We start from the raw sequence: 144179 nt of genomic DNA, 5'->3' as shown, positions 1-144179 counted from the left end.
TTCTGCTTCTAGCATTTTTTGATTGGGGCCATAGCGGCTCGTAGACTCTTCACCGCTTTGAACGCATAGGCCTACCCTCTACCCTCACACACTCCTTCTCCTCCGACGTGCAACATTTTTTATCTCGTTTTTTTTTTCTTGTTTTCTTGCATTAGTTTGTTATAATAGTTGACCCAATATGACAATAGGCGCCCTTTAAGAAAATACTTTTTGTTACGGTGCTTTAGGTTGAATAAGCAGAGTTAATAAGGAACGATAAAATCGAAAGACAAACACTGAAACGCCTGTTTAAGCTGAATGATGAATGCACAATGGTTTTGGCGACGCCTTTCTTGTGTCTGAGGCCTTTAAGTAGTAGTGACAGCGGGAAGGTTTTATGAATGCCCAAAGACATCTCGTTGCTCGGCTGTCTCTGAGGCAAATTCGCTCGTAATAGAGTTCACATAAACACTTGCTGCTCGCTCATCATTACGCATGCGGAGGTATCAACTACGTCACTCGCTTATGTGGTATGGCCATCCTGACGTAGCTGTTAATGAGCCGGAGTTGTTTTGTCATCCCCTCTCCCCCTTTCCCTTCCCCGCTTTCTATGCCTGTTCTGAACTTCTTATTCCAAGATCTCAGAGTTTCCCCGAATACGTCACCATGCGTCATTCGCACCAGCTAAACTGCTGAACATTCTTCGCGTAGTGATATAGATAAAAGTAAACAGTAAAAAAAATGGCTCCTTGAAGCGAAGGCTGTTTTGTATCCTAAAACTTACTCAAGACACTATCAAAGGCATAGCACGGAGTGCTAACATTCTAGAAACCTATGACCAAGAAGATCGAAGTGGATGGTTGAGCTACTGACGCTTTACTTGAAGTTGCAGGTAGTCAATTTATGCATCGTATTTCTGTTTACGCTGTGGGCAGCTTGGGGATCAGAAGAGTTGGCCCAGGTTGTCCCAGCGTATGCGCGGGGGCTCTTCGGATCGCGGCGCGTGCGATAACGGTCATTAAAAACGACGTCTTGTTGAACAAGTGCGCTGTGTCCTTTTCCACGATTTGTAGTAGCAAGGTGATTCCCACAATGCTATCCAGTAAGAAAGTAACCACTGCTATGACAGATTAAATCTCTCGATGTCTGAGATCTTAAAATATAGACAGACACAAAACAAAAGTAAACGTCAAACCTCTTCTCCGTTGCAACTCAAGAAGATAGGGAGAGGGAAAAGAAGGCCGGGGAGGAGGAAATAGACGGAATGCTGAAGAGGAAAGGGGGAAACCTTGTCCTCTGTCTAGCGTTCTGCCTGCTTCCTCCCTCTACAGTCTTCATTTCGCTCACCCTACCCTCTTTAACTGACACAAACTATAGAAAAAAAAAAAAAAAAACAAGAACAACGCAGGCAGTCTGGTGGGTGACAGCCATTGCACTACCGAAACAGAGGAAATAAAAAAAAAAAATTAAAAAAACGCACACTATCTATTTTTTTGTTGTTCTTTTCTGTTGTGTTCACATGGATGCCAAACATAAGACATATTATCAGATTCACGCCAACTCGTCATTCGTAACCTTTTGGCTCGGTGGTTCTTTTATATTCTTCTTTTAATATGAAGTGGACTACTATCTGACAATGAGCACAATGAAATGAACCTAAAGTTACCTCGATGATATCTCCTCGTTCTGGGGCGAATTCCATGGCTTGCCGATAATGAGTCGGATCATAGTACGGAGGGCAGTGCTCGCCGTCAATTATTTGGGTAACGGGAAAACGCTTGGAGTATTCCATGGTTTACCAAAGCGCTTCGTCTGAAATTTAGAACATCATCCATCGTTCTTAGATTTTATGAATTTATACTGAAAACACTCGAGACAACCAGCACTAAAAGGAAACGTTAGGCGCAACGGTTTAAAGATGACAGTTATAAATAATACGGAACGTTAATAGCTAGAGTCACTGTAACCACTTACAACTTAAGAAACGAGGGGCGTAGCGGGTACTGAGCATCTACTTATTAACCCTCATACTCTAAAAAAGATTGTGCGTCTACTTTCACGCACAACACTCGGAGAGCCAATCACCACAACTTACGGAGGCAGCTCAGCGAATGACAATTCCGAAACATATGTTTAGACCAAAAACGCAGTCCGAGTTGTGACATAAAGAAATGCAAAACGTCACGCTTGCATTGCTTAATGTCACAACTCAGACTGCGTTTCTGGTCTAAACATATGTTTCGGCATCGTCATTCGCTGAGCTGCCTCCGTAAGTTGCAGTGATTGGGTCTTCGAGCGTTGTGCGGGAAAGCAGACGCACGGGCTTTTTTTAGAGTGCAGCTAATTCGATATCGGCGTTAGCCGATTGTAACATCCGAAGAACCAATCAGGAAGGAAGGAACGCCATAGGACGCGCCCTGCCTTCATTAAGCTGTCGGCGACCGTAACTGCCGGTTGATTGCCTTCGTTCTACACTACGCGATGATGTTAGCACGATACAAGCTACATCTACGTTTTTAATGGGAAAGCATCAACAGCCCCACGAGCGAACCCACGTCATCAGCTTTGAAGCCGCGCCAAACTGCCCTGTCACCACTGGATGGATAGGCTCCCATTGGCAGGCGCGCGTCATCAAGGACCGAGGCATTTCTTGGTTCTCGCGCTGCGTAGTTCCACAAAACGCCACCAGAGAAGCTTTCTTCATGGCGGCGCAGTCCACGCAGCGGCCCGGCCGCAGGTATGAGGGAGCCGCTGGCCGCAGAGCCGGCTCGGGTAAACTCCAGAGAGGCTGCATGGCCGAGCTCAGCGCGGCGCGGCCACTTCACGAGAGCGCGAGCTCGGCCGTTGGCCGCAACCTCCGCAGTAGCGAAACGTGGCCGCCCACGCCACTACACCGCAGACGAACTAAGGGAGCAGAAGAACGTCATTGATGCTTTCGCAATCACAACTCATAAAAAGTGCTTAGGTGTTCTCAAACTTTGTTTTCTACGATCCTCTTAAAATTTAGGGTTTCCATCAAGTGGTGGTGGAATGTGCTCACTTAATGCACTTACCTAAGTGGTAAAAATTAGTAGTGTACTAACCCAAGAGGTAAAAAAAAGACTTTTATCACGGTGGTGGAAAGTGTTCACTTAGTGCAGTAACCTAGATAAACATTTGTGCCTGACCGTGTCCCTTCGAAATTAGATTGCAAAAGTCGCGCCGATATCGCGCTTGAATGAAAGGTGTCACGCTGTGCACGCCTCTTAAAGAAACACTGCAATAAAATAAATTCTTAAGTGATATCTAAATTATATATATATATATATATATATATGTTGTTTTTTTACGAGCAATTTTTGCGTTTTTAGGCGCAATTGAGGTGCAGAAGGTGGAGGTCGCAGCCCACTCTAAGTGTTGCCCTTTGCATACAAGGTGCTCACATCTTTCATTGGCTGGAGAGATGATCGACGTGTAAAAGGTTGGTTGTAAATTTGTATCTCTGTGCCATAATAGTATTCTAATTGACTTTTGTATCTTTGAAAATCAAATAATATAAATAGTGTCATTATTGTTTTCAAAGAAATTTCCCGAGATTGCCTTTCCGCTTCGGTTTCAAACGGTAACAAACATGGCTGCCGGAATCTGCGGAGTACTGAACGAGCGTAGCTCGCTGAGCTCGTCAATTTTTAACAGTGCGGGTCGTTTTCAGTTCACAGAGGTCCCTACAAGAAGATCTCATCAACCGACATAGTTTGCATGCAGGAAACATCCGTACAACGCCTTCGGAAGCGCTGTACGGATGCTTGTATTCGTAGCGGGGGCAGACTAAGCCCATCGTCCCTCATTGTCTATTTTGATCGACCTGGCTTGATATTCTTTTTTTTTTAACTGCATGTTGTTGTTGAATAAAGATGTTGGTTCCCGTAAAAACCACCCCGCTGCTCTGTGAATTGTGCAACCGTCGTCATTGCGACCATGACTTCAATACCGAGAAGGTACGTACCTACACAGATTCAAAGCCATAAGAGTTTCGATTATAAATTTATATGTTCATTTGACGCATAATTGAAAGCGCCACAAGAAAGAGAAAGCAATCGTACTTGCCCGCGATGCTGTGTGTGTGGCTTTCGAAAATTAACCAGCAAACAACAGCTGCTCGTTTCTCTGGCTTTCGCTCTCCACATGAGAACTAAACTCTATTTCCCAATTTCACCACCACGGTAAGTAATATCTGTGCATTTCTGACTGTGACCCACTTTTCGTTATTTTTTTGTTCATCTCGTTTCTTTTTTTTTTTACTGAAACGCAGCTTTTTGTTCTACGTGCCATATCTAGATTTACGTAGTCACATCTAAAAAATAAAATGCCTCTCTGCAGTTCACAACTTCAGTAGTAACTGTCAGTACTTGCTGACCCGATTCAGCAAGTCTACACATAATAAAAATAAACGTCAGTGTTCACTCTTTTAATATCGTGAAAAGGGAGGAGGGGGGGGGGGGGAGACGTCTACGATACAATTAGAGGTGAGAGACCCTTGTGGGGCGTAGCGCGAGATTGTCATGCGCTTATGCCTCCAGCGCCCCAACATCGTCGTCACCTTCATCACAATATATAGGCTGTATCAAAACTTTTGCGTTCGCTGACGACCAAACCCCTGTGATCTCTTACAACCAGGGGAACCCCTGACACGCTTGCGCCATCTATGAGGCGGCCCTGAGACTGCCTTTCACTAGAGTGAAGGTTTTGCGGTATTTTCGGAGATCAAATGTGCGTAGTATCTATGAGAAATGGTCGTTTACAACACAAACGTTTAGAGCGCAGCTCTTATACACTGGTTACCCGGGTCGTTTTAACTGCAGTTAAGCATAACCGCGGTTAGCCTAACCGCAGTTACGCGCAGTTAGACGGCAGGCCTAACTGTGGTTGCCCGCAAACCATAGTTAGCCTAAACTGAGCTTGGCAACCTCAGTTTGGGCTCGGAACTGACAAGCTGGCAACGCCAGAGGCAGCAGACCGTAGAGCGAAATCGCAGTGCCCGAAATCGTTACAACAGGGTAAAAAGCGCGTAGAAATGCCTGTCGCAACCACCGAGGTCCTGATTAGTGTTGTGGCCGTCTCTGTTAATATGTGGTGGCCGGTCTCTACACTAAGGATCTGGGAAGGCGATCTGCCTCGCTGCGCTCGAACACGAGGAATGCGGCGACCTACGCCTCGATGGGAGCGCAGCTCAGCGCCGGGCTCCGGAGTGGCGAAGAGCCATACACGGCGAAACAAGTCTGGCAGTAGCTTGAAAACCTCAACAAACAATATTGGTGAGTGGAGATTTTACTTAGCTGCAGTAGGAATAGCGATTTTGTAGGTTGCTGCTATTAGAGCGAATAAATGGCAAATTAAGTTTTACGCACTGGCGCCGGCTCCCTGCCTGTGGCATCCGCCGAATGGTATAATTGCCGAGTTTATTGCTTCCTATTAATATATCCAGTCATCGATACTAATAGTATTTCAGTCACTCGATGAAATGATTAATTGGTATTTGCGGTGCGATTAAATGAAAGCCCCATTTCCACAAAGCTACATCCAGTGCGGTTGTTCACAACTACATTTTGAAGCTTTTTGCTACAGATTACCAGCCCTATCACCGCTGGAGCGCGAATTTATGCCGCAGTATTATTGCAGACGTTGTTTGCAGCGAAGGTTCGTGCACTGAAAATGACTTCTCATATCCCCAACTTCAGGTATCCATTTTCTTAAACGATGATTGAAAAAATTTCCTTCTTTCCAGGAAGCTGAGGCAAAGCAGCACGACCACAGGGTCAAAAGGTCTTGAGTGGGCGTTTTACTGGCAACTCAACAATTTCCTGGGATCGCTGCTCATCACGAACAGAGAAAAATGTCGAGGTATATGAGGTGAATTGGCTCGAGGTAAACTATAGTTAGTAAGGACACTCGCTGTAACACCGCAGCCGTGATTGCTCCTTACCCCCAGTGTATATAGCAGTGGCACTTTGAAACAACGCGCCTATCCCGCTTACCTTGTGCAGCGAAATTGCTCTTGAAGGTTGCACTAACGCTCTCTTGTTGTCTTTCTTTTTCTTTTATAGGCGCAAAGCAGCAGCCATTGGCGCAGCCCTTGCCGATGTCGGCCTTACAGGCTTTTGTGGGTGCCTCTTTCGGTACTGAGATTCCCCGACTCACGGAAACGAGTCAGCCAAACATCCACCAAAGGGGGCTTACCGAGGTCAGACAGGAAAGTTGTAATATCAATGCAAGGGGTATCCCAATTGACACTCACCGAGGTTTAAAAACACAAAGAAGCGGACTACGCGACTGAAACCAAATGCATGTTGCTTTAGTGGCTGACAGCTTAAGAAACGCGGGGCGTGGTGTATTATGTTCACGCTTAATTCTTCCTGATTGCTTCCTGATTGGTTTTAGGCCGTTCCTATCGACTAATAGGGCAACCGCACTGGCCGAAGAGCAATAATTACATGCTCTATAGTTGCCACGCCCACAATTTCTTAGGCGATCAGTAACTATATATAACAAACTTCTTTCAAAAACTGGTGTACAAACTTGCGCCTTTCTATGACTGTGTGGATTACAACCTCTTAAAACGTGTAACGCCGAGAAAACATATTGGCGCCATCTACCGTGTAGTCGTGGAACACTCGGCATTTCCTTATATTTCACATCTTTTTCTCGCGTAATTCTTTCTTTCTTGGCTTGAACAACGTTCGGCAGTTTTAGAAAAAACCATTCCTTGTCGATTAAGGATCACGAACACGCTGCCTGTGGGCTGCATGCAGCACGTGACTCGCTGGGACGGGGCTTGCAGGCAACCAGCTGCCAGTCCCGCTCCCATTTCTCGGACGCTAGAATTGGCATGCACCATAGTGATCTCATCTCGCCGATTTTTTTTTTTCCGCTCGAAACGTACGCTTTACTCTTTTAACGTATTTACATAGTTTGTACGTTATCTGCTTTCATCGGCCAAGGGTTCCGCCCTATTGTTTGTTTCACAGTTTGTTTCGTCTTAATCACCTGTACAACAGGCCGCAAGCGCGAGTTCGCTGAAGGGCGTTTCTCGACTCCGCGAATTCTCAATCAGCAGGAGAAACTGCCAAAGATAAAGCTATGAGCTGGGGATTCTCGTTTTCAAAACATATGACCATCAAAATGCAAACATTTTGTCAGACTGATAAAGAAATCGCCAGGAAAGCAAGAACTGTCGTGAACATTTTTTTTTTATATAGGCGTGTTGGGTGAGCCAGGTTAATTTCTGATTGAACCTAGCAGGGGGCACGACAGCGTGCTTCTTCTCTTGTTCTATTAAGAACGTCAACGTGTCGACGGCGCAGTTTCATTTCAGTTTCGGTCACATCACCTCTGGGCCCGAGGTAGTGCTATAAAGAACTCAAAAATAAAGATGGCACTGACAAAACTGCGAGTTTACAAAAAGCATAAAGCACGAGGTCTCTCTCTTCAAAATATCTTACCCCCTGCCCCCCCCCCCCCCTCCCCCTCCCCTTACGTTGACCCTCGACATTTCGGGGGTGGGCTGCCTGGCCCCCACACTCGAATGAGTTTGAGATCCCTAACTTAGAACTCGTAGCACATTTGATCTCGCGAATACCGCAAAACCTTCGCTTCAGCTTAAGGCAGTTTCAGGGCACCTCATAGATGGCGCAAGCGTGCCAGCGGTTCAACCGTCGTCAGAGGTCACAAGGATTCGGTCGTAGGCGGACGCAAGAGAGTCTTCTTGATAGAGTCGATTTATTGAAAAAAAATGTGATGATGGGGCACTGGAAGCTGGAGGATGCGACCATCTCGCGCTAGGCCCCACGTTGTCTCGGTTCTCTTTGTATATGGTACACGTTTGCCCCCGAACACGATATTAAAAAATCGACACCAACGTAGATTTTGAGTGAGTCAAGATTATATAAACTGGGTCGACAAACACTGAGAGCTAGTAGTGAAATGGTGAAGTGTTGCGAAGCACTTTATATTTATCTGTGATTAAATGTAGATTGATGTAACACGCAAAACAGAAAGCTACGTTTCACGGTAAAACAAAAACAAAAAAAACAACAAAACAACTGCATGACAGAAAATGAAAAAGAAACAGTGGACTGCAGTCAGAAAGGGACATATATTACTTACTTTGATGGGCGAAATTAAGTACAGTTTAGTTATTTTTATTCGTCGAGCGAAAGGCCGAGAGCGGAGCAACTGTTGTTCTGTTTCCTTGTTCGACAGACACACACACACAGATAGACAGTAAGGCGGCCATGTACTAATTCTTTCCCTTACTTGTTGCGCTTACAATTATGCAGGTTTTACCGTAAGTACAGAAATTACGCACAATAACCCAGTTCAAAATAGAATTATATATATATATATATATTTATATATATAAACGAATATTGCAGATGAATGAACCGTACTTAATCCAATGAATTAAAGAATCCAAGTTTTCAGGAACCCGCCGAAAGCCAAAAAATGGCGGAGCCAGGATTTGAACTCTGGGCCTCCCAATGTCCGGTCGGGTGTGCTAACCACTACACCACTACACCACTCCACCTTAGCTTTCTGGCGTTTCACTACCTGTCTTATTAATGCACAAGAAACGAAATGTGTCCAATCGGAGGTGTTCTGGAAACACACGCCGCCGCGTGGAACGCGGTACGACGCTTAGTGTCACGTGGTACGTGCTCGTTTGTGCTCCAGAAATCCTCCCACTGTTTGTCTCGCCCCGTGTACATGTAGTATTCTATGTTTATGAGCTTTTAGAGACACGGTATATATATATATATATATATATATATATATATATATATATATAGGGCGTTTTTTTAAGCTAAACAGAATTTTTAAAAACAAACCATGAAAGCTAGGTTAATGCGGTCTGCGCAGGTGAGTTATACGGCCAGGGGGACATAGTATAGGGGGCTAATCGTAGCGATCAGTCGGCTAATTAGTTAAAATTCGTTAGTTAACTTTTTTATTAATGAAAATAGACATATAGTTTCAATTAGAAACTTGCTTAGCTTCATCGAAAACCACTAAATCAGTAATTTTCAGAAAAACGTTGAACGCGTGAGAAGCGTAGTAGTGCACTAAAGTTACCGCTCGTGGAGCAGGTACAAGCCTGGGGCTAGATAAGAGACGGAAAAATTGCGCGGGCGCCTTACCGCAACCGCTAGCTTTGTACGTGCTCCACGAGTGCTAAATTTAGTGCACGACTACGCTTCTCACGCGCTCAGTCTTTCTGGAAATTACTGATTTAGTGGTTTTCGATGACGCTGATCAAGTTTCTAATTGGAACTATATGTCTATTTTTATTAATTAAAAAGTTCATTAACGAATTTAACTACTTAGCCGACTGATCGTTACGATTAGCCTCCTATATAATGTCCCCCTGGCCGCATAACTCACCTGCGGAGACCGCATTAATCTAGCGTTTATGGCTTTTTAAAAAAAATTCTGTTAAGCTTAAAAAAACACCCTATATATATATGTGTGTGTGTGTGTGTGTGTGTTTGTGTGTGTGTGATTCTTTTATTAAACATATTAGAATAAACGCATGCTTCGTGCAATGAACATATCAGAACAAACATACAATGGCACAAACATATAATTTGTGCAATAAACATATCAGAATTAACATATAATTTGTTCAATAAACACATCATAATAAACATGATTTGTTCAATAAACATGTAATTTGTATAACGAAAGTCATTACAGTCCTAAATGTTCTGATCTCTTTGTTACTTACATCGATATATTTTTTTTCCTTTAAGGTAAAAGTTGCAGGTTATTAACTATCCTCGCTGACTAAAAAAAAAAAAAAAAAAAAAAAATACGATCTAGCATTAATGTGCTTTTCTTCCCGGCGCACACGCAAGGATCGCTTCTGTACCATATATTTTTGTGAATGGTCCGTCGCAATCTTTTTGATTTCTTTAAAAAAAAGAGACATACACTGCGTGACACTCTTAATGCAAAACACGGCATTGGCGCGATTTTTTAATTCATTTCGAAGGGACGCTGTTAGGCACTATATATTACCTCCAATATTAGTGCATTAACTGATCACTTTCTACTACCATATCAGTTTTTTTATGAAAGCCCTTGAATATTAAAATGATCGCAGGATCAAGAAAAATCGGAGATATCGCTTGTTTCACGCTAACAGCACCATGTAGTGTGCAAAGAGGATAGCCAACCGGCAGTTACGGTCTCCGACAGCTGAATAAACGCAGGGCGGAGCCTATGATGTTCATTGCTTCCCGATTGGTCCTTCGGATATTATAATCGGTTAACTCCGCGATCTTACTGGCTGACGAGCGATAATGAGAACCTCAGGACCCGCTACGTCCTGCGTTTCTTAGCTTGTCGGTGATTAGAGTGACTGTAGCTATTAACGTTCCGTATTATTTTTAATTATCATATTTTACCAGATGCGCGTCACCTTTCATTTTACTTGTCAGTGTTCCGAGTGTTTTCAATACAAACTCGGTAAATCCAACAACATTAGATCATGTTATAAATGGCGGACAAAGCGTTCTGTAAAGCTATAAATTATTCCGAGCGTTTTCCTGCTACCCAAATAATCGACGGCGAGCGCTGCCCTCTGCACTATGATTCGTATTATTATCGGCGCGGCAGGAAAGTTGTCTCAGAACGAGGAGATATCATCGAGGTAATTTTGAATCCTTTTGAATTCGCTCACTGCGAGATTATCATTTCTTTTACTTACAGAAATGAATAATAAAGTAACACCGAGCAAAAACGACAAGAATTGCTACTTGGCGTCAATCTGATGACATGACTTGCATTTGACATTCATAGTAAACCCACGAAAAAGGAATAATAACCATAAAAAAAGAACGGACAGAAGAACCAAGTCTCAAATACTGCTGCCAAACAAGAGGCTGTGTTTAAAACTTAGTTTTTCTGTCCGTTTTTTTTTTAACACTCGTCTCTTTCGGTCTTACTGTGAATGTCGTTCACCGATTCCCTAGAATTTTTTTCTCCTTTCTTAACCTTGTGCTTCAACTTGTATGTTCCCTGTGCATCCGTCTAAATCTGAATTTCAAAATGTGAGATATCGAGGGATTTAGCCACTATATTGCCGTGGCTACAAATTGACCCGTGATCGTACACAAACATTCGATGAATAAATTGACTATCTGGAGCTTCAAGTAAAGGTTCAGTAGCTATTGACACCGCCAAAAGTGCATCGTCACGCCGCCCATTGTCTACGTGCGTTCGCTGTCACAAGCTAAGCCAGTCATGTACACTGAATGCGCTGTAATCCTGCGTCTTTTTCTATGCCTGATACGGAAGTGGTACGGAGCATAGATGTGACCTTCTAAATAACAAAGGGACACGCAATAAGATTACTTCATTTCGAGGATCCACGTAGCGTAGCTATTCACTAGGCCATACCGAAAGCAACCGAGTATACGGTAGCTGATGCAAAACTTTCCCGAAAACTATAAACCTTGCGTTCGCTGCACACGCCAAGAGAAAGGAACTGAGCAAACCAATTAAAAAAAAAATAATATTTGGGTTTAATGAATTGGCGTATATACATATACAAACATGTATTCTATATATTATCAATATGATGCCTGCTTTACGAACCAGTTTATCATTGCCAGAGTGCTGGAATTGAACCGAAGATACCTTGCATTTAAATCTTTCAAGTCGGAAACAGCGACATTACGAACGGAAGAAAGTGTCATGGGCTATAGATTCTGTTTTAGAATTTGAGTAACTGTCCTCCCTTAGCGCATATTTTCGTACGATTCTGAAAAAGAAATATTTCAATTGCATAAACGTACGAGTCATTGTAAGCACCATTGGACCTCAGTCACACTGCCAAAGCTTCATAATATCCGAACCCTTCGTTCGTTCTTTGATGGCAGTCTGCATCTTCTCGATGTTCCCACGAGTGAAGTGCTGCTTCCAATCGCCCATCACTCCCTTGCGGAGGATATGGATTTCGGTCGATTGGCAAACCTGCTGGTTGCTGATGACCTGGAGCGGCTGAACGTGTGGCGAATTGTTTGTGATACACTCGGTGAGCTCTATTGGGTTCATCGTCAGGATATTCTTCATAAAATCCACGGTGCTCTTCTCCAGGACCTGCTCAAACACGTCCCCGTTTTCTTCGAGCACTCGCTTGTGTTCTTTGCCTAAAAAGTCGGCCAACCGGAGGACAACTTCTTTTTTGTTTCTCTGAAGTTCTTCATACGTGATGAAAAACACGTTCGGGTCGTCTTTATGGTTGTAGCCAGAAAGAATATGCTCAAAGTAGTCGCCAAAACCGACCTTTGCTTCGAGGAAAGCGTCAAGAAAGTCGTCGAATGTTCCGTCCATGAAATTTATGCGGGGACATTCTCGTGTCATGTGGTAGTTGGACACGCAGCAATCCCAGGGGTTCCGTGCCACGTAGATGTACGTTGCCTTTGGAATGAGGCGAAGTTTACTCATGGAGAAATGGGTCCGGAGATGTCTGGGGGATGAGGACGACTTGACTTCCATGATTTCGAGGAAAGGCACCCTCTCAAAGGATTCGTTGTACGTTTTCACCGACTCTCCTGTGGCCAAGATCAGCTGGATGATTTGCTGCACCTTGTGCGTGGCTTCCATAACGGGAAGAGTTGGGCTGGCGTCTCACGTGTCGCAGGGCATGGCCGGTGTTGTACCGTTCGAGACTGTCCCGTCCGTCGTTCTTCCTGGAGCCTGCGGATGAGGCTCCGCTTGACCGTCTGGACGAGTTGTTGTGCGGCGACATTGGACGCCGGATCGTAGGGGGGCGTCGATGGATGTGCTGCACGGAATTCTTACTGCGAAAATCTGTGAAATCAACAAGCCACAAGCTGGGGAGCATTGTCTCTCTCAATTTTCTGCGGAAGGCCACAAGGTGCAAAGAATGTGCGCAGTATTTCCACATTCATTGAGGCCTTGGTTGTGACGATAATTATCCCTGGAGAAGGGGAACAAGGAGTAAGAAGGACAAACACACATCTTCAAAAACAGCTATGCAAACTGGTGCGCCACCAAAAAAAACTTCTAACTTCTGGATAGCATTCTCATCCGTGTAGCTCCCGGGTGTCTTTCGAGCAAGAGCCGTAAAACTTCTGACGGCAGTGACTCACGGTTGACTACTTTGTTTCCCCATGTGAGGTAATCATAACCCACAGGAGCTCATCTTTGCAAAGAAAAAATTGTGACAACTTGGCCGTTCTGAATTTCGCAGGCCATCCATTTAACACAACAAAGCATTACCTTCGACCAAGTTGCGTCTTTTCTAGTATCGGCGCATTTGTTACCGGACGACTCAGGCATTTCTTACACTTCTTAAAAGAAGTTACTTCTTTCTATGATGTTTGGAAGCGTCAATCTCGATAGCGCGTCAGCGTTTGCAACTTGCCCTTCGTTTCTGTTGACACATTTGTCACGAAAAGCGGCTAATACAGAAAAAACGAGGAAAAAGCTAGCAACGGCGCGTTTTCCTCCCTTCGACTGACGCGCTCCCAAGCGGACACGAGAACAAAGGAGGAACAAGACGTCTTTTCTCCTTCTCTAGGCAGACGGCAGAAAGGTTCCGCCCTCCCGCCTAGTCTTCTTTCAGTTTCGTTTCCCAGTCCAGACGTGCAGAACATTTGGGTTGCACCGACATTTTTACCATTAATTTTACCAAACAAGCAAACGAAGGCGTTAGAAACACTGAAGTTCAGGAGCAGTGCCAGCACTGGGCTAAGATGGTCGCCTCCGGATTGCGGAACGACGTGTCGATGTTGACGATTTTATGGAAACCGTGTAAACTGCGTCCAAGAGAGGCAGGTTTCGCTGCCGGGTGGGTGCCTGTGTGCCTTCTGTGCTTACTTCGGTTCTGTTTTGCGATGCCGAGTGGCAACCGGCAATCAACGTGGTTCTGTATTTCTGCGTGTCAGCAACATTGCGATGGAAAAGTTGTGTGTTGCAAACAAAGCCTGGAATTATCGCCGATGTGACCGTGTGTTCGCGTATCTGTGGTGTAACATCAAGATGAGATGACGTAAATGACGGGCATAGATACCGCTGGTCGGGCCGTAATCGGAGTGGGCGGGGTTTCGCAGGTTGACATTTGGCTTTAAATGAAAGAGTTTAAAACCGCTTGAGGGACTGCGGTGCAGTCGATCGACCTTCGGATAGTCATGTTTTAACGCTGGTTTGAACCGTAGCTTCTATCGTACTGTTGCCAATGTGACTGTCGTTTGCGATATCCTGTTGTCTCCACCAGGAGTGCGATTGCGCTCTGGAGAAAGGACTGAACAGTATGAAAATATGACGGAAAATACGTAGCTGTACTATTTTGAATTTTAGTATTAAGGGAGGATGGTAGGTAAAATCGACAAAAAAAACAGACAAAAAAACTATCCTTTATTTTGTTGTTTAAATATACTACGGTTCCCGAAGACACAACCCTCCATATGGCGCGCTGGGATAAGCACTAGAAGTTATCGAGCTCACACCAGCATTGCACCGTACACTTAACACCTGCCGCAAGTCGCGGCTTTGACCTCACTCAAGTTGATTAAAAACGGATTTCTCTGCCCGTGAAGCATCGCTTCCAGCTGAGCGAATACCCCCCTACACCAGACTTGTGCTCGTTACTTGAAAAATGCAATGGATTACAACTAGAAATTACCGAGCCTCAAGTGTTATGGATTACCGTGCCAACTTTCGTAGTATTCTGCGGATCTTTATTACTTTTGCCATCGCAACCCGCTTCAGTATGTTGTTCTTGTATCCCACATCCTTCAAGCGAAGCAACTGATTCTCCACTTACAGATGCCCTTGGTGAGAACAAGACTTCTTGAGGGCAGCGTTCAACAATGACATAATTATGCCTCTCTTGATCAACTTAGACCAACAGCTCGCCTGCTTAATAAAGTTGTCTTCACTTTTAATGCTTTTACAATGTCCATAAAAACAAACGATACTGCGTCTGTCATTAATTTTAACTTCATTTTAGAACAATGAATAGTCCCGATCGCTTATTATGGACTTAAGAATTTCTGATGTAGGAACATTATGCAACGAATAAATTGATACTAGATTGTCATTCACGCTTGTAATAAAAAAAAGGCTTCCAATAAATTTAGTATTATCGAAGAAATACCCACATTGTAAAATTACCTCAATATATAAGATCAATATTTCATTAGAAAAAAGAACTACAAGAAAATTGAGAAATAATATTCAACGACTACATACATGTGCATAAAACGTGTGAATGAATATGCGAAAAGGTTCGATAAACTAGAGAATTTTCTGATCTCGGGCATTAAAAAGTTACGTATATGTGTGATTACAGTATCGTAACAAGATTTCTGAGTGAACATTCTAATACTTATCAAAAGAAAGAATAAAAAAAAAAAAAAAAAAAAACGGAGGACGCTCACGGGCAACCATACTTTTATTCTTTCTTGTTTATTTACTCATAATTACAACACGTTCGTTTTAACCAACCTCCTAATCGCGACAACCATTTAACTTATAACCGAACTCACAATACGCTATAGTTCAGGTAATTGTCCAGGTGTAGACATGTAACCCCCAAAATAAAAAAAAAAAACAAAAAACAAAAAAAAAACGTACCTGTATAATATCGCTTTCTTGCGGTTCAAAGGTCGGAACTTGCCGGTAAAGGGTGGGGTTAAAATAAATGCAGCAGGGTTCACTGTCGATGTCCTGAATCACTGGGACGCGTCTGGGTTTGGTCATGTCTGCGCAGGTTTACGTGGCGTCTTAGCTTCAATCAGGAGAGCCTATTGAGAGAGAGAGCCTATTGAGAGAAAAAAAAATGAATGTCAACATTCATCTATACAAAAATATGTTGTTTATAAACAAGCCCGCGTTCGCCCACACGAGGCATGGGCACTGCGCGTGCGCAGAAACCACATCCGCGTGAAGCGACTGCGCAAGCTGCGGTAAAGAGCTTGTACTACAGAGAGTTTCCAACTGGTCAATCGGGGCCACGTGGTTCACGGTCGGCGTTTGCGATACGAGCCGCGAAGAAGTGGCAAAAGCGTTGATCGTCTGCAAACGCCTCCGCCTTTCCACCTGCGTTTCACCTAACCACGCGAAAACGAAGCACATGCGCACTTGTGACCGATCGCTGCAGAAGGTTTACCCCACCAAATTTCGAACGCTCCCCAAGGTTCACGGTGCCACAGTTTGAAGTGGATCCTATCTACAATCTAGGCTCACTAGTGCGCGGTGCCGACAGCAGCGCCACCTTACTAGTGTGGCGTCAGAGAGCTATATTCATGGCTTGTTCTCACGCCACATCGCGTACTTTTGACCACCACCACGGAGAGAGGAGGAAGATACTTTTGTAGGAATTTCGAGCGACGGGTTAATCTTCTATAAACTTATGAAAAGAGATAGTGATGTCTGGGAGACACAGAGGAGGTTCCTGGTAAGATGAGAGCTCCTTCTTCCCCTCTTCTCTGGTGGCCATCGGAGCGCTCTTTGGATGACGTCATGTGCAAGCCACGTGTACTTCCTGACAGCGTAAAACCTAGTTCAGACAGTTGCGTTTGACTGCGTTGCGGCTGCGAGAAACCAGGACATCCCTGCTGCTTATATCGCGTGCCAAGATGATTCCTTGAATTGGATTCCACGCTTCATACGAAACACAGATGTTCCGCTGACTCGCTTTAGGTTCTCGACGCAGCGCAGCCAAACGCACTCAAACGCAAATGTCTGAACCGGCCTTTAGGAATGCAAAGCGGGGCCTACGCGGAGCCGAAGTTCGTCTGGTACTTGTGCTTGAGATTACGCTGACTTCAGAACGCCGTGCTCTGGTTGGCTCCGATGGGAAAGATAGCGGGTAAAGCTTAAGGCAGCTAGCATTGAAGTCTTCCGAATAACCTTTCAGTCAGAGCCAGTCAAAGCTCGCCGTTTTGACGTCACTGCAACACCTGGGCAAGAAGCAGACGAACTTGAGCTTTGCCTTAGGTTCACAGTTCCTGCTTGGCTGTTTGTTCTTAGCACCCTTATCAACTAATATACCACGACTTCATTGGCTCTGTAGCTATAATAAAATGATTGGGTATTGTTACATTATGCCTTTCTTAATTCCTCACCGCAGGAAGAAAAAAAAGACTCATATACATGTTTGCAAGTGGGATCCCGGCTTAACCTCGAACCGCGCGCCAAGGTGAGGCGGACCTACTCTCCAGCCAGGACGTTCGCTGGTTGTCGTACAATGTTGCCAAGCGTCTCTCGCCGAAGCGTACACCACTGAGCGCAAAAAAAAAATTAAAAAAAATAATTATAAAACGTACACGTGTCGTCTTCGACAGCGATATAGCAAGGACAATTAAATAAAATGCCTAAAGCGTTAACAGATTGAAAATTTTCAAAAAGATCTAAAGTCTCAAGGCGCTCTCTTCAGAATGCGCCAAAAGTCGCATGGCCTTTGCATCAACGATGGCTGCGCTCGCGGCAGCTCTGGCTTCCACAACATGCAGGAACAGAGTCTGCGACCGTTATAAAGTCAGCTCCGACCCTGAAAGATGCCCCGTCGTACAATATGTGACGCTACGATTCTGTGTGGATACCTCCTCCTGCGTTCCGACACTAAAGGCCGGTTCTCACATGCAGCGAAGCGCTGATGTTACGCTGTTCACGTGCCGTCAGGTACTTATCGTATGCCATGAGCAACGGTTTTGACGGTACGATACAAAGCTGGTGAACGCTCCCGTCGGCACGTGCTTAGCACGAGGTCAGCGCTATGCTTGTAGCGCTCCGCTGCTTGTGTGAACAGGCCTTTAGTGTGCCGCTAACGTAAGCCATCGGCCATGCAGCAAACGGCACCATCTTGTCGTCGCGCACCCCAATGACGTGCCCCTAGCGCACCCCAGCATGGCGGAAACGGTACGGGGCGCCAGCATCGCTCAAAATGGCAGCGCACAGGAGCCTTTCTTGCAAACGTGTATAAGGCGATCTCCTTAAGAAAATTGTTTTGCCGCAAATTTCGACACTATACTTCTTTTCACCGCAGGAAACATGCTTTAAAAAATGCTTCCCCTCAAGCAGAAGTACTAATTTCGCCCTTTACGTAGAGAATTAAGATTTACGCCCCGTGTTTTCTTTAAAAGCTGCTCAGATTTGTTTAAACAAAAAGGCCGGGAAATCCACACTAATGCGGTTTGTACATGTGTGTTCTACGGTCAGGAGGACATAATATAGGGAGATAATCGTCACTATATCTTGAATAATTAACTAAATATGTTAATAAATTTGCAATTATTAGTTATAGACACAGAGGTTCAATTGGAATGTTGAAGAGCTTTATCGAAAATGACTGTATCAGTAATTCTTAGAAAGACTTTCAGCGCGTGGGAAGCACAGTAGTACGTTAAATTTACAACTCGTATAACAGGCACAAGGCTGGGTGCTATGACAATGGACGGAAAAATCGCGCGGGCGTGTTAGTACAATATCACGCGCACTCGATGACATCAAGTGCGCGTGAAATCGTACTGAATCTTTTTACAACCGCGTTCGCAACCGCTTTGTGAACGCGGATCCGCTTCCAGTGTGAATGTGCGGTAAGCGAGGCCTTCATGCCAAAGACCTTTAGGATTTTCAAATGACTTTTACGTTCTGCCGTGCCCGACAGCGCAAGTAAATGCCATTTCGACGATGTTTACTGCGATTGAAGTCTCGTAGCTAAGAAGCAGAGAAATAAAAGCTCGATAACAATGGTTGTAAGAAAAATCGAGAGGAGGAAAACCGAAGTGCCGAAGCGGACGACGCGAGCAGGCAACGACAAGGCCTACTAGATAGCTGGGGCAGTGACTACAGAAAACTATTTGTAGAGCGAGGTTTATACAGATTATACCTCAAACACGCTATTTGTCAACAATAAAATTGCAAAAGCATTGATTTTATATATTGGTACGATCCCTTATTTCCATTCGCTTCTCTAGTGAAAACCGCTGTTGACGAGATTAGGCCTTTAGCAGCCGTTAAGGAGTTGCGAGAACTCAGGCTCACGAAAAGGACCTTTACGCTCAATGCCATTTGAGTTGCCGTGTGGCACTGGTAAATGACATTTACACTAAAGGTCCTTTAGCGTAAAGGTCCTTTTAGGTGCCCGTCTGACAGTGGTAGTAGTTGTATTCGATGACCTTCAGCAAGTTTCGAATTAGAACAATATGTTGGGTTTCAGTAACTATAACGTTAATTAACATAGCTGAGTTATTTAGCCGACTGATCGTTTTTATCTCTTATGCTATGCCACTTTGGCCGTATATATCGCCTGCAAAAGCCGCATTAGTCTACCACTGACACCTTTTTTTTTTAGGTTTGTTAAGCCTAAATAGAGACACCCTGCATATATAGATGCATTTTAGAATATATATACAAGGTGAAATCAAAACGTTCCGGGACTGATTTTGTAGCATAAAAAGAAAGGGCAGCACAGTGATGCGCGCGGAGCAATTGAAGGCAGGGACCTTCCTGCGACATTCTTCCAAAGTGCGTCGTCCGTGAACTTTAGGGACTGCGCTGCACGAGTTTGTTTGACCACCTGCACGAGCATATTGGCGACCTCTCCGTAGACTGCAAACCAAAGCGAGAGCGAACATCAATTTTGCGTCAAACTCAACAAATCTGGAACAGAGACCTCTGAAATGATTTAGAAAGCTTATGTCAAAAAAACAGTGAAGTGTGCGAGGTGTTATCACTGGCACTCACGCCTCAAGAATGGCAGAATGTGACATTCTGCCAAGGAGAGGTCGGATAAAGTCGCCCTACCACTCTTCGTCTTCCAGCAATGTTCTGCCGTTCGTGAAACGCGAGTACCACTTAAAGGGATTGTCTGGTCAAATTTTGTATTCGAGAAAACATATTAATATCATTGATATTGTCTCGAAACGCATCGTAGGTGCAATATCTGAATTTTATATGCCCCTCTGCATGAGTAATTGAATTTATACTGCTCCAATCGCTTTCTAACGTAAACGCTGCTTTCGTTGGCAACACTGAATCTCTGACGTCACGCAATACAAAGCGAGCATTTTTGTCTCGTCGTTTGCCTGCGAGCGAACGCCGCAGCGTATATCGTTTTTGTTGTTGCGCTCGACTTGTTTCGTGGATGGGTGAGATTTTTGTTGAGCGGTTGGGTGCCACAATCACCGGGCAGCACCTGCTATCCAAGACGGGACGTTCCACAATTTTCCGCGAGGTGTGCAGTGGCGAGCAAAATGGATCGTCGCCGTGCCTAGGGGCTGGGTTCCCGTCAAGATCAAGATCCCGCTTATGCAGCAGTCATCTCACAGAAGAGAGCTACGAGCTGAGCTCGAATCGGACAGAAGGCTCGTAAGCTGAGGTGTGATGCTGTGCCAACGATATTCAATTACGTCCATCCAGTCCTGGCCCAAATCAGATCAATTAATTTGATTATGCAGCAAAACCGAAACCTACAGCTAGGCTATCTACCAGAAGCCGTATGTAACAAGCAATCAACCAAATTCTGTTTGACCCGCATGTGAAAATGGAGTGTAGCTGTACGGCTCACCAAGCTCGTCCGAATCAAGTGATGATATCCATTTGAACGATTCGCCGTCTGCCTTCGACCCGCGGACATCGCTTCTGAGGGAACGACCCGCAGCCTCATCACCGATCCAGTGAATCCGCCGATATGTGTACCCAGATGCCGCCTCGTGTACCTATAGGTGCCGCTTCGGAGGTGAAATCTTCATTCTTTGCTTTACAAGAGCTCCTAGTTCGATCGGTGACCGTTGCAGTTGTGCTTGCGCGAAACGGCATATGTTTGCTCGAAGCTTATGGCCGTTTTCGAGTAATATCCTACTAAAAGGCGTGACTTTTTTTGCACATGCTTAGGAACTGCATTACAGAAACCGTATTTCAGTAGAGTACAGCCGAGCAGACTATATAATTCGAAACAAAATACAAGACATCCATCGACCAACGCTTGTTATAACGACCATCCGACAAACCTTTGCGTTCTGGGACGTCACTGAGAAGCTACGGATGTCAGCCATTGACACTGGCGAAATTCGGGGTGCAGTTTCGTACATACACTCATGAAAGGTTTAATTAATAACGGGAGATCATATATCAAACTAAAACTGACGTTTGTCTACATGAAGGCTCCCTCGACGTAACGAGCGCAAAAACTTAGGTACTTCCGGTTTCGACCGGACAATCCCTTTAAAGCACTTCGCAAAATCCACTGCTTTTTGACAGACGCCTGCTGAATAATTTGAAAGCTTTCTGTTTTATATGTGTCGAGTTTGGCGCTGAGTTCATGTTCGCTCTCGCTCTGCAGTCTGGAGAAATGGCCATTGTGCCCATGCACGTGGTCACAAAAACCTCGTGTAGCACAGCTCCAACTGTTCACAGAGCGACGCACTTTGGTATAACAAGACACGAAGGTCCCTTCATTCGAATGCTGCGCGCGCATTACTATGCTGCCCTCTGTTTATAAGCTACAAAAATCAGTCCCGGAACTTTTTTTTCTCACACCTCGCATGTTATCTTCAGTTTTGGGAAGTAGATTAAATACGTACTTCAAGTAGGATTATAAAAAGTGTATTTTACTTGAAGTACATTCTGTGAATATGTACTAGTCGTTTACTTAAAATAAAGTATTTTTTTTTGTACTCTCAGAGAAAAGCACAACTCCTGAATTCAAAGTATGATTCCCAAATTCGGTCTTAATAAATTTGAATCACAAAATGATGCTTTGTCCACTCTCAAGAAATATCGGGAGGGATATTCTACTCTCACCAGAAACGCGAACAGACGACGCATTGCTCCGCTTGTACTGAGAGATGGCTTCCCCGCAGCATTTCGAACTTAACTACTCCTCGCTTGCTCTAACAAAATACGGCGTGGGGAAAGCTCGCTATCGCCTTTCGAGACGTCATCGGATCATTTCCCTGAGTGAAGTAATGGCGGCTATGAGACCGATACAAGTAAGTGCCGATTATAAGTTGATTTCGTTCAATAGTTCGTGAGAGCGTGTAAAACAACTACTTTATGGCCAGTTTACTTTCTTCAATATTCGCCGCCGTTTCCGGAAAGCTCTGACGCACCCCCGATTACCCCTGGGGCAATCAATGCATACGAGTTTAATAAAGAAACACTGTATAGGGGAACAAAAGGACATCATGAAATATTGTGTTAAGAAGTACTTGTTACTTTGAAAGTACCTCTATTAGTACAAATTTACTTCAAGTAATTGTGCTCGCGGTGGACTTACTTATTTACTTGAGGTGCATTGCCTGTCATTCACTTTGTACTCTAAATCAAGTAATTTTTGGATTTATTTTACTCAACACTGGTTACCTTATCAAGACGCACAAGTTTCAAACGCAAAAAGCATCGCTTTTTCCTTCGACAACCAAATCTTGTAAGAACTACTTCACGTTGCGTATGAACAATACGCAGAACTTCCGTTTTTTTAGGTGAAAATGAGTGAACCAAAACATAAGAAAATGTAGTGAAAGGACTTCTCTAGTCAAAATAATTAAAAGTGAAACGAGATAGTTATTATATGGCGCAAGAAAGAAAAATACAATTCGTGCCAAAGTTTAGGAAACTAGCTCTTTTTTAAAATTTAATTCATGTGCCTTGCAAAGTATTAGCAGTAAAAAAAGAATAAATACACTTTTTATCTTGCTCTTTCAGACAGAAATCCCGCAACTACGAAAAGCCTCTGAGCAAAACTTCCTGTTTCGCAGAAAAACAGATTAGCCCGCGTGATCTCAACCACTCTCTGCAGCCCCGACCAAAACGTTTGGTGCTGCTCCGTAGAGTTATGCCGAGGTCGGGGCCTTTTCGAAGAAAACTACGTACAGTGGCGTCACTACGGTCAGTGGCACACGGGGTGGCAGCACTCCGCGACCCCCCCCCCCCCCTCCTCCTCCGCTCTCGTGACCCGCACGCGGCACCCACCTCAGCTCTGCACCCGAAGCGGTCCGCCGCCCCCGCAACCCCCCCCCCCCCCCCCCCCGGCCGCGTATAAGCAAACCATATCCCGTACAGCACCTGGCCACGCCCCCTTGTCACGTGACATGACGTCACTTCCGCTAAAGCAATTTGTCCTGTCACGTGACCTGACGTCACTTCCGCTCCAAATCGAAACCAGTTGTTTTATTGGTTAGCGAATTGTCACGTGACATGACGTCACTCGCGCCGCTGTGGCAAGGTAAACATGGCGCGCGCCGCCGCCTGAAGCACGAAGCCTACGCGGTCGATCATCGGTGCAGTCGCGGCTGAAGCCAGAAACGCTTGAGACGGGAAGCCTACGCGATCGACGCAGTCGCGGCTGAAACGCTGTGAACGCGGTGACGCGAGGGACTCAACACTTGGTGACGCAACTACGCGACGCCCGCAGTATGCGACGTCTCGCATCGTGCTTCTGCACAGGAGTGCGTAAAAAGTGCAAGTACTTCTCTTAGCGTTCTCAACTCGTCGCTTGATAAGAGCGAAGCAAGGTTACTACCAACGCCTACCGCTGGTTTCCGAAGTCGAGCCTTCGGTTTCCAACCTCGGGTCTCGATGTCGCCGCTATTCTTGCCGCGCAGGTTCGTCGCCGACGCGGCGGATGTGAACCATATCATGCCGGAACGCTTGCCTTTTTCGATACGAAAATATGCTCTGTTGTCACGAACGTTTACGCCGACCCACAAGCTGAATTTGAAGTATTGCCAGCATTTTTATTTCGCCTGTACGTTGTCATCGCATCACCGTTACTCGCGGCGACGCAGATCTTCGTGCTTGCCTTCCAGCGGTGCCGCGGCTCTCCGGACCCAAAATAAAAAAAAGCTGCTCTACGCTCGAACCGCAAATTGGGGAAGTGGTAAAGAAATTAGCTTAGTACCGTCAGAAACACTCGTATGACGATAGGCATGCTCAGTGGAACTATGAAGAGAAAAAACAAGAGTGCATACTTTGAACTCGAAAAGTTTTTATTTCACCACATTAAATATATCCTTGCAATGCAGTGCTGGTTTCAAAGAATGCTATTTCCTCAGTCCCTTGCGAAATGGCAAGTTCACACTGAAAAGCAACAGTTTACATATACATTAAAAGAAGTTCACGAATGGAAATAATAGTTTCTCTCGAGACCTAAGGTAAAGCAAACGGGCATGTCGCCTCAAACGTATAAGGCTGTAACTTTGGAAGCTACTATATCTTGTTCACGTAAAAGCAGCATCACACACTTGCAACAGCTTATGACCAGTGGCTGACCAGTCAGTCACAAGAGACTTAAAATCGGTTTCAAGTCATTCCCTTCGTAAGCAGTTGCAGGTGAGTGAAACAGCCTTAAAGTGTGACACCTTTCGCTGTGAACACCAATTGTAAACAATGAATAAACCTCTTCTGTTCTTACTTAATTTGCACCATGTCGGAATTTTACATCACTATTGTGTGCATGTGACAAAATGTGAAATTGAGCCCGAAACTGACACGGCTGCAAAATAATCAGTTTTAAGAACTCGTGTCGGATTTAAAATTGCAACCAGCAATCCTGGACACGGAGCAGACATTCGATTGTATCTGTTCGGATGAGTAGCTCTGTTTTTCCTTTCATTAATCCAGACAGTTTGAATGGATGTAACCTCTGCTTTTGTACATAACATGTGGATATGAGCATAAACAACAGGGGAGGCACCCAGCATTAATATCAGAAGAATGAAAACAGGTTAGAGAGCAGCTGAACTTAATTCTACTTGTTGGCTGATTAGTTCGTGGACGACATGAACCCTCTGTGTACGCCCCTCTTTCAATGTCTTTTTTTCTGACTCCGCTTTTGAAGAGACTTGGGGCTAAGGACGTTGGTAACTGGTCACCGGTTCACACTCGACAAGTGCTTCCGGCGAGTCTGTGCCCAACTACATTGCTGTGCTGCGTCGCGTCGTTCAGCACTGCGAGTAGACATAATTTTCGTACAAGTTTTGTGACCGGTTAGCTTGTAGGGTGTGTGAGGAAGCCATTTAGCGACACCTTCTCGCCACACCAGACCTCGTTTTCGCTAGGGCTCAACAACTTGCGATTGCTGCGGAGTGTGCCACAAACGGAAAACCCCACATTTCCGGGCTCCAGAGACGGCAGAGGTTCGCCACATGGACAAACACCACCTACACAAGGCATGAAACGGTTCAATGCCAAGCCACAGCCCTGGCGCAGGGAAGACATCTCCGAGTACAGCTAGAAAATGTTGTGCACGATGCAGGTAGCTATAATTTTGAATACGCCATTTCTGTGGTGGAAAGGGACACATCATACATGCATGCCGTCAGTAGTTGGCCAAATCCAAGCACCACGCTCCGGTAGTGGAATCCAGTCATCATCTGGGATCATTGAACCAAGGTAGAAATCGTCGAAGTTCAAGTAAATGAAATTTTCATCTGCATAGATGGTGAGGCTTGGTCAACAATTGTTCAAAAGAGATAGTGTCGGCTTGGAATGGCAGCATATACTTAAACCTAAACTGCTCTCCGGTCGTATTCACAATGTAAGTTGGTGGTTCTGGGAAGTGTCAATTTTTCCACGCGGTTCAAGGGAAAGGAGCGTGAGCCACCATTGCTGACCGTGAAAAGACGTGGAGCAAGCCTGCTTGAAAGAAACTGGTTTGAAGTATTCGATAAGCTACGTGATGCGTGAGCAACAGACCTTTCTGGAAACCTGTGATGCCCCCAGCGTTTACTTTATGCACTGCGACGTCCAGATGTATGGCACGAGGAATTGTCCAAGAAGCGAAGACGTGGCAGAGGGAGAGCAAAACAGATGGTGTGATGACCACTTTTTTACCATTCACTCAATTTTTAGCATGTTCTGAGCTTCAAATGATAAGAAAGAGTGAATCGTGCTACTACTACGATATACAAAGCATTCGAGCCGGCTTCAGCGTACATTCGAAGAGCCCCACAATTCCCCCCTTTGCAAGATCTTTTGCGGAAAGGTCTATTGCGCATTCAGAAAGGGAGAGAGAGAGAGAGGGGGGGGGGGTCCAAGAAGATGACAAATTGAAACACTCCTTGTCGAGGCTTGAGAAGGGACGGTCTTGCTCTTGTCTACCGCCTAACACAACACAAAGCACTACTATTTAAGGTGTCCTTCAATTAGCCGAGCCACTCCCACAGACTCAAGGACTGCCAAAGAATTTCCAAGGGTCTTCGAGTAAGGACTTGGCGGACCCACATACTTTCACACTAAATCTAAACTTCAAACCCAAGTACCACAAGCGTCGACTTGTTCCTTTGGCCCATGAGTCAAAGGTGTAGTACACCATCACGCAACTCGTGCAACAAGGAATTTTGGCCCCGGAGCGAAAATCTGCATGGTTGCAGTTGTACCCGTGGGGAAGTCACACGGCATGATACTCCAGTTGTACCCGTGGAGAAGTCGCACGGCGTGATATGGCTATGTGCATGTTATAAACGCATCATTAATCCAGTCTTGAAACAGAAGTCGTACCCACTGCCAACAGCACAGCAAATGTTGACTTAACTTGTAGCATAGTCCTTTATTACGCTTTTGGTCACAAAACTTCTCCGTAACACTATAGAAGGGCTTGGTATGCGACCACGTGTGGCACTGGAGTTGACAAGGAGCCTGAAAGCTGTCAATCTAGCCAGCACCACTGGGAACTGGGCATCCAGGACGTGCTATTGTAGTTCCGAACCCACTCTGAATGAGCCACCTTTAGATCACAGTGATGCATCAATGCACTGATAGCACCGTCCTTTTAACCAAAATTCATCAATGAAACGCATTTAACCCCAATATGCGTTCAATTAACAACGAGGAAGTTTCTGGACCCCTGAGGATGGACGACTCCACTCATCACGGATGAATTATAAAGCTTTCTCCTGGTGAAAAGTGAAGTTAGTAGTTGGAATGCCTCGAATCCTACTTCAAAGCTAAGAACATCACAAGCTCCGCAAAGTAGCAAGCCGTCTTCCTGGCATTCTGCATGAATAAACCTACGACACCGTACGAGCCCTGCCCGCGCACAAAAAGCTTCGGAGGTTGAGCTTGAGATCATCAAGCGCCTCAATGAGCACCACGACCCCAAGCCAGCGAAAGTGCTCAGTCGGTTCAAATTCCATCAACGGATCGAATCAAACTACGATGGGCTCTGTCTCCGAGGATGTGGCCGCACTGCAAAAAATCACTGCCGACTGCAACTTCGGTACAGTGACGGCCACACCGACCACACCCTCTTTAGCAACGGCCACCACAGCCATGCTTGTGTCAAATGCCAGTTCATCACAAAAGACTCGACAGGTCCCGCAAGCCCCAGCGAGAGAAGTCTCCGTTGTGCTACCGCTCGAAGTGATGATGAGGGACCGATTAATTTGTGGCATCAAGGATTCCCACCTTCAACGTCTGCTAGTGGAACGGAACATCACTTTAGACTGCGCCAACACTCTTGCATTGAAAACAGAGTCGGCCGCCAGCCAGCAACTCCAGATGCGGAAACAAGGTAAAGTGCCCAGTTCCACTGCAACCACAAGTAAGGGGGCGAAATCATCAAAGAAATCCTATATCCTTTGCGCAGGTATGCGTTCACCTGATAAATGCAAGCTCGCTAAAGATGCATGCAAATTTTTCCACAAGGAACACTGGGAAGAGCGCGTGTCAAGCAAAGAGTTTAACGAAAAGTCGAAGGAATGCTCGTCAAGTCGTACCCATCGGTGGACAGTAAAGGCGAGACGCATGGAGACCTCTGCAATGAGCAGCGTCGGTGAAGGGGACCTGTCGTGGATCATTGTCACGCTCCTGGTGGATGGATGACCTTTGGAAATAGATCAAACTTTCTCAACAAACGTTACAGATTCCAGTTCGCTTCACCGTCCTTTTCAAGCGAAACTCGTTAATAAAACTCATTTAACCTTAGTATGTGTAAGTGGATAACCCTCTTCCACACGTCTCCGATTTGAAATGTGTTGGAAGATGCAGTCAGGTCTTAAGTGAATGCGACTTTAAAATAAGTGCATAATTCATGGGAGGCTAGCAGACTCCCGCGTCAGCTAAGAAATCTTAGGGTACAAGTAACATACACCAAAAGGGTTCAACCGGAAAGGCAACCTGAGCCAAGTCGCGACACAAAGAGGGATTTTTGCAGTGGCGCACTAGGAAAGACTTACCATGGAAACCCGCACTCTTCTCACAGATGGCACGTTTCAACGTTTTAGACTAACCAGAGTGAAGCTGTTCATGTCCTTAACAAGGACTGCTTTACGAAGAACGGTTGCCAACACTGATGCAGCTACACAAAGGTCGCTGACCACCACGGACACCGTCCCTGGGCAAGACAAGGAACGCCAGCAGTGCCAGACACCAAATTTCTTGTCCGTGTTTACAAAGCGTAAGGTCGGTCTGCCTTTTGAGTTTAGCGACACTGGTTTACACCATAGATGAGAAATTTAGTCAGCTGCAGTATGACTGCCGGCCTGGGGTTTTTAAAGGGGCGGTTCAACGATTTTCAGACTTCGGCCAATCAACTGCAGAAAATAATCTGTGTCACCCATGGAATGAAGAACAGAAAACCGTATTTTCTTGCGAATGCTAGTTTTTTTATAAAAAAATAAAACAAATCGAAGGTTAAGGTGCCTCTCAACTCTCCACATCGCCTTTCGAGTGACGCACTCTGGGTGATCACGTGGTATCTCCCTGGGTTCTCTCTTTACAGACCCCAGCCACTTCCTCTGCGATTATCAACTTTTCAAGGATTAGCATCATCTAAGGTCGCAGCGAGCTTTCGATATAAAAGACGGTTCGCCACAGGGGTGACGGCGAGTGTAGCAGCGAAGGGGGACTGGTTTTCTTCACTTCCGCATATCCCAAAGAGTATGTCGCACATCAGTTCCGTTAACCACCACAGCGGCTGCAGATCGGCAAATATTTCGTTTTCTTTGCGATTACGCTCCCGAATAGCAGTTTTTCGGGGCAAAGTGACATGTTTTTGATCACTTGTGCATGGATAAACAAAATAAAAAATACAAACTGCCAATTCTTTCCGCACTAAAATCGTTGCACCACCCCTTTGATGTGCATCACGCAGTACTGATACACGACTGCACGCCACTACGATGTTCATCCAGATTAAAGCGAGCAGAGATGGCGATTGAACCTCGAATGCCTGGACTCTGCAGTCCAAGCTTCCTGCTTCATGTGCTCCGAGCTGTGGCGCACTAACACGCTCGGGCGCCGATCCCCTCAGCAGCGCCTTCGAAGGGTTGTGCGCCTCGGTCCAGTCCCACGAGCTGATCGCTCGACCAATGTTGATCCTGTGGCCCTGCAGGCAAACAAAGTGCTTGTGGTTGCAGACTGACACTCATCTGTGAGCTCAATTGGCGTTAACACAGCGGTGTTTCCAGGCCTGGGTCTGCAACTAAGTGAGACCCACCTGACATGGGTCTTAAGAAGGCTGCATGCCAGCTGGCCTTTAGTGCAGTCTCCCACTAGGCACATTGTCCTGCACATTCCTCTGCAGGGAATGGGGTCTCTTTCTTGGCCTCTTGACAGGCTGGTCACTTGGTGGGCGTCCGGCTGTCACCTTTTTCGAGCCCCTCACCAACCCTGGCCTATGTCGGGCAAGGCTCGTAGGCTGCACCCGGAGCTGGCATCCCCGGGGCCTTCATGCTGCCACAGTTGCCTCGAAGCTCAACACGAGGCCAGTAGTGTCATTGCCATTGGGCACACGGTCCCGCTCGTGCCCAAGACTCTGCAAGATTTCGAGGTATGTTGTGCTGTCCTCATTCAGGGCATGCAGGCGCTGCAAGCTCGACTCCAGGTGTCAGTACACTTGTTCTCGTGCCTGCGTGGAAGGTGTTGAGGCAAGCAAGTAAGCAAGTTACCTCCTGTCTGTACTTAGTCTCACTTTGGGAGCTACAAGGAAGGGCGAGCTCCAAGTTTTCGGCATCCCTGCATAATATCTGAATGCAACTTAGCAGATATGTGAAGCAGAGAGAGCCCACCTTTACTGTTTTAGCATGGGAACATACGCCGAGACGCTCCAGGAGTTGCCACGGTCAATCTTAATGTCCGGCATATGGGTATGCATCAATGCGCCGGACATTAAGATTGACTGTGGTAATTCCTGGAGCGTCTCGGCATATATACCCATGCTAAAACAGTGAAAGTGGGCTCTCCAAGCTTCACATACCTGCCAAGTTACATTCACATTTTAACTAGCCTGGTGTGTTGCTCACTAATCTAAAAATGGCAGGACTCGTTTTCTATGTGGCAGCCATACCTGGCTAGAATCGCAGTCATGCTCCCTTACTAAAATGTCAAGCAGGTTTACTTGTTGACCGTACATGTATAAACTTAAAAGAAAAAAAGAGAAACAAAGGAGTTTTGAGTAGTTGTTTGTAGCCTCAAAGTCTGAACCTTCACCACAACTATAGTTTGCTTCACATTCCGAGGGAGAGAAGCTGGAGCTACGAGCACAAGCATGTTATCCTGAACAGAGGTTGCACTGCACGAACCTGCATGCTTTGCAGGGATGCCGAAAACTTGGAGCTCGCCCTTCCTTGTAGCTCCCAAAGTGAGACAGAGTACAGACAGAAGGTAACTTGCTCGCTTGCTTGCCACAACGCCTTCCACGCAGGCACGAGAACAAGTGTACTGGCACCTGGAGTCGAGCTTGCAGTGCCTGCATGCCCTGAATGAGGACAGCACAACATATCTCGAAATCCTGCAGAGTCTTAAGCACGAGCTGGACTGTGTGCCCAATGGCAATGACACCACTGGCCTCATGTTGAGCCTCGAGGCAATTGCGGCAGCATGAAGGCCCCGGGGACGCCAGATCCGGGTGCAGCTTACGAGCCTTGCCCGACATAGGCCAGGGTTGGTGAGGGGCTCGAAAAGGGTGCCAGCCGGATGCCCACCAAGTGACCAGCCTGTCAAGAGGCCAAGAAAGAGACCCCATTCCCTGCAGAGGAACGTGCAGGACGATGTGCCTATTGTGAGACTTCACTAAAGACCTCAACAGCCGGCAGCCTTCTGGGGACTCATGTCAGGTGGGCTTAAAACTCAGTTGCAGACCCAGGCCTGGAAACACTGCTGTGTTAACGTCAATTGAGCTCACAGATGAGTGGCAGGCTGCAACCACAAGCACTTTGTTTGCCTGCAGGGTTACAGCATCAACATTGGTCGAGCGGTCAGCTCGTGGGGCTGGACCGAGGCGCATAACCCTTCGATGGCACTGCTGAGGGGATCGGCGGCCGAGCGTGTTAGTGCACCACAGCTCGGAGCACATGAAGCAGGGAGCTTGGACTGCAGAATCCAGGAATTCGAGGTTCAATCGCCGTCCTTCCTCGCTTCAATGTGGATGAACATCATACTGGCACGCAGTCATGTATCACTACCGCGTGAGGCACGTCAAAGGGGTGGTGCAACGATTTTAGTGTTAAAAGAATTGGCAGTTTGTATTTTATATATTGTTTATCCAAGCTCAAGTGACCAAAAATGTGTCACTTTGCCTCGAAAAACCGCTATTCTGGTGCGTAGTCGCAAAGAAAAGAAAATATTTGCCAATCTGCAGACGCTGTGGTGGCTAACGGAACTGATGTGTGATATGCGGAAGTGAACAAAACCTGTCCCCCTCCACTGCTACACTCGCCGTCAGCACCGTGGCAAACCGTCTTTTGTGTTGACAGCTCGCCGCGACCTTTGATGATGCTAATCCTTGAAAAGTTGATAATCGCGGAGGAAGTGCGGCCACATACTCGAGGACGGAGCCCGTCGTAGTTTGATTTGTTCCGTTGATGGAATTTGAACCAACTCGGCACTTTTGCTGGCTTGGGGTCGTGGTGTTCACTGAAGCGCTTGATAATCTCAAACTCAACCTCTGAAAGCTTTTTCGGTGCGAGCAAGGCTTGTACGGTGTCGTAGGTTTATTCATGCAGAACGCCAGGAAGACGGCTTGCTACTTTGCGGAGCTTGTGATGTTCTTAGCCTCGAAGTAAGATTCGAGGCATTCCAACTACTAACTTCAGTTTTCACCAGGAGAAAGCTTTATAATTCATCCGTGATGAGCGGAGTCGTCCATCCTCGGGGGTCCAGAAACTTCCTCGTCGTTAATTGAACGCATACTGCGGTTAAATGCGTTTCATTGATGAATTTTGGTTAAAAGGACGGTGCAGTGAACAGGATGCTGCGACGTTTGTTGAGAGAGTCTAATCTATGTTCGTGGCTTCCTGGCGCTGACAATACTTGATTTGAGCGAGGGGGACCGTGGGTGCGACGTTACTTGGACTCTGCACGGTGTTCTTATAAGTGTTGCCGCCGAATATAACATTCATAGCCTCGTCCCACTAGAGCGACAAACACCGGTTTTTGTCCGACGACACCACAAAGTTCTGTGTCGCCGACAATTGATTGACGACGGACAAGTTCTTGTCTGTCGTTGGACTTCAAGCACAGCAAGCAGTCCCACTGAGGAACATCTCTCGGAGACAAATCTATCCTCTTCGCCCGTTTATGCCTTCGGTTGTCTCCCTTCCCACCCTTCTACCCTTCCTCCCGGAACGAGAAGCCCTTGGTGGCCACTGCCACTCCTCGTTCCCGGCCCCGGAGTTCCGGTCCCTCGGTTGCATGTAGTAGTTAGGGGCGCAGCTTGCTGGCTGGCGCCGGGCGGTCGCGTTGCAGAAGCGAATTTGCTCTGGCTGGTTTTGCTCGTGAAAACTTGGTGTGCGAGGTGGTGCTTCAAGACGCCGAAGTCTACGCCCTTGCATCAGGATGGATACACCCATGTGCGAGGACTGACCAAAGTAAGACCGCTTACCACGAAGTAGGACACGACGTTCCGCGGCAAGCCATTCCGGCAGACGAGAGACTTGTCATCACGTTCTGTGATAATCGGGATGCTGTATTGTCCACAAAGGAGCGCTTTCCCTCGATCATTCGAATATGAAGGTATAAACATCCTCAAAATCAGCGTGAAACTCCGTGGCGCCCACCTAGAATGCCTCGAACGGCCCACAAAAGGAACGATTCGGGTATTTCTAGTTTGGAAAAAGTTTGGAGTCGATTGTCAGCACTGTTTACGGAAAGTCGCCAACAGTAAAAGAGAAGCTGAAGATTTAATCAAGAAATAAAGTAATCGTCGCGCCTTTCACCGTGTTTGTCGGCGCGTTTTATGCCCAAAGAGCAAAACAGGAAAACCGCGTCGCCAGACTTTGTTTGTCTGTGCATTTTTAAGTGTTTCGTTCACAACTCCAGTCCCACTAGGAAACAAGTTTCCTTGCCCCCGTGTTCTCCGTCATGTCTGCCAGGTGGGACGGCGGACTCCGACTCCTTGTCAACCCCAGTGCCACACGTGGTCGCATACCAAGCCCTTCTATAGCGTTGCAGAGAAGTTTTGTGACCAAAAGCGTAATAAAGGACTATGCTACTAGTTGAGTCAAAATTTGCTGTGCTGTTGGCAGTGGGTACGACTTGTTTCAAGACTGGATTAATGATGCGTTTATAACATGCACATAGCCATATCACGCCGTTTGACTTCCCCACGGGTACAACTGGCGTAGCCCATGCAGATAGCTGCACCAAGGGCAAAATTCCTTGTTGCACGAGTTGCGTGATGGTGTACTACACCTTTGACTCATTGGCCAAAGGAACAAGTCGAGGCTTGTGGTACTTGGGTTTGAAGTTCAGATTTAGTGTGAATGTATGTGGGTCCGCCAAGTCCTTACTCGAAGACCCTTGGAAATTCTTTTGGCAGTCCTTGAGTCTGTGGGAGTGGCTCGGCTAATTGAAGGACACCTTAAATAGTAGTGCTTTGTAAGCCTCGACAAGGAGTGCTTTAATTTTTCATCTTCTTGGACCCCCCCCCCCCCCCTTCTCTCCCTTTCTGAATGCGCAATAGACCTTTCCGGAAAATCCTAAGAGACCTTGCAACGAGGGGAATTGTAGGGCTCTTCGGATGTACGCTCGTGCCGGCTCAAACGCTTTGTATATCGTAATAGTAGCACGATTCAGTCTTTCTTATCATTAGGAGCTGGGAAAATGCTAAAAATTGAGTGAGTGGTAAAAAAAAAGGTCATCACACCCTCTGTTTTGCTCTCCCTTTGCCCCCTCCGTGTTCTGAAATCACAAACTGTTAAACAAACATCAACTCCGTCTTCGCTTCTGGGACAAATCCTCGTGCCATACATCTGGACGTCGCAGTGCATAAAGTAGACGCTGGGGGCACCACATGTTTCCGGAAAGGTCTGTTGCTCACGCAGCTTATCGAATACTTCCAACCGGTTTCTTTCAAGCAGGCTTGCTCCATGTCTTTTCACGGTCAGCAATGGTGGCACATGCTCCTTTCCCTTGAACCGCGTGGAAAAATTGACACTTCTTAGAACCATCAACTTACATTGTGAATACGTCCGGAGAGCAGTTTAGGTTTAAGTATATGCTGCCATTCCAAGCCGACACTATCTATTTTGAACAATTGTTGACCAAGCCTCACCATCTATGCAGATGAAAATTTCATTTACTTGAACTTCGACGATTTCTACCTTGGTTCAATGATCCCAGATGATGACTGGATTCCACTACCGTAGCGTGGTGCTTGGATTTGGCCAACTACTGACGGCATGCATGTATGATGTGTCCCTTTCCACCACAGAAATGGGGTATTTAAAATTATAGCTACCTGCATCGTGTACAACATTTTCTAGCTGTACTCGGAGATGTCTTCCCTGCGCCAGGGCTGTGGCTTGGCATTGAACCGTTTCATGCCTTGTGTAGGTGGTGTTTGTCCATGTGGCGAACCTCTGCCGTCTCTGGAGCCCGGAAATGTGGGGCTTTCCGTTTGTAGCACACTCCGCAGCAATCGCAAGTTGTTGAGCCCTAGCGAAAACGAGGTCTGGTGTGGCGAGAAGGTGTCGCTAAATGGCTTCCTCACACACCCTACAAGCTAACCGGTCACAAAACTTGTACGAAAATTATGTCTACTCGCAGTGCTGAGCGACGCGACGCAGCACAGCAATGTAGTTGGGCACAGACTCGCCGGAAGCACTTGTCAAGTGTGAACCGGTGACCAGTTACCAACGTCCTTAGCCCCAAGTCTCTTCAAAAGCGGAGTCAGAAAAAAGACATTGAAAGAGGGGCGTACACAGAGGGTTCACAGGCGCGGCAGAAGACTCCACGCTTCATGTCGTCCACAAACTCATCAGCCAACAAGTAGAATTAAGTTCAGCTGCTCTCTAACCTGTTTTCATTCTTCTGATGTTAATGCTGGGTGCCTCCCCTGTTGTTTATGCTCATATCCACATGTTATGTACAAAAGCAGAGGTTACATCCATTCAAACTGTCTGGATTAATGAAAGGAAAAACACAGCTACTCATCCGAACAGATACAATCGAATGTCTGCTCCGTGTCCAGGATTGCTGGTTGCAATTTTAAATCCGACACGAGTTCTTAAAACTGATTATTTTGCAGCCGTGTCAGTTTCGGGCTCAATTTCACATTTTGTCACATGCACACAATAGTGATGTAAAATTCCGACATGGTGCAAATTAAGTAAGAACAGAAGAGGTTTATTCATTGTTTACAATTGGTGTTCACAGCGAAAGGTGTCACACTTTAAGGCTGTTTCACTCACCTGCAACTGCTTACGAAGGGAATGACTTGAAACCGATTATAAGTCTCTTGTGACTGACTGGTCAGCCACTGGTCATAAGCTGTTGCAAGTGTGTGATGCTGCTTTTACGTCAATAAGATATAGTAGCTTCCAAAGTTACAGCTTTCATGTGCCTTATACGTTTGAGGCGACATGCCCGTTTGCTTTACCTTAGGTCTCGAGAGAAACTATTATTTCCATTCGTGAACTTCTTTTAATGTATATGTAAACTGTTGCTTTTCAGTGTGAACTTGCCATTTCGCAAGGGACTGAGGAAATAGCATTCTTTGAAACCAGCACTGCATTGCAAGGATATATTTAATGTGGTGAAATAAAAACTTTTCGAGTTCAAAGTATGCACTCTTGTTTTTTCTCTTCATAGTTCCACTGAGCATGCCTATCGTCATACGAGTGTTTCTGACGGTACTAAGCTAATTTCTTTACCACTTCCCCAATTTGCGGTTCGAGCGTAGAGCAGCTTTTTTTTTATTTTGGGTCCGGAGAGCCGCGGCACCGCTAGAAGGCAAGCACGAAGATCTGCGTCGCCGCGAGTAACGGTGATGCGATGACAACGTACAGGCGAAATAAAAATGCTGGCAATACTTCAAATTCAGCTTGTGGGTCGGCGTAAACGTTCGTGACAACAGAGCATATTTTCGTATCGAAAAAGGCAAGCGTTCAGGCATGATATGGTTCACATCCGCCGCGTCGGCGACGAACCTGCGCGGCAAGAATAGCGGCGACATCGAGACCCGAGGTTGGAAACCGAAGGCTCGACTTCGGAAACCAGCGGTAGGCGTTGGTAGTAACCTTGCTTCGCTCTTATCAAGCGACGAGTTGAGAACGCTAAGAGAAGTACTTGCACTTTTTACGCACTCCTGTGCAGAAGCACGATGCGAGACGTCGCATACTGCGGGCGTCGCGTAGTTGCGTCACCAAGTGTTGAGTCCCTCGCGTCACCGCGTTCACAGCGTTTCAGCCGCGACTGCGTCGATCGCGTAGGCTTCCCGTCTCAAGCGTTTCTGGCTTCAGCCGCGACTGCACCGATGATCGACCGCGTAGGCTTCGTGCTTCAGGCGGCGGCGCGCGCCATGTTTACCTTGCCACAGCGGCGCGAGTGACGTCATGTCACGTGACAATTCGCTAACCAATAAAACAACTGGTTTCGATTTGGAGCGGAAGTGACGTCAGGTCACGTGACAGGACAAATTGCTTTAGCGGAAGTGACGTCATGTCACGTGACAAGGGGGCGTGGCCAGGTGCTGTACGGGATATGGTTTGCTTATACGCCACCCGGTGGCATTCGCCAGCCGAACTCTTACACCGCCAGAACGCAATTACAGCGTGACGGAGAAGGAGGGCCTGGCCGTCATGTTTGCTCTAAAGAAATTCGACCTGTATTTAGACGGGACCACCTTCGTCAGTCAGACAGACCGCGCCGCTCTCACCTGGATTCAAAGGTTGAAAGAGCCGGCGAGGAGGTTAGCTCGGTGGGCACTCACTTTGCAGCGATACTCCTATACTGTCGAGTACGGAAAGGGCTCTACCAACAAGGTTGCAGACGCACTTTCTCGGGCGCCCCATGATAGTGGTTGGAAGGAGGAGACGCAACCAGGGGATTGCGAGAGACAAGCTTCCCGCGCGGTCGCTCATAAGCGAGACAGCGGGAAGGGATCGATGCAACAGGAGCTCGTCGCAGTGTTAGGAGGCCGCACGAGGGAACAGAGGATCGTGGCTTGGGGTGAAGTGGTGAGCAAGGAAGAGCTTGTCGAGGCCCAAAAGGCAGATGGTTTTTGTCAGCGGGTGTTGGGGAAAATTGCGGAAATGGCAAGCAACACCGGGAACGCTGGCGGTCAATTTAACAAACATATTGATTTATACCTGCTGGGTCAGGACGGCGTATTGCTCCGCTACATTCCAACAATCGACGACGAGGAGGGGAGCGACTCTCCGTTCAGGGTGGTGATTCCTAGGAGGCTACGGAGGCGGTTTATCGGATACTTCCACGACTCGGCTTTGGCTGGTCATGGCAGCGGCAGCAAGACTTTTCAAAAGTTATGTCGCGTCGCGACCTGGCCGGGGATGAGACAGGACACACTCCGATACGCCCGTAGCTGCCCAGCCTGCCAGAGAGCGAAGCCGCGAGGGGGAAAGCCCCCAGGCCTGATGCAGCCTGTAGTGAGTCACTACCCGTGGGAGATGGTTGCTTGCGACATCATCGGCCCACTTCCTAAAAGTCCCCGTGGGAACCAGTATTTATTGGTAATAACCGATCATTTCTCAAAATGGGTGGAGTTACACCCGCTGAGGAAGCTGTCTCGGAGCGCATCTGGGAGAAGTTGTTGGAAACTTTCATGCGCTTCGGTACACCCACGTGTCTCATCAGCGATAATGCTAGCTATTTTACCAGCAGAGTGTTCACTGACTCCTGCTTGGCGCTAAACATAAAGCACAAAAGGACGACACCATACCATCCTCAGGCTAATATCACTGAGAGAGTGAACCGAAACTTGAAGAGCATGCTGATCACACTAACGGAGAGACACAGGGACTGGGACGAACACATTGTCGAGATGGGTTTTGCAATCTGGACGACCGTGAACAGATCGACTGGGTTAACGCCTGCGCTTCTAAACTTGGGTAAGGAGCTATCGTCTCCGCTGGAGAACGGGTTACGAAATAACCAAGGTTCGACAGAACGCCCACTCTCTAAATTTACGCGGCGGAGTTGAAAGTTCGCCTTTCGAATGCGTTGCACGACGCCAGAGAGAACCTCGTTGCAGCAAGGATCGAACAGGCGGCCCAGTACGATAAGACTCATCGTCACCTGGAGTACAAGGTGGGGGACTTGGTCCTCAGGAAAACTCATCCTTTGAGCAATGCAGCGAGCGGATTCGCAGCCTCACTTGCTTCGAAGTGGGAAGGGCCCTACGTGGTAAAGGCACGACTGTCACGTCTTACCTACAGGCTCGCTCAGGAAAATGCGAGCGAGGAGTCTTGCCCGGTCCACATCACAGACCTGAAAAAGTACCATCTTCGTGATCGGGATGACGATGAACGAGAACAAAACGAGGAATCCTCCGTTCCGCGTGACTCTTGCGCGCGACCGGCAACGCGGCCTAAGCGAGGTAGTCGAACAATGCGCGAACCCGTCGGTGAGAGATCCGACAGGTGCTCTGCGCGGCGCTATAATCTGCGGCCTAGAACTTGATCTATTCTTTGCAAGATGTTAATAGAGCTTGTTCTGTCCAGAAATGCCCCCCGGAGGAACCAGAATGGGCGGCGCCATCCGGGAAGGCGACCTTCCACTTCCCGGGATACCGGCAGAGCCAGCCGGCCCAACTCCCAGGGTGGTCAACCCTTCCGGCAGAAGACCAGTCAGCCCAACGCACCGGGTGGCCAACCCGTTCGGCAAGAGAATGGCCAGACAAGCCGACAGGGTGGTCAACCCGGTTGGAGGGGGAACGGCCAGACCAACCAACAGGGTGGTCAACCCGGTTAGCAAGGAGCAAGACGAACCAACCGTCAGGGTGGTCAACCTGGTTGGCAGAGACGGGGTGAGCCTTCCCGACGTCGACCACGTCAACGAAGGCAGGGCGGCGGAGACGCGGAGGACCGGAGAGTCCCAGGGATACGCTGAAGGACGAGGTGCTGAAGATTATGCCGTTGCAGAAGCAGACGCGTGCCGGCCAGCGCACCCGCTTCAAGGCCTTTGTGGCCATTGGGGACTTCAACGGCCAGTGCTCCAAGAGCTCCAAAGAGGTGCCAGTCCTGCCAAGTGCTTCAAAGAGGTGGCCACGGCCATCCTTCAAGCCGTCATCCTGGCCTAGCTGTGCGTCATCCCCGTCCATAACGGCTATTGGGGAAACAAGAGTGGAAAGCGCCACACCGTACCCTGCAAGGTGCGTGCTGATGCGGCTAATCCGGCGCCCCGCGGCACAAGCATCGTGTCCGCCCCAGTGCCCAAGAAGCTGCTGCACATGGCGGGCATCGAGGTCTGCTACACCTCGGCCCGCGTCTCGACGGCCATGCTGGGCAACTTTGCCGAGACCACCTACCTGGCCATCCAGCAGACGTACAGCTACCTGACCCCGGACCTGTTGCGGGAGCGAGAGCTCATCAAGTCCCCCCACCAGGAGTTCACCAATCACCTGATGCACGTCCACCGCCACCAGCAAGGCGGAGATGGGCGACTCGGAGTCCAGTGACTCGGTCCAGGAACTCCGGATGCTCCGGACCCCCCTGGAGTTTGAGGCTTGAGGGGAGGGGAGTGTGGGAGACAACGAGCCACGCTGAACGTGGATAGACGGCCCCGTGAGCGGCGAGGAAGAAGGGAAAGGGACGCTCGTGGTAGGTGCGCGTGGACAGAGTTCGAGGGGCCGTGACGAACAAAAGAGGCGGTGCGGAACGAGCCCAGGGGAGACCCGGACCACAAGGCAGCCTTGGCCCCCGCAGCACAACTTAAGTATCGATAAAGTGTTTGTCTATCATAGCGCTCCTTGTGTGACTTCCTCGGAGCGAGTAAAACTCGGCCTGATCGGGAATTGTCAGGCGACCCACAATTTTTAAGAACGTTAGTGCCTGCAGAATCAGTTATGACCAAGAACAGACGATCGCTGAATCTTCTTTAGTGCCCCTTTCAAACCTCTCTAAATCTCTTACGACGAGAGAATGCACTGGCGCTATCTATCGGGTTGACGTGGAAAACTTGCAGTGTCTGCATATTTGCTATTTTTCTGCGCGTCGTTTTTTCCTAATAGCTATAAAAACCGTTGAAATGTCATAGACCCTCATTTTTCACGGATAGTAGGTATGCATCTGATCTCTCGAATACCGCAGAACCTTCGCCCTAGTGACACGCTGTTCCAGAACCTCCCTATAGACGGCGCCAGTGTGTCAGTGTGTTCTCTCATCTTAAGGTACAATGACCCTGGTGAAGGTATCTTGGTTTTTGTTTCTCTTGAACAAACGTATTCTACTACTACTCGCCTTAAGCGATCACAAGAGCTCTGTTGTAAGCAAACTAATGTGTGCAATGCTGCGGCAATTTCACTAATGCCATATGTGTGTATACGTGCCCCGTGCAACACTGCTTGGCAAAGGATGTCGGAAACTTTGCGGGTCAACCCTACAGTGAATCCATAGAGATAAATACATCTTGACAACGCGTACCTGTGCGATTTGTTGCAAGATCCCACAGTTCATGGTTGTATTATGGTGGTTTACTGTATCCGAGGTTCCTTCATAGGTGTTGTAAAGTTCAAGGTGATGGCAATTACCACATTCACAGTGCTTTACGTGGTACGCTGTTTAGCCGCCTAAAACCTGCCGCCATCTTTCCAGATAAGCGGCGCTAGGTATAGGTTACAAGGAACATTAAAAAAGCGGAAAACGACATAAAGAAATGTAGAAGAAATACTCAGCCAGAGCGGTGACAGTAAACTGTCGTTTTTTGTAGTCGAAAAAGGGAATAAAAAGACAAAAAATGAAACAACAAAGTCAAGACCCAGTGTCACAGTGTGTTAGTGTATTCCCTCTACTACTCCGTGCGTACGGTTCCCCTATTTTATTTTACCATGTACCGAAGAAACAAACAGATGTCATCTTAAGCCTAAAGCGATCTAAGTGCAGGCATATGCATTAACCTAATATGAGTTATAACGGAGTCAGGTGCAAAGAATATAAATGTGTCCCTCACAACATTTTTTTTTAATATGCTTATTTGGGGGAAAAGGGGGTGGGTGTTGCTGAACGTACCAACCAGTTATGAAAAAAAACCGGATTACAGAGTCTGTTTCCATAGGTCAATTATACCGTACTTCTTGTTCATCACGTCAATTGTAGCTTGCATCTTTCGTGAAGTTTCTGGCGTAAAATAATTTTTCCACTGACCCATTTCACCTTTGCGAAGAATGTTCACTTTGGCCCCATCCGCCTTAATTGTGACAACCTCTTTCAGTCGTTCAAATTGTGCGGGAGTCTTACCAAGAGCCAGGTTGAGCTCTTCGGGAGAGGGCCGCATAAAACCTTTCATAGAGCTCACAGTACTCTTGTCGAGTACCTCCTTAAAGACGTTTTCATTTTCTTCCAGCATTCTTCCATAGCCTTTTCCTAGGAAGTAAGCCAATCTCAAAACAGCGTCAGCCTTGTTCTTCTGAAGTTCCTCGTACGTCAAGAAGAATACGTTTGGCTTGTCTTTGTGCTTGTAACCCGAGAGAACGTGTTCAAAGTAGTTGCCAAAACCGAACTGTCCCCCTAGAAACACGTCCACGAACTCTTCGAAAGTACCGGTTGAGAAGTTGAATGCTGGTGCTTCGTGGACCAGGTGGTAACAGGACACGCAGCAATCCCACGGATTTCTGGCGACGTAGACGTATTTTCCCCTCGGACTGAATGGAACTTTCCCGATTGGAAGGTGCGACCGTAGTAGTCTAGGCTTGCCTGTCGTCTTGAGCCCCTGCATCTCCAGGAACGGGGCTCTCTCGGTGAACTCGGTGAACGAGCTCGCTGATTTTCCGCCGTGAACAATGAGCTGGATGATTTGCTGTGCCCAGTGAGTGCCTGATCGGGGAAAGGTCACCTGCGGAATGCGTTTCGCTGTTGTTATAAAAGAATAATGAAGAAACGTAAAGTCGTGAAATATTTGAAAAATTCGAGACGGGTGTGTGGCTTAGCTGGCCCGAAGCGCTATCACCAAAAGCAAGCTCCGCTATTAACGAGGCTTCAGCGGCTGTTCGATTATTGCCTGTATTCCCTTTCATGGATACCTGTCGCTGGGTTGATGTTGATTTTAGCACCGAATGTAAATACATTCCGCGACAAAATGCAAAATCAAGCGAGGCTTAAACTACCGCCGGCAGGTAGAGCATTCAGTCTTGGGCGCGTCATAAGTTAAAAAAATAAATATCGATAAGGTGTTTTTTTTTTTTTTCGCTTACCGACATTACTATCTCGGCACTGGTTTGCCGAGCAAGTGGTCGGTAACCTTCAGAAGTGAACAGCCAAGGATATGTCCTCGTTCTCACAATAGCCTCGGCAGTTTTCCGTTAGATACCCCCAAGGCTGTTTCATATCGTCCAGGACTGTGCATGTTTAGTAAAGAGTATGCCTACGTACACCAGCTGGGGTACGTCAAATGGCCGACGTGTTCGGATATCTCCACTCATTCCCATGTTAAGCGGAAATGATATTCATTGTAAAACATTTTTACTACTTCTGCGCCAGTGTCGGATTAAGTCATCGTGATAAACTTCCACCAGCTCGCCTTCTCACTGACTGTAATTTAGCAGCCGAGAGAGCTTTAATGCGAACGCATCAACTGCCCCATGGAGCGGAGCCGACGTTGTTCATAACCGCAAAAAAAAAAAAAAAAAAGGCAGAGAAATTCCTCCCAGGAACGGCTCTTAAAATGGCTGCGACGCGTCCGGCGCACCGGATAGTTCCAAGGAACGACACCCCAGAGACCGGCGCTGCTCCCGCGCGCCGCCGCAGCAGCGCACACATCAATACTTGAACGCACTATCAAACAAAAAATGCCACGGTCCCCGAACATATTAAATTACAAATATATCACGCAATATATAAATATCAAGTAAATTATTGTCACCTTCAGTGGGCTACTGCGACGAAATCAAATTATAATAAAATACTATTAGTGAAGAAAGTAACTCAATCTATCGCGAACTTTTAGTACTTACGACCCCAAAAATTATGATTTTCGAAATGCAAAATTATCAACCTCCTATATCGATTGGATAAATGAGCGCCCCCCCACCCCCTCCCGGACTGCGTCATATTGTTTTTCCTCCCCTTAAGAGATTAGATTTTTAAAGCGTACATTAAATTTAGGCCGAACGATAAACACTATCCGCGCACGCTGCTGAGACGAATGGAAGCTATACTTCGTTTCAGCTTCCGTCGAGCGCAGCCAAAGCTACGTGTGGCCGGAGCCAATCACACGCCAGCAGTAGGTCACGCGTTCTCGCCTGCACTTTTGTATCCCTCCGCTGCGCCGCGGGTCGTCCGCGCCGCCCGCGCTTGCCGAGTATTTCGTCTGCTACGGGTGTATCAACAGTATCGTCTGCTACAGGTCTAAAAAGTGCCCTTTCACATTCTGAAATTTAGTCACAGGGGATGTAAGTACGTAAGCTGGCCGCTGGCGTCTGTGTCCGAGCTTTCCACCTGTTCGGCGTTTCGGCATAGTTTCGAGATGTAAATACGCATTGCAAGGTGACCGACGACCCAGCCGTTGATGTTTTCTTGTATTGTCTGCATATATACCGGGGCTCAAGGGGCAGTCCTTTCCACCAGCTTCTCGGCGTTCAATCTGATCGGCAGGTAAAGGGGTACCCTTATTTCGCCGCGTATCAATGAATTGTAGCGGCCCGGACGCTTTTCTTGTTTACAACGCATTCGCGGTACGACGCGGCCGGAGTCTCCTGCCGAATTTGAACGCAGACATTCATCACGACCTCTCGCTCCTGGCGCCCAAACTTGCCTTTTCGAGAAAACGTTTTGAGGTGACTCGGTGAGGAAAGCAGCAAGCAGCGAAGCATATGATTCGTCCATTATGGAAATGAAATCACACAGAAAAAACGAGCGCTGCAGCCGTGTTGCTAGTGGATGGTCGTGTTTTCACCAAACCAGATGCATTCACATATATTAATAAAAACATATACGTCAGATATTTAATTCTTTTAGTTGCAAATGATTCTCAGCACTACACATCTGGAATATTTTGTAATGTTTACGCACAAAACAGTTCTTAAAAAAAAAGTAGTTTTGCGGACTACTTTGTGGTGCGTAGGAATGCTCTTCTCGAAGTTGCAAACCGTCCCTCAGCCTTCGGCTGCGCTCGGTCGGAAGCTGAAATTAAGTATAGGTGTCTCCCAATTGTAGAAATTACCAGTTTGTAATCCCTCCATTATCAAGTTAACCTACCTACGTTTCTCAATATTTACTACATATATTACTTTCAAAATTATAGTTTTGACCGTAAATTACTGCACGTACGATTTAATATTTATTACTTTGTATAAACCGTCTAGCTAATGTTTTCTTCTTTACGCGTGAAAATTGGATGGTTTTCTGCGTCTCCGTCACCATCTGCAGAGCACTCCGGGCCCGAACCTCGTGAAACCAACGAGAATTGAATTTTTTTTTTTGTCCGTGGCTCTGGCATCTTTACGAATCTACTCAACTCTCCGACGCCGCGCCATTGAGGTGGCGCTGCTGTCGATATCGCGCATGCGCAGACGCGTCTCCTCACGCGCGTCTGGTTTCTGCGCTTGCGCGGTGCCGACACCTGGTGTAGGGCAAACGCGGGAGTGTTTGTCAACGAGTTGGTGGAGATGCGGGTGCAAATAAAATATTTGATTTCGAAATGAATCACCTGAATCACGTCGTCCTCTTGCGGTTCAAAGTCGTCCACCGCACGGTAGAGTAATGGATCGAAGTAGACACAGATGTCGTTACCGTCGACATTTTGGGTGTCTGGAACCGGTCCGGACGTGCTCATGATCAGGCAGATAGTTGCGATGTAGGTTCAACTGCAAATGTAATAAAACATATATGAAAAAAAAAAACAGTCGAGGAATCGGATTCCATAGGGCTTATTCGTCAATCAAATGAGATAAAAGCAAAACAAATCAAGGCTTTATTTTATTTTATTTTTTTCAGGAGCGCTGTAGGGTTTTTTACACAAAAAGCTGTTAGAAATAGCTTGCTGGGTCTGCGTTCCCTTTTACACTGGCAGGAGATCTGATAGTAGACACAAACGAAAAACATTTTCTTAAAATGTCAAAAGGAAACTCCTACGGAGAGGAAAATAAATATACAGCACACTGATATTTTAGAACAAAAATCAATGAAGAAATGTTAACACGTCCTTTTTGACAATTTTGAGTATATATATATATATATGAATTTGGAAAAGCATGAAAGTAATGTAAACAACATCCGTGCAGACACAGGGTTACTCCCTCGGTCTCGCACGATCTACAACTGCCAATCGTTACATTAGAATGTACTTTAAATATATGTTTCACGAGCAACATATATATATATATCCCGGGTGTTCATTTTTAATTCGAACAGATTTATTTAAAAAAATCCGTAAAAGATGCACTGATACGGTTTGTGCAGGTGAGTTATAAGGCCAGGGGGACATATTATAGGGGGCTAGTCGTAACGATCAGTTGGCTAATTAATTAAAATTCGTTACGTAACTTTTCAATTAATGAAAGTAGACATATGGTTCCAATTAGAAACTTGCACAGCGTCATCGAAAACCACTAAATCAGTCATTTTCAGAAAGACTTTGAGCGCGTGACAAGCGTAGTAGTGCACTAAAGTTACGACTCGTGGAGCAGGTACAAGGCTGGGGCTAGATAAGGGACGGAAAAATCGCGCGGGCGCCTTACCGCAACCGCTAGCTTTGTACCTGCTTTACGAGTGGTAACTTTAGTGCACTACTACGCTTCTCACGCCCTCAAAGTCTTTCTGAAAATGACTTGTTTAGTGCTTTTCGATAACGCTGAGCAAGTTTATAATTAGAACCATATGTCTGTTTTCATTAATTAAAAAGTTAATTATCGAATTTTAGTTAATTAGCCAACTGATCGTTACGATTAGCCCCCTATAATATGTCCTCCTGGCCGTATAACTCACCTCCACAAGCAGCATAACTGTAACTTTCACGGTATTTTTTTTTAAATAAATCTGTTCGAATTAAAAATGAACACCCGGGATATGTTGCTCGTAAAACATTTATTTAAAGTACATTCTAATGTAACGATTGGAAGTTGTAGATCATGCGAGACCGAGGGAGAAACCCTGTGTCTGCACGGATGTTGTTTACATTACTTTCATGCTTTCCAAGTTCAAAAGTAAAACACATAAAAAAACTTGAAATGCTGCCAATGAGAGCTACTGGGATAGAGTAAACGATACTTGCAAATGTATTCTACTGGAAGTCTTTAATATCTAGAAAATTACGTTTTTTTTTTTGCGGTCTGTATAAGATACACCCAAAATATAACGCAGCTTCCTTTTTTTTCCAATAATAGTGGGTTTTAAAATCAATTTCCCCCGAGGATTTCGATGAAAGTGCCGTCTCAATGGACTCGTTTTTGTGCGAGCCGGTGGGACGCACATTTTGAAGAATGGCTTTGCACGATTGTTGGCAGCTCCAGCCAGTGTTGTACCATAGCCTCCTATATACAGACAAAGCCTGGCAGATCGCTACGAGAAGCGGCCGCCGAAATGGAAAAGATGGAGCGGCAGACAACGGAGGAGAGGAGAGCCACGTGACTGGCACCCCGCTGCGGTGAGACGCCTAAACACATTTGTCCCGAGCGAACAAGTGTGTTTCGTGTCCTCGCCGCTGCAGAAGCTGTGCACTGACGTCCAAGGTTTCTGAGATATGGCTCTCTGATGCTCTGTGCTACCAGATCCTCGAGCTCCAAATCTGCGACCGGGCACTCTATGGCTCCATCGTCGAACTGTCAGGCTTTGTGAGGATAGAGGAGGCTATGGTTGTACGGAAGCGCGTTCCAAGGAATGGAGGGACTCAGGAACACAGGAACGAGGGAACGCCGCTGTTCCACCTTGTACCGATTGAACTGGACCGTGAACTCGGTTCGTTTTTAACGGAATGGCAGTAGAAACGACGTTTTCTTTTTCTTTTAGAGTGCAGCTCTTAGGCGCCTGTTTCTGTCTTCGACGGCGTCGACGTCGGCGTCGCCGTCGGCGTAACCGGGCGTTGCATTAAGGGGCGTTTTCCTAAATGACATCACGTGCGACGTCAAGAGGGTCACGACTGACGTCACTCGTGACGTCACCGCGGGTTACATTATAGGTAGATTTTCCCTCTAAACTTAGCAAAAAAATTTTCTCGCTAATTTACGCGGACAATTTTCACCCGCTAAATTTCACGAAAAAAATGTCCCCGCTAAATTAAGCGGAAACATTTTCCCGCACAATTTTGCGGGAAAAATTCCCCACTAAATTTAGCCAAAAAATACCCTGCTAAATTTAGTGTAACAATTCCCTGCTAAACTTAGCGGAAAAAATTCGCCCTAAATTTGGCGGAAAAATTTCCTCGCTCGGAAGAATTTCCCGCTAAATGGGAGGGGAGCTGGAGAGGAGGGTGCGGATGAAGAAGAGGGGCATACCTACCCTCTCCGTACCGTCCCCTCCCTTAAGAGCTGCGCTCTGATTCATCGTTACAGGGCATTGTAAATGTCTGATTTTTTCTACATTTGTCTGTAATTTTACTTAAATTTAATAAAGAATTCAGGCTTTTTAATATCAGTCAACTTTCGACTTCAAGGGATGGAATTCTAGTTCTTTGTTTGCGACTATAGTCGGGAACAGAACTTTAACAAAGGCCATCTTGGCGGCCCGACAGGTAGTTTAATGCAAATTTTTTTCACTTGCTTGCTTTAATTTATCTGCAGATTATTCCAGGGTTAGAGAGAAATAACCTGAAAATCTTCTGAAATATTAATTGTGGCCAACATGACAAAAACAGTGAAAATACTGACACCGAAAGACACACATCAAAATAAATCTCGATAGGTATCAAAAACTCGTTTGAAAAATAGAAAAGTACTTTGAAGTACAAATAGAATAGCCCATTTTTGCGGGGCAGGAACACATACGCTGCAATTCAGTGTTACGTATCAAAAGCACCTTGTTGTGCATGTTTGGCTGCATTGTATAAAACAAAATATAATCTAGAATGCAAAATTTTGTTTTTAGGACAGCAACGAGCTCTCACTGCAAGACGTAGCCTAAATTTTGAGGTTGATGTTTTTTGTCATGGATGAAATAAATGGCAGAATTGACATTTTGTATATTGCGAAGTAAGAAAGCATGGCTCAAGCCTTTCAATTTGACATATCTTAATCTTCGGTAACACGATCTTAGGGACCTCTATATCAGTTTTGTACCTTCCCCAATAACCTCGAGAGGTCACAGTGATTATGTCCAAACCGGGAGCATCCTTAAGCTTACAATGTAACCGTAGGATGGGCGCGCCCACAAGGCCTTCAACTTTTGAAATATACAAGAATAATAGATCACCTGAACTTCCGAAAAAAAGAAAAAGAACTTTTGTTAAGGTCTGCAGTACAAAGAGGGGGTCATGTAGGTACAGTGTCCTGTGCCTTGCCAATCCCAGCGCGTCGCTATGATAAACATTGGCGGCATATAATTGTCTCCATATCACGTGGTCACTTGCTCTGGCTGCGAGTTGAGGGGGTGAACGTGGCTCGTTTTTCTTTACTTTTCTTTCTACGACTTTGATTGAGTGTGGTAAAAACGAACCGGCGTTTCACAGGTCATTAACGCCAGGGATCAGTTCTAAGCGGTATTCAACGGTGCTCTGTGCTGTAGATGAGCAATTTAGCCAGTGCAGTACAACCGCTAGCCTGGGGTCTTTAACGTGCACCACGCAGTAGTGATACACGACCGCACGCCGGTACGATGCTCATCCAGATCGAAACGGGCAGCCCCACCCCTGCCCGTTTCGATCTGGATGAGCATCGTACCGGCGTGCGGTCGTGTATCACTACTGCGTGGTGCACGTTAAAGACCCCAGGCTAGCGGTTGTACTGCACTGGCTAAATTGCTCATCTACAGTGTAAACCAGTGTCGCCTCATCCTGGCAGACCAACCTTACACTGTATAAACACTAAACGTCCAATTTGACTTTGACTTCGCTGCACACCTTTTTCTCTATTTGTTTCAATTTTGAATGGTGTGAAGAAACTACCACTCTCCTTAAGCAACACCACTTAGAATAATGAAAGCCTCCCCATCGCCTCGCCTCCCTTCGTAAAACGTCATCACAGTCGAATCGCGCTAAGTCGGATATTGGGCCCTAGTCGGATCTTCGACACGCTGATTGAACACGAGCCCCGGTCGAACACTGACGCAGCACTCGTGCCCAATCTCAAGCCTCGATTGATCTGACTACGATGCGGAGGCCTTCTGCTTATCTAGGTGGTGTTGCTTCGAGGCGCTTTGTTGAGTAAAACTCTCGATAGAATTCTTTACATTTGATTGTTATCAGCCGCCTGGGGCATGCAAAAGCTGAGAACTCCAAGGAATTTTATGACACCATCAGAAGCATAGCGCTACAAGCTTATAAGACTTATAAGACGAACAACAATAAATTGAACTAACGTCTGGATTGCTCAGGCGCGCGTTCTCAAATATCAAAGGCCACCATTAGCATGTACAAACAAGATGAGACTAGCTGCCGAAGTGGCCTGGCTGAATTTCGTAAAGGGTATATAAGGTGTGTTCACTGGCGGCCATAGCTGTGTGCGCGACTACTGAGCGCGAGCTGATAAGGAGCTTGCACGGTTCCTTTGCATTCGACACTGTCAAGATTGCCGGTCTTAGCAGGCTGTTGATGTGAGCTCGTTCTGAGCATGCGCTCTAAACATCGCCCTCAAATAGGGCGCCCAGTGGATTTGTTGCGTACATGATTTTATTGCTCACCGGTTTTCCGGTGTGTTTTATGTCTTACAGTGTTCAGAGTCAAGAAAATTTCCTTTGTCACACCCTGTAGCACCCAAGAACGAGTGCTCGACTGTCAATTCTGGGCTCAAGTTTCAACTAGGGTGCCTTCATGTGCGCTTTGCTTGGGGTGATGACATCTGGCCATTTTGTTTCGAACGCTTATTTTTATTTTTTGTTCTGAAGCGCGTGAAAGAGCGTGTCCCTGCACGCGCTCGTGGCGCTGACTGTGCTACGGCGGCATTTTGTTTCCTGCGATTTCTTTGTATTTTACCCGTGTGCGCGTGCTGTCGGCATCGGGTACTACAAACGATGGCATCACCCTAAACAGAAGGACATTGAGGCACCCTAGTTTCAACTTCTCCGCGAAATTAGTGTACACATTATTGTCACAAGTTATCCATATCTCTTCTAAATCTCAACAATTTGCGAATGTACGTACTTTTGCCCGATTTAGAGGATCCAATCATCGTGATTGACGTCGGCGTTTGGAAACGAAATTTGTCCAGGCTCGAAGACGTGTACGATAAATGCTCACACGCGTCGCAACAGTGCGGTTTATAGCCATGCGGCGAACGTATACCCAAATCACAATGTTCACTCAACGAAGGATAACCGATAAAAAGAAAAAGCGGATGCTCCCCAAGCTCGGAGCTGACCGCGCGATACAACCTTACAGGAACTAGTCTAGACATGTTTGCACGTGACTCGAGAGCTCGGAATGTGATTTTTTTTATATACAAATTAAATACGTTGTGTTGACGCGTCGCTCGTTCGCTTTTGTGTTTCAGTCTCGTGTTTTTTCTTTTCTTTTCATATATAATGACGCACGTGTTGATTCACGGCGAGTCGTCATTTCGCAATCCGCTTAATATAAATGTCGAGGGTTCATCCGCGCTTGTCTCTGCTTCACTGCTGTCTCTCCGCGGAAGACTGAGGTAATGTGAGAAAAAGGCCTCGCAGGTCCGCCTGTGTACTAACGTGATTATTCTGCAGACCTGTCATCTCACCTCGAGCCGTCGGCGCCGCCCTCTCCGCGGTCAATCCAAAATGGACGGGATACTGTCGTGTGCGCTGAAACAGTCGAAAGTAAGACTGCAGCTAATTGACGATCCTGACACCTATCTCATGATAGAACAGGGTATTCGCGGAGGGATTACCCAATGCACGACCCGCCATGCTGTCGCAAATGTTCCGGGAACGGATACGTTTAACCCGCAGCACGAACCGTCTCAGATTTTGGACTTGGACGTCAACGGTCTGTATGCGGCGACAATGAGAGAAGCCCTGCCAGTGTCGGACTTTGAGTGGATGACGAAAGACGAGATTGCCTGCCTGAAAATCGATGACGTTCCAGATGACGCTCCGACGGGCTACATTCTGGAGGTAGACCTCAGGTATCCTCCTGACTTACATGATACTCATTCTGACTTTCCCTTGTCCCCGGTGAAGCAAAGCGTTCCCTACGATTGGTTATCCGACTATCAAAAAAGTCTGATTGACAAGTTTGAAATGCCCAAAGAGGAATCCACTACGAAGCTGTTGCTCACACTTCACGACAAAACAAAATACGTTTTGCACTACCGGATTTCGAAACTGTACATCCAGTTAGGACTAGAAGTCACCAAAATTCACCGAGTCCTAAAATTCTCACAGCGAGCGTTCTTGAAGGCGTTTATTGATTTTAACCACCAGCTGACACAGCAAGCAACCAACTCCTTCCAAAAGAATCTTTCCAAACTGTTCATGAACAGCATATATGGCAAGACGATCGAGAATGCACGTAAACATGGACAGATTAAACTATGTGTTAAAGAGGACGACATACTGAAAAATGCTTCAGAAACCGAACCTGACACAGTTTCGAGCACTTAGCTCGCAGGTCGTAATTTTCCAGTTTGCTCCGAAAGTGATCAAACTCAAGCAACCACTCTACGCAGGGTTCTCGATTCTTGAGATATCAAAAATAGTAATGTACGACTTCTTTTATAATCAACATCGTCGTGCGATCCCCTCAGCGAGGGGATCGCACGGGATCGCACGGGATCGCACCAGGAGGCACGTGCGTAATACCAGGAGGCACGTGCGTAATACCAGATGTTGTTAACTCCTGGTATTACGTACGAGGCACGTGCCGCGTACGTCACCAGAGGGCGGGACCTCGATGAGCTCCGATTGGTCAACGGGATGGGAGAGAGGGAAAGGGCCCAGCCCTACTGCGCTGTGATTGGTTGGATTGGATTTGGCCCCGCCCTCCTGGGAGAGGGCGTGGGAACGGGGCGTTGGCATGGGAATGGGGTGTGGTAATGTGACGTCATGGTCATGTGGGAGGATGATACAGGATGAAACCAAGGCACGTGCCGAGTACGTGCGCGGAATTTGTTTACTTCCGTGTACGTGACCAGATTTTGTTTACTTCCGGCTCAATCGTGTATCATAATACACTACTGTAGTGAGTGCCCGTGGTGAATTTCCATGATCGGCTTTGAAAAGAATACACCCAAGATGTTGCGTGAAGAGCTGGCTCACATGTCCTGCGTCCGAAAAAAAGTGGCATTGTGCTACAGAGTTTCCGAAAGACCAACGGGATCGGGACCAATGGCTGGCTGCAATTCCTGTAAAACATTTACGGGCACCTCGGAAAGCGGACGCTACCTGATTTATATGCTCCTTGCATTTTGTGGAAAGTGATTACATTGAGTTCGGAGGTGTCAAAAAGGAAATCCCCTACCATTTAATTCAGCGACGTGTCGTCCACAATATGTTTTTTTCTTCAGTGATAATTGTAAAAAAAAAAAAAACGTTTCGCGGGGACTCGAAACCGGTCCTACCGCGTGTGAAGCGGACGTCTTTCCCACTGAGCTAATCGAATTTTTTTTTTTTTATTATTGCATGGTAGTTACAGCAACATTCGTGTCATTCTAACAACACTGCACAGCTTTTTTGCACAGCGTATTAAAAATCACGCATTTCGAGGACTGATTTTAAAATACTAGTCCACTCCGGTTCAGGTTCACAGTTCAAATACACACTCTGTACTTGTTTTACAAGGTTGAAGAAATATATCCGCACTTCTTTTGCGTCGAGGTCAGCATGTCGAACAGCCATACGTGATCTCCAAATGCTGCACAAAGCTAACAACATAATCATGTCATAAGGAACTTCATTATCATTATCCACACTAAGGAAACGTATCCCTGTTGGGGTTACAGGTAATTCTTTCTTTAGAGTGCGTTGGAGGACATCCCAGAAAAATACCGCGTCCCAACAAAAAATAAACACATGTTCAATAGTCTCAGGTTTTTTACAGAGAAGGCAATTTACCGACCATGGCACATAGATCCCTCTTTCTTTAAGCCAAACCTTAACTGGCACGGTATTCGTGTGTAAATTATAAAAGAAAGTCTTAACAGCCGCGGGAACACGCATCCTTTTTACACGTCTAAGCACATCGTGGCCATGTTGGGACACACCTCGGTACAAGGGCATAGGGAAAACACTCACAGCTAAATCGCGATAGAGCGCTTTTTTACTGACATCACAAAGGTAATTCAAAGAAAAACGTGCTGTCAGAAACCCCATCGTGTCAACAACTTCTTTCAAAAAACCAGTGATTCTTGTTGGCTCGCCGCCATGAGAAGAAACAAGAAAAGATGGCAAATGTGGTGACACTTTTGTTAGGATCAGTGTGCGAATGAACGAGTGCTCTTGGTCTCTCAAAAAAAAGAAGCGTGACACAAGCTGCTTGACAAAAAGGTGGGAAAGCCCCACGCCACCGTTACAAACTCGATGAAAAAGATTGTCTCGTCTCATCGGCTCATACTTCGAGTTCCAAATAAACGTGGCGAAAATTCGATGAAATTTTTGAACATTAGTTCGCGCACAATGGATAACCTGAAGAACATACCAGAGCTTCGCAATCAGAAAAACGTTACAAACAGTCGCTCGGGCAAAAATGGACAGCTCGCGTTGCTTCCAACGAGAAGCACGCCTGTCCAGGTCGATAGCGACACCCGACCAGTACGTTTGGCTATTCCGGAAACTTTGCAATGGCACCCCGAGGTACTTGCACGGCACTGTGTCCCAGCATACACCCTCGAATTCTGAGGGTGTAGTGGCCCAAGCACCATGCCAGAAACCACGGCACTTTTCCCAGTTTATAACAGCACCAGTAGCGTGGCAAAACCTTTTAGCCAAAGTTATGACTTCGGTAACGCCTTCTTTGTCCCTACAAAAAACAGCAATGTCATCGGCGTAACTCATTATTTTTACTTCTGCATTATAAAATTGGAAACCTCGGACACGTTGACTATTTTTTACGCTTAAACAGAAAAGCTCCAAATACAAATCAAACAAAAGGAGAGACATAGGGCAACCTTGTCGTACCGACTCTCGTACGTTAATAACAGAACTGAGCTCTTTGTTCACTATAAGCCTTGTTGTACAGTCCCTATAGGCCATCTTTACACCTTTTAGGATGGCGTCACCAACATTGACATGACTCAAAACATCAAAGAGTACATCATGGCTAACACGGTCGAATGCCTTATCTAGATCTATCTGTAGCACTGCAACCTGCGTGGTGCTGTCACTGCAGGCCTCCAGGACGCTACGAGCCACATGCACATTTGTCAAGATAGTCCTCCCCTGTATCCCACACGTTTGATGCTCGCTTATTATCTCACATGCGACACCTTGAAGGCGACGGGCCAGAATTTTCGCGAAGATCTTGTAATCGGTATTGCATAGCGTTATTGGGCGATAACCGGTGACGCTGCGCAGTTTCACGGGGTCATCAGATTTCGGTATCAGGACAGTGTAGGCACGAGAAAACGAAAAGGGCAAACATTCTCTTTCATAGGCAGTATGAATGACGTTCAAAAGAACACTAGCTATTAGGCTCTTAAAGTTCTTGTAAAATTCTGCGCCCAATCCATCCGGTCCCGGCGTCTTAGAGTTCGGCAGGTCGTCGATTGCGCGCTCCACTTCTTGGATCGTAATTTCTTGCTCAAGCTCTTCGCGTTCATCATTCGATAGCCTTGGCAGTTTTTCTAAAAGCTGGGCATAAATGTCCCTATGACACCCTTGCGCTTTGTTAGCAAAAAGCTGTGCGTAATGCTCGAGGAAGGCCTGTGCTATTTTCTCGGGATCCGTAGTAATCATTTGCTTGAATTCAATTTCGGTTATTTCGTTCCGAAGTGCGTAACGCTTCTCGTCTGCCAAGGCACGCTTAGTGGGCTGCTCGCCCATTGTGTATTTTTCTGCACGGGCGCGCACTACTGCACCACGATAGCGCTCGCGGTGCAGCTGATCTAATTTTTCTCTGACATACTCCACGTCTTTTACCCCATTACCGGGTCTTTCGCACTCTGCTTTACATAGCTCTATCAAGTCCTTATTTAGACTGCGTTCCACACAACGGGCGTTGTACGAAAGAATTGACGACCTCTCAATGGCGATTGTCTTAATTTCTTGTTTTGCCAGTTCCCATTTCTCGAAAATGTCCGCTCCCGGCTCTTTAAAAGCATCTTTCAAAAACTGTTCTGCGTTTTTTAGAAAGACGTTGTCTTTCAGAAGCTTTATGTTTAGTTTCCATAGGTTCCAATTGAACTTTTTCTTTTCAGGTGCTCTGTCGCCTATCGTCGCGATAACCAGACTGTGGTCTGAGAAAAAGACTGGAGTGACACGGTACTTTCCTAAATGTTCTGCTAGAGGGGCAGAAACATACACCCTGTCCAAACGCGCACTGGACGACGCTTGAAAATGGGTAAAGCGCATTTCCTTCTTCGCGTTTTTAACAGTGCCCACATCAATCAGGTCATAATCCTCCAATATTTCGCCCAAAAGTAGTTCACTCTTATCAGCGTTCCGTCTTATTGGCGATCTATCTAACTGTCGTACAACACAATTAAAGTCACCCACAAGGACTAGAGCTCTATCGCAATCAAGATACCGACGTAAACCGCCAAAAAATAAAACGCGGTCAGTGGTCACATTTGGGGCATAAATGCAAATAAGCCTGAATTGATTTGACGTTAGCACAAAATCACACATAATGAAACGTCCTTCAGTGTCCGTAGTAACGCATAACTGCGACAACGGTACCGACTTCTTCAGAAGCAGGAAGCACCCTGCCGAATGACCAACTGCATGCGTCACACAGATTTCGTAGTTAGGCATGAAAAATCTGATTGCTTCCTCTACCTGTTCCGCTTCAGCCAATTTAGTTTCTTGCAACGCCAAGAAATCGGGTTGCTCTTTCGACAATAATCGCTGTATTTGGTACTGCTTTTTCCTAGTGCATAAACCACGAACATTCAGCGTTGCAACTGTAATGGTTGATTGGGACTCACAAATCATGCGCTGTGCTTCGGTGCAGACACTAAAAACCTAAGCAGTCAGGGTCGAAGTTGTCTTGATGCAGCAATCTTGAACACCAGGGAACCAGGCAAAGAACGCCTTACTTGCTTTCCCTGCGCCGACGTTCCTCTTTAGGATCGTTGGGCGCGGGCTGGTAACGCCCCTTCTTCGTGCGTTCCATCCAGGGGTGTAGTTGGCGTGCTCCGTTTCCTGCTGCCGTATCGTCATCGAAGGCTCGCTTAGTTGACTCGCTAGTGTCGTCCATATCTGAAGGTCCGTTGGTGCTTGCGTCGTTCGATTCCTTATCTGCTCCGGCATCAGAGGGTTTCACGTCGGCACCGCTGGGAGGTGCGCCTTCCGGTTGACCTCCGTTCTCTCTGGCTGCCTCCAAGGAGCTGTTTCCTTCACTCTTGCGTTCTTTAGCAGGGGTTGAAACTTCTGGCGCCAAGCCCTGGATAGTACGCTCCGCTTCCTCGGCATCCATGGCGTGGTCATTGGTCTCGTCCGTCCCGGCCCCGCTGGCCACCCTGGCGTACGACCTGACACACTCGGTGCCATAATGCCCGAAGCGAAAACACTGCGAGCACTTCGGCGCCCTGCATTCTCGTCGAATATGACCTGTGCGCTTACAGCGTAAGCACAAGGGCGCCCGACCAGGGATCACAACAAGTACGTTACCACCTTGGATTCGAAGCTGGTGTGGCATGGTATCGGCCGTGCCGCCTTCGTTCAGTGTCATCCGCGCACACCTGGTCGTTGATTCGATCCCTTGGAAGCCTTCAACATTCCACTTCTCCCGGCTCACTTCCAGGACCTTGCCATACGGCTCCAATTCCTTACGCACAACGTCGTCCGGCACATCATACGGGATCCAGTGGAGACGAAGCCGTAACTCCGTGATGCTGGGATCCACGACGAGGCACCGAAGACCCTTCACCTGCAGTTCTTTGGCGTCCACGAGTCGTCTCTTTGCTTCTGCCGTTCGGAGGGTAGCCATCCAAACATGATTCATTTGGTACGCACCGAGTGCTGCGATGTCGCCGAGTATGCCGCACCTGGCCATCTCTTGTCGAAAATCCTGGATACGGTAGGGGCGCCCTTTCAAATCGCAATGCAGAAGCACCGATGTTTCACTAGTAATTCCTGTAGGCATCTGTGGTAAAACAATCTTATAGTCATCGTTCGTCGATTCACCGGAGTGATTAGAACCGCGGCCAGCAAGGGCCGTTGCAGACGCTTCCACGGAGCTCATGTTTCGAACCAGCTAATCGAACATCTCTTTTTTGGCGAATCTCTTTCCTTAGTAATATTCAGCCGGTCGGTAGACTAAAAAGTTGCAAAGTTTGCTGCCGATTTTCCTCCAGCAAAAGCGCTCCCGAGCCGAAATCGGGAAGCACCACGCATTGGCGACATTCGCGCCTAGTAAGGAAATTGTACGCGTGCATATTCAACTCGAAGTAGACACGTGGTGCTTCACGTTTGCGGGAGCGATGTGTTTAGCCACGAGATGGGAGCGATGGCTCGGCGACGTCTTCATGCAAATCGGCTTGGTGGTCGGGCGTGTCGTACGGGATGAATACCAATTGTTTTAATCAGTCCCAAATTTCCCTTTTAAAGGGAGACAGAATTCGCCGGTGCCGCGAACGACAGTTCTGAAATAGAGGTCCCACGCCCGTCGTCCGCTGCCATCGCCGTCCCCGCGAGTCCTACGATACGCGAAACGACGCACTCACAGAATGCTTCCGGTTGTCTGTGGAACTTTCTTTTTTCAATCAACGTATTTGCAGCTTTTTAGAAGCCACAAAAAAATGGGCTTCATATTTTTTTCTATTTTTAATATTGAGTGTGTGCCTTCAGTGACCAACGACTTGATTAAATTTGGTGGTCGCATCGATACCTTAGAAAACGGCCCATGACCACGGAAAAGAGAGTGAGCGAGACTCGAACCGGCCAGTTCTTGATCGGCGGTTTTCGGGCGGAAAGAACCCGAATTTCGAGTCGCAAATTGTGTTCTGGGCAGTTGGTTTCTCATATGTCATATACTACTAAAAACCTCGGCCAGCATAAACACCCTGTCAGTGTCCCTTTAAAGAGACTTCTTATCAGTTTCTTATAACTTCTTATATAATCGTATATGGTTCTTATATGGCTATTGTATGCACTTATATTTGGTCATATGCGTTTATTGAAAAAAGCAATTTCGTATACATATAAGTTTGTTTTTTTGCTAGGGTAGTGCTTTTCAGGCTTGACGTTACACGCCAGCTGCCAATGACGTCTATGTTGCCTTTCCATTTGTTTTGCCGCGCCCTTCCCTTTCCCGTTTTCGAAATCGGAAAATGCAGCGGAAGCCTTGAGCGACTGACTGATCGCCAACTGCCAACCGAGAGCGTGATATCCGTACCCACGTGATAAACATACCCTGAACCCCAGTAAAAAAAAAAAAAAAAAAAAAAAAAAGAATTTTAACAAGAAAAAAAAAACTTTTTTTTTTATTAAGAGAGAGAGAAAAAAAAAAAACGGTCGGAAGCGGAGAGCCGCATTTCGTATGGCGGAGCAGTGTCGCTTTACATGTTCTTGAAGAGTCCTCTTCCAACAGCCCTTGACGCGTTCGACGTGTGCAGTGGAGACAAAGGCTACCGCTGTCTCCCTGCACTCATAGAAAACGTTCGAATGCAAAAGCCACACGCTAGATGCCGGCATTCCGCGTTTGTACGCGACGATCGACGAGTGCAGTGAAGACAAAGGCTGCTAGCTTTAGGTCTACCCACTAATCATTCCGACCAGAGCTCGGCGTTCTGAAGTCCCTTCGCGTTCTAGTCTCCTCATTTCCCTCAGTTTCCCGACCCCTTGTGGAATGCATGTCTATTGACGCTTGAAGTGATACCAGAAAAAATAATAGGACGACACATCTGCTAGCAAAAGTGAGTCAAACTGTACTGAGCGCGCATTCGGAAGGTCTCATTTGAAGCGCCCTTTCACCCCACGCTTATGCTGGAAGAGCTAACGTCGTGTTCTCAAACTTTGGCCTTCTACCCCCAAACGCTCGCGTCCCATTCTCAGGGAGTTTGAGGTCACGGCGATGAATAATTTACGCAAGCCGAGAAACACGGTTCCCCTTTCTCGGGAACGCCCCACAAAGAAAAAAAACGAGTGGATTGAGTGCGTACATTGTGAGGAATTAGTCCGTTGCAGTGAAAACATCGGAAGTGGTTTGTTACAAAAAATTTTGCCTTAGCACGTATGTGAGGGACTTACATTTTCTTTCTTTTCTTCCCACCGATGATGTTGCTTCCTTACATGTCCGAAGTCTGCATCTTGATGATCCTAAGTCGAGTGAAGGTGCGAGGAAATTGGTTATATGTGGCGAACGTTAAAACTTTAGAGGAAAAGGCGTGATGAAAAGAGAACAAGAGGGAAAGAAAAAAATTAAAAAGCGAGATCTTAATTTAAGATAGAAAAGGAAAAAAGAAAGACCTGTTTTTCTGGTACAGGGGGAAAATAGAGTGAACTGAATTGACTTTTGTTTTACAGGAAAAGAACACATACAACTGCGTTTTATGTTCGAGTTAGGCACGTGAACAGACCAAGGACTGGTTGGGTCGATGAAGGCTAGGAATTTTATTTTTACGGTGTGATAGCTTGCTCCAACAAGCCCACGCCCCTTACGACCTCAATAATTATGGAAAAAAATTGTGTGCGCAGGCGAGCTGGGGATAGTTAATCATGATGTTTCTAACTTGAGTCTGTGGTGAGGGGAAAAAATGGGAAACTTTGAAGTTGTAGAAAAAAGAACAGGAGAAGACTTTTGGAAAGCAGCTAAATAGTTTTTCTTTACTCATCTAGAGCTATTCTTTAAATGTGACACCAACCACTTCCCTTGACTTTATTTACCGATCTTTCAGCGTCTGCGTTCTTCCTTGCGTGTGATTTTAAACTTTCCTTTAATTTATGTGCCAATCATTCAGCCAGTTTTATTTCTTGCTTGTGAAAATAAGCACTTTCCTAGCTTTATCTAAGAATCGTCATGCCTCTGCTTCATTTACCGCGTGTGATATTGAACACTTTCTTGGGCTTTTTTACCTTATAATTCTTCAATTCCTGCTTTATCCCTTACGTGTAATATTCAACAAATTCCTTGGGCTTATTTACTAACCTTTTAACATGTATGCTTCCTACCCTGTGCATAACATTTAACACGTTCATTGTCTTTATCTACCAATATTTTATACTCTATTTTATCGTCTGTGATATTTACACCTTCCTTGGCTTTAGCCACCAATCTTTCAACTTCAACTCTTTCGCATTATATTCAACACCTCCCATGTTTTATTCTGTCAATCTTTAAACCTATGGTTCTCTTTTGTGCATCATATCTTAGTGTTGGGAATGACAGCCGTAAGTTGTCATTCCCAACTATACCCCAAATCGTATGGAACATTCGAGGAAGATAAAACAAAATTATGTCGAGAAGGTTATAATATACATTGAAATATTACCAAAAGAATTAGTGAGTGGAACGAGTTGGCTAAGGCCTATTTACAGCGTAATGACGTCTGATTAATTCTTTAAAAAGGTGGTCTCAATTTTGAATCATGGTTTTTACACGCACTTTTTATGCGTCTTTTCGTTTCACAGACTTACTACATTTGCAATACTATAACATTATTGTGTGTGTTTTTTTTTCTTTTTTTTTTAGAGCTGCAACTGTTATTATCCTTTCCTTAAATTTATACCTATCAGTCTTCAAACCTCTGTTTTTATCTTGACTTTACCTTACTTTCGACTACTTCATTCCTTGTATGTAACACTTAACACTTCCGTTACCTTCATTCAGAAAAATTTCAACCTCTGCTTTGTCGATATGCCGTTCTTTGTCGTTCACCGTAAATTCGGATGGGCTTCAAGAGCCCATGTTGCGCTTCAGAACGCTTCCGCCTGACCAATTCGTGTCAACGCCTACATTAGCGAGTTTTAGTGGACCGTGTTTCCCCCTCCGCTAAGCCCCTCCGCTGCCCCGGGACTGTAGAGCCAAGGCCATTGGCGCGCAGGCGCAGTGACGGTTTCTTCGTAGCGGAGGGTTAGCGGAGGTTGAAACACGGTCTACTAAAACTCCCTATTCTCACACGTCAAGTATTGCGTGCGCTCCATACAGTTTATTGGGGAGACATAACTACTGCGCGCGATTCTTAACGTTTCGTATTTTCTGACTCTTTAAAACGTTCCATTTGTCACTCTGGGACAGTAAGGCAGTGCGGCTCAGGAATCGAAAACTATATTTCGTTTGCTATCGGGTCAATACTTCTCGTTAAATTATACATTAAAGGGATACTGAACCAAGGAATTCCGTGTCCGTAATAACCACTCATTCACACTGTAAGCGGATCCGCATTCGCAAAGCGGTTGCGAACGCGGTTGTATAAAGATCTAGTACAATTGCACGCGCATTTGACGACATCGAGTGCGCGTGCAATTGTACTGGATCTTTACACAACCGCGTTCACAACCGCTTTGCGAACGCGGATCTGCTTCCAGTGTGAATGAGCGGTAAGTTGCGGACGTTCTTTCCACGAGCCAGCAGCCGCCTGTGTGCGCGAGCACACGCAACAAAAAGGACGTCGAAGACCTCAATTCGCGCTTAAGAGGACAGTGAAATGTAATGGCTTCGGGCCAAAGCAGAATAAAGGCGAGTTTTTTCATGTACACAGTGGTGTCTGATGTAAAAGGTAAGCGATTAATTGGTCTAACAAGCACGTAGCTTTCACTTGTACAGATGAAAAGCCTGTCTTTATTCTCCTTTGGCCCGAAGCCCAAGCATTTCACTGTCCTCTTAAGCGCAAATGAAGATCTTTGACGTCATTTTCGTTGCGTGTGCTCGTACACACCGGCGGCTGCTGGCGATCGTGGAAAGAACGTGCACCACTTATTATGGGCACGAAGTTCTTTGGTCCAGTATCTCTTTAATGAAAACTGGAAGCACGTAGTGTGCACCCTGAGAGCACAACTTCAAGCGATAAATGTTACGCGAGCATGCCCGTATCGATATGCATGAGCGTCATATCGGCGGGGTGTCGTTGATCGCTTACGCGTGATGCTCCTTAAAGACCTCAAACTATGGCAATCGTACTGGAGTGAGTAAATGTATCATTTACAGCGGAGACACGGGACGCACATTGCAGGTACGACTTACGTTACTTTTGAGCAGTGGACGGGCGGTGATGGTATTGCCGTTTATATTAAACGTTCGCTCTCGACACCTTGTAGCGGGCACGCGCAATTTCTTTGTACTTTGTGCTATTAGCATTAATTAACGTACAAAGCAGATACGCACTGTAAATATTTAACACGTGTTTTTTTTTCGGGTGGAACCAGCCAAACATTGAAAGGAAGAGAGGATATAAGAAAAATACAACCGACCGCTTGATTACCAGCTATTTATTTAATCCTCATTCTCTGCTGCTAATGTTGTTTGTTTCGTTTAGCTTATTTCTTAATTAACCATTTCGCTAACCCCTTTCTCTTATATCTACTGAGCAAAAGGATTGGTGTCCTACAGAAACAGCTTTCTTTTCTTTATGGTGCAGTGTGATTGAAGGGGAACTCTCGCAGTTATTTTCCTTTCCCCAATTAAATTAAGTAGTCGTTAGTTGTTTCTCCAGCGGGAGGTTAGTCTTCCAGAAGCATGAAGACATTGTTACCCACTTTAGATGAGAAATTTAGCCAGTGGAATAAAACCGCTAGCCTGGGGTCTTTAACTTGCATCACGTAGTAGTGATACACGACCGCAAGAGGTGCGATGCTCATCCAGATAAAAACGGGGAGGGTTGGAGATTGAACCCAGGATCCCTGGGACCTACAGCGGGAGCCTTGGTTCCAGGTGCTCCTAGATCCACTAAATGAGCTGTGCTTAGAGTATCGGCACTCCGTTCCACGACATTGTTGTGGGCGCCGCCATTTTGGTGCTTGTGCAGAGCAGACGCAACTGCCGATCGTCATGATTCAAAAGACCGACTTCCTAAGCATTAGATTCCGTGTAAGGAAGCTCATGTATTATTTGCTTTCTCGCGATCTGTTTAAATATTTGTGGAGGACGGAAAAGCGTTTCCTCTGGCTTCAGATAACTGGCCACCATGATTTTAAACCACAATATGTCCAAGTGTCGTTACTCTGAAGCCTAGCTTATTTAATGGCACTAGGTGCTCCAAGATGGCATCCCGAACGGTGCCCCACACGTGCAAGCCCGCGCAGCGTGCGCGTGAACGTAGCTTCGGCAGGTTTGAGACTGCACGTGCTTGCTCACACGAGCGGGAACATGGCGGCGGCCAATTGCGCTCTGAAGCCAACACTGCCGACCCCGTCAAATATTTAAGTTTAACATCAGTCTGATTTTTGTCGATGAGACATATTTTGATTACGTCATAGTCAGCATTCGGCCAATCGCGGAAGGCCGCTCCCTAGCCTCTGGATGATTAGCTTCTCAATAAAGGTGAATGCGTATACACTTTCCCAACTCCAAACAAATAAAGTACGGCTCTATAATACTGCTCCTGTAGAGTGAAACTAGAATCAATAGTCGCAGACCCAGTCTCGTACTGCTTAGAGTCACTAAATGAGCTACGCTAAAGTCACTGGCCACTAGCCATTAGCCGCTAGACGCTGGCCACTAGCCACTAAATGAACATTTTTAGTCGCTCTAGTACTGCTCTTCTACGACGATCATCCAGGGGCCCTACGCTGCACTGCATTGCTTCCCCTCCGGCGTTCGCTCTGCTGAAGTGGAAAGGATGAAAGGTTTGTTCTGCTTTTCTTAGCCTGCAAACAGAACAAAAGGCCTGTGCCTTTTCCACCCCAATAGTGGATTCACACAGCGTCGTCGCCTTGCGCGCGTTTGCGTCGCCGCCAGTGCGCCTTGCAGGGTTTCACAACGAGCGCGACGTTAGAACGCGGCGATGCCAAGGCGCATGCGTCTGCCACTTTGTGGCATTCCCTCGTGGAGCTTCGGATGTGTGCCGCTTGGGGTCGAGTCAGGAATATACCAACGGTGACGTCATGCGGCCGCTTCTTTTAGGTGGCACTGCTCCAGGTCCTATACGCGATGGGCTATCTTTCCAATGTGTCTGCCTGACCCTTACCCCCAAACTGTTGAAGCACTACGGTTGAACATTTTCCGCATTGGTTGGTTGATTTCGTTGGGTATACGGCAGGAACTATACAGTGATAAATGAAGAAAACAAGTTTTTTTTTCTTTCGGCCCGCTTCAATAAATTACGCATCGCAGAAAGCTGGAACTCCGTCAGAATATGGTGCTGTGGTGGTGGGGATAAAATGGGAAAGTTTGAACACGTGCCACTCTACCTGAATCAAAATATACAAAACAAAACCAAAATTTATGTGCGAGCCGACTTTCATCTAAGCCAATTACGATTTTTTTTTTAATTAAACGCTACGGGTGCCAACAACTCTAATTTCGTTTGAATGAATATTAGTCATATTCGTCTGGATGTTGGCTCATAAATAATATTTTATTTTATTCTTTATCTTTTGGTTCAGCTACTGTCATGTGATCAAATTTTCACATTTTAATCACAACCGCTAGTTCGTTACATTCTGAAAGGGTTTAATCTTTCTGTGATGTATGTTTTATTTATGAGGGCCAAACAGAAGCTGGTTTTATTTTTTGGGTATTACCGTGTATAATAAAAATGGCGGCACCCTACTACACTAGCAGCACACTTCCTTGGCTCATACTTGGGACAGTTCGGCGCAAGCTTTTGCCAAGCATGAACAAAGTTGGCTCTAGCTCGTTCCAGTCTGGCCGAAGCGTGGGCCGAGGAAGTGTGCTACTTGGAATATAAGCTTTCTTTGTTAGTTGTTCTCACTGCACAGGCACACGCAAAAAGTGCCTCGGCTTTTTAGTTTGCCCGGTCGATATCTCTAAAAAGAACAAATGTAACGGAAGTTGAAAGGGTTGAGATGCGTAGACGTATTGGGTAATGCAGCATCTGGTGGCCGAACATTCTTGTTCTCAGGAAATAACCGCGCAAACGGACAAACGAAGATCGTAAAAAAAAAAAAATCTCTTTGAATCACAAAACGTTGTGACTTGTCTTTTGAAGCTTCGTTAATTTAAGAACGTGGGTGAAACGAACGCTCACTGAATTTTGTTTCAGTTGTTGTCTGCAGCATAATTTGTACGCCGTTATGAAGACACCGAGCTGCAAAAAGCTAATATAATCGCCCGCTTAAGAGTCGCGTGTCACAAAATAAAAGCCTTTTCCAGAAGAACACACTCAACGCAATAGAGGCCCATTTAAAACATTTCAAAGCATGCCTCTATATTTATGTCGACGTCATAAGATAAAACCATGTTTCGGAGTGCGCTCCTAACTCAAAAGTTCGGCGTGCGGCACAAAGGTTGCGCCGATTTTTGTTTTTCAAAAACATTTATTATTTCACCCACGTCCTCTATAAAGACACTAAAATAATGAAGGTTGTCTGGTGTGTTTGTGTGCTAGAATGCATTGATAATTTTTCTCCGTTTGATTGCTACACTGGAAACCGACATCTGTGCGGAAGTGAAAATACGGCAGGGAATTGAGGGAGAGGAGAGTACGACGCGACACGGGGACGTTAGCACACCAACCTCTGGTTGGAATGATTCAAGACTAGCTTCTGTTGCCTCTACTCACTCTTTGAACGCGCTCAAAGCTTGGTGTTCTGCCGCCCCCCCCCCCCTGCGCTCTCGCAACTTCCGCTCCTTTAATCTCCCGGCGTAGAGACCCTTTTCTTTTACTCTCGTCCAGCCACTTGGTAGGCATCTCCGCTATGGGCGACGGAAAATGAATACAACCTTATAACTTGAGAATAGTAAAAAAAAAAAAAAAAAAGTGACTCGAAACGAGAATGGAAGAAGGCCACGCCTATATCCTGAATGTCATCTACTTGCGCGGCGACGACAAATCAATATGTTTTCTCCCGTACTGGAAGTGACAGCATTCAAGATAGATTTTCCTATAGACGCTTTACACACGCGCCAGATTGAGCCGCCATAGCCGCCCTTCTCTTGTCTTACCGAGATGCCGAGCCACTGAAGCGGGCGTTGACGGGTCTTCACAAGGGCCTATGCTGGGTACAAGAACACAGTATACATCTAAAATGGCAACAACCTGTCCTGCTGTGGTAATGATGAAGTGAAGCGAACGGAATAAGAGGGAACAAAAACTGAAGGGCAGTTATGGCGGCGCACATGCACAGCTGCTGTAAAGCGTCTATACACCTGCCCATATGGAGCAGGTGTATAGGAAAAGGATTATTTCGAATGATAGAACCACCTGACCGTAAACTGACTCCAATAATTTTCGCAGATATCAGGGAAACGATTCGTACTAATATTGATGTTCGCCCCCCCCCCCCCCCCTTCAACACTCCAAAGAGCCTCTATGTAATGATTTTATTTGCAATGCAAAATTGATGAGTCACTGTATGCTATTTGATTCGAGCCACTGTCCGCCCATGCTCATCAGTGATTAAAAACGCGGAAACCGACACATGAATCGAAGCGAAACACCACGCAATTTCTTAGTGGCTCGTGATTGACTCTGGCGGTTCGTAGCATTTTCCCTTATAGTTCATCGTATAGGTGAGACAAAGTATAGGGTGTGTATTTATTATGGGGGTCGGGAATGAGATATTCAAGTTCTTTGATATCATAATTTGTGAAACTTTGATTTTTATATAATGACAACTTCTTCAACTGTAATTTAAGAAAATTTTTGGATAAGTAGTAAATATTTTTTATTGAAAATAATGATTAATATCTTAAGGATCATGATTTATTTATATTTAATGTCAAGCATTTCTAAAATAAATCCCTTGTGCTCTCGTACTTCTCTATTTCTCCAAGAAATAGAACTGCTTTTTCTTTTGCAGATTAAATAACCTTTTTTATCAGTTTCTGTAGCACTTTCCCCTACCGTCTTACAATACCGAAGACGAGATTAAGTAAGAGAATAATTTAGTTGTCGCCACTTTAATCACCGAACCCCGTACCTTCACGTGACAATTGCGGCCTCTCCTACACTCTAAAAAAAAGAGTATTTTCTTACACCCCTTGTCACGTATACGACACCCCAGAGCTTCAGTTGGATGTACAGCGCACTGACGTTGTAGCGACGCTACCAAATTTCACGAGCGGCTTGATAGCCGAGTTGTACAAGTCACTAAAATAGTTAATGTAAGTGTGACTGACTGCAAAGAAAGGTTATCGAGGTTTTCTAGGTTCAACTGCAAAACATGTGTGTTTTTTTTCCTGTAGACCTTGATACATACTTTAGCTGTCTAACATGTTATATCGCACCGTCATCAACCCTCTCGCAAAAGTTGGGACAGTCACTTCGACGTCAGCGCGCTGTACGTTGAACGGAAATTTCGGGGAGTCGTATATCTGACAAAGGGGTTAAGAATGTACCATTTCTTTCTAGAATGTATACCTCGTTTCACTTTCAGTCCGAGCACAGCCAATTCCGCGACCCCTTGGAGCTAATCACGTAGCAGTGAAAGTTGGCAGTCATGGTGCCCGTCGTCTTTGCACTTCTGCTCAGCTGTACCCATCATGCACAACGGACAAGCCGTCACCTATAACTTGGCTTTATGCCACACTGGTTCAGCCGGTTTCGACAAACGCTCATAGACGAGGAGAGTCATGAAGGTGCACTTTCCGCGCTCCTCTTTTATGCTTTGTTTCACCTTAGGTCCAAGCGCGGACGATCTTATGAGCAGAAGGGCTAATCAAACAGCGCAAAAAGCACAGCGTCATGACGTGCTCTCTGCGCTCGATAGGACTAGCCGGTGGCAGAGCACGAACAGAGAGAAAGCGATTACCGGCTGGTCCTATCAACTGCAGAGAGCAAGTCATGACGTTGTGCCTCTTTCGCTGTTTGATTGGCCCATTGGCTCATAACATCGGCCGCGGTCGGACCGAAGCTGAAACGAAGTATAGTTCTATCAGATCGTGCGTCGGCTGCGATTGAGCTTGAGGGAAATCGGAGTACGATTCTTTCCCGAGCACGCGGAAATATAGCCGGCTTATAAAGCTTTGGCCATTGTTATAGCGCCTATGTCAAAAAACCGTTACCCGTGTCAATGATTGTTCGAGGGAAAAAAAAGTGCTAGTTCTGCGCGAAATTATGCTGCGAGTACAATATTGGCAAAAGAAAATCCGCAAAATACTTCTAACCTTATTGACAGCTGAGGCGATCACCGACGAATAATAAGTGTTTAGTTATAGAGCATTTATTATCAAATTACTTTTTATTATTTTAACTTACAGTTACCCGTGAGGTCAAAGCGGGTGCTTAGATATTTTAAAATTTCAAGCAGGCTTAACCACTCATTCACACTGAAAGCGGATCCGCGTTCCCAAAGCGGTTGCGAATAAACCCCCGAATTCAGAAACCTCACTCAAACTACACTCGAACTGAAGGGCCCCTCCACTTCCTCGAGGAAGTGGAGGGGCCCTTCAGTTCGAGTGTAGTTTGAGTGAGGTTTCTGAATTCGGCAATCAGTACAATGGCACGCGCACTTGATGTCATCGAGTGCGCGTGCAATTGTGCTGGATCTTTATACAGCCGCGTTCGCAAACGCTTTGCGAACGCGAATCCGCTTCCAGTGTGAATGAGCCGTAGGTATTAAAATTGCTATACAAGAAACCGCGCACATTTTCACTATTTACAGCATCCGTGGACAGGCCCGGTTCCATTCGTCGATACATAAAAAATAAAGCTTCTCAAATAGTTTCTGTTGGAGCGATGGGGCAAAATAAATATCTTATGTCTCGTTCTTGCTGCGTTATTGAAGTTTGCATATGTAACTTATTTCGGAATATAAAAAATTTGATGTCTATAAAGCAATTTAAAAAAAATATTAATTTGATTCGAGTCAACATCAACTTAGTATTTAAGGGCAGAATCTTCGCACAGGATTTCAGCAGGGAAAGATAGTATGTGAATCGATAGCGATTGAACAAGGAAAAGGAGATGCATTAGTGGATCCTTAGGGAATCCGTTAGGATGACCTTTTGGGAAACGCCAGACACGTCCCGCTTTGGGAGACGATAACGCTAATCCCTTGACTTTCCTTTTTTTTGGGGGGGGGGGGGGGGCTTTCCCTTTTTTGCTTTCTCTTTTGGTTTTCTCTTTTGCTTCCCCCTTTTTTCGTATGCCTCTTTTTGGCTTCGTTACGGGGTCAGTGTTAGCGTTTCTCAAAGGGGGACGTGTATGGTGTTTCCCGATGTTCACGCTAACGCATTCCCTAAGGATCCACCAATGGATCTTTCTTTAATTTTTTCCGGCGAAGTGGGTTCGCCCTGTTCGCCGAGCCCTCTTGGCCCCAGCCTATGTGGCATGCAGACACGCGTCGGCTTACCGCTTCCTGCGCCGCATTTCGGCCAGTCGAGCATTGCTTCCGCTCCTCTATCTTCTTCGCCCGCCTTGCTCGCATAAGGGCCTGTTCACACATGCAGCGGAGCGCTACAGCACAGCGGTGACATCGCGCTAAGCGCGTCCTGACGGGGGCGTTCACCAGCTTCGTATCGCACCCTCAAAACTCTTCCTCATGGCAGGCGATAAGTATCTTACGACACGCGGACAGCGCTACAACAGCAGTTCGCTCAATGTGTGAACCGGCCTTGACGCTCATTCACACTGGAAGCGGATCCCAGTGTGAATGAGCGGTTAAGGCTAGGGTCCCACGGGCGCCACATTGAACAAAGCTGTAGTTCAATCTCCAGAGCGGCGATGCACGTCCGTTGGCGAGCGTAAATGTTGGCGCACGACACCGACGTTCCTCCTTTATGTCTGCACTTCTCGGCGGCCGCGTGACGTGGCTCATCTCCTCCGAGTTTCGCGCTGTTATTCTGCTCAGGGTCACCGCGGCCGTGTTTTTCGCGCCATCTTAGATAAGGAATCCTTAGTATGAATGGAGAAGTCGATTTATTTTTATTTGAATTTTTACTGGAAACAAAACCATAATTTTTCTTGTTTAACGAAACGAATGTTGTCGTGTTTCCTTTTCTGTATACATAGATATAAGAACCGAGGTGCGTGCAGAAATGCTACCAGAAGTGTTAGCAAGTGTGTTCGAAGTCATGCAGAACCTTTATTAGCATAGCGATGCGAACATGTAATAAAAATGTATAGAGAATGTAATTTATATTTTGCTCTGAACAGTTCACAACTTTCAATGTGCACCTTCATTTTATAAGTAGAGATTTCAATCGTTTTCCTTCTCCCTGAATCCCACTGTAACCATACCACTTTTAGACATTTTATTAAACGCCAATTTTATGTTTGTCGTTTTCCTTGAGTATTGCGTTTCGCGCAAAAACTCACGTCAGAAGGATATCTTCTGAGGTATGCTATTGTGCTCGCGCCACGCACGCCGTTGTACAGAACTCCAGAGCTCTGTACATTTAAAAGTAATGTGATTTTTTATTAAATTGCGCTGGGAAGATGGCGTTCATTTTCGCCCGTTTTCGGTGTCTGGCGCCATGGAGTATCGAGAGCTCCGTCGGTCCCCATTTTTTCATTTAAATTATCAGAAAATTGCTCATAACTTTTGAAAAAGATAACCTTTGGTTCTGAAACTTTGGCATCTTGCCCGAACGGTTGGAGCTGCGTTCTAACGGAGTTTGAGCCCTCCGCAATGCCTAGTTTATTTGTTTCGGTGCGAAAAGCCGGGCTCGGATTTAACACCCGGTATACTTCGTTTCAGCTTATGTGGAGGGATTATTCAGCAATCGTCTGTTCTTGGTCATATCTGATTCTACGGGCCCTAAACATCCTAACAAAAAATTACAACGACTTGACGCCAATTTCTCTATTAAAAACGTGATGAAAGGTTGGGAGACACTCATTTCGGAGCGGATTTTTTCGCTCAAAAAAGGCGGGGCGGGGCACACCCTGGTACTGGGGTACGCCCCGCGTGAACGATGAGAGCTCGTCGGCCAATCACAATTCGCCCCGACTTTCCTGAGCGGAAAAAATCCGCTCAGAAAGGAGTGTGTACCGACCTTTCATCACGTTTTGAATAGAGAATTCGGCGTCGCGTGATTGTAATTTGTGAATTTTGTGGGAGACAACGAGCCACGCTAAACGTGGATGGACGGCCCCGTGAGCGGCGAGGAAGAAGGGAAAGGGACGCTCGTGGTAGGTGCGCGTGGACAGAGTTCGAGGGGCCGTGACGAACGAAAGAGGCGGTGGGGAACGAGCCCAGGGAAGACCCGGACCACAAGGCAGCCTTGGCCCCCGCAGCACAACTTAAGTATCGATAAAGTGTTTGTCTATCATAGCGCTCCTTGTGTGACTTCCTCGGAGCGAGTAAAACTCGGCCTGATCAGGAATTGTCAGGCGACCCACATAACTGGCGCTTCCAACGTGGGGCCCGATCAGTCTGCCGTTGTTTCTTTTCGCTCCCAGGGAGTCCCACGAATCGCGATTTCTAAATTAAGGTTTGTTTTGTTTCCCCATTTGAATTTTTTTGTTACTCCGCTGGACACCAGTGTTTAACGTTCTGCCGCCATGTCCAAGTTACGGAATAAGGCCGCCCATCCCGAGGCCTCAACCCAGTCAGTGGCGGATATTGACTCGGACGTGGGAGAAGGCACGAGTATAGCGAGCGTTGCGGCAGCGCTAGAACCCCCAATTCCGGCGGTGAACACGGGAGACGTCAGCGAACTAATGCACGCCATGACGGCGATGTTCGCGACGTTTTCTAGACAGATGGGTTTGGCCCCAGGGGTGGTGAATCCCGCGCCTACGCCCGTGCCTCGCCCGCGGTTGAGCGTGCCGACGCCGACCTATTCGGGCTACTCCGACGCAGCATCGGTTCACGATTTCTTGCAAGACCTAGACGCGTACATTGCCGCGTTGGGCGCGTCGGATGAAACGGCCCTGATACAGATCGTCCCAATCGCGTTGACGGATGACGCAGCACGTTGGAGACGAATGCAGAGGCCGTTCCTTTCGATGGCAGATTTCCGGACACGATTCAGAGAGGAATTTCTGCCTCCCGACTATGAGATGCGGATCAGAGATGAGCACGTGCGGGAAGTTTCCACCACGCTGCGTTTAGCAGCAGGATCGGCTAGCTAGGGCACAAAGCGCTATACGCCTTCACCTTAGCCTCGACGGCAGTCGATGGAGGCAGCGTTTTCTGTATCTGCCAGGCATGCAAATCCCTGTGATCTTAGGACAGGACTTCGTCTGCCGGGAGGGGATTATCATAGACTTGAAGAATAACGGGTACCACTATAATCCGTTGACTCCCCTTATCCCCTTTGCCGTCCCACCGAGTTTCGGTCAGGACACAGAAAGCTCACTCGTCGGATCACGAGAGGAGCAAACATTAGCTGCGCGAGTCGTATCGGGAAACGTTGAAGCGATTGTCGCTTCTTAAGGCCAGTTCAGACACTTGCGTTCGACTGCGGTGCGTTCGGTTACGGAAGCGCGACTGCGGAACGATGCGGAGTGCGCTTGCGGATTGCTTGTACACGCAGTTACGTCGGAGCGCCGTCCGCCGCAGTCAAGAACCAATAGGAGCTTGCGATCGGCTCTTGCAGCGCACCAATCGGAACCACGACTTGCAGCGAATGAAGTCAAGCAACTATGATCACAACGAACATGGCGGCGTACGACAGTAGCGTCGGTATGGCCGCGACTTCTCCGTGTTCGACGGGGTTGTCGAGACTGGAAGAAACAGAAAACCCGAGGAATCTCTTCCTAGACTGCGTGCAGAGATACATTGCACAGGCGGGCAGTGAGGCGAACTGGCCCCTGGTTGTGCGGGCTATTACTGCTATGATTTTGCTCCAGCGGCGACGCCACCCCGGCCGCGAGTGGGTGCGCTCACTCCTGCGCTCCCGGGAAACTTTCGGGGAGTACCACCATCTGGTGCGCGACATGCGCCTGGAAAACGGCCAGGACTTCTTTCAATACTTCCGTATGACGAGGCAGAGGTGAGTACGTAGAAGAAGCAGACATCCCCGACTGGAAAAACGGGACGAACCGGATGTAGTTGCCAGCGCCGCTTGCGCTTCGGCGTTCTTTTTTTCGCGAATTGCGATTGGCCCACCGCAACCGACTGCATGCCCCTCCGCACTGGAAAGTTGAACCTGGCCCAACTCTGTTGCGGTGCGTTGCGGAACGCCAAGCGTCGTCAGTTGCTAGGCGATCCGCTTCTGCAGTCGACCGCAAGCATGCCGTTCCGCACTGGAACGCAGTCAAACGCAAGTGTCTGAACCGGCCTTTACAACGGGCCGGTAGAACAACGGCGTAGGTTAGCAGACGCATTGCATCGACACGCAGCTATGTTTACCGAGAGGCCAGGACGTACGAACATTTTACAACACAGAATCGACACAGGAGATGCTAGACCATGGGGTTGTAATCCCAGACCGCTGAGTGCGCACAAGCGAGCTCTCCTAGATAAGGCTCTGGATGAGATGATAGACACAGGGGCCGTGAGGCCGTCACAGAGCCCCTGGGTTTTTCCGGTGGTCTTAGCGCCAAAAAAAGACGGTACCGCTCGCCTCTGCGTTGACTACCGCCGACTTAACGAGATGACACGAAGGGATTCATATCCCTTCCCATCTATTGAGTCCATCATGTACTCGTTGGGTAGCGCGAGGGTTTTCACTACCTTGAATTGTAGTAGAGGTTTTTTGCAGATCCAGGTAGCACCACACGATGTCCAGAAGACGGCGTTCACCTGTCACAGGGGTCTGTTTGAGTTTATCCGCCTTCCGTTCGGATTGTCTAACTCGCCATCGAGTTTCCAACGGCTTATGGAGATCGTGCTGAGGGACGCGAAGTTCAACTTTGCCATGGCATACATGAATGATGTCGTCGTATTTTCAAAGTCATTCGAGGAGCACCTAGCACACCTTGAGATTATCTTAAGCAGAATGAGGAAAGCGGGGTTAACGATTAATCCAAAGAAGGTCCAGCTCGCAGCCTCAAGGGTCAACCTCTTGGGTTTCGTCGTAGATGATGGTACCTTGAGGCCGAACGAGGATAAGTTGAGGGCCATTTTTGATTACCCACCACCGCGCGACGCGAAGAGCCTTCAAAGGTTCCTTGGAATGGTCGGTTTTTATTGGCAGTTCATTCCAGGGTGCGCTGGACTCACACGGCCACTGAACCTGCTGCTCCACAAAGGCTCGAGATGGGCCTGGGGCGAAGAACAAGAGGTAGCTTTCTCTTCCCTCACGAAGGTGATAGCAGCCACGGCCAGCCTGTGCCTGCCAGACCTTAACCGTCCGTTCGTGGTACAGACAGACGCGAGCGACTACGGGGTCGGTGCGGTGTTATTGCAAGAACATGACGGACAGCTGCGCCCGGTGGCATTCGCCAGCCGAACTCTTACACCGCCAGAACGCAATTACAGCGTGACGGAGAAGGAGGGCCTGGCCGTCATGTTTGCTCTAAAGAAATTGGACCTGTATTTAGACGGGACCACCTTCGTCAGTGAGACAGACCGCGCCGCTCTCACCTGGATTCAAAGGTTGAAAGAGCCGGCGGGGAGGTTAGCTCGGTGGGCACTCACTTTGCAGCGATACCCCTATACTGTCGAGTACCGAAAGGGCTCCACCAACAAGGTTGCAGACGCACTTTCTCGGGCGCCCCATGATAGTGGTTGGAAGGAGGAGACGCAACCAGGGGATTGCGAGAGACAAGCTTCCCGCGCGGCCGCTCATAAGCAAGACAGCGGGAAGGGATCGATGCAACAGGAGCTCGTCGCAGTGTTAGGAGGCCGCACGAGGGAACAGAGGATCGTGGCTTGGGGTGAAGTGGTGAGCAAGGAAGAGCTTGTCGAGGCCCAAAAGGCAGATGGTTTTTGTCAGCGGGTGTTGGGGAAAATTGCGGAAATGGCAAGCAACACCGGGAACGCTGGCGGTCAATTTAACGAACGTATTGATTCATACCTGCTGGGTCAGGACGGCTTATTGCTCCGCTACATTCCAACAATCGACGACGAGGAGGGGAACGACTCTCCGTTCAGGGTGGTGATTCCTAGGAGGCTACGGAGGCGGTTTATCGGATACTTCCACGACTCGGCTTTGGCTGGTCATGGCAGCGGCAGCAAGACTTTTCAAAAGTTATGTCGCGTCGCGACCTGGCCGGGGATGAGACAGGACACACTCCGATACGCCCGTAGCTGCCCAGCCTGCCAGAGAGCGAAGCCGCGAGGGGGAAAGCCCCCAGGCCTGATGCAGCCTGTAGTGAGTCACTACCCGTGGGAGATGGTTGCTTGCGACATCATCGGCCCACTTCCGAAAAGTCCCCGTGGGAACCAGTATTTATTGGTAATAACCGATCATTTCTCAAAATGGGTGGAGTTACACCCGCTGAGGAAGCTGGTCTCGGAGCGCATCTGGGAGAAGTTGTTGGAAACTTTCATGCGCTTCGGTACACCCACGTGTCTCATCAGCGATAATGCTAGCTATTTTACCAGCAGAGTGTTCACTGACTCCTGCTTGGCGCTAAACATAAAGCACAAAAGGACGACACCATACCATCCTCGGGCTAATATCACTGAGAGAGTGAACCGAAACTTGAAGAGCATGCTGATCACACTAACGGAGAGACACAGGGACTGGGACGAACACATTGTCGAGATGGGTTTTGCAATCTGGACGACCGTGAACAGATCGACTGGGTTAACGCCTGCGCTTCTAAACTTGGGTAAGGAGCTATCGTCTCCGCTGGAGAACGGGTTACGAAATAACCAAGGTTCGACAGAACGCCCACTCTCTAAATACGCGGCGGAGTTGAAAGTTCGCCTTTCGAATGCGTTGCACGACGCCAGAGAGAACCTCGTTGCAGCAAGGATCGAACAGGCGGCCCAGTACGATAAGACTCATCGTCACCTGGAGTACAAGGTGGGGGACTTGGTCCTCAGGAGAACCCATCCTTTGAGCAATGCAGCGAGCGGATTCGCAGCCTCACTTGCTTCGAAGTGGGAAGGGCCCTACGTGGTAAAGGCACGACTGTCACGTCTTACCTACAGGCTCGCTCAGGAAAATGCGAGCGAGGAGTCTTGCCCGGTCCACATCACAGACCTGAAAAAGTACCATCTTCGTGATCGGGATGACGATGAACGAGAACAAAACGAGGAATCCTCCGTTCCGCGCGACTCTTGCGCGCGACCGGCAACGCGGCCTAAGCGAGGTAGCCGAACAATGCGCGAACCCGTCGGTGAGAGATCCGACAGGTGCTCTGCGCGGCGCTATAATCTGCGGCCTAGAACTTGATCTATTCTTTGCAAGATGTTAATAGAGCTTGTTCTGTCCAGAAATGCCCCCCGGAGGAACCAGAATGGGCGGCGCCATCCGGGAAGGCGACCTTCCACTTCCGGGGATACCGGCAGAGCCAGCCGGCCCAACTCCCAGGGTGGTCAACCCTTCCGGCAGAAGACCAGTCAGCCCAACGCACCGGGTGGCCAACCCGTTCGGCAAGAGAATGGCCAGACAAGCCGACAGGGTGGTCAACCCGGTTGGAGGGGAAACGGCCAGACCAATCAACAGGGTGGTCAACCCGGTTAGCAAGGAGCAAGACGAACCAACCGTCAGGGTGGTCAACCTGGTTGGCAGAGACGGGGTGAGCCTTCCCGACGTCGACCACGTCAACGAAGGCAGGGCGGCGGAGACGCGGAGGACCGGAGAGTCCCAGGGATACGCTGAAGGACGAGGTGCTGAAGATTATGCCGGTGCAGAAGCAGACGCGTGCCGGCCAGCGCACCCGCTTCAAGGCCTTTGTGGCCATTGGGGACTTCAACGGCCAGTGCTCCAAGAGCTCCAAAGAGGTGCCAGTCCTGCCAAGTGCTCCAAAGAGGTGGCCACGGCCATCCTTCAAGCCGTCATCCTGGCCTAGCTGTGCGTCATCCCCGTCCATAACGGCTATTGGGGAAACAAGAGTGGAAAGCGCCACACCGTACCCTGCAAGGTGCGTGCTGATGCGGCTAATCCGGCGCCCCGCGGCACAAGCATCGTGTCCGCCCCAGTGCCCAAGAAGCTGCTGCACATGGCGGGCATCGAGGTCTGCTACACCTCGGCCCGCGTCTCGACGGCCATGCTGGGCAACTTTGCCGAGACCACCTACCTGGCCATCCAGCAGACGTACAGCTACCTGACCCCGGACCTGTTGCGGGAGCGAGAGCTCATCAAGTCCCCCCACCAGGAGTTCACCAATCACCTGATGCACGTCCACCGCCACCAGCAAGGCGGAGATGGGCGACTTGGAGTCCAGTGACTCGGTCCAGGGACTCCGGATGCTCCGGACCCCCCCGGAGTTTGAGGCTTGAGGGGAGGGGAGTGTGGGAGACAACGAGCCACGCTGAACGTGGATAGACGGCCCCGTGAGCGGCGAGGAAGAAGGGAAAGGGACGCTCGTGGTAGGTGCGCGTGGACAGAGTTCGAGGGGCCGTGACGAACGAAAGAGGCGGTGCGGAACGAGCCCAGGGGAGACCCGGACCACAAGGCAGCCTTGGCCCCCGCAGCACAACTTAAGTATCGATAAAGTGTTTGTCTATCATAGCGCTCCTTGTGTGACTTCCTCGGAGCGAGTAAAACTCGGCCTGATCGGGAATTGTCAGGCGACCCACAATTTTTAAGAACGTTAGTGCCTGCAGAATCAGTTATGACCAAGAACAGACGATCGCTGAATCTTCTTTAGTGCCCCTTTCAAACCTCTCTAAATCTCTTACGACGAGAGAATGCACTGGCGCTATCTATCGGGTTGACGTGGAAAGCTTGCAGTGTCTGCATATTTGCTATTTTTCTGTGCGTCGTTTTTTCCTAATAGCTATAAAAACCGTTGAAATGTCATAAACCCTCATTTTTCATGGATAGTAGGTATGCATCTGATCTCTCGAATACCGCAGACACGCTGTTCTAGGACCTCCCTAGTGACACGCTGTTCCAGGACCTCCCTATAGACGGCGCCAGTGTGTCAGTGTGTTCTCTCATCTTAAGGTACAATGACCCTGGTGAAGGTATCTTGGTTTTTGTTTCTCTTGAACAAACGTATTCTACTACTACTCGCCTTAAGCGATCACAAGAGCTCTGTTGTAAGCAAACTAATGTGTGCAATGCTGCGGCAATTTCACTAATGCCATATGTGTGTATACGTGCCCCGTGCAACACTGCTTGGCAAAGGATGTCGGAAACTTTGCGGGTCAACCCTACAGTGAATCCATAGAGATAAATACATCTTGACAACGCGTACCTGTGCGATTTGTTGCAAGATCCCACAGTTCATGGTTGTATAATGGTGGTTTACTGTATCCGAGGTTCCTTCATAGGTGTTGTAAAGTTCAAGGTGATGGCAATTACCACATTCACAGTGCTTTACGTGGTACGCTGTTTAGCCGCCTAAAACCTGCCGCCATCTTTCCAGATAAGCGGCTAGGTATAGGTTACAAGGAACATTAAAAAAGCGGAAAACGACATAAAGAAATGTAGAAGAAATACTCAGCCAGAGCGGTGACAGTAAACTGTCGTTTTTTGTAGTCGAAAAAGGGAATAAAAAGACAAAAAATGAAACAACAAAGTCAAGACCCAGTGTCACAGTGTGTTAGTGTATTCCCTCTACTACTCCGTGCGTACGGTTCCCCTATTTTATTTTACCATGTACCGAAGTAACAAACAGATGTCATCTTAAGCCTAAAGCGATCTAAGTGCAGGCATATGCATTAACCTAATATGAGTTATAACGGAGTCAGGTGCAAAGAATATAAATGTGTCCCTCACAACATTTTTTTTTAATATGCTTATTTGGGGGAAAAGGGGGGTGGGTGTTGCTGAACGTACCAACCAGTTATGAAAAAAAACCGGATTACAGAGTCTGTTTCCATAGGTCAATTATACCGTACTTCTTGTTCATCTCGTCAATTGTAGCTTGCATCTTCCGTGAAGTTTCTGGCGTAAAATAATTTTTCCACTGACCCATTTCACCTTTGCGAAGAATGTTCACTTTGGCCCCATCCGCCTTAATTGTGACAACCTCTTTCAGTCGTTCAAATTGTGCGGGAGTCTTACCAAGAGCCAGGTTGAGCTCTTCGGGAGAGGGCCGCATAAAACCTTTCATAAAGCTCACAGTACTCTTGTCGAGTACCTCCTTAAAGACATTTTCATTTTCTTCCAGCATTCTTCCATAGCCTTTTCCTAGGAAGTAAGCCAATCTCAAAACAGCGTCAGGCTTGTTCTTCTGAAGTTCCTCGTACGTCAGGAAGAATACGTTTGGCTTGTCTTTGTGCTTGTAACCCGAGAGAACGTGTTCAAAGTAGTTGCCAAAACCGAACTGTCCCCCTAGAAACACGTCCACGAACTCTTCGAAAGTACCGGTTGAGAAGTTGAATGCTGGTGCTTCGTGGACCAGGTGGTAACAGGACACGCAGCAATCCCACGGATTTCTGGCGACGTAGACGTATTTTCCCCTCGGACTGAATGGAACTTTGCCGATTGGAAGGTGCGACCGTAGTAGTCTAGGCTTGCCTGTCGTCTTGAGCCCCTGCATCTCCAGGAACGGGGCTCTCTCGGTGAACTCGGTGAACGAGCTCGCTGATTTTCCTCCGTGAACAATGAGCTGGATGATTTGCTGTGCCCAGTGAGTGCCTGATCGGGGAAAGGTCACCTGCGGAATGCGTTTCGCTGTTCTTATAAAAGAATAATGAAGAAACGTAAAGTCGTGAAATATTTGAAAACTTCCAGACGGGTGTGTGGCTTAGCAGGCCCGAAGCGCTATCACCAAAAGGAAGCTCCGCTATTAACGAGGCTTCAGCGGCTGTTCGATTATTGCCTGTATTCCCTTTCATGAATACCTGTCGCTGGGTTGATGTTGATTTTAGCACCGAATGTAGAGACATTCCGCGACAAAATGCAAAATCAAGCGAGGCTTAAACTACCGCCGGCAGGTAGAGCATTCAGTCTTGGGCGCGTCATAAGTTAAGAAAATAAATATCGATAAGGTTTTTTTTTTTTTCGCTTACCGACATTACTATCTCGGCACTGGTTTGCCGAGCAAGTGGTCGGTAACCTCCAGAAGTGAACAGCCAAGGATATGTCCTCGTTCTCACAATAGCCTCGGCAGTTTTCCGTTAGATACCCCCAAGGCTGTTTCATATCGTCCAGGACTGTGCATGTTTAGTAAAGAGTATGCCCACGTACACCAGCTGGGGTACGTCAAATGGCCGACGTGTTCGGATATCTCCACTCATTCCCATGTTAAGCGGAAATGATATTCATTGTAAAACATTTTTACTACTCCTGCGCCAGTGTCGGATTAAGTCATCGTGATAAACTTCCACCAGCTCGCCTTCTCACTGACTGTAATTTAGCAGCCGAGAGAGCTTTAATCCGAACGCATCAACTGCCCCATGGAGCGGAGCCGACGTTGTTCGTAACCGCAAAAAAAAAAAAAAAAAAAAAGGCAGAGAAATTCCTCCCAGGAACGGCCCTTAAAATGGCTGCGACGCATCCGGCGCACCGGATAGTTCCAAGGAACGACACCCCACAGACCGGCGCTGCTCCCGCGCGCCGCCGCAGCAGCGCACACATCAATATTTGAACGCACTATCAAACATAAAATGCCACGGTCCCCGAACATATTAAATTACAAATATATCACGCAATATATAAATATCAAGTAAATTATTGTCAGCTTGTGTGGGCTACTGCGACGATATCAAATTCTAATAAAATACTATTAGTGAAGAAAGTAACTCAATCTATCGCGAACTTTTAGTACTTACGACCCCAAAAATTATGATTTTCGAAATGCAAAATTATCAACCTCCTATATCGATTGGATAAATGAGCGCCCCCCCACCCCCTCCCGGACTGCGTCATATTGTTTTTCCTCCCCTTAAGAGATTAGATTTTTAAAGCGTACATTAAATTTAGGCCGAACGATAAACACTATCCGCGCACGCTGCTGAGACGAATGGAAGCTATACTTGGTTTCAGCTTCCGTCCGAGCGCAGCCAAAGCTACGTGTGGCCGGAGCCAATCACACGCCAGCAGTAGGTCACGCGTTCTCGCCTGCACTTTTGTATCCCTCCGCTGCGCCGCGGGTCGTCCGCGCCGCCCGCGCTTGCCGAGTATTTCGTCTGCTACGGGTGTATCAACAGTATCGTCTGCTACAGGTCTAAAAAGTGCCCTTTCACATTCTGAAATTTAGTCACAGGGGATGTAAGTACGTAAGCTGGCCGCTGGCGTCTGTGTCCGAGCTTTCCACCTGTTCGGCGTTTCGGCATAGTTTCGAGATGTAAATACACATTGCAAGGTGACCGATGACCCGGCCGTTGATGTTTTCTTGTATTGTCTGCATATATACCGGGGCTCAAGGGGCAGTCCTTTCCACCAGCTTCTCGGCGTTCAATCTGATCGGCAGGTAAAGGGGTACCCTTATTTCGCCGCGTATCAATGAATTGTAGCGGCCCGGACGCTTTTCTTGTTTACAACGCATTCGCGGTACGACGCGGCCGGAGTCTCCTGCCGAATTTGAACGCAGACATTCATCACGACCTCTCGCTCCTGGCGCCCAAACTTGCCTTTTCGAGAAAACGTTTTGAGGTGACTCGGTGAGGAAAGCAGCAAGCAGCGAAGCATATGATTCGTCCATTATGGAAATGAAATCACACAGAAAAAACGAGCGCTGCAGCCGTGTTGCTAGTGGATGGTCGTGTTTTCACCAAACCAGATGCATTCACATATATTAATAAAAACATATACGTCAGATATTTAATTCTTTTAGTTGCAAATGATTCTCAGCACTACACATCTGGAATATTTTGTAATGTTTACGCACAAAACAGTTCTTAAAAAAAAAGTAGTTTTGCGGACTACTTTGTGGTGCGTAGGAATGCTCTTCTCGAAGTTGCAAACCGTCCCTCAGCCTTCGGCTGCGCTCGGTCGGAAGCTGAAATTAAGTATAGGTGTCTCCCAATTGTAGAAATTACCAGTTTGTAATCCCTCCATTATCAAGTTAACCTACCTACGTTTCTCAATATTTACTACATATATTACTTTCAAAATTATAGTTTTGACCGTAAATTACTGCACGTACGATTTAATATTTATTACTTTGTATAAACCGTCTAGCTAATGTTTTCTTCTTTACGCGTGAAAATTGGATGGTTTTCTGCGTCTCCGTCACCATCTGCAGAGCACTCCGGGCCCGAACCTCGTGAAACCAACGAGAATTGAATTTTTTTTTTTGTCCGTGGCTCTGGCATCTTTACGAATCTACTCAACTCTCCGACGCCGCGCCATTGAGGTGGCGCTGCTGTCGATATCGCGCATGCGCAGACGCGTCTCCTCACGCGCGTCTGGTTTCTGCGCTTGCGCGGTGCCGACACCTGGTGTAGGGCAAACGCGGGAGTGTTTGTCAACGAGTTGGTGGAGATGCGGGTGCAAATAAAATATTTGATTTCGAAATGAATCACCTGAATCACGTCGTCCTCTTGCGGTTCAAAGTCGTCCACCGCACGGTAGAGTAATGGATCGAAGTAGACACAGATGTCGTTACCGTCGACATTTTGGGTGTCTGGAACCGGTCCGGACGTGCTCATGATCAGGCAGATAGTTGCGATGTAGGTTCAACTGCAAATGTAATAAAACATATATGAAAAAAAAAACAGTCGAGGAATCAGATTCCTTAGGGCTTATTCGTCAATCAAATGAGATAAAAGCAAAACAAATCAAGGCTTTATTGTATTTTATTTTTTTCAGGAGCGCTGTAGGGTTTTTTTACACAAAAAGCTGTTAGAAATAGCTTGCTGGGTCTGCGTTCCCTTTTACACTGGCAGGAGATCTCATAGCAGACACAAACGAAAAACATTTTCTTAAAATGTCAAAAGGAAACTCCTACGGAGAGGAAAATAAATATACAGCACACTGATATTTTAGAACAAAAATCAATGAAGAAACGTTAACACGTCCTTTTTGACAATTTTGAGTATATATATATATATATATGAATTTGGAAAAGCATGAAAGTAATGTAAACAACATCCGTGCAGACACAGGGTTACTCCCTCGGTCTCGCACGATCTACAACTGCCAATCGTTACATTAGAATGTACTTTAAATATATGTTTCACGAGCAACATATATATACATATCCCGGGTGTTCATTTTTAATTCGAACAGATTTATTTAAAAAAATCCGTAAAAGATGCACTGATACGGTTTGTGCAGGTGAGTTATAAGGCCAGGGGGACATATTATAGGGGGCTAGTCGTAACGATCAGTTGGCTGATTAATTAAAATTCGTTACGTAACTTTTCAATTAATGAAAGTAGACATATGGTTCCAATTAGAAACTTGCACAGCGTCACCGAAAACCACTAAATCAGTAATTTTCAGAAAGACTTTGAGTGCGTGAGAAGCGTAGTAGTGCACTTAAAGTTACGACTCGTGGAGCAGGTACAAGGCTGGGGCTAGATAAGAGACGGAAAAATCGCGCGGGCGCCTTACCGCAACCGCTAGCTTTGTACCTGCTTTACGAGTGGTAACTTTAGTGCACTACTACGCTTCTCACGCCCTCAAAGTCTTTCTGAAAATGACTTGTTTAGTGCTTTTCAATAACGCTGAGCAAGTTTATAATTAGAACCATATGTCTGTTTTCATTAATTAAAAAGTTAATTATCGAATTTTAGTGAATTAGCCAACTGATCGTTACGATTAGCCCCTATAATATGTCCCCCTGGCCTTATAACTCACCTGCACAAACCGTATCAGTGCACCTTTTACGAATTTTTTAAAATAAATCTGTTCGAATTAAAAATGAACACCCGGGATATGTTGTTCGGGAAACATTTATTTAAAGTACATTATAATGTAACGATTGGAAGTTGTTGATCGTGCGAGACCGAGGGAGAAACCCTGTGTCTGCACGGATGTTGTTTACATTACTTTCATGCTTTCCAAGTTCAAAAGTAAAACAGATAAAAAAACTTGAAATGCTGCCAATGAGAGCTACTGGGATAGAGTAAACGATACTTGCAAATGTATTCTACTGGAAGTCTTTAATATCTAGAAAATTACGTTTTTTTTTTGCGGTCTGTATAAGATACACCCAAAATATAACGCAGCTTCCTTTTTCCAATAATAGTGGGTTTTAAAATCAATTTCCCCCGAGAATTTCGACGAAAGTGCCGTCTCAATGGACTCGTTTTTGTGCGAGCCTGTGGGACGCACATGTTGAAGAATGGCTTTGCACGTTTGTTGGCAGCTCCAGCCAGTGTTGTACCATAGCCTCCTATATACAGACAAAGCCTGGCAGATCGCTACGAGAAGCGGCCGCCAAAATGGAAAAGATGGAGCGGCAGACAACGGAGGAGAGGAGAGCCACGTGACGGGCACCCCGCTGCGGTGAGACGCCTAAACACATTTGTCCCGAGCGAACAAGTGTGTTTCGTGTCCTCGCCGCTGCAGAAGCTGTGCACTGACGTCCAAGGTTTCTGAGATATGGCTCTCTGATGCTCTGTACTACCAGATCCTCGAGCTCCAAATCTGCGACCGGGCACTCTATGGCTCCATCGTCGAACTGTCAGGCTTTGTGAGGATAGAGGAGGCTATGGTTGTACGGAAGCGCGTTCCAAGGAACGGAGGGACTCAGGAACACAGGAACGAGGGAACGCCGCTGTTCCACCTTGTACCGATTGAACTGGACCGTGAACTCGGTTCGTTTTTAACGGAATGGCAGTAGAAACGACGTTTTCTTTTTCTTTTAGAGTGCAGCTCTTAGGCGCCTGTTTCTGTCTTCGACGGCGTCGACGTCGGCGTCGCCGTCGGCGTAACCGGGCGTTGCATTAAGGGGCGTTTTCCTAAATGACATCACGTGCGACGTCAAGAGGGTCACGACTGACGTCACTCGTGACGTCACCGCGGGTTACATTATGGGTAGATTTTCCCTCTAAACTTAGCAAAAAAATTTTCTCGCTAATTTACGCGGACAATTTTCACCCGCTAAATTTCACGAAAAAAATGTACCCGCTAAATTAAGCGGAAACATTTTCCCGCACAATTTTGCGGGAAAAATTCCCCACTAAATTTAGCCAAAAAATACCCTGCTAAATTTAGTGTAACAATTCCCTGCTAAACTTAGCGGAAAAAATTCCCCCTAAATTTGGCGGAAAAATTTCCTCGCTCGGAAGAATTTCCCGCTAAATGGGAGGGGAGCTGGAGAGGAGGGTGCGGATGAAGAAGAGGGGCATACCTACCCTCTCCGTACCGTCCCCTCCTCCTTCTTAAGAGCTGCGCTCTGATTCATCGTTACAGGGCATTGTAGATGTCTTTGATTTTTTCTACATTTGTCTGTAATTTTACTTAAATTTATTAAAGAATTCAGGCTTTTTAATATCAGTCAACTTTCGACTTCAAGGGATGGAATTCTAGTTCTTTGTTTGCGACTATAGTCGGGAACAGAACTTTAACAAAGGCCATCTTGGCGGCCCGACAGGTAGTTCAATGCAAATTTTTTTCACTTGCTTGCTTTAATTTATCTGCAGATTATTCCAGGGTTAGAGAGAAATAACCTGAAAATCTTGTGAAATATAAATTGTGGCAAACATGACAAAAACAGTGAAAATACTGACACCGAAAGACACACATCAAAATAAATCTCGATAGGTATCAAAAACTCGTTTGAAAAATAGAAAAGTACTTTGAAGTACAAATAGAATAGCCCATTTTTGCGGGGCAGGAACACATACGCTGCAATTCAGTGTTACGTATCAAAAGCACCTTGTTGTGCATGTTTGGCTGCATTGTATAAAACAAAATATAATCTAGAATGCAAAATTTTGTTTTTAGGACAGCAACGAGCTCTCACTGCAAGACGTAGCCTAAATTTTGAGGTTGATGTTTTTTGTCATGGATGAAATAAATGGCAGAATTGACATTTTGTATATTGCGAAGTAAGGAAGCATGGCTCAAGCCTTTCAATTTGACATATCTTAATCTTCGGTAACACGATCTTAGGGACCTCTATATCAGTTTTGTACCTTCCCCAATAACCTCGAGAGGTCACAGTGATTATGTCCAAACCGGGAGCATCCTTAAGCTTACAATGTAACCGTAGGATGGGCGCGCCCACAAGGCCTTCAACTTTTGAAATATACAAGAATAATAGACCACCTGAACTTCCGAAAAAAAAAAAGAACTTTTGTTAAGGTCTGCAGTACAAAGAGGGGGTCATGTAGGTACAGTGTCCTGTGCCTTGCCAACCCCAGCGCGTCGCTATGATAAACATTGGCGGCATATAATTGTCTCCATATCACGTGGTCACTTGCTCTGGCTGCGAGTTCAGGGGGTGAACGCGGCTCGTTTTTCTTTACTTTTCTTTCTACGACTTTGATTGAGTGTGGTGAAAAACGAACCGGCGTTTCACAGGTCATTAACGCCAGGGATCAGTTCTAAGCGGTATTCAACGGTGCTCTTTGCTGCACACCTTTTTCTCTATTTGTTTCAATTTTGAATGGTGTGAAGAAACTACCACTCTCCTTAAGCAACACCACTTAGAATAATGAAAGCCTCCCCATCGCCTCGCCTCCCTTCGTAAAACGTCATCACAGTCGAATCGCGCTAAGTCGGATATTGGGCCCTAGTCGGATCTTCGACACGCTGATTGAACACGTGCTCCGGTCGAACACTGACGCAGCACTCGTGCCCAATCTCAAGCCTCGATTGATCTGACTACGTTGCGGAGGCCTTCTGCTTATCTAGGTGGTGTTGCTTCGAGGCGCTTTGTTGAGTAAAACTCTCGATAGAATTCTTTACATTTGATTGTTATCAGCCGCCTGGGGCATGCAAAAGCTGAGAACTCCAAGGAATTTTATGACACCCTCAGAAGCATAGCGCTAGAAGCTTATAAGACTTATAAGACGAACAACAATAAATTGAACTAACTTCTGGATTTCTCAGGCGCCCGTTCTCAAATATCAAAGGCCACCATTAGCATGTACAAACAAGATGAGACTAGCTGCCGAAGTGGCCTGGCTGAATTTCGTAAAGGGTATATAAGGTGTGTTCACTGGCGGCCATAGCTGTGTGCGCGACTACTGAGCGCGAGCTGATAAGGAGCTTGCACGGTTCATTTGCATTCGACACTGTCAAGATTGCCGGTCTTAGCAGGCTGTTGATGTGAGCTCGTTCTGAGCATGCGCTCTAAACATCGCCCTCAAATATGGCGCCCAGTGGATTTGTTGCGTACATGATTTTATTGCTCACCGGTTTTCCGGTGTGTTTTATGTCTTACAGTGTTCAGAGTCAAGAAAATTTCCTTTGTCACACCCTGTAGCACCCAAGAACGAGTGCTCGACTGTCAATTCTGGGCTCAAGTTTCAACTTCTCCGCGAAATTAGTGTACACATTATTGTCACAAGTTATTCATATCTCTTCTAAATCTCAACAATTTGCGAATGTACGTACTTTTGCCCGATTTAGAGGATCCAATCATCGTGATTGACGTCGGCGTTTGGAAACGAAATTTGTCCAGGCTCGAAGACGTGTACGATAAATGCTCACACGCGTCGCAACAGTGCGGTTTATAGCCATGCGGCGAACGTATACCCAAATCACAATGTTCACTCAACGAAGGATAACCGATAAAAAGAAAAAGCGGATGCTCCCCAAGCTCGGAGCTGACCGCGCGATACAACCTTACAGGAACTAGTCTAGACATGTTTGCACGTGACTCGAGAGCTCGGAATGTGATTTTTTTTATATACAAATTAAATACGTTGTGTTGACGCGTCGCTCGTTCGCTTTTGTGTTTCAGTCTCGTGTTTTTTCTTTTCTTTTCATATATAATGACGCACGTGTTGATTCACGGCGAGTCGTCATTTCGCAATCCGCTTAATATAAATGTCGAGGGTTCATCCGCGCTTGTCTCTGCTTCACTGCTGTCTCTCCGCGGAAGACTGAGGTAATGTGAGAAAAAGGCCTCGCAGGTCCGCCTGTGTACTAACGTGATTATTCTGCAGACCTGTCATCTCACCTCGAGCCGTCGGCGCCGCCCTCTCCGCGGTCAATCCAAAATGGACGGGATCCTGTCGTGTGCGCTGAAACAGTCGAAAGTAAGACTGCAGCTAATTGACGATCCTGACACCTATCTCATGATAGAACAGGGTATTCGCGGAGGGATTACCCAATGCACGACCCGCCATGCTGTCGCAAATGTTCCGGGAACGGATACGTTTAACCCGCAGCACGAACCGTCTCAGATTTTGGACTTGGACGTCAACGGTCTGTATGCGGCGACAATGAGAGAAGCCCTGCCAGTGTCGGACTTTGAGTGGATGACGAAAGACGAGATTGCCTGCCTGAAAATTGATGACGTTCCAGATGACGCTCCGACGGGCTACATTCTGGAGGTAGACCTCAGGTATCCTCCTGACTTACATGATACTCATTCTGACTTTCCCTTGTCCCCGGTGAAGCAAAGCGTTCCCTACGATTGGTTATCCGACTATCAAAAAAGTCTGATTGACAAGTTTGAAATGCCCAAAGAGGAATCCACTACGAAGCTGTTGCTCACACTTCACGACAAAACAAAATACGTTTTGCACTACCGGATTTCGAAACTGTACATCCAGTTAGGACTAGAAGTCACCAAAATTCACCGAGTCCTAAAATTCTCACAGCGAGCGTTCTTGAAGGCGTTTATTGATTTTAACCACCAGCTGAGACAGCAAGCAACCAACTCCTTCCAGAAGAATCTTTCCAAACTGTTCATGAACAGCATATATGGCAAGACGATCGAGAATGCACGTAAACATGGACACATTAAACTATGTGTTAAAGAGGACGACATACTGAAAAATGCTTCAGAAACCGAACCTGACACAGTTTCGAGCACTTAGCTCGCAGGTCGTAATTTTCCAGTTCGCTCCGAAAGTGATCAAACTCAAGCAACCACTCTACGCGGGGTTCTCGATTCTTGAGATATCAAAAATAGTAATGTACGACTTCTTTTATAATCAACTTCGTCGTGCGATCCCCTCAGCGAGGGCTTTTTACTGCGACACGGATTCCTTCTTCCTACACCTTCAGGGATCAGACGTAGACGACAAACTCCTGCAACTCCGAGACGCATGCTTGGATACATCTGGATATCCAGAGAGTCACAAACTCTTTTCAACCGAAAACAAAATGAAGCTCGGCGTGTTAAAAAACGAATATCCGACTACTCACTTGGTGGCTTTTTGTTGCTTGAAACCAAAGCTATACAGCTTCAAAACAAGCAGCAGCACGTGTTGCGTAAGAGCCAAGGGAGTAAAGAAATCCGAGTCTCGCAAGTTGACCTACGAACTGTACAAGCATGCTCTAGAGACGGAAACTTTGCACAGAGTGATGCAGCATTTGATTGCTCGAAAACTTAACGAGAACAAAAGCATCGCGGTCGAAAAGATTGCTCTGAATCCGTTCGACAACAAGCGATACATTTGCAGCGATAGGATTACGACGCTTCCTTTTGGCCATAAGAGCGTTTTAGGAAGCGAGCGATCAGCCTCCTCATCCACGTCCTGACCTTGTAAATATTTTTTGCATTGCTATTCGACAACTTTTTTTTTTTTTCGCGTTATTGCTTGTGTTGCATATTTTTGTGCAAAGTGTTTCCAGTGGTTTCTTTGTCGCGTAGAGTAAATTTAAAAGCCACATTTGTATTTATATGTGTGCGTGTGTTTTTTTTTTTTTTTTTCTTTTTTTAGAGCGAATGGAAATAAAAAAAGTGAAACACCATATCTGTCTCGTCTTTGGTCCGTATGGATGCGACCATGCTCCGGTTCATTTCTCACGTTGCTCGGTACAGCAGACAGCTAAAATTAGCGAGAGATGACGTGAGCGCGAGAGTTGTCGACATCTACAAAGCTGCCGCTAACATTATCGAGAGATATCGCGTGATAATGGTAAAAGTTCACGCCAGCCAAGGGATTCAGGTGCGCGCCATCTACAAACGGATTCGGCAAGTCAGACGCATTGCGCACGCGCGAAGATACGGATGGACACACCTTAGGAGCACGCACAATTTAACTTTTTAGCAACAGATGGCGCAAGGTCAGACCCACGCTGCAAGATGTCGCTCATGCCCTAACAACAAAGACGTTTAGCAAAAAAGACGTGCGCCATCTATGAACCGAGATGTCAACTCATACGCCTAAAGCCCGGATTTAAACTGTGCACGCGCGAAATCGAGAATATGAGATGGGATCTTCACTTAACGTGCCCTCTATCGGATGAAACACGAACCCTGTGTAACATCACGTGAGCGCCCTCTGTCGGACGCAACTCGAACCCTGTGTGAGATCACGTGGTTAGAATCATGTGATGGGATCCGTGCTGATGACATCCCACGTGACCGTCATGTGACCGCAGCGCAGCGCCCTCTGTCGGATGCAACACCAACCCTGATGACATCACGTGAGCGCCCTCTGTCGGACACAACTCGAACCCGGGGAAAATCACGTGGTTAACATCACATGATAGGAGCCGTGGTGACGAACCAAAACGATCAACGTCACACGACCATGGACACATGACCTGCGGTAACGACGCATCCTGTTGTTTTAACCGCATTACAAAATTCGAGTAGCGCGCGGGAAATCACGTGATCTGAATTGCACACACGGACAACTACGAAGAGTTAAGCCCTCTAGGTAGCAGTGTGCTCGTAGCTCAGCACGATGATGTTCTTTTTGATGTTTTACACCGCATAAATGCGGGCGAAGTTATTTTGGAAGGGGCAAAAATGGCATATAAAGGCTGCACCACGAGGCTTATTGTCAATAAGGAACTGACAGAGCCGATCCACGTGAGAACGTCCGTGCGACAGGGATGTCCTATGTCACCTTTACTGTTTAATGTGTACTTAGAGTTGTTTTGTTTAAGTGTTATTAATAGTAAGCAATGTCAGGGATTCCAGCTGGAAAATGCTGAGATCAAAGGCATGAGCTATGCGGACGACATTGCAGTATTTTGCTGCGACAAGCGAAGTGTTAGCGCCGCTGTTTTATTGGCAAAATCTTTCTGCGAGGCGACGGGTGCAGCAATAAGCTGGAGTAAATGCCGCGGGTTTTGGCACGGTGCGTGGGCCACAACGTCTTCAGTTTTTGAAGGGGTGTGTTGGGATTGCGTGCCCTGCACATACCTCGGAGTGCCCCTACAATGTTACAGAGTGAACAAAAACTATTGGTCGGAAGTCGCCACCGACTTGGGCAGGCGCGCCTCCCGCTGGAGGCAGCGTGATCTGTCCATCTTTGCCAAAGCGACGGTTTGTAATGTTTTTCTAATCTCAAAGCTTTGGTATGTTTTGCAAGTCATACATTGTGCGCGCATCAATGTGCAGAAATTTCACCGCATTTTTGCCGTATTCATTTGGGGAACGAGCTGGGAGCGTATGAGACGGGACAACCTCTTCCATAGGGTATGTAACGGGGGTCTCGGACTATCTCACTTGTTCGTTAAGCAACTCGTTTCTCGGTTTATTTTCCTACGAGATCAAGAGCACCCATTCATACGCACGTTCATCCAGACCAATTTGTCCCCTCACCTGCCGTCATTCATTGTCTCGTCGCATGTTGGGGAGCAAAATGGGCTTGTTGGATACCAGAAAGAGGTTGTTGACACAGTTTATTTTTTATCTGCCCGTTTTTCTTTAGACTACCTGTCTGTTGTGAGCAAGAAAACGCTAGCACGCGACTTGGTGATGAGCCTGTTCCCGACACCACTTTATAGAGCTGTCATTTGTCCCGGTGGCCACGATGTGTTAAAGCGGGTCAAGGGAATGTGTGTCCCTCCTTCAGTTAAATCTTCCTTTTTTAAACTGCACACCAACACTCTACCCGTTAAGGCATGGCTCAGGGAAAAAGGAATCTATGTGCCATGGTCGGTTGACTGCCTTGTATGTAAACAACCAGAAACCATTGAACACGTTTTTATTTTTTGCTGGGATGCAGTTTTTTTTTTGGGACGTCCTCCAACGCACTCTGAAGAAGCAGTTGTGCATTAGCCCATCCGGCATCCGCTTCTTGAACGGAACTAATGACAATGGTGTTCCTTTTGATTTGATTATGTTGCTTGGGTTGTGTAGCATATGGAGGTCGCGCATGGCGGTCCGCCTCGCCGACCCCAATGCTACAGAAGTAAGGTATTACTTTTTCAGCCTCATTAGGCGAGTAGAAAGTGTGTTTTTCAAACCGTGAGCCGAAACCCGATTGGCTAGGCATTTGTGAACCTCTTCTTAAGATGAGAGGTTTTTAATGTGCTCTTTTTTAACGTTTTGACTGTTTATGTTTTGCCTCTGCAATAAAGAAAAAAAAAAAAAGTGTGCTCGTAGCTCAGGGGGTAGAGTGTTGGACTTCTGAGCTGAAGGTAGAGCGGTCGAGTCCCAGTCGGTCGCGGAGCCTTTTTTATGGAATGAAAGGGGCATTTACCGCGCAGCGATTCGAATAATGTAACGTGACCATCATGTGACCGCGGCGCAGCGCCCTCTATCGGATGAAACACGAACCCCGTGTGACATCACGTGAGCGCCCTCTGTCGGACGCAACTCGAACCCTGTGTGAGATCACGTGGTTAGAATCACGTGATGGGAGCCGTGCTGATGACATCCCACGTTACCGTCATGTGACCGCAGCGCGGCGCCCTCTGTCGGATGCAACACCAACCCTGATGACATCACGTGAACGCCCTCTGTCGGACACAACTCGAACCCAGGGAAAATCACGTGGTTAACATCCCGTGCACGTGCGCAATACCAGGAGGCACGTGCGTAATACCAGGAGGCATCTGCGTAATACCAGGAGGCACATGCGTAATACCAGGAGGCACGTGCGTAACACCAGGTGTTGTTAACTCCTGGTATTACGTACGAGGCACGTGTCACGTACGTCACTAGAGGGCGGGACCTCGATGAGCTCCGATTGGTCAATGGGATGGGAGAGAGGGAAAGGGCCCAGCCCTACTGCGCTGTGATTGGTTGGATTGGATTTGGCCCCGCCCTCCTGGGAGAGGGCGTCGGAACGGGGCGTTGGCATGGGAATGGGGTGTGGGAATGTGACGTCATGGTCATGTGGGAGGATGATACAGGATGAAACCAAGGCACGTGCCGAGTACGTGCGCGGAATTTGTTTACTTCCGTGTACGTGACCAGATTTTGTTTACTTCCGGCTCAATCGTGTATCAGAATACACTACTGTAGTGAGTGCCCGTGGTGAATTTCCATGATCGGCTTTGAAAAGATGTCTGCCCAAGATGTTGCGTGAAGAGCTGGCTCACATGTCCTGCGTCCGAAAAAAAGTGGCATTGTGCTGCAGAGTTTCCGAAAGACCAACGGGATCGGGACCAATGGCTGGCTGCAATTCCTGTAGAACATTTACGGTCACCTCGGAAAGCGGACGCTACCTGATTTATATGCCACTTGCATTTTGTGGAAAGTGATTACATTGAGTTCGCAGGTGTCAAAAAGGAAATCCCCTACCATTTAATTCAGCGACGTGTCGTCCACAATATGTTTTTTTCTTCAGTGATAATTGTAAAAAAAAAAAAAAAAAAGTAGACATAGAAAAATGTTTGAAAAAAAAAAAAAAAAGTTTCGTGGGGACTTGAAACCGGTCCTACCGCGTGTGAAGCGGACGTCTTTCCCACTGAGCTAATCGAGCATCTCTTTTTTGGCGAATCTCTTTCCTTAGTAATATTTCAGCCGGTCGGTAGACTAAAAAGTTGGAAAGTTTGCTGCCGATTTTCTTCCAGCAAAAGCGCTCCCGGGCCGAAATCGGGAAGCACCACGCATTGGCGACATTCGCACCAAGTAAAGAAATTGTACGCGTTCATATTCAACTCGAAGTAGACACGTGGTGCTTCACGTTTGCGCGAGCGATGTGTTTAGCCACGAGATGGGAGCGACGGCTCGGCGACGTTTTCATGCAAATCGGCTTGGTGGTCGGGCGTGTCGTACGGGATGAATACCAATTGTTTTAATCAGTCCCAAATTTCTCTTTAAAAGGGAGACAGAATTCGCCGGTGCCGCGAACGACAGTTCTGAAATAGAGGTCCCACGCCCGTCGTCCGCTGCCATCGCCGTCCCCGCGAGTCCTACGATACGCGAAACGACGCACTCACAGAATGCTTCCGGTTGTCTGTGGAACTTTCTTTTTCAATCAACGTATTTGCAGCTTTTTAGAAGCCACAAAAAAATGGGCTTCATATTTTTTTCTATTTTTAATATTGAGTGTGTGCCTTCAGTGACCAACGACTTGATTAAATTTGGTGGTCGCATCGATACCTTAGAAAACGGCCCATGACCACGGAAAAGAGAGTGAGCGAGACTCGAACCGGCCAGTTCTTGATCGGCGGTTTTCGGGCGGAAAGAACCCGAATTTCGAGTCGCAAATTGTGTTCTGGGCAGTTGGTTTCTCATATGTCATATACTACTAAAAACCTCGGCCAGCATAAACACCCTATCAGTGTCCCTTTAAAGAGACTTCTTATCAGTTTCTTATAACTTCTTATATAATCGTATATGGTTCTTATATGGCTATTGTATGCACTTATATTTGGTCATATGCGTTTATTGAAAAAAGCAATTTCGTATACATATAAGTTTGTTTTTTTGCTAGGGTGGTGCTTTTCAGGCTTGACGTTACACGCCAGCTGCCAATGACGTCTATGTTGCCTTTCCATTTGTTTTGCCGCGCCCTTCCCTTTCCCGTTTTCGAAATCGGAAAATGCAGCGGAAGCCTTGAGCGACTGACTGATCGCCAACTGCCAACCGGGAGCGTGATATCCGTACCCACGTGATAAACATACCCTAAACCCCAGTAAAAAAAAAAAAAAAAAGAATTTTAACAAGAAAAAATAAAAAAAAAAACTTTTTTTTTTATTAAGAGAGAGAAAAAAAAAAAAAACGGTCGGAAGCGGAGAGCCGCATTTCGTATGGCGGAGCAGTGTCGCTTTACATTTTCTTGAAGAGTCCTCTTTGGAGAGCCCTTGACGCGTTCGACTAGTGCAGTGGAGACAAAGGCTACCGCTGTCTCCCTGCACTCATAGAAAACGTTCGAATGCAAAAGCTACACGCTAGATGCCGGCATTCCGCGTTTGTACGCGACGATCGACGAGTGCAGTGGAGACAAAGGCTACCGCTGTCTCCCTGCACTCATAGAAAACGTTCGAATGCAAAAGCCACACGCTAGATGCCAGCATTCCGCGTTTGTACGCCAGGATCGACGAGTGCAGTGGAGACAAAGGCTACCGCTGTCTCCCTGCACTCATAGAAAACGTTCGAATGCAAAAGCTACACGCTAGATGCCGGCATTCCGCGTTTGTACGCGACGATCGACGAGTGCAGTGGAGACAAAGGCTACCGCTGTCTCCCTGCACTCACAGAAAAAGTTCGAATGCAAAAGCCACACGCTAGATGCCAGCATTCCGCGTTTGTACGCGACGATCGACGAGTGCAGTGAAGACAAAGGCTACCGCTGTCTCCCTGCACTCACAGAAAACGTTCGAATGCAAAAGCCACACGCTAGATGCCAGCATTCCGCGTTTGTACGCGACGATCGACGAGTGCAGTGGAGACAAAGGCTACCGCTGTCTCCCTGCACTGATAGAAAACGTTCGAATGCAAAAGCCACACGATAGATGCCAGCATTCCGCGTTTGTACGCGACGATCGACGAGTGCAGTGAAGACAAAGGCTACCGCTGTCTCCCTGCACTCATAGAAAACGTTCGAATGCAAAAGCCACACGCTAGATGCCGGCATTCCGCGTTTGTACGCGACGATCGACGAGTGCAGTGGAGACAAAGGCTACCGCTGTCTCCCTGCACTCATAGAAAACGTTCGAATGCAAAAGTCACACGCTAGATGCCGGCATTCCGCGTTTGTACGTGACGATCGACGAGTGCAGTGAAGACAAAGGCTACCGCTGTCTCCCTGCACTGATAGAAAACGTTCGAATGCAAAAGCCACACGCTAGATGCCGGCATTCCGCGTTTGTACGCGACGATCGACGAGTGCAGTGAAGACAAAGGCTACCGCTGTCTCCCTGCACTCATAGAAAACGTTCGAATGCAAAAGCCACACGATAGATGCCAGCATTCCGCGTTTGTACGCGACGATCGACGAGTGCAGTGGAGACAAAGGCTACCGCTGTCTCCCTGCACTGATAGAAAACGTTCGAATGCAAAAGCCACACGATTGATGCCAGCATTCCGCGTTTGTACGCGACGATCGACGAGTGCAGTGAAGACAAAGGCTACCGCTGTCTCCCTGCACTGATAGAAAACGTTCGGATGCAAAAGCCACACGATAGATGCCAGCATTCCGCGTTTGTACGCGACGATCGACGAGTGCAGTGAAGACAAAGGCTACCGCTGTCTCCCTGCACTCATAGAAAACGTTCGAATGCAAAAGCCACACGCTAGATGCCGGCATTCCGCGTTTGTACGCGACGATCGACGAGTGCAGTGAAGACAAAGGCTACCGCTGTCTCCCTGCACTCATAGAAAACGTTCGAATGCAAAAGCCACACGCTAGATGCCGGCATTCCGCGTTTGTACGCGACGATCGACGAGTGCAGTGAAGACAAAGGCTACCGCTGTCTCCCTGCACTCACAGAAAACGTTCGAATGCAAAAGCCACACGATAGATGCCAGCATTCCGCGTTTGTACGCGACGATCGACGAGTGCAGTGGAGACAAAGGCTACCGCTGTCTCCCTGCACTGATAGAAAACGTTCGAATGCAAAAGCCACACGATAGATGCCAGCATTCCGCGTTTGTACGCGACGATCGACGAGTGCAGTGAAGACAAAGGCTACCGCTGTCTCCCTGCACTCATAGAAAACGTTCGAATGCAAAAGCCACACGCTAGATGCCGGCATTCCGCGTTTGTACGCGACGATCGACGAGTGCAGTGGAGACAAAGGCTACCGCTGTCTCCCTGCACTCATAGAAAACGTTCGAATGCAAAAGCCACACGCTAGATGCCGGCATTCCGCGTTTGAACGTGACGATCGACGAGTGCAGTGAAGACAAAGGCTACCGCTGTCTCCCTGCTCTCATAGAAAACGTTCGAATGCAAAAGCCACATGCTAGATGCCGGCATTCCGCGTTTGTACGCGACGAACGACGAGTGCAGTGGAGACAAAGGCTACCGCTGTCTCCCTGCACTCATAGAAAACGTTCGAATGCAAAAGCCACACGCTAGATGCCGGCATTCCGCGTTTGTACGCGACGATCGACGAGTGCAGTGAAGACAAAGGCTACCGCTGTCTCCCTGCACTCATAGAAAACGTTCGAATGCAAAAGCCACACGCTAGATGCCGGCATTCCGCGTTTGTACGCGACGATCGACGAGTGCAGTGGAGACAAAGGCTATCGCTGTCTCCCTGCACTCATAGAAAACGTTCGAATGCAAAAGCCACACGCTACATGCCGGCATTCCGCGTTTGTACGCAACGAACGACGAGTGCAGTGAAGACAAAGGCTACCGCTGTCTCCCTGCACTCATAGAAAACGTTCGAATGCAAAAGCCACACGCTAGATGCCGGCATTCCGCGTTTGTACGCGACGATCGACGAGTGCAGTGAAGACAAAGGCTACCGCTGTCTCCCTGCCCTCATAGAAAACGTTCGAATGCAAAAGCCACACGCTAGATGCCGGCATTCCGCGTTTGTACGCGACGAACGACGAGTGCAGTGAAGACAAAGGCTACCGCTGTCTCCCTGCACTCATAGAAAACGTTCGAATGCAAAAGCCACACGCTAGATGCCGGCATTCCGCGTTTGTACGCGACGATCGACGAGTGCAGTGAAGACAAAGGCTACCGCTGTCTCCCTGCACTCATTGAAAAGTTCGAATGCAAAAGCCACACGCTAGATGCCGGCATTCCGCGTTTGTACGCGACGAACGACGAGTGCAGTGGAGACAAAGGCTACCGCTGTCTCCCTGCACTCATAGAAAACGTTCGAATGCAAAAGCCACACGCTAGATGCCGGCATTCCGCGTTTGTACGCGACGATCGACGAGTGCAGTGGAGACAAAGGCTACCGCTGTCTCCCTGCACTCATAGAAAACGTTCGAATGCAAAAGCCACACGCTAGATGCCGGCATTCCGCGTTTGTACGCGACGAACGACGAGTGCAGTGGAGACAAAGGCTACCGCTGTCTCCTTGCACTCATAGAAAACGTTCGAATGCAAAAGCCACACGCTAGATGCCGGCATTCCGCGTTTGTACGCGACGATCGACGAGTGCAGTGAAGACAGGCTACCGCTGCCTCCCTGCACTCATAGAAAACGTTCGAATGCAAAAGCCACACGCTAGATGCCGGCATTCCGCGTTTGTACGCGACGATCGACGAGTGCAGTGGAGACAAAGGCTACCGCTGTCTCCCTGCACTCATAGAAAACGTTCGAATGCAAAAGCCACACGCTAGATGCCGGCATTCCGCGTTTGTACGCGACGATCGACGAGTGCAGTGAAGACAAAGGCTACCGCTGTCTCCCTGCACTCATAGAAAACGTTCGAATGCAAAAGCCACACGCTAGATGCCGGCATTCCGCGTTTGTACGCGACGATCGACGAGTGCAGTGAAGACAAAGGCTACCGCTGTCTCCCTGCACTCATAGAAAACGTTCGAATGCAAAAGCCACCCGCTAGATGCCGGCATTCCGCGTTTGTACGCGACGAACGACGAGTGCAGTGGAGACAAAGGCTACCGCTGTCTCCCTGCACTCATAGAAAACGTTCGAATGCAAAAGCCACACGCTAGATGCCGCCATTCCGCGTTTGTACGCGACGATCGACGAGTGCAGTGAAGACAAAGGCTACCGCTGTCTCCCTGCACTCATAGAAAACGTTCGAATGCAAAAGCCACACGCTAGATGCCGGCATTCCGCGTTTGTACGCGACGATCGACGAGTGCAGTGGAGACAAAGGCTACCGCTGTCTCCCTGCACTCATAGAAAACGTTCGAATGCAAAAGCCACACGCTAGATGCCGGCATTCCGCGTTTGTACGCGACGATCGACGAGTGCAGTGGAGACAAAGGCTACCGCTGTCTCCCTGCACTCATAGAAAACGTTCGAATGCAAAAGCCACACGCTAGATGCCGGCATTCCGCGTTTGTACGCGACGAACGACGAGTGCAGTGGAGACAAAGGCTACCGCTGTCTCCCTGCACTCATAGAAAACGTTCGAATGCAAAAGCCACACGCTAGATGCCGGCATTCCGCGTTTGTACGCGACGATCGACGAGTGCAGTGGAGACAAAGGCTACCGCTGTCTCCCTGCACTCATAGAAAACGTTCGAATGCAAAAGCCACACGCTAGATGCCGGCATTCCGCGTTTGTACGCCACGGTCGACGAGTGCAGTGGAGACAAAGGCTACCGCTGTCTCCCTGCACTCATAGAAAACGTTCGAATGCAAAAGCCACACGCTAGATGCCGGCATTCCGCGTTTGTACGCGACGATCGACGAGTGCAGTGGAGACAAAGGCTACCGCTGTCTCCCTGCACTCATAGAAAACGTTCGAATGCAAAAGCCACACGCTAGATGCCGGCATTCCGCGTTTGTACGCGACGATCGACGAGTGCAGTGGAGACAAAGGCTACCGCTGTCTCCCTGCACTCATAGAAAACGTTCGAATGCAAAAGCCACACGCTAGATGCCGGCATTCCGCGTTTGTACGCGACGATCGACGAGTGCAGTGGAGACAAAGGCTACCGCTGTCTCCCTGCACTCATAGAAAACGTTCGAATGCAAAAGCCACACGCTAGATGCCGGCATTCCGCGTTTGTACGCGACGAACGACGAGTGCAGTGGAGACAAAGGCTACCGCTGTCTCCCTGCACTCATAGAAAACGTTCGAATGCAAAAACCACACGCTAGATGCCGGCATTCCGCGTTTGTACGCGACGATCGACGAGTGCAGTGGAGACAAAGGCTACCACTGTCTCCCTGCACTCATAGAAAACGTTCGAATGCAAAAGCCACACGCTAGATGCCGGCATTCCGCGTTTGTACGCGACGATCGACGAGTGCAGTGGAGACAAAGGCTACCGCTGTCTCCCTGCACTCATAGAAAACGTTCGAATGCAAAAGCCACACGCTAGATGCCGGCATTCCGCGTTTGTACGCGACGATCGACGAGTGCAGTGGAGACAAAGGCTACCGCTGTCTCCCTGCACTCATAGAAAACGTTCGAATGCAAAAGCCACACGCTAGATGCCGGCATTCCGCGTTTGTACGCGACGATCGACGAGTGCAGTGGAGACAAAGGCTACCGCTGTCTCCCTGCACTCATAGAAAACGTTCGAATGCAAAGGCCACACGCTAGATGCCGGCATTCCGCGTTTGTACGCGACGATCGACGAGTGCAGTGGAGACAAAGGCTACCGCTGTCTCCCTGCACTCATAGAAAACGTTCGAATGCAAAAGCCACACGCTAGATGCCGGCATTCCGCGTTTGTACGCGACGATCGACGAGTGCAGTGAAGACAAAGGCTGCTAGCTTTAGGTCTACCCACTAATCATTCCGACCAGAGCTCGGCGTTCTGAAGTCCCTACGCGTTCCAGTCTCCTCATTTCCCTCAGTTTCCCGACCCCTTGTGGAATGCATGTCTATTGACGCTTGAAGTGATACCAGAAAAAATAATAGGACGACACATCTGCTAGCAAAAGTGAGTCAAACTGTACTGAGCGCGCATTCGGAAGGTCTCATTTGAAGCGCCCTTTCACCCCACGCTTATGCTGGAAGAGCTAACGTCGTGTTCTCAAACTTTGGCCTTCTACCCCCAAACGCTCGCGTCCCATTCTCAGGGAGTTTGAGCTCATGGCGATGAATAATTTACGCAAGCCGAGAAACACGGTTCTCCTTTCTCGGGAACGCCCCACAAAGAAAAAAACGAGTGGATCGAGTGCGTACATTGTGAGGAATTAGTCCGTTGCAGTGAAAAGATCGGAAGTGGTTTGTTACGAAACATTTTGTCTTAACAAGTATGTAAGGTACTTACATTTTCTTTCTTTTTTTCCCACCGATGATGTTGCTTCCTTACATGTCCGAAGTCTGCCTCTTGATGCTCCTAAGTCGAGTCAAGCTGCAAGAAAATGGGCTATTTGTGGCGAACGTTAAAACTTTAACGGAAAAGGCGTGATGAAAGGAGAACAAGAGGGAAATAAAAAAAAATAAAAATCGAGGTCTCAATTAAATATAGAAAAAAAAATAAGAAAAACCTGTTCTTCTGGTACAGGGGGAAAATAGAGTGAACTGGATCGACTCTTGTTTCAAAGGAAAAGAAAAAATACAATTGCGTTTTTGTTCGAGTTAGGCACGTGTACAGACCAAGGACTGGTTGGGTCGATGAAGGCTAGGAATTTTAATTTCACAGTGTGATAGCTTGATCCAACAAGCCCACGTCCCTCACAACCTCAATAATTATGGAAAGAAATCGATTGCGCAGGCGATCTGGTGATAGTTAATCATGATGGTTAAAACTTGAGTCTGTAGTGAGGGGAAAAAATGGGAAACTTTGAAGTCGAAGAAAGAAGAACAGAAGACGTTTCAAAAGCAGCTAAATAGTTTTTCTTTGCTCATCTAGAGCTATTTTTTAATGTGATACCAACCACTTCCCTTGACTTCATTTACCGATCTTTCAGCGTCTGCTTTCTCCCTTGCGAGTGATTTTAAACTTTCCTTTGATTTATGTTCCAATCTTTCAGCCACTGTTTTATTTCTTGAGTGTGACAATAACCACTTTTTTTGGCTTGATCTAAGAATCGTCTTGCCTCTGCTTTATTTATCGCGCGTGATATTAAACACTTTCTTGGGCTTTATCTTACAATTCTTCAATTGCTGCTTTATCCCTTGCGTGTAATATTCAACAAATTCCTTGGGCTTATTCACAAAACTTTTATTATGTATGCTTTCTACCCTGTGCATGACATTTAACATGTTCGTTGTCTTTACCAATATTTTATACTCTATTTTATCGCCTGCGATATTTACACCTTCCTTATCTTTATCCACCAATCTTTCAACTTCACCTCTTTCGCATTTTATTTAACACTTTCCATGTTTTCATCTGTCAATCTTTAAACCTATGGTTGTCACTTGCGCATGACATCTTAGTGTTGCGATTGACAAATGTAAGTACTTCAAATCACCAACCTGTATCCCAAGTCGTATGGATCGTTCGAGGAAGATAAAACAAAATCATGTCGAGCAGGTTGTAATAGATATTTAATTTTTACCAAAAGAATTAGTCAGTGAAACGAGTTGCCTGAGGCCGATTTTCGGCATAATGACCCGTGACCATTTTTTTTAAAAAAAGGTCGTCTCGATTTTTTAATTATGTTTTTTACACGCACTTTTTATGTGTGTTTTTATTTAACAGCCTTACTAGATATAGCATTACTATAATATTATTTTTTTCTTTAGAGCTGCACCTGCTATAATGTTTTCCCCCTTAAATTTATACCTATCAGTCTTCAAACCTCTGTGGTTGTTTTTTATTGTGCATGATAATTAACATTTTCTTGGCACTATCCCTTGAATTTACCTTACTTTCAACTACTTTGAAATATTCAAATTTCGTTCGGAAATGAGTCAAGCATGGCGGATAATAACCGTAAATGATAATCGCACGTTTGGATTTTGAACGACTGGCTATATTTTTCGTTCGAAACGGTGCACTCGAACAAGCGCTCGAAGAGAAGCGAACGGAGAGCGCGATGCGTCGTGGGATATCCGGCGCAAATAAAAACAGAAAGAAAAGATTTCCCGTGTTTGTAGACCGTTTCCGCAGCCCGCTAAGCACCCGGATAGCGCTCCGTAATCCGCCACAAGACCTTGAACTATGCAGAGAAAGCTGGTGGCGCGCATGCGCAGCTGCGGCGTTTTCTTCGGGAATACCGTAGCGGAGGAGAAAAACGATCTACTACAACTCCCTAATAGCGTCAGCGCGTTACAACCGAGCCGTTCGAAGTACCCGTGGGGGGACGAGCGTGTGGCTGGCCCAAGGAGCACGTAGCTTCCACAACACTGTCAGCTTACGGCGGAACGGGAGCAACTTTTGTTCTGAGCGACGGGCTAATGTACAGAACGCAGTGTACATCCTTTGTTTTTGTATTATCCACTCCTGCTTTGGCCCTTAACAGGGCTGGCAGTATTGTGAAATAATCTTCTAGGGGGAGAACGGCTGTTTCCAGTTGCACAAACGAGGGTCCGAGAAAGAGGGGAGTCCTTCCTTTCCGTCTTCTTGGACCGTTTGGTACAATGCCCGATTTGGGAGTTGAGCTATACACGAACTCATCTCTGTGACGTCACGGCGTGGTGGTGGCGCGTCGGTCGCACTTCCGGTCTGGGGCTGTGGGCAGAAGTCCCCATGCCAGACGTGTATTCCTGCGTTGTTTTGAAAGGAACCAGACAAAAACCTGCCTTCTCGTCAAAACGCCGCGACTGGGGCCGTACCAAAAGTGTCGAGAAAGGTTTCAAGGTCAGTTTTCACGCGGTCGGTTCGTCCGAGAATCTGGATATGTGCCGTGAAAAGGGAAAAGCAGACGCCGTCGGACAACGATTGCTTGGGCGGGAAGCACTTTGGGTTGAATTCACGGATACTTGTGGTCATCAGATTTATTTGTTTTGTTCCAACATGAACGCCAGAAAACTGTCAAGTTGTGCAGACCACCTGTGGACTACGTTCAGTGCGTCTTCAAGTTCAAACGGCCGCTTGATTGTTTGAATTGTCGTCTGCTCTTTCAAACGTTTGTTTGAAAGAGCAGACGCCGGTCCGTAGACCAAGTGTTGGCCCGGTACTTGCGATAAGAAGTGAGTGCAGGCCTCAAAAGACTTAAATTTTAAGGTTGGTAAGCAGGCTCGATGTAAACAGTAGATACAAGGAGATGTTGGTCATTGTTACCAGTGACCAACACCGACTTGTTATGCCTAATTTAGTTGGTCCGATTCTGCTTGCGATTTTCAGTATCGTCGTCGACCATCTCAGCTACGGTTCACGCTTTTGCAGCCCGAGCGGCGTCGCGACTGAAAATTCCGAGCGAAATATCATCACGCGAATCAGGCTTTAGCGTGCAATTTGCGGCGTCCACGCGGAATGAATCGCCACATGTCACATTATTCACGCGAAGTTTTGCGGTGTAACGAGCCTCGGTAATTTCGCTGACGCCGCTCAAGTAGCCAGACATCGCCAGGAAGACGTAGAACCAACAATTCGAACGCGAAAAAGGGCAGGGGGACTCACACCGACGCCGACAACATCGCATTTCAATGTTTTGTTTATGGGCGACGGCGAGCTTTTTGCCCACACCCCCATCGCGCATGCGCGGCGCCGGTGGCGTCCGCTAGGGGCGCTCCGGGTGCTCCGGTTTGTTTGTAAACATGAGTTGGTGTATAGAAAGAAAGCTAAGGAAAATGTTGAAATTCCAAAGGACGGCGCTGCTCCTAAGGATTAGTAAGGAATCTGCTACGTTACGACTGCGTCTCAAGTTCCCCAACGTTGCTAGATTACCTCCCAAATAGGCTCCGCATGCATCCACCAGGTGCACATTGAAAGATAGTTTATTTAGCTTTAAAATTAGTTTTTTTGTGCCTTTCAACGAAAAACTGGTGTTTTTGAGGTTAGGGTGCAACATATAACACGTTCAAGCTAGAAAATGAGCAATGGAATTTCGTTTCCCTACTTCTTTAACACTTCCATTGCCTTCATTCAGGAATTTTTCAACATTTGCTTTGTCGATATGCCCGTTTTTTTATCCGCATTTTTGTCGTTCACCGTAAATTCGTACGGGCTTGAAGAACTCCTGTTACACTCCGGAACGTTTCCGCCTACCCAATTGATGTCGACGGGTATATTCTTACACATCAAGTATAGCGCGCGCTTTATTCAGTTTGTTGTGGCGACACAACTGGTGTGCGCGATTCTTAAAGTTTCATATCGCATTTTCGGACGCCTTAAAATGTTCCATTTATCACTCTGATACACTACGGCCAGTGCGGCTCAGGAATCCAAAACAATATTTCGTTGCTATCGGGTCAATGCTTTTCTTTAAATTATACATAAAAAAAAACAAAACAAAAAACTGAAAGCATGAAGTGAGCGCCCTGAGAGCACAACTTCAAGCGATAAATGTTACGCGAGAATGCCCGTATCGATCTGCATAGGCGTCGTACCGGCGTGTGGTCTTAAAGACCTTGAAAACCTCAAACTAGTAGTCGTACTACTGGCGTTAAATTTCTAATTTACAGTGGAGACATGAGACGCCCATTGCAGGGCCGACTTACTTTACTTTTGAGCAGTGGACGGGCACTGATCATATTGCCTTTTATATTAAACGGTCGCTTGCGACACCTTGTAGCGGGCACGCGCAATTTTTTTTGTACTTTGTGCTATTTGCATTAATTAACCTGCAAAGCAGATATGCACTGTACATTTTTAACGGGTGTTTTTTTTTTTTCGGGTGGAACCAGCCGAAAATTGAAAGGAAGGAAGGATATAAGAAAAATACAACCGACCGCTCAATTTCCAGCTATTTATTTAATCCTCATTCTCTGCTGCTAATGTTGTTTGTTTCGTTTTGCTTTTTTCTTCACTAATTATTTTGCTAACCCCTTTTTCTTATATTTACTGAGCAAAAGAATTGGTGTCCTACAGAAACAGTTTTATTTTCTTTATGGTGCAGTGTGATTGAAGCGGAACTCATGCAATTATCTTCCTTTCCCTAAATAAATTAAGTAGTCGTTAGTTGTTTCTACAGCGGGAGGTTAGTCTTCCGGAAGCATGGGGACATTGTTGCCCACTTTAGATGATAAATTTAGCTAGTGGAATAAAACCGCTAGCCTGGGGTCTTTGACTTGCATCACGCAGTAGTGATACACGACCGCAAGAGGTACGATGCTCATCCAGATAGAAACAGGGCGGGTTGGAGATCAGACCCAGGATCCCTGGGCTCTACAGCCCGAGTCTTGGTTATAGGTGCTCCTAGATCCACTAAATGAGCTACGCTTAGAGTGTCGGCACTCCGTTCCCCGACATTATTGCGGGTGCCGCCATTTTGGTGCTTGTCCAGAGCAGACGCAACTGCCGATCGTCATGATTCAAAAGAGCGACTTTCTAAGCATTAGATTTGGTGTTAGCAAGCTCATGATATATTGCTTTGCTTTGTCGTGAGCTTTTTAAATATTTGTGGAGGACGGAAAAGCGTTTCCAGTGGCCTCAGGCAGCTGGCAACCATGATATTAAGCCACAATAGGGCCAAGTGTCGTTACCCTGAAGCGTAGCTTATTTAATGGCACTGGATGGTCCAAGATGGCATCCCGAACGGTGCCCCATACGTGCAAGCCCGCGCAGCGTGCGCGTGAACGTAGCGTTGGCAGGTTTGAGACTGCACGTGCTTGCTCCCACGAGCGGGAACATGGCGGCGGCCAATTGCGCTCTCAAGCCAACACTGCAATCACCGTCAAAATTTTTAAGTTTTACATTACTCTTATTTTTGTCGATGAGAAATATTTTGATTACGTCAAAGTCAGCATTCGGCCAATCGCGGAAGGCCGCTCCCTAGCTTCTGGATGATGAGCTTCACAATAAAGTTGAATGCCTACACCTTACTAACGCCAAACAAAGAAGCACGGCTCCTGTAGAGCAAAACTAGAATTACTCGTCGCAGACCCAGTCTCGCACTGCTTAGAGTAACTAAATGAGCTACGCTAAAGCCACTAGCCACTAGCCATTAGCCGCTAGACGCTGGCCACTAGCCACTAAATGAACGTTTTTAGTCTCTCTAGTACTGCTCTTCTACGGCGATCATCCAGGGGCCCTGTGTAACGCTTTTTAGACTCCCGAGGCGACTAGGGAGGAGGAAGTGACCTAGGTCTGAATGAACGTATCTTAGCAACACCACACATCGCGGAAACTCACTTTCTGACGCCGTGACGACATCGCAGAAATTCGTCATCAGCGACTCCACCAATCAACATCCAAAGAGCGTTGTTGACGTCACTTCTCTCTCTCTCTCTGGTCGCCCTGGGAGTCCAAAAAGCGCAACATAAGGCCCCAGATGACACCCATTTGGATAAGCACCAGTGCGCCATTATACACCTTTCAAAGGAACAATCGACCCCAGGAGCACCAAACCGTTTTCGAGCCAGTGGCTGGGTTTGAAACTAGGCTCTTACCGGCGTTTCTGCTAGCCCTAACCGAGTGGACTGTGATTTCGATAGGTGAAGCCTGGATAGGCGCTGTCTAAACACTGCTGGCGGCTAAATTCTCGTCTTTTACCGCTGTATTTTGTGTTTCCTGGTGTATGTATTTTCCCGAGGACATTGAGAAAGCATTGTAACATATTAAAAAAAAATGAAACTGTAAACTAATTTTGTTGGGTACGCGCGCGACAGGACGAATGCGTCTGGAATGTTAGTTCTCGCTTTTTTTCCCCGATAATTAAAGTGTGTTTTGGCGTCTCGCCGCAGCGGGGCGCCCGTCACAGGGCTCTCCATATCATCCGTTGTCTGCCGCTCTACCTTTTTAATTTCGGCGGCCGCTTATCGTAGCGTTCCACCAGGCTTTTTCAGTATAGAGGAGGCTATGGTTTTGATGGGCACTTAGGTGTCGAAAATAATTTCCAACAGGAGATAGCCGAAAGGCGTGCATTTTTCACGCTCACAACTAACGTGTTTAGCGATGGAGAGGACACGGACAGACAATTTAGCAAGTGTTAAAATTCGAACAATACATGCTGCAGCGACGGAATCCAAGATGACTTCGTTTTGGGGCACGTTTTGGGGAGAGCTTTCTTTTTTTCACACCAGCAACAAGGCAAAGCAACGGGCGTGACTGACTCGAATTTGAACAACTATTTTTAGCTATGCCTGAGAAGGACTCTACGCGGATTATTTCTGGGAGAAGCAAGAACAGTTGTTATTGTTCGCGAAATCGCCGTTCGACGTCCTTCCGCGCCTTCGTTTCCGGTGAATGTCGAGCAGAAACGCTTGAATGGCAAGCACTTACTAGCCCTATTTTTCACAGTTGAAGATGACACAAAAAGGGTACGCGCGTGCATCAGAACATTTAATTGGAAACATTCATGAGGGGCCAGATAATGTCAAATTCAAAGCCGCAAAATATAGGTAGATAATCGCGCTGAGCGGGTTTTCACAGCCCAAGAGAGTGGCCCAAAAATTTCTAGCTGATAGAGGGCTCGAGAGTCGCACCAGCCGCGTCTGCATCAGCAACATGGAAGCGGTCTAGGAGTGCTTTTTAGAAAGGTGCATAGTCTGAGAAAGTAGTCTTTCTCTTTCCTGTAGGTGGTCCTGAAAAAAATATGGTGCTTCAAAAAGCGCCTCTTTGTGGCATCGAATGTATGAAAATCAAATAAAAAAATTAAATGTTTTGCACGATTAACTTTTTAACGATTTAACCTCCTCATGATACCGGCACACCTCAAATAGTTAACGCATGAGGATATAGACAGAGAAACAGGCACTTGTGTTACTATTTGTTCTAGTTCATTGGATGTTAACTGACACAATGAGCTTAATCGAATATCAGTGTAATGTGACGTTTATATTTAATAATTGAACCTAAAGCCGCCACCCAGTTCAGTTTACTTTCAAATAACCACATTAATGTTCGACTTTCAATATTAAGAAGGGCATCCTTACATTGTTTTTTTTTTAACGAAACGTTTCAAAAAGCGTCCTAATCCTGAAACCTTTACTCGGAAAGATTTATTTTAGGTTCAACTTGCCAAGCACATACGCAGCGACATGGAATGTCAATCAGCATGAATGTGGCAGTTTTTTGTTTTTGTTTTATGGCAATAAAGTGTATTTGCATTTCAACGTTAAATGTCTGGATGGGGGAGGGTGGTGATGCAACGATCACGATCATGAGGCACATTTGTTGCCGCAATTTCAAACATTAAATTAACAGGGCACAGGGATATCTAGCAAAGCAGGTGGTATCGATTTTACACTCTTCTAACCCAGGAGTAGTGAGCGCAGCAAGAAAAAAAACAAAAAACCTCTCCGGTTCGAGCAGTTGCACCGAGCGCTGCGTCACAGAGCTGTACTTTTGCTGAAACCATAGTGGCAGCCGAGAAAGAAAGAGAGATCATAAGACACGGTTCTCGTGTTCCGTGTAAATTTCGTGAACACTGTAAACATCTCTCTAGGTAGTGTCACCTACGCCCCGTTGCAGGCTATGAAGAGCCGGTCGAGCTCCTTCTTTATCAGAGGGAAAGCTGGAGGTGGAGGCGAGACGAGGCGAAACGACACAATGTGGAGTGCAAGCCTCGATCGTCTGCTTCGTTTGCTGGGGTTGTGGTTACGTCAGAACGCCGAGCCTCGATTGCCTCTGATTGAAGGCTAGTGGGCATACCTCAAAGCAAGCTGCCTCGATGACTACCCACGGTCTTCCTTCAATCAGAGCCAATCAGATCTCGGAGTTCTGACGTCACCACAACCCCTGCAAATGAAGCAGACGACCTTGCGCTCCGCGTTGCTTCCCCTCCGGCGTTTGCTCTGCTGAAGTGCAAAGAATGAAGGGCTTGTCCTGTTTTTCGTAACCTGCAAATAGAACAAAAATCTTGTGCCTTTCCACCCCAATAGTGGATTCACACAGCGTCGTCGCTGCGTGCGTTTGTGTCGCCGCCAGTGCGTCTTGCAGGGTGTCACAATGAGCGCGACGCTATAACGCGGCGATGCCAAAACGCATGCGTCTGCCACTTTGTGGCGTACCCTCGTAGAGCTTCGGATGTCTGCCGCTTGGAGTCGGGTCGGGAATATACCAATGATGACGTCATGCGGCCGTTTCTTTTAGGTGGCACTGCTCCAGGTCCTATACGCGATGGGCTATCTTTCCCACGTGTCCGGCTGACCCTTATGGCGCGTTCACACTGGAAGCGGATCCGCAAACACGAAGCGGATCCGCACATTCTCAACCGCAAAGTGGCGATTATCGAGCGGTTGGAGCGCGTTTTTGCCAACCGATTTCTCCCAACCGCTTTTACGAACCGTAAAGCGGCAACCAATCAAAACGCGACGCTGACGTGACGTCAGTGACTTTCGAAACAAGATGGCACCTGTAGCTGGTAAGGCGTCCAAGGCGCTGTAGTCCTAGCGTTACAACAGACAAATCAACGGAGAAACGTGACGTTGACGTCCGTCACTTGAATCCGCCGTGAAATGAATTGACTCGTAATTTTAACGGGCTTCTCACCGGTGATTTGGTTCTGGTAAGAGTTTGTTTATTATTCCTTGTGCCCAGACTTGTACGTAACGCGTTACAAGTAATTGATTACTTGTAATCAATTACAGTTAAGTGTAATTTTGTAACGCTTCAATTACATTTGTCAAGCTGTAACGCTCGGAGTAATTCAATTACTTTTTTTCTGTAATCAATTACAAAATCAATTACACAATTACCAATTACATTTTTCATCCCACAATTCTTTTTTCTCACAAAAATCAGCATAGTCACTCAGCCATGGAGCAAAAATGATTGACATTTTTTTTAAACATCTAAAAAAAATAAAACTAGGATTAGTCGGCAAATCCTTTTTTCTTTTACGCCACGCTCTTCTACAAGCGCGCCACCAGCCTTGGCTGGGGAGTTCCGGATCTCGTTGCAGATTGCTGATAAAGTCGACGGGAAGCGGGAACTCGCTATTGACTTTTTAGTGGGCTTTGTTCCTTAGGTCGACGCGTCAGCTACACGACAAGGTCCGGGTCTGAAAACAAAAAAGGAAACAATAACCAAACAAAATTGTGTACGCAATATTTTACTGTGTATTTGTGTATTTCTGTCATCGCAATAAGAAGTAACGTGAAAGTAACTTGAAAAGTAATCAATTACTTTGCAGTAATTGTTCAATTACTTCTGGGAGGCAGTAATCAGTAACGGTAATCGGTTACTTTTTTGACTGTAGTAATTGTAATTGTAATCAGTTACTTTTTTTCAGTAACGTGTACAAGTCTGCTTGTGCCCCAGCCCGAAGCTCGCTGCCTTGTTAGTCTATGGCCGTGCAACGTCGAAACCCGCCCGCGATCGACCGAAATGTCAGGTTTTGTACCCACTAAGATAGTGGCGTGAACTATTCAAAGCTTTCGACACCGTGCATGACCAGCAAGAAGGCCGATAGAGGCGTCGTGAGCCTGATTGCGCATCCAACGCACTACCGTTGAGCGGGCAGGGTACCTGCGCTAGCTTGACTTGTATGGTTTACTACTGACAAAATAAATAATGAGAACATACTCAAGGAATAAAGGGTACGTACCAGATGATGCAGAGGTAATCCAGACGGCGTTTATTTGCGCTTAATGTCAAACAAACAGTAGACTCGATCGACGTGCGAGTGACGAGAGCAGAGTCCTCCACCAATGAAGCCACGACCGGCTAGCACCGAAAACCCCCCGCACCACGGTCCGCCCCACAACTCACAACTTCGAAAATGATAAGAGCGAACAAAGAGGGGGGAAAACTGGCCATCTGTCTCGAGAACAAGTTCAGCCTATTATTGCGGGAAGGGTCCACTTCGAAGAAAAGGACCGGGGCATCGTGTTCTGAGTTAGCAAGGCGCGCCTAGCTGGGCTTTGCTTGTCAAATTAGACGTTTTTAGTGATTTATACAGCGTAAGGTTGGTCTGCCAGTAGGGGCGACACTGGTTTACACTGCAGATGAGCAATTTTGCCAGTGCAGTAACTGCTAACCTGGGGTCTTCAACGTGCTCACGCAGTAGTGATACACGACCGCACCCCGGTACGATGCTCATCCAGATCGAAACGGGTGGGGCTCGAACCCAGGATCCCTGGGTTCTGCAGCGCGAGCTTTCGCTCCACGAGCGTCAAGCTGGGTGTGCGCTTTAGCCCACTCGGCCACCGATCCCCCTTGCTTGTGGGCGAAGTCGAGGGAATCGCAGGCAAGTTTCGCGGGTCAACGTCTCTTTTTTCGCCGCCTGAACTCGTGATGCGTGCGAACATCCCAAAGAAAATCTTCAGAGTGCCAAAATAACAAAATTTTGGCTTTGTATCGTAGATTAAAGTGGATTTTGGATTGTAAAACAGGGTTCTTAAAGGCAAGTCTCAAAATATCACGCGTAATCGCCGAGAAATCGCCAACCACCTCTCGCCCACCGCCAACCGCCTCTGGGTGAGTCTGAACGGAGTCCCTTCCAGTGTGAATGCGCCATTACACCTTAACTGTTGAAGCACTACGGTTGACTATTTTCCGCATTTGTTGGTTGATTTCGTTGGGCACATGGCAACAACTATACAGTGATAGATTGAGAAAACAAAACACGTTTTTTTCCGGCCCGCTTCAACAAATTACGCATCGCAAAAAGCTGCAACTCCGTCAGAATGTGGTGCTGTAACGGTGGGGATAAAATGAGAGAGTTTGAAAACGTGCCACTCTACCTGAATCAAAATATACAAGCAAAAAAAAAATTTATGTGCGAGCCGACTTTCATCTAAGCCAATTACGAGTTTGTTTTATTAATTAAATGATACGGGTGCCAACAACCTTAATTTCGTTTGAATGAATATTAGTCGTACACGTCTGGATGTTGGCTCATAAAGAATATTTTTTTTCTTTTCTATCGTTTGGTTCAGCTACTGTCATGTGATCAAATTTTCACATATTAATCACAACCGCCAGTTCGTAACATTCTCAAGGAGTTTAAGCTTTCTGTGATGCGTATTTTATTTATGAGGGCCGAACAAAAACTGGTTTTATTTTTTGGGTCTTAGCGTGCATAATAAAGACGGCGGCACACTACTACGCTAGCAGCACACTTCCCTGGTTCATACTTGGGACAGTTTGGCGCAAGCTTTTGCCAAGCTTGAGGCAAGTTGGCTCTAGCTCGCTTCAGTCTGGCCCAAGCCTGTGCCGAGGAAGTGTGCTACTTGGTATATAAGCTTTCTTTGTTAATTGTTCTCACTGCAGAAACACACGCAAAAAGTACCTCGGCTTTTTAGTTTGCTCGGTCGATATCTCTAAAAGAAACAATGTGACGGAAGTTGAAAGGGTTGAGATGCATGAACCTAATGAGTAATTCAGCATCTGGTGGCCGAACATTCTAGTTCTCACGAAATAACCGAGCCAACGGACAGGCTAAGATCGTCAGAGAAAAGATAAATCCTTTGAGCCACGAAACGTTGTGACGTCTTTGGAAGGTTTTCTTCGTCAAAATAAGGACGTGGGTGAAACGAACGCTCACTGAATTATGTTTCAGTTGTTGTCTGCAGGATCATCTGTACGCCATTATAAAGACAATGAACTGCAAAAAGAAAAATTAAGCGCCCGCTTAAAGCCCGACCTACAAAGGGTTTTCCGCGAGGTAGAAAGATCCTCCTCGCCACCCTTCTCATTTCCCCCTCTCCCAGTGATAGTTTGACGTCGGGGTGACTCCTTTTGTTCCTGCGTCTTGGGGCTAGATAAGACGGGATAACCTCCCTGCTTACCCAGCCCTAAGATTCAGCAATAAGAGGTGTTCCCCCCGCCGTCAAGATGACACTGGGACAGGAAGAAATGGCAAGGGTGGCGAGGAGGACTTTCCTACCCTGCGGAAAATTATTTTGTAGGTCGGCCTTTAAGACTCGCGCGTCACAAAAGAAACGCCTTTTTTAGAAGAAATATTCAACGGAATAGAGGTCCATTTTAAACATTCCAAAGCATGCCTCTATTTTTATGTCGACGTGATAAAACCATGTTTCGTAGTGCGCTCCTAACTCCAAACTTCGGCGTGCGGCACAAAGGTTGCGCCGATTTTGTTTTTGGAAAATATTCATTATTTCACCTCCGTCCTCTATTTAGACACTGAAAAAAAAATTGTTCTGGGGTGTTTGTGTGCTAGAATTCCTTATTCATCTTGCGCCGTTTGATTTCAACATTGGAAACCGACGTCTGGGCGGAAGTGAAAATACGGCAGAAAATTGAGGGAGAGGAGAGTACGAGGGGGCACGAGGACAACACCGACCTCTGGTTGGAATGATTAGTGGAATAGACGCAAGACTAGCTTCTTTTGTCTCACCTCACTCTTTGAACGCGCTGAAAGCTTGGTGTTCTGCCCCCCCCCCCCCCCCCCCCCCTCTCGCAATTTCCGTTTTCTTAATCTTCCGTCCGTAGAGACCTTTTTCCTTTACTCTCTTCCAGCCACTCGGTACGCCTATCCGCTATGGGCGACGAAAAATGAATAAAAGATTATAACTTGAGAAAAGTAAAAAAAAAAACAGAGGTGACGCGAAACGACAACGGAAGACGGCCAAGCTTACACCCTGAATGCCCTTACAAAAAAATGAACTGACTTTCAATTGAAAGTGTAAAGGACTCACTCAATAGACCTCATTCAGTCTCAATTGAAACTTAATTGACTTTTTCTATTGAGTCGCTATTGATCCGTCCCGGACTATTGGCCACCGAGTCTTAATTGAATTTTTAGCAATTGCATTTCAATTGAATTTTGGCAATAGTGTTTCAATAGAACTTTTGCTATTGAGTTTTAATAAAAATATTGCAATTGACTTTCAATTGAATTATTGCAACATGCTTCAATTGAATTATTGCAACATGCTTCAATAGAATTTATTGCAAACGCATTTTAAAAAAATTGCTCTGGTTGAGAATTTTTTTTCACAATTCTTTAAAGCATGCAACATGAAGGAAACAAAGCACATAGAGGAAACGAACACAAACATCGTAACTAAGCACTCACAACCCACTAATCGTACTTCCTTGAAAAAAAAAATTGGCTTGCTCTTTATGTGTATACAGCCTTGATGGAGATGCGCCTCAACGGGTAATCGGTCACTTAGCTGTAGATGAGAAATTTAGCCAGCGCGGTACAACCACTAACCTGGGATTTTTAACGTGCATCACGCAGTAGTGATCTCACGAACGCGTGCCGGTACGAAACTCATCCAGATCGAAACGGGCGGGGGCGGCGGGGATCGAACCCAGGAGGTTCCCAGCGCAAGCTACCGCTCCACGCTCCGAGTTGAGACGCGTGAGCCCACTCGGCCACTTCCTCCTTTTTTTTTTTTTTTTTTTTTTTTATTTAAAATTGATCTTTATGTACATGTTTAAAAAGATTCGTTCACACTTCCTCATGCACTCAAAGTGCAGAAAAAAACCACAAAACAGCATAATACAGTGTGCAGCGTGCAAAGTAACACAAAGCGACACAACAGTTCACGTGTCTCATCCGCAGTTCAAAGGCCGCAAATGAATAGGCAGTACTAACCCTGGAGACCGCCACAAAGCAAATGGCGTGCCTCTACTTGGTGATGGCAGAGAGCCCGCGCACTCCGAGCCGAGCCTTCAGTGTTTCCCAACACTCAAGCCCATCCTGCTCTGTCGTCGCTATCAGCGAGCTGGCATACACAAAACCATCCAAAAAATGCCTCCAAGCTGGTTTCCCTCCTTCGACAACATGAAGGTGATCCGTTCTTGACCTCCACAACGCGTGCAAACCAAGGATGGTCAGAACCTCAAAGGCTCGCCTATCTCTTCCCGTCCCACACTCAAGAAACATTGCACTTCGCCACGACACATACAGATCAACTTCTAGTGCCGCCCGCAGCTGTGCCCAAAAAAGTTCAGCATTTGTGCAAAATAGGATAACATGTTCAAGAGTCTCTGGAAAAGGACAAAGCGCGCAATTCGTGGACCACGGTACGAAAAAACCCTTTTGCACCAACCATGTTTTTACCGGGAGAACCCTCAGATGTAGACGCAAGAAAAAATTTTTTGTAGCTGTTCTTACGGGATAGCTTCGGAGCCGTTTGAAAACATCCGATTCCACTGCTGTTCCTCCCCACATCCGATACAGTGGGACAGGAATTAGCATGTCGAGCGTGTCCCAGTACAGGGTCTTTCGTTTCACCTTGTCAAGGTACTCATCAGAGAAGCGGTCCTTAAAAAACTTAATCGCTGCTTCAATTTCTTTGTAGAATTTTAAGATCCGCGAACGGGAAGATCCAGCCTCACCTTCTAGCCACTCTCCTAAAAAATTACCCCCGAGCACTCTGAAGGAGGATAAAACAATGTCGTTCCTCTGACTTCTGAAAAACATAAAACGGTGAACTTTTAACTTAAGTTCAACGTTTACTAACCCCAGGCCACCTTTCTTTTGGCTCAAAAACAAGTTGTCGCGTCTCATGCGCTCAAACAGTGATTCCCACACAAAGGTGGCAAGAAAGCGGTGCACTTTGCAAATCTCACTTTGTGCACATGGTCCCACTTGGGCTGGATACCATATGGTTGGAAAAAAAACAGCATTGCAGACAAAAGCCCGAGTAGGCAGAGACATCTGCCTACCGTGCCACTCTAACACTTTGACATTTAGACGGTTCAGATCGATTCCACCACGTCCCGTGCTGAGACGCTCCGGGTTCAAATTCACTCCTAAATAGTTCGTCACCGAGTCCGCAAAACTTATGCCAAGAAATTGTTCCGGCTTGGAGCCCCATTCGCCAAGCCACGCTCCCTTTGACTTCCCCGCGTTCATTTGGGCACCGGAGGCAGTGCAGAAGGCGCCGATATGTTGAACCGCCGCCTGCACTTGACTTTTCGAAGAGCACAGCACTGTTAAATCGTCCGCATACGCAAGCACATTTACGGAGCCTCCCGGCAGAGTTAATCCACGAATGTTCACGTCACCCGCGATAGCTCTGCACAGAGGTTCGAGGTAGAGCGCGAACAAAATGGGCGACATTGGGCACCCCTGTCGCACCGATCTGCTGATGGGGATGGAGGCAGTCCTGTTTCCGTTCACAAGCAGGCAAGTCGACACGTCCCGGTAGCACAGCTTCACGTACTTCAGAAGCCGCGCTCCAACCCCGCAGCTCTCAAGAATGCCGAAGAGGAATGAGTGCGATACACGATCGAAGGCCTTGCTCAGGTCTACTTGAAGTGCTGCGAGGGGCTGGCCGAGGACCTGCGCCGCTTCGCACGCGACTCGCATGGTGTGCAGATTTGTGGCGATAGTCCTGCCTTTGAGGCCGTAGGTTTGGTGTCCGCCTACGACGTCACGTAGGCCAGCGTCCAGCCGTCGGGCAATTACCTTGGCCAGCACCTTGTAATCCGTGGTCAGAAGGCTGATGGGACGAAAGCTATCCAGACTGGGTTCCCTCCCACCATGCTTCTTCGGTATGAGAACTGTCAGAGCCTGTCGCATGGATGGTGGCATCAGGTTCCGTCGCCGAATGTCTTCGAAGACGTCACAGAGGATCGGGGCAAGTTCGCTCAGGAACGTCTTGTAGAAAACGCCGCCTAGACCATCGATCCCCGGAGACTTCCGTGGGGCGAGTTTTTTTACGGCCCATTCGATTTCTGCGACGGAAATCTTCTTGTTGATATCCTCTCGCAGCTCCTCCGACACCTTCGGAAGCGGCACTCCGGGTACCCGGAGCGGCTGAAGGTGTTCTTTTTCCGTAAACAAATCCTTGTACGCTGAGACGAAAGCGTTTTCAATATCTTCTTGCTCTGTCAGAATGGTATCCAGGACTCGGAGTGACGTAACGCGCTTCTGAGCAGAGCGCTGCCTTTCCTTCGTTTTAAAAACTTTTCTTGGTTCTTCGTCTCTTTCCAACGCAAGCGTGCGACACCGGATCATAGCTCCCCGGTACTGCTTCTCGAGTATTTCGAGAAGTCGTCCCTTGCAATCTTTGATGTCTTCAGTGAAGACGCCAGGAGTCTTGTTCTCCTCGTGAATCAGTGTTGAGAGGGTTTGCATGAGTTCGCGCTTCTCGGCACGTCCGTGGGCAGCCTTTTTCCGGCCGTATCTGTACGTGGTCAACTTAACTTCTTCTTTCAGCTGTTCCCATTGTACTGCGTTCATCGAGTGGTTTCCTTTGGCCTCTTGAATTATCTGTTTTATCGTTTTGCAGAGCTGCTCGTCTTCCAAAAGTGCGTCATTCAGTTTCCAGCCACTCCACCATGATGACGTGACGTTTCTGCGGACGACCTTTCCCATTGTCATGATGACGCAGGCGTGATCAGAGAAAGCTACCGGGACAGCTTTATAGGTCAGGCTAGCTGCGGCGAGTTCGCTTGATACGTAGATTCGATCTAGCCGTGCGTGACAGTCTCCCTGCCAGTGTGTGTACCCAGGGAAGGCGGTTTCCGTCAGCTCTGTGACGTCTTGAAGATCAAAGTCACGCAGTAGCTTGCGCAACTCGACCAAACTTGAGTCTGCCCTTGCGCCTTTCGAACAGTCCACCGCTTTCATGACACAATTAAAGTCTCCGCCAAGCACTGTTTTGCATGGAGTATCCAGGTACTGTCGCAAAGACGCAAAAAATTCTTTCCGACTCGCCGAGTCATTCGGAGCGTAAACCGACACACACTTGTACATTTCGTTATGATAAATGACGTCAATACTGCAGATCCGGCCATTCTTATCTGTTTCCCACTCGGGGCATACATTTATTCCTCTCCCTTTTTTAACCATTACCGCCGTTCCAGCGCTTTGGCCGTTTGCGACGGACACTAAGATTGCGTAGTGACGCGCCACAAAACGAGCCATGGCTTCAACTTGTGCATTTGTCGAAAGTTTGGTTTCTTGCAAAAACAATACGTCTATCTTCTTTTCAAGAAGAAAGTTCAGCACCCACTGTTTGCGTTGTTGCGCTTGTACACTAACGCAGTTTAGCGTGGCAAACTTGAGACGCTTTATGTTTCCTTTAATTTCTATAAAGGGAGGGTCACTGGTGGCGTCAGTAAAAACATTGCGAACGTCTCAGCGAACCGAGAATCGAATAGGAATGAACGAAAAGAACCCCACCTACTCCGGTGGCTTCCGGCCATGTTCCTCCGTCGGAAGTCGCGTGGCGGGGTTAAACCTGGCCCGTCGGGGTTTAGTGACCTTCTGCCATTTGAGGCCCGACCGCTGCACTTGGCCGTCTTCCTCGGAGCGCTGGTCCGACGGGAGCTTGAAGTTCTCCCCAGAGTCACTCAGCTCGGGGTCGTCGTCCGTCGCCCACTCCGCCGTGCCGTCCTGGTCGTCCGCCCAATTCGATGCCTGGCCCTTCTCCTTGACGTCTCGCATTGGAACCTTGCAGTCCCTTTTGCCGGGATTGCTCCCCGTCGATGCCGCGGGAGCCGAAGCAGGGGGACTCGTCGGAACCGGTGCCGTCTGCTGCTTCTCGGGCGGCGCACTTTCAGCTTCCGTTTGACCCGGCGTCGTGGTCGGTACTGCGACGATGTGCTCCGCGCCCTCTGCTGCCTTCTCAGCCTCCTCCTCGTCCATTTCGAGGCTCGACGCTTCGTTTTCGATGGTTGCCTCGGTGACGGTGGCATACGTCACCACACAGTTGACGCGCTCATGCCCGAAGCGTCCACACTTTTCGCACTTCGGTACGCGACATTCGCGGCGTATGTGTCCTGTGCCCTTACACCGGAGGCAGAGCGGTGAGCGCCCCGGTACAATCACCAAGACGTTCCCGCCAGCGATCCTCAACTGATGTGGAAGGCGGTCCAGGGATACGCCCTCCTTTGGGCTTAGCCGAGCCAGCCTAGTCGTGGACTGGATGCCCGCGAAGCCATCGGCTCTCCAGACGTCACGGGTGATTCCGTTCACCTTTCCGAAAGGCTCCAGGGCCTTCCGCACGACCTCGTCGGTGACGTGAAAAGGAACCCAGTGCAGCTTCACGCGAACATCCGCGTTGTCGGGGTCGATGATCACACAGCGCTTGCCTTTTACGGAGAGCTCCGCCGCCTCTACCACACGCCGCTTAGATTCCGCCGTCTTCAGAGAGAGCATCCATACGTGGTTCATCTGGTATCCTCCAAATGCGTCGATGTCGGCCATCACGTCCAGGCGCTCCAGCTCTGCCCGGAAATCAGAAATCTTGTACGGTCTTCCGGAGACGTCGCCATGAAGTAGAACGGAGTTCAGCGCAACACTTCTTGAAGGAAGCGGGGGCAGAACGACACGGTAGTCATCGGTGGAAGCAAAGACAGAGTTTCCGCGGCCTGCGAGGGCCGTTATCGCCGCTCCTTGGGAGAGCATGATTACACAACCGTCGCTGGCGAGCGCCGGGCGTGGAATGACTCGGCCACTTCCTCCCTTGTACTCTCTTGACTACCCCACCGCCTTATATACCCTACATAAGAAAGGTATTCATTTGGCCGGTGACCACCTCAGCATCTATTAAGGTTCCCAGTTTGCTATTTCCTCCTTGAAAGTCTCATAGATGATAAACAGTGTTTCGACGTCATTAGACTCTACCCCTAATAGCAAAACATTGGTACAAGCAATAATCGTTCGGTGCACACGGGTGCAGTAATCCACAAACGACCAAACGCTATTGCATTCCTAATGAGTAAATTTAATTGAATCGATATTGACTTTCTTATGACCAAACTCAATTGCATTCCTAATGAGTAAATTCAATAGAATTTATATGGAATTTCTAATGATCAAACTCAATTGCATTCCTAGTGAGTAAAATCAATAGAATCGATATTGAGTTTTTTATGAGCAGTCTCAATTGCATTCCTAATGAGTAAATTCAATAGAATCAAAATTGAGTTTCTTATGACCAAACTCAATCGCATTCCTATTGAGTAAATTCAATAGAATTAATATTGAGTTTCTAATGATCAAACTCAATTGCATTCCTAGTGAGTAAAGTCAATAGAATCGATATTGAGTTTCTTATGATCAGTCTCAATTGCACTCCCATTGAGTTAATTCAATAGAATCGAAATTGAGTTTCTTATGACCAAACTCAATCGCATTCCTATTGAGTAAGTTCAATAGAATTGATACTGAGTTTCTAATGATCGAACTCAATTGCATTCCTAGTGAGTAAAGTCAATAGAATCGATATTGAGTTTCTTATGATCAGTCTCAATTGCATTCCTAATGAGTAAATTCAATAGGATCAAAATTGAGTTTCTCATGGTCAAACTCATTAGACATTGAGTTTATATCGAGTTTCAATTGACTCTATAGGAGCACAATAGAAAGTCAATTGAAACTCATTGATCATTTTTGTAAGGGGCCGCTTTAACTCGCACATACAAAAATGATCAATGGGTTTCAATTGACTTTTTATTGTGTTCCTATAGAGTCAATTGAAATTCAATATAAACTCAATGTCTAATGAGTTTGATAATTAGAAACTCAATTTTGATTCTATTGAATTTACTCATTAGGAATGCAATTGAGGCTGATCAAAAGAAACTCAATATCGAATCTATTGACTTTACTCACTAGGAATGCAGATGAGTTTGATCATTAGAAACTCAATATCAATTCTTATGAATTTACTCATTAGCGATGCAATAGAGTTTTCTCATAAGGAAGTCAATATCGATTCTATTGAATTTGCTCATTAGGAATAAAGTTGAGTTTGGTCATTAAGAACTCAATATCGATTCAATTGATTTACTCATTAGGAAGTCAATTGAGTTTGGTCATAAGAAACTCAATATCTATTCTATAGAATTTACTCATTAGGAATGCAATTGAGTGTGGTCATAAGAAACTCAATATCGATCCTATATAATTTACTCATTAGGAATGCAATTAAGTTTGGTCATTAAGATCTCAATATATATTCTTTTGAAATTGCTCATTAAAAATGAAATTGGGTTCGCTCATTAGAAAACCAATATGTATTCTTTTGAATTTACTCATTAGGAATGCAATTGAGTTTGGTCACAAGAAACTCAAAATCGATTCTATTGAACTTACTCATTAGGAATGCAATTGAGTTTTGTCATAAGAAATTCAATATTGATTCTATTGATTTTACTCATTAGGAATGCAGTTGAATTTGGTCGTTTGTGAATTACTGCACCCGTGTGCACCGAACGATTATTGCTTGTACCAATGTTTTTCTATTAAGGGATAGAGTCCATTGACGTCGAAACACTGTTTATAATTTATGGGACTTCCAAGGAGGAAATAGCAAATTGGGAGCCTTAGTAAATGCTGAGGTGGTCACCGGCCAAATGAACACCTTTCTTATGTAGGGTATATAAGGCGGTGGGGTAGTCAAGTGGAGTACGATTAGTGGGTTGTGAGTGCTTAGTTACGATGTTTGTGTTCGTTTCATCCACGTGCTTTGTTTCTTTCATGTTGCATGCTTTAAGGAATTATACAAAAATATTCTCGACCAGTGCAAATTTTTTTTAAACGCAGTTGTAGCAAATTTTATTGAAACACATTGCAAAAATTTGATTGAAACTCAATTGCAATTTTTTATTGAAACTCAATAGCAAAAGCTCTATTAAAACACTATTGCCAAAATTCAATTGAAATGCTGTTGCTAAAAAGTCAATTAAGACTCAGTGGCCAATACCCTGGTACGGTTCAGTAGGGACTCCTTAGAAAAAAGTAAATAGAGTTTCAATTGAGACCGAATGCGGTCTATTGAGTGAGTCCTTTACACCTTCAGTTGAAAGTCAAATCATTTTTTTGTAAGGGCGGCCCTCCGGGAGGTGCGTGCTGGGGTGTTTCCAAATGGAGTGGTCCTAAGTATTAGCAACTTTCAGCGATGGTGGTGCCGCGGTGTGAGAATCGCGCTCCCTAGCTCCTGGATGATCGGCTTCACAAAAAAGTTGCTTGCCTACACCTTCCTGACGTGAAAAACGAAAGTAAGGCTCTAATAATGCTCGTATATAGCAAAACTAGAACTGCTTACGCGTCGCAGACCCCGCTTGTACTGCTGTTCTACGACGATCATCCAGATGGCAGCCATTTTGATAAGTGCCAGCGCGCCCTCTATAGGTCGTGAAAGTTGCGAATAGAGCAGGTCGTGGTTTGAATACGAAATGGCTATCGCCATGCATCGTGGGGACTGTAATCTTTCTTCACGCGCGACAACCCCGCAGGAGGTCTGCACAAGCAGGGCATGAGACGACACGTCTTTTATCTTGCGCGGGCGTCTATACCTCTTGCGAACTACAGTTATGGCCATGGGCGTACCAACCGGGGAGTGCAAGGGGGGCGCTTGGTCCCCCCCCCCCCAGTTCTCAGAGCGTGGGGGGGGGGGGGGGAGGGGGGCAAGGCATGTGTTTTGTCCCCCCCCCCCCCCTGAAACAGCGCCGCCACTGGGCAGGGCAAACAGTGCCCGGCTTCGCCCAAGGGATACCAAGGGCACCGCCCCCCGGCCCTGGGGGTAAGACAGGGGGGGGGGGGGGTCTGGTTTGGCCCCCCATCACCCAAAAACAAGTTGGTACGCCACTGGTTATGGCGGACTAACGCATGCGTAGAACGTCTAGTGAGATCGGTCTATTGCAGCAAACTAAACAGCCGCTGTTCGCACACCGACTGACTCCTTCTGCCGCAACAACTTCAATTTCAGAAGTTCGTCTTCTGACTTCACATATCGAAAGCCAGGGCACTAGAGGGGTGGGGGGGGGGGGGGACCTTTGTGGAGGCATGCACCATATGCAGCGGCGAGCCAGGCTCAAACAGCAAGCCATTCGACAACATGTGCGCCGAGTGAGGGGCTGAACACGTGATAAAAAATGACAGACGTTTACAATTATACGTATCATGCCAAATTAGAGCGCAGCTATTGAGAAGGAGGAGAGGAGCCGAGCGTACGGGGGGGGAGGATATACCTTTCCTCTTCGCTTCCCATTTAGCGGAAAAAGTTTTGCTGAATTTTTAGCAAAATTTAGAGGGAAATTTAGCGCATATTTTCTCGCTTCATTTAGCAGAATATTTAACAAACATTTGCCCGCTAAATGTGGCGGGATAAGTTTCCCCACTACGCTTAGCAGAAAATTTCACCTTCTAATTTTTCTGCTAAATTTAGCGGGGCGTCCCATAGTGCAACGCGCGCGGTTACACCAACGCCGACGCTGCTCTACCCGGAAACGAGCGTCTATAAGAGCTACGCTCTAAAATCAAAACCGTGTTTTAGCCGTACTCAGACAGTTCAGCGGCGACTCAGTGGCCGAACCACCAGTCTGTCCGGGATGCACTGTCGGTTGGTAGATAGCCTGCGTCAGGAGCATGTGTACATACGTCAATCGTATTCATTCAGCTGTCGTGTTTTCAAGCTATAAATAGACAGCTGTGGGAGGGAAAAAAAATGAAGACGTTTACAGTACTCTGTAGCGCGAAATTAGAGCGCAGCTCTTGAGGAGGAGGAGGGGAGGGTACAGAGGGGAAGGTATGCATCTCCTCCTCCTCTACACTCGCCCCTCCTCCTCTCATCCTCCTCCCGTGCTCTTCCTCCTCCCATGGTCCTCATCCTCATTCGCTCCTCCTCTCCTTCTCCCGTAAATTTCCCCGCTAAATTTAGCGTAATTTTAAGTTACTTACTAAATTTAGCGGGGAAACGGACGTCGCGTTACCTCAACACCAATGAAGTTTACTCGCTAAATTTAGCGGGGGAAATAACCTTACATGACTTCGTGCCACGTCACCCAAAAACAAATTCAGTTTCTCCGCTAGATTTCCTTTTGTGACGTCACTCTCCTTAAAAGAGTGACTTGAGTGGTACTTTGAAAACGATTCTATGCAGCCTCGATTCACCAAATTAAGAAATAATTTTGATATTTGAGATCCTGGAGGTCAAATGAAGAAGATTTAAAGGTGTTTCCTCAAATACAAAACCGCTTCAGCTTCCCTTTAAGTATATTATTTTCCTTAAATTTTTACTTGGTGAAAATAGACCTATGGTTCCAATTAGAAACTTGCTAAGCGTCATCGAAAAACACTAAAGAAACTCTTTTGTGAAGATATAAGACAGGAGCAGCATTTTATGGCCTTCTAAAAAAATGCTCAATTTGGACACGTTTCCAGACTTCGGTTTCTTATCAGAGCGCATCTTTGCGCCCGCGATCCTGCTGCCCGGTGACCAAAGGGTGCGAACCACTTTCTCGCCTCCCTCGTAGGACGGAGGGAAGTAAGGCGCAGGTTTGTTGCGCGTCTAAGCCCCTGGGGACCGTGGGCGCAGGATGCGCTCGAGTAAGAAACCGAAACCTAGAAACGCATCCAAATAAAGCGTTTTCACAGAACACGTAAAATGCTACCCCTAGGTTATGTCCCCCTAAAAAGAGTTGATTTAGTGGTTTTCGATGACTCTCAGCAAGTTTCTAATTGAGACCCAATGTTAATTTTAACTAATTAAACAGTTAATTAACTAATTGTATTTAATTATCCGACTGATCTTTACGGTTAGGCACCTATACTATACGTACCCCTGGCCGTATAACTCACCTGCACAAGCCGCATAAGCGTAGATTCCATAACCTTTTTAAACAAACATGTGAATCTCTAAAAAATCGCCCTGTATAACAGTGAAAAGGCGATACCAGCATGATGGAGCCATATGGCTCCACCATGTTGGTATCGTTTTTTTTTGCTGGTATAGGATGTCCCATAATACGTTATGCTTGTATGGTTCCGTGCGTCTTCATGGTTCCGACGTAATCCACTATAGTCGGTTGCAACCTAAGAATGAAGGGCGAGGGTAAGACGGGCCGGGGAGGAGGAAGCAGACGGAACGCTAAAGAGAGAAGGAGGTTTCCCTCTCTCTTCTCCAGCGTTCCCTCTGCTTCCCCCTCCCCGGCCCGTCTTACCCTCCCCTTTGTTCTTAGGTTGCAACGGACTATAGGCTGGTATAGGATGTCGCATAATACGACACGCTTGTATGGTTCCGTCCGCCTGTATCGTGCCGCCTTAATCCACGTGCTGGAGCCGCCTTTTCGCTGGTTCTTACTTGTCCCACCGTCTCGCACAAGAACGAGTAAAATGAGACGGTACTGTCGCCGAAATCCGAGGAAGAAATTGACTTTAAAAGCAACTCTATTCACGAGAAAAAAACAAGAAACAATTTACGTTTAATCGCGGGTGGTTCTTATGCAGACCACACGGAACCGAGTTTTGCAAGATATAAAATACTTACCGTAGACACAACATACAGAACTGTCGTTTACTCTGATTCGTTTATCGTCGAAAGCATTTGTAGTAGTTTTTAAAATTTATTATTTATGAATTAGAAAATCATGAAAGTAATAACAAACACTATAAAAGCACATAACACGAACTTTTTTTTCCGTGTGCTGGCTAGTTGAACTGGCCACATGACTGTTTCCGAACCTACGCAGAAAAAGCCCGACGCGGTTCCGATGCCTGTTTATGTGTGACTGCTTTTCTAACGCCTGAACACGAGCAAGAGAAATTGATAATGTTTTTCTTTGCTGTTAACAACAGCGGTAAAATCATTTAAAACGAAATCACGAGGAACTCCGGAGATCTAAAAGAGGCACTTCTACATTAAAAATCGGAAGCTTTTTTATCTTGGATATCAAAGGGAAATCGCGTAGTATCAATCTGACTAATTAGAAACTAAAAAAATAGGACCTACCAATTTACGCTGGGTTCATAGAACTTCACACTTTTTAGTTCATCATCACACTGAGCAGGTGCAAAAAGATGGGTAGATAAAGCCATAAAAAGTGCTTAATGTCACATTCAAGGAATAACAAAGCCCTTACAAAAAAAATATATCTGGTCAGATTTGAAGACATATCTGGCCGTATCTAAAAAAATTGGCCAGATAAGTCTGTATATATGCCAGATTAGGCTGTATATATTCCATATAAGGCTTTATATTCGCCAGATAAGGCTGTATATACACAAGAAAAGGCTGTATATACGCCAGATAAGGCTGTATATACGCCAGATAAGGCTGTATGTAGGCCGTATATTGTCATATAATATTTGATATGGCCGGTATGGCCCAGATATAAGATTTCCATACGGGAGAGGCTGAATGATTGGCACATAAATTTAAGGAAAGTTGGAAACCACGCTCGCGGAATGGAGAAGGCACTGAAAGGTTTGTAAATAATGTCAAGCAAAGTCTTAGGCTCAAAAATAGCTCTAGACGAGTGAACAAAAACGGTTTAGATGGGTTTGAGACGTATTTTCCCGTGCCGTTTTCTTCGAATTTCGAAATTCCCATTTTTCCCCTCACCGCAGTCTCAAGGTTTAAGCATGATGATCAACGATCACCAGCTCGCCTGCACACTCACTTCCTTTTCACAATTATAGAGGTTGTAAGGGGCGTAGGCTTGTTGGAGCAAGCTATCACACTGTAAAATCAAAATCCCTATAGCCCTCATCGACCCAACCAGACATTAGTCTGCACACGTGCCTAACTCGAACATAAAACACATTTTATGTGTTCGTTTGTTTTGAAAATAGAGTCAATCCAGTTCACTCTATTTTCCCTCCTTACCAGAGGAAGACGTTTTGCTTCTTTTTTGTTTTATTTGAGCTTTTTTCCCCTCGTTCTCTTTTCATCACGCCCTTGGCGCTATAGTTATAACGTTCTCCAAATAACCTCAATTTCCTCGCAGCTTTACTCGACTTAGGAGCATTAAGATTCATAGTTCGGACATGTAACGAAGCAACATCATCAGTGAAAACAAAAAAAAAAATTATAAATCCCTCTTGTACCTGTTAAGGCAAAATCTTTCCTAACAAACAGCTTGCCATCTTTTGACGCTGACGGAACTAATTCCTCGCAATGTAGGCACTCTATCCGCTCGTTTTATTTGCAGGCCATTCCCAAGAAAGAAGAACCGTGTTTATCGGTCCGCGTAAATTATACATCGCAGTGAGCTTAAACACCGTGAGAATGTGGTCCTAGCGGTTGAGGTAGAACGCGAAAGTTTGAGAACACGGCGTTTGCTCCTCCCGCATACGCGTGCGGTGAATCGGCGCTTAATTCAAACGAGACCTTTCAAATGCGCGCTCAGTACAGTTTGACTCGCTGTTGCTAGCAGATGTGTCGTTCAATTATTTTTTCTTCTATCTATTTAAATGGCAATAGACATGCATTCTACGATTGGCCGAAAAACTGAGGGAGAGGAGGAGTCGAGAGAGCTCCGGGACGTCCGAACGCCGAGCTCTGTTTGGAAGGATTCGTCGGTGGACCTAAAGCTTCCTGCCATCGTCTCAACTGCTCTGGTCGATCGGGTTAGAACGCGGAATGCCGGCATCTAGCGTTAGGCTTTCGCATTCAAACGCGTGGGACGAGTGCGGTGCAGACAAGGAAAGCCTTCGTCTCGTCTGCACTCGTCGAACACATTAGGGCTGCCCAAACAGGACGTTTCAAGAACGTGTGAAGCGACACTTCTTTGCCATATAAAATTCGGATCTTCGCTTCCGACCGTTTTTTCTTTGTTTTGCGTTTTTTGGCCAGTAGAAAACTTTTTTTTTTTTTTCACAAACGTTTTTTTTTTTTTTTTTCCGGAGGCCAAGAGCATGCTCATCACGTGGGTCTGGACATCACGGTCTCTGTTGGCTGCTGGCGACCAGTCAATCGCTCAAGGCCTCCGCTGCTTTTAAATTTTAGAAAACGAGAAAAGGAAGGGCGCGGCAGAACGGGTGGACAGGCAGCATACACGTCATTAGGGTTTTGTCGTGGATCGTTCGGTCACTCCCGCTACGCTATCCGGAATACGCTACAAACTCCGCTATATGTAACGTAGCGAAACCGCCATTTCAAGTTTTAGTTGAACGTTGGCAGCTCGCTACAGAATACAACGCTACGAGAGGTAACGCAACGCCACTAGTGGTTCTTTCAGAAACTAAGGCTCGCGTAAAACAAGTTTCTGACGCAACCTTTTGATTTTTTAGGGCTCATCTTTCCTTCTTTTTTAAGTAAATGGATATTATCTGACGGCCAAGCTGTCCAAGCCAATCCGATATGAGTCAGGTGCCAAAACCACTGAGAAAAATCTCCAAAAATAAATTATAACAACCGTAGCTAGCTCTTCCGTTCTGTCGGTCATTGCGATCGGTCCATCTTCTTTCTCAACTGTTCACCGAAAGTGAAATGCCGGGTAAATTCCTCGGATCCCTCTCCTCGCTCGCTTCCTTGGTTGGTTCTTTCCTCACGACAAAAGCGGCCGTGGCCGTATTTAGCATGAACGCCATGAATCGCTACCTGTTGCAGTCCTGGAACGGCTTTGTCGCGGCTACTTTTTGCAGCAGCAAGATATAATCCGCCTCTCGGAACCGCGACTGTAGCGAAGCGGACAGAGCGGGCGCGGCATGGTGGCCATATTGAATTGCGTCTCTTCCTGGCTCTCCCTAATGTTGCCAAGACAAGTTCTCGCCAGACCCACGCTAGGGCCTCCCGCTACGTGCTCTTTGTTTCTCGCAACTTTCGTAAAATAGCACGCCTCCACTAGCTTCGGCAGCCCCGCTAATGCTTCGTTAGCATCGCACATGCGCAGCAGTGTCGTCACTCTAGCGTATAAAGTAGCGGGGGCGCAAAAACGATCTATTAAAACTTTCTACTCGCAGCTGGCGTGTGAGGTGAAGCCTGACGAGCACTGACAGCAAAGAAAAGAAGAGGAGGAGAGGAGGAAAGCCGTGATGTTGTCCTGGTGAATGCCCAAACAGAAGACGGAGTGCCGGACTTAAAATTTCACTTCATATGGCCGAGAAGTGTCGCTTCAAGCGTTCTGAAGTATCCTGTTTGGGCACCTATTTAGACCGCGAATCGCCGGCGTCCGGTGTTTCGCTCTAGCATTCGAACGTGTTCGACGAGTGCAGTAGAAACAAAGACAGCTCAAGCTTGTTTCAGCTGATGTCCAGATGCAGCCGATGCTATAGAAGCGCGAGCTCTAACCTTTCAGCGTCCTTGCCAAGCACGCGCGCTCGTGCAGTGCAAGCACTGTTCAATGCCTTATGCTCGTGCTTGTAACATCGGCTGCGTCTGGACTTAAGCTGAAACGAAGTATAGCTTTAGGTCTACCTAGTACCAGTAGATAAGCTGCGCTTCAGAGTAACGATACTTGGCCATATTGTGTCTTAAAATCATGGTTGCCAGCTATCTGAAGCTTTCTCCGAAATCACAGGAAACGCTTTTCCGCCTTCCACACATCTTTAAACAGTTCGCGACTGAGGAAAGCAATATTACGTGAGCTTCCTAACACCGAATATAATGCTAAGGAAGTCGCACTTTTGAATCATGATGATCGGCAGTTGCGTCTTCATTGCATACGAGCCAAAATGGTGGCGCCCACAACAATGTCGGGGAACGGAGTGCCGATACTCTAAGCGCAGCTTATGTAGTGGCTCTAGGTCTACCAAAATTCACTGGGTCCTTGGGAAGTAGCAGCATTGTCTTTCCTGCCTGCTAGCCGAACACGAACAAACACTAACATACAGACGACCAAAACCTCGCAAGGAAATTGGCTAATCGGTCTGCGTTGCAAACTCCCCCTCCCCCCTCCCCCCAATCACTATTTAGGTCCATTCAAATCTTCGAACCTTCGAGAGGTTCGTTAAAAACCAGTAGCACCAAGATCACCACGGAGCATCATCGTGCTGAAGGCGTTTTACACCAACATAAGTCTCTTTGTACATAAGTGTCTTTGCCACTGTGTATGCAATCAACTTATCAATCATGCCAATCTCCATGGATCTCTTGCAATGATAGTGTTCTTGCTGTGTATTTGAAGACAAGAGGCAGGGCACTTCAATACCTATTATCACCTGAGATTATATAATTTGCGCGTACTAAAGGCGGCCTTTGATGGCTGGTGAAGCAAGAATTTGAGGACGGGCGCCTGAGCATTCCAGACGTTAGTTCGCAGTATTCTTTTTGATGTCACCATGAAGAACCGTATAAGCTTCTAGCGCTACCCTTCTGAGGATGTCATAAAATTCCTTGGAATGCTGAGCTCCGGTAGGACCTAGACTGCTCATGACAATCAAATGCAAAGAATTCTATCCAGAGTTTTACTCAACAAGCGCCTTGAAGAGAGCGGTAATTTCTTGACACCATCGAAATTGAACCGAACATAGAAATAACTACAAAGCGAAGAATACCGCTCCTTGTGTACCTCTGTTCTTGACAAATTGGTGCAAGATTTTGATCGCCAATAGCATACACGAATTTAGTCTGATATTTAGGCTACTAGATGATTCAGGATTTTCGTAAATGTCTATTGTATGCATATCACAAAAATGTTGAACATAGATAGACCCCCTCAAGTCAAATACGACGATGAAAGCATCAAAGAGATATCTCTATCATTTCAAGATATATGCAACCAACAAGGTGGCAATAGTACGTCCTAGGGTGACATGATGTCACCCGCCCCGCCACCTTGTGGTACTCCTCGCATGTCCAGTGCGGCCGCGGTGATGAGGTCACTTGTGTATCGTTCCATGAATTACAAATTGCAAATTAGAAATATCGAATTTACAAATAGATCCGTTACATTCGAAACATGCGTTTCGCTTCAAGAGGATCGGCACGTAGACGTTATGACGCCCTAAACTTGATGCCCTCTTTGGCGGCAGTCAGTCCTTCTCGTTTCTTTCTTTTTCACTGAGTTGTGCCGTCTGCTTGGCGCAGGCGGTGACGGAATAGGCTACTGGGACGCACGCCAAGAGGACGTTATCTGGTCGATCGCGTCGCAGGGTTCTCAATGTTTTGTGTCCACGCCTTTACACCCTTGCATCGCTGTGTTACACAAGATCAGAGTTGCACGTACACTGACCGGTGTCGCCGGCTTTCGAGCGCCGTTCACTTGCCGAGCGCGATTAGTCTGGACACTGCGATAAACATATACGTTTTGCTAAATTACCCAAGCATAAAAATTAATGCTGGAAACGTAAGCACACGCGCCGCATGTGCTCGCATTCGTCGTATAAAAAATTCCAAGGAAATACGCAAAATAAGGCGTAGGCGAACGCGTGTGCAAGATGCCACTTGTTTTAGGCTTGTGCAGAACCATTACCGATGCAGGCGCCAGAACGTGCAGCGTAGGCTAACTAAACTCGTAACGTGCTCCTTGATGTTTGGGGAATTTAGCGAAAGGTCTGTTACCACGGTGTCTGTTACTCAAGTTCCAAGGAAAATTCTGGAAACGCAGGTACACGTGCTACGCGCGCTCGCTTTGCCTGTAGAAGATTCCAACTGAATAAAAAAAGTAAAACGCTGGCAGATCGCACGCGCGAATTAAGTGCATTGGGTTTGAGATTTTTGATTTCAAACAGTTACTACTGCAGACGCCAGTACGTGCAGCGCGAGCACGCACGTTCCCGGCATTATGTTTGATGGCTGGGTAAATCTGCAAAAATGTCCCTTCCTCCGCGTGCCATCAAGCACTGCAACCGTGAACGCGCGTGTAGGTGCGTAAGGACTTTCCGCGCTATTCGCCTTTCCGTTGAGAACGTTTCGAAGTGAACGCGCCTGCGAAATGAGAGAGTTTCCACGCCTGTCGCCGTAAACAGTTCGAAGTAAACGCGCTCGCGTGCGGGTGAGTACAGATTTTTTACTCTCTTGGCGTTTTCGCTGTGAGCGTTTTGAAGCGACTGCGCCTAGCTTTCTGTGCGTACGAACTTGCTAGCCTGTTCTGATATACGATGTACACAGTTTTCGACGTTCTTTCGATATCTTGTCACCTGCGTTCGCTATTGTGTTCTTCAAGCACTGTTTCTCGGCTATAGTCACCTGCTCCAGACAATGTTGTACCCGTCTCTCCAAAACAGGAACAAAAGCTCGTTCGTCGCCCCTCCAAGCTCAGGAACGAGTTCCGTTACATGTTCCAGTGTTAAAAAAAAACGTGTTTCCTTACGGGTTTTTTTCTTTTTGTAAGATGGAAACAGACTGTTACATAAACGTTACATTTGTGTATTTTGGCAACATATATTGTGCTGCACGAAGCTGGGCGGTATCGCGATACAAATGTATCGCGATAGTACTTAAGAAATACGTTATGCATTTATATTTCTGTATCGCGATAAACTTTTCAACTGTACTTTGTATTTCTGCATCAAACTGCATTTCGGGTGTGTTCCTTACATCGCTATACTATTGTGCCTATGAATTTCGCTAAATTCCTAAAATAATTTTTGACTTCCAAACAGAAGTTTCAGGCCAAGTTTCGTTCGAGACGTTTTGTTTCTGAACCTACATCACCCCCTTCTTTATACTGCAAACGTTAACAGAAGTGTTTTTTAAGAAGTTCAGGTGGTCGATTATTCTTGTAGATTCCAAAGGCGCGCCCAAATAACACATAAAAATTACGTGTTAATTGAACTTTATCCCACGGTTACAATGTAAGGTCAAGGAGGCTCCCGGATTGGACATAATTATTGTGGCTTTTGAGGTTATCTGGGTAGATAGGAAACTGATGTAGAGATTCCTAATATTTTGTCTCAGAAGGATAAGAGATGTCACAATAAAAGGCTCGAGTCATGCCCACTTATTTCGCAAAATACAAAATTTTAATTCTGCCATATATTTTTCCATGACAAAAAAAAACATCCAGCCCAAAAGTCAGGATGCATCTTGTAGGGAGAATCCGTTGTTGGCTTAAAAACAAAATTTTGTATTCTCGACTCTGTTTTGTTTCATACAATGAGGGCTGCACGCAAACATCTAGAATAATGTGCTTTTGACACTTAACAATGTATTTCAGCAAATGCATTTCTGCCCCACCAAAATGGGCTCCTCTATTTGTACTTAAAAATATTTTTTTTATTTTTGAAATGTGTTTTTGATACGTATCAGGATTCATTTTGATCTGTGTCGCTCGGTGTCACTATTTTCACTGTTTTTGTCAGGTTTACCATTATTTGTATTTTAATATATTTTCAGGTTAATTGTTCCCAACCCTGGCATGTGCGTTCCACCGTCTCGCACAAACACGAGTCCATTGAGACGGCACTGTCGTCAAATCCTCGGAGAAGCGTGACTTTAAAAACCCACTGTTATTAAAAAAAAAAAAAAAGAAGGTTACCTTATCTTCCGGGTGTCTCTTATACAGACCGAACAAAACCGTTATTTTCTAGATATAAAAGACTCCTTGTAGATTACCACTGACTACTCTATAGAAGTCAATAAAGTCAATATAATTGAATACCACTGACTTTCGTTGCCAACATTTGTAGTTTTTTTTTTTTCTAATATATATTTTACTTTTGAACTTGAAAAAACATGAAAGTAATATAAGCAACCTCTGTGCAGACACGAGGTTCCTCCCACAGTCTAGCACGATCTACAACTTCCAAGCATTACATCAGAATATACTTAAAATTAAATGTTTCACGGTCAACATACATAACCAGAATCGTCAAAAAAGATGTTTTAACTTTTCTTCATTGATTTTGTTTTCTAGAAAACGAAAAATGTGTTCTGTATTTTTATATTTATTCTCGTTGGCGCTTTTCTTTTGTTATTTTAATAAATTGTTTTTGTTTTGTGTCTGTATTATCAGAGTGGCTGCCAGTGTAAAGGGGAATTCAAACCCAGCAATCTGTTTCAAGCAGCTCTTTATCTAAAAACCCCTACAGCGTTCCAAAAACAATACATAAATAAAGCTTTTAATTTGATCTGATTTGAGTTGATTTTATTTCATTTGATAGGGCTGATGAGCTCTTCGGGGATCCAAGTCCTCGACTGTCTTTTTAATTTTTTTTATTATTGCATTCTCAGTTGAAGGTACATCGCAACCATCTGCCTGATCATGAGCACGTCCAGAATGGTTCCAGGCACCCAACATGTCGACGGTGACGAGATCTGTGTCTACTTAAATCCATCACTCTACCGCGCGGTGGACGACTTCGAACCCCAAGAGGACGACGTGATTCAGGTGATTAGTTTCTAAACCAAATATTTTTATTTGCGCCTGCTTCTTCGACCAACTCGCTGTTGACAAACACTCCCGCGTTCGCCTACATCAGGTGTGGGCCCTGCACAAGCGCAGAAACCAGACGCGCGTGAGGAGATGCATCTGCGCATGCGCTATGCCGACAGGAGCGCCACCTCAATGTCGCGGCGTCGGAGAGTTGAGTAGATTCGTAAAGATGCCAGAGGACACGGGCAAAAAGTGCCAATTCTTGTTGGCTTCACGAGGTCCGAGCCCCGAGTGCTCTGCAGATGATGACGGAGATGCAGAAAACCATCCAATTATCACGTGTAAAGAAGAAAACATTAGCTAGATGGTTTATATAAAGTAGTAAATATTAAATAGTAGGTGCAGTAATTTACGGTCAAAACTATAAATTTCAACCCAACATATATGGTAAATATTGAGATATGTAGGTACTATTATAATCGAGGGATTGCAAACTGTAATTAGTACAAGCGGGAGACACCTGGCTTCTATTCTTCTCAGCAACGGGGGAGGATAGTGTTTTTCGGTCGGCCTAAATTTGACGTACGCTTTAGAAATCTAATCACTTAAGGAGAGCAAAACAAAACGACTCAGTCGGGGGGTATTTATCCAATCGATATAGGATGTTGATAACTTCGTGTTTTGAAAAACAGTGATTCTTTGGGGCATAAGCAATGAACTTTTTCAATAAACTGTGGTACTTTCTTTTCAACTAATAGTTTTTTATTAGGATTTCATTTTGTCGCTAAAGTTCACGCAATATGACAATTAATATATTTAATATTGAAATATTGCTTGATATATTTCGAATTTAATATTTACGGAGAGAATGGCACTCTTATAGTAGGTAGTGCATTCAAATACTAATGTCGTAAGCGTTTTTTTACAATATTATATGCATGACGTCGAGGATTTTTGTTGTCTTTGGCCTCAAATTTCAACAAATTATTTGAGAAATATGATTTCCGCTGCTCACGCTTTTAAGGTAAGCTTGGGTACAAAAATCAGAGCACACCGGCCATCTGAAGGCAACAGGAACGTTTGCAAGGAATCGGTCATTTTAATGCATTATAAAAATGTTCACTTGTATTGCAGTGCATTATAAATCTGGATTTAAATGACCCTTTTTCTCGTTGAATGGTGACTTAAGTGATGGTTCCGAAATTACTTTTGTCGACTAGGCGCGGGAGCAACGCCGCTCTGTGGGGTGGCGTTCGTTGGAACTATCCGGCGCGCCGGCCGCGTCGCAGACATTTTCATAGCCATTCCTGGGAGGAATTTCTCTGCCTTTTTTTTTGCGGTTACGAACAACGCCGGCTCCGCTTCATGGGGCAGTTAATGCCTTTGCATTAAAGCTCTATAGGCTGCTAAATTACAGCCAGTGAGAAGGCGAGCTGGTGGAAGTTTATCACGATGACTTAATCCGACACTGGCGCAGAAGGAGTAAAAATGTTTTACAATAAATATCACTTACGCTTAAAATGGGAAGGAGTGAAGATATCCGAATACATCGGCCATTCGACTTACGCCAGGTTGCGTACGTAGACATACTTTTTACTACGCATGTACAGTCCCCGGTGATATGAAAGAGGCTTGGTTAGAGCGCGACTCCGTAGACCTCTGGTGTTATCTAACGGAAAGCAGCTGAGGCTATTGTGGGAGCGAGCGACATTCTCTCGGCTGTTTAATCCTTGGGGCTACTGCCCACTTGCTCAGCAAACGTGTGCTGTCAACACCGATAATAGTAGTGCTCGGTAAGCAAAAAAAAAAAAAAAAAATCTTCTCGGGGAACTCACTACGCCCCCAAGACTGATCGCTCAACCTGCCAACCCGGCAGTATAAGCCTCGCCTAATTTTGCCCTTTGTCGCGGAATGTCTCTCCATTCGGTGCTAAGATCAACATCAACCCAGCGACAGCTATTCATGAAGGGGAATAGCGGCAATAATTGAATAGCCGTTGATGCCGCGATAATAGCGGAGTTTCCGGCTGGTAGATAGCGCTTCAGACCTTCTAAGCCACACACCCGCATGGAATTTTTTCAAATTGTCAGCAGCATTAACGCACCCCAGTTTTTCTTAAAAAAAAGAAAAAAACAGAAAAAAAGTGGAATGCATTTTGCAGGTGACCTTTCCCCGATCGGGCACTCACTGGGCACAGCAAATCATCCAGCTCGTTGTTCACCGCGGAAAATCAGCGAGTTCGTTCTCCGAGTTCACCGAGAGAGCCCCGTTCCTGGAGATGCAGGGGCTCAAGATGACAAGCAAGCCTAGACTACTAAGGTCGCATCTTCCAATCGGCAAAGTTCCATTCAATCCGAGGGCAAAATACGTCTACGTCGCCTGGTCCTGCGTGTCCAAAGAAGCACTAAAACACTTGAAGGACGGGTTAGACTTTTCCGGTCAAGAGATCAAATTAAGAGCATATAAATCAGTAATATTACAAACGTTTGAATATGCAAGCCCAGTTTAGAAACCATTCACAAAACAAAATATTATCAAGATAGAACGCTTTCCGATTTAATTTCAATCGCTATCGATCCATAAAATCCGTCTCCTTGCTGAAATTCGATGCGAACATTATATCCATTAATACTAGAATGATGTTGACTCGAATAAACTTTTTTTTTTATCGCTACATGGTCATCACTTCATATATATATTCAGAAACATTATACCTATGTAAACTTTAATAACGCAACAAGAACGAAACTAATGATATTTATTCGGCCTCATTGCTTCAACCATGACTCTTTTACAAACCCTTTTTTGTTACTCTTAAATGTATCGATGAATGGAACAGCTTATCTACGGATACTGATAGTGAAAATGTGCGTGGTTTCCTAAATAACAATTTAATACTTAAGTTTGCTTGTACTTCTAAAATTCTATGGTTCCAATTAAAAACTTGATGAGCATTATCCAAAACCACCAAGTCAGTAATTTTTAGAAAAACCTTGAGCGCCTGAGAAACGCAATAGTGCGCTAGAATTACCACTTGTGCAGCAAGAGCAAGGCTTCAGATGCTCTAACGCGCATGCGCGATATTTCCGTCTCTTATCATAGTCCTTATGTTTGTTGCACCTTTAGAGCGTTTCAACGCTTCCCAGGCGCTCAAAGTAGTTATAAAAAAACATTGATTTAGTGGTTTTTGATGACCCTCGGGAAGATTCTAATTGGAAGCATATCTCTATTTTCACTAATTAAAAAGTTAACACATTTTACTTAATTTCCAACTGATCGTTACAATTAGCCTCCTATACTATATCCCTCTGGCCGTGTAATTCGGCTGCAAAAACTGCCCGTGTAACTTTCCCGTCTTTAAAAAAAAATATGTTAAGCTTAAAAAAATACCCCGTTTATGATATGTCTTTAACCATATAAATGCTAGATGATAAAAACAAATTACTGTTGTTTGGCGGCGTTACTTTTCCGCTCGCGCATGTTGGGAGACCGAGAATCGGATCTGGACATCTCTTGGGGAGATGCCGGCAGGCATGGCCTCGCCCGTGCGATGGCTACGACCCCACTTTCAGCGCGCCGTAGTTGTGAGAACGGAACACAAGGTGGCGGAGAGAACATATAATTTCCCGTTTGCCAGACCCCCCAGCCACGGTTGCTAAACTGCTGGGATCTTCAAATGAAACCCACGCTCTCCCAGCGTAAACGATCGGCAACGAGCTTCGCCTCCATCGGTCTCGCCTAAAGCCGATGCCGTGAAGCAGACGACGCCCTATTTCCTCTACAGCGCATTGAAGCTGGCATATAAACCTTGAGAGCGGAGCGTTCCTGGCATTTCAGTGCTTATATGAACCAAAGAGTATCAAGCTATCGGGCTGCGCGATATATGCTTCGCTCTATCTGTCAGAAATAGAAACACAAAAACCTTTGCTCCCAGTATTGTTTCAAGTGAGCAGTCCGAGCGCTGCACTTTAGTAAATGCTTCAATAAGGGACGTATCTGTTATATAGAAATTAAAGTAAACATAATTGGCCATTTGCGGTTCAAGTATGCAGCGTATTACTAAAGTTCTCGGTCAGTTCAGAATTTTTTAAATAAGTAAAGAATGCACGTTTGCAAAGTATTATTCCGATTGATTACTAATTTATTTAACTTCTCGATTTGCGCGTGTATCAAATTTTTTTGCACCCCCCGGATGACACCCATCTCAAGAAAACTATACCTCGCACACCAATACCCAATCCTGCAAGCACGAGGCTTATTTCAACATTATTAGTGTTAACGTGAATTATTGTTTGGTTATATGTAAAATATGAGAAATAAAGAGGTTCTGGTTTATGCTCGTAGAATAGGGAAGGTGTTTTTGTTTTTTTTTTACCGGTACGTTCCACGAATCATAGAATCTCAGTCACATTTCCAAAGATCCATGATATCCGAGCCCTTTGTTCGCTCCATGATGGCAGTCTGCATCTTCACGATGTTTTCAGGAGTGAAGTGTTGCTTCCAGTCGCCGACCACTCCTTTACGGAGGATGTGGATGTCGGTCGATTGGCAAGACTCCTGGTTGCTGATGACTTGAGCCGGCTGCAGGTGCGGTGAGTTCTTTTTAAGCACCTTAAGGACCTCCTTTGGTTTCGTTGTCATAAAATTCTTCATGAAAGCCACGGTGGTTTTCTCCATAACTTGCTGAAGAACCTCTTGGTTTTCTTCGAGCACTTTCCTGTGATGCTTCCCTAGGAACTCAGCCAACCTGAGCACAACATCTTTCTTGTTCGTCTGGAGTTCCTCGTACGTGACAAAGAATACGTTTGAGTCTCCCCTGTGGTTATACCCGGAGAGTACGTGCTCAAAGTAGTCGCCAAAGCCAATCTTTGCTTCGAGAAAAGCGTCAAGAAAGTCATCACATGTTCCATTTGTAAACTCGGTTGCCGGACTTTCTCGTATCAGATAGTAGCACGATACGCAACAGTCCCAGGGGTTGCGTGCGACGTAAATGTACTTGGCCTTCTCGCTGAGGCGAAGTTTGCTCATCGAGAAATGGGTCCGCAGGAGTCTGGGGGATGCGGTCGTCTTGACTTCTTGGACTTCGAGAAAAGGCGCCTTTTCCAGGAATTCATTGAACGTTTTCACCGACACCCCTTTAGACAAAATCAGCTGAATAATCTGCTGCACCCAGTGTGTCCCGGATCTGGGGTAGGTTACCTGCATCAAAAAAAAAAAAGAAGAAGACAAAGAAAATTAAAAAAGAAGAGGTTCAGCAAAAACCTAAAACAAGAATTTTTATTGTTGTTTACAAGATTACAAGATTAAACAAGAAGACAAGAAAGCATCTGCTGAATTTACCCACAATGATTCAGTGAGCTTATCATTCCGAGGTGAGCTTGTAAAATTGATTAGGTTATCAAAATAAACTCAAGCTCAAAAAAGACAACTATAAGAAAAAAGAAGACAGGACAAGCGCTGTCTTCTACTAGTCTTCCATCTCATTATCCATCCCATTTTACAAGTGCTTGTCTTTTTTTACTTTGTTTCAATGTGTGAAATAAATAAGATAGTCAAGTAATTCTGAGTTAGGTAGTTAATTGTATGAAATGAATACCAGTTTATGTTTCTCATAAACGAAAAATGACGTATATTTATTTTATTATAAAACCGGTACGGTAAAAAAAGAAGGTTTGGGTACGTTTACATGTCCTTTATATCCCTCGAAGACCATTTTTTTCATTCCGAACTGAGAGTCACGTGTGTTCGAATGTCGAACGCTGTCATGAAAGCCACCGGGTAAATATGGGCTCATATAACTCTTGGCTCTGTATAATCTGGAGGTAGACTCAAAATCACGCTGCGAAAATTTAGTCTCGCATGTGATAAACAGATTGCGGGAAGCCCCAGCAGACGACAACCACTCCACTCCCTTCACCTCTAAGCCGACAGTGCGACGGGAGCTATACGTGATAGTTTGTTCAGTCACACGTTTATGTTTCGCCACGTGATTACGCTGCCGCCCTTACCCATGCGCGAATGAGCGGGGTCGGGCGATCCAAGGGAGGAGCTCCTGATTGGGCCGGTGACCGCGTAGATCCCGCCGCACCGTAAACCTAGGGGCGCATAGAATATAGAGGTGCCGGGAGCAACACACGAAGGTTGCCATGACGCCACAGGGGTGCAATATTACGAGGAAGGAGACGACCAACCGGTTTTCACCACTTCAAGGTTCCGCTTCATGGTTTTGTTGGCCCCCACAACAGACCGTACGGGTGCTGGTCGCGCTTGGGCGCAGAACACCAACTTTTAGATTCGTCAGTCGGAGCAACATCGCCGCACTCTAAAAGTAAGTGTGCGACAGATTCTGCCCCTGCACTGCGTTTTCTTTAAGTTGAACAGCAGCCGATGCTACGACTTAACGGAACCAATCAAGCAGCTTTAAAAGTGTAGCATCATGGCGCTTGCTGTTTTTTGTAGGTTCTCTATCTCAAACTAAACCTATCACGCACACACACACACAAGAACCGAGATTGTGGCTCATTTACTGTGCTGGATTGGTTTATAGTTGACAGTACACCCACAAATATTATTTCTAAATTTATCAATGGCATTTCTGAAAGTCTCATGCTAAACTATTTGAGAACGATTGTACAGTATACAAAATAGTTGAACGTGACAAGTATGCTTGTGCACTTTAGGACGGTTTATAAGTGCTGCGAACTTTGTGTGACCACTGGGAAATCAGCTTAAATATAAAAAAGTGTAAATATATTTGTTTTCACGTGGCGCAACTTGCCCAACTGCATATGAACTGAAAACTGTAATACTTGAACGTGTAATTATGTAATGCCCTCCAAAGAATCTTTAAGCAATAATAAATCAAATGAAATGAAATACATAAGTACCTGAGGGTTTATCTTCCGTCCAATTTAAAATGGAATGATCACATTGATTATACTCTTCGCCAAGGTTAGTAAAATGTTGTACTTTGTCCGTTTGACTCCTTTTTTTAATATATCACGTAACGTGAAACATAGATTATTATTTTTTGATCAGGTCAATTTTAGAACGCGCAAGTGTCATCCGGGAACCGCCTCGTAGTTACCTGTAGTACAAAAGTTAGAAAAGCTCGAGAATCATGCATGAAAGTCTCTGACATGAGACTACCGCCGATACACAAGTTGTACAGAAATAAAAAAAAAATGAATCAGGTTGGGTCACTCTTAGATATCGGAGAAGGTGTATAATTTACGAAAACTAAAGAGGGTCATACAAGACAAGCAGAGAGCACAGACAGCACAGACAGCACACCATTATGTTTTGCCAGGTGATCAAACATCAGCCAGCACAGCACAGCAGGCAGCACAGGCTTTCGACTTTCCACGTTCCGTTGCAAGTCGGAAGATTGTGTTGTCTGTTTGTCCTCCATGTCCTTATTTCGTAATTGTAAATTAAAAACCATAACGCTCTATCATATAAAAAACGCACTATCACACAGTGATAGAGCGTTTTCTTTTTAAGTGTGTGCCTAAATTTTGAATATGTTCATCACGTGTACACAATCTATGTACCCCCGTACATAAGACCTACTGTTTTATTGAAATACAGAAATGTGTTTTAAAAAAAGCGGAAACGGAAAGAATCAACACGAAAACGGAACGAAAACTGACGCAAATAACTTTTTCGTTTTCGTGTTTATTCTTTCCTGTTGTCTAAGTATATTTACCAACAGGCTCGTTTTTAATGTTGGTAGAAATGTATTCTTTTTTTTTTCTTTTTGCGTGTGTGTGCATGAATTTCGAATCAGACATGTACAAGTTAATAAAAAAAAAGTAATTATTTTAACGTACTTAGTATTCACCTCAAAAGTACTTTGAGTACAGTAGAAATTACTCAAATAAAAAGTAATTGAGTAAATTATTAACTACCGTAAAAAGTAGCGAATTACTTTCGAAGTTGCTCTTATATTTCTTTGTGGTGGCAACAAAGTACACAAGTTTTTATCTATTAGCAAAATTCTGCCGGCCAAATATAAACCGGTTTACGTTTCCACAGAAATGTTTTAAGAGCTAAATCTGCTTCTGCGTTCCTAATTGTTTCGTAATTCTTTGTTTCGGGGTCAATTGTTTACCAAGAATCTATGATTTCTACTTTGAGGTTTAACACTACCTGAGTTCGATTTTGCAGACAGTTTTCTTGTTTACTGTGTAGCCTAAAGTACATCTAAAAAGTACTTGAAGTAAGGTACGAAGTAAATAAGTTATGTGCGTAGCACAAGTAAAGTTGTAAGTACAACGGGTGCAATGTACTTAAAGCAAAGTATTATAAATACAATGTAATTTTAAAATAAAGTACAAGTAGTTTCAACACAATCTTTTATGATGCTCTTCCATCCCCTTTACAGTGTTCTTTTTTAACTGGTATGCATTGCTCTGGGGGCATCGGAAGAGCAATCGTTTTTTTTTTTTTTTTTAAATGGCGGAAAATATTGCATAAAGTCAAGTCGCCACAGCTTGGTTGTTTTACTATCGCTGAAAAACTATTGAAGACACAAAAAAAATTATAAGGCACTTATTTGTATCGGTCTTATAGCTGCCATTACTTCACTCATACAAATGACCAGAGGACGTCTAGAAAGAAGATAGCGCGTTTTCAGATGACGAAATGCCCTTTTTTGTTTTTAGATTTGGGGAATGTACTTTGAAGTCGTGAGATTTAGTTTCCACGGAAAGTACCATAAAAATACTGTAGTAAAGTACAAGTACAAACCCAGAGAATGCACGTCAAGCAAATTACAAGTTTTTAAAACATACTTGAAGTAGTAATTTTAAGCACACTGTACTTAAAATACTTCGCAACACTACGTGTTTATTATTACTTAATGTAAAAACGTTGGGAAAATTACTAAGCTTTCTCCAAAGATCTTCGAATCTTGGAAGACCTGAATATTCTGAGCTTTGGGGGGAAAGGCAAGCAAAGAGGTCACCTCCGCGTTGCCATTTAGCGCGCGATT

The 144179-nt window shown here is 46.4% G+C and overlaps 5 protein-coding genes and 4 pseudogenes across 7 annotated transcripts in view; 4 read left to right on the top strand and 5 right to left on the bottom strand.

Moving 5' to 3' along the window:
- Nucleotides 1-11519: 11519 nt before the first annotated feature.
- LOC115308352 (sulfotransferase ssu-1) lies at nucleotides 11520-15804 on the bottom strand. The gene is made up of 3 exons (XM_040216060.3): nucleotides 15622-15804; nucleotides 15489-15495; nucleotides 11520-12617 (listed from the first exon to the last, which is right to left on the bottom strand). The coding sequence occupies exons 1-3, from the start codon at nucleotides 15745-15747 to the stop codon at nucleotides 11839-11841; spliced, it is 912 nt and encodes a 303-aa protein (XP_040071994.1). The 5' UTR covers nucleotides 15748-15804; the 3' UTR covers nucleotides 11520-11838.
- A 23254-nt stretch (nucleotides 15805-39058) lies between these two features.
- LOC115330140 lies at nucleotides 39059-39847 on the top strand (annotated as a pseudogene).
- Nucleotides 39848-41333: 1486 nt separating this feature from the next.
- On the bottom strand, nucleotides 41334-51227 carry LOC120844199 (sulfotransferase ssu-1). Its single transcript, XM_040215846.1, has 3 exons — nucleotides 51179-51227; nucleotides 45031-45187; nucleotides 41334-42219 (listed from the first exon to the last, which is right to left on the bottom strand). Exons 2-3 carry the CDS (start codon nucleotides 45154-45156, stop codon nucleotides 41422-41424), a joined length of 924 nt encoding a protein of 307 aa, XP_040071780.1. The 5' UTR covers nucleotides 45157-45187; nucleotides 51179-51227; the 3' UTR covers nucleotides 41334-41421.
- A 20-nt stretch (nucleotides 51228-51247) lies between these two features.
- Nucleotides 51248-52275, top strand: LOC115318544 (annotated as a pseudogene).
- Nucleotides 52276-56400: 4125 nt separating this feature from the next.
- On the bottom strand, nucleotides 56401-60854 carry LOC115311019. Its single transcript, XM_042291432.1, has 2 exons — nucleotides 60787-60854; nucleotides 56401-57415 (listed from the first exon to the last, which is right to left on the bottom strand). Exons 1-2 carry the CDS (start codon nucleotides 60852-60854, stop codon nucleotides 56629-56631), a joined length of 855 nt encoding a protein of 284 aa, XP_042147366.1. The 3' UTR covers nucleotides 56401-56628.
- A 16312-nt stretch (nucleotides 60855-77166) lies between these two features.
- On the top strand, nucleotides 77167-77917 carry LOC115320858 (annotated as a pseudogene).
- A 1399-nt stretch (nucleotides 77918-79316) lies between these two features.
- On the bottom strand, nucleotides 79317-101748 carry LOC120844201 (sulfotransferase ssu-1-like). Of its 2 annotated transcripts, XM_040215852.1 has the most exons (4): nucleotides 101603-101748; nucleotides 88586-88649; nucleotides 83028-83184; nucleotides 79317-80215 (listed from the first exon to the last, which is right to left on the bottom strand). In XM_040215852.1, exons 3-4 carry the CDS (start codon nucleotides 83151-83153, stop codon nucleotides 79418-79420), a joined length of 924 nt encoding a protein of 307 aa, XP_040071786.1. In that variant the 5' UTR covers nucleotides 83154-83184; nucleotides 88586-88649; nucleotides 101603-101748; the 3' UTR covers nucleotides 79317-79417. The 2 variants fall into 2 exon arrangements, with proteins under 2 accessions (XP_040071786.1, XP_040071783.1); XM_040215849.1 differs by lacking the exon at nucleotides 88586-88649 and having other exon boundaries at nucleotides 101603-101686.
- LOC120844338 lies at nucleotides 88659-90117 on the top strand (annotated as a pseudogene).
- Nucleotides 101749-139307: 37559 nt separating the features above from the next.
- The window catches only part of LOC120844206 (amine sulfotransferase-like), a 12732-nt gene continuing 7860 nt past the window's right edge, over nucleotides 139308-144179 (bottom strand). The window contains exons 1-2 of one of the 2 annotated variants that reach the window (XM_040215864.3): nucleotides 140871-140918; nucleotides 139565-140383 (exon numbers count right to left, since the gene is read on the bottom strand). In XM_040215864.3, the coding sequence (XP_040071798.1) occupies nucleotides 139586-140383; nucleotides 140871-140906 (834 nt within the window). In that variant the 5' untranslated portion in view covers nucleotides 140907-140918 and the 3' untranslated portion in view covers nucleotides 139565-139585. Of the gene's footprint in view, nucleotides 140384-140870; nucleotides 140919-144179 lie in introns of those variants that run through there. The other variant, XM_040215860.2, reaches the window with a different exon arrangement.

Source organism: Ixodes scapularis, unplaced genomic scaffold (genome assembly GCF_016920785.2).
Source record: "Ixodes scapularis isolate PalLabHiFi unplaced genomic scaffold, ASM1692078v2 PGA_scaffold2__306_contigs__length_199485367, whole genome shotgun sequence".
Taxonomy (NCBI): domain Eukaryota; kingdom Metazoa; phylum Arthropoda; class Arachnida; order Ixodida; family Ixodidae; genus Ixodes; species Ixodes scapularis.
Note: the sequence above shows the minus strand (reverse complement) of the source record. Positions and strands in the feature narration are given on the sequence as shown.

Excerpts from the sequence above, each read along its gene's own strand:
- LOC120844201 (XM_040215852.1), bottom strand. The coding sequence starts at position 83,153 with ATGAGCACGTCCGGACCGGTTCCAGACACCCAAAATGTCGACGGTAAC. Across the intron at positions 80,216-83,027 it reads AAGAGGACGACGTGATTCAG|GTGACCTTTCCCCGATCAGG; the intron begins GTGATTCATTTC and ends CGCATTCCGCAG.
- LOC115311019 (XM_042291432.1), bottom strand. The coding sequence starts at position 60,854 with ATGGGAGGTGTTGAATATAATGCGAAAGAGTTGAAGTTGAAAGATTGG. Across the intron at positions 57,416-60,786 it reads TGGCTAAAGCCAAGGAAGGT|GCTTCGTCTCCACTGGATCC; the intron begins GTAAATATCACA and ends CACGGAGTTACG.
- LOC120844199 (XM_040215846.1), bottom strand. The coding sequence starts at position 45,156 with ATGAGCACGTCCGGACCGGTTCCAGACACCCAAAATGTCGACGGTAAC. Across the intron at positions 42,220-45,030 it reads AAGAGGACGACGTGATTCAG|GTGACCTTTCCCCGATCAGG; the intron begins GTGATTCATTTC and ends CGCATTCCGCAG.
- LOC115308352 (XM_040216060.3), bottom strand. The coding sequence starts at position 15,747 with ATGACCAAACCCAGACGCGTCCCAGTGATTCAGGACATCGACAGTGAA.